Raw genomic sequence first — 126009 nt, 5'->3', positions numbered from 1 at the left:
TCAACTGCTACAGTTTTTAGGTTCCACTGACTGATCTGACCCAGCAGAAGGGCTTGTATTCATAGTTTTACTTGTTAAAATACTTGCATTAATTGTACAGTGATGTTAAAAGTAGAAGATAATACAAGCTATTCAAATTTCTAAAGTTTCAAAGACAACAGAAATTCCAATGTGCTAGACGTTTACTATTTAATTAGGTTTTAGCTAATGAGACTATTTGGAGTGATGTTTTGAAGTAAGGGATAGATAAAAAAAATATTAGCTATCTTCAAAAAATGTATTATAGCACAAACTGATTTTTAAAAAGTCTAAAAAAGAAATATATTAAATGTTCCTTAGAAATATTCATCCAAATAGCTAATGGGAACGTTATGCTATTCTTTTTTTTTTAACATTGCCTCAAGCTAATTCTGAGAGTGGAGGAGAAAAGCCATGTGTATATTGGGGAAGCTAAGTGGAACGTTTTGGGTAGATATATATATAACCTCAACTAATTGCTTCTTTCTGAAGTCTGAGTCAGATATTATGTGAATATGCACACTTTCTTTTATATAATTTCTATAATTTAATTTAAAACTATAATTGCAATATATTTTACAGCAGATATTGATTGATCTTATGGAATTCATTTTAAGCCCAATATTAATTAGTACATGAAGACTGTGTAAAGTTAAACTGAACATAAGATGTAAATACCTTAGAACAGGTATTAAGATGTTTATAAAGTCATTAACACAGTGGGACTAAGTGATACTCTTAAGTGATACTGCAGTGTAAAACATTACATTAAGTAAATCATTATACCATTGGGATTATCTGTTACAAATACAAGTACTGAAGATTGCATTATCAGATATTATAACTTACTAAATAAAATTTTATATTAATAAATGCAGAAGGATGAGCATTCAGTTACACCCTCTTACAGCGCTATACATAATACTGGCTAGAAATTGCTACTTTTTAGTAAGACAGCAGTTGCCAGGATGTAGACTGAGAAATGCTGGGTTTAATTTAAAATTTTATTGCCAGATTTCACACTTTATACTTAGCAAGAACTGTTTCTTGCCAAGTGAACTTTCAGAAGACCATACTGTGCAAAATGGATGATACTGTATTTGAAAAATATACATAAATCTGTGAACACAGACTGCAGTCCATCCAGACAGTGTGAATGTTTAACCTAGAGAAGAAGTGCCTGTGAGAAGCACTGTATTTACTGTTATAAAACATTCTTTGTGTATTTCAAAATAATTTCAGGGAAGCCTATCCCAGAATCCTCATATGCAAATCGTTTTGAGAGTGTGATAAAAGTTTTTGTTAATCAAGAATTAAAAACATATATTCCATATTCTGGTATGAATCTCTTATTTCTCCCAACAGAAATGTTTGAGGATCAGAGGAGCAAACAGTACAAAAAGGAAAACCAAGCACATTGTAGAAGTGTGGAAAAGGCTCACATCATACAGAGGAGTGCAGTAAGGCCGTCAAAGGCAACTAATATTCTTTTTCTAAACTTGTGGAAAGAGACAGAACTGCAAAACTTGCTCTCCAGGTAGCTTAAATAAATGGATGAAAGGCACAGAGAGATCAAACTTGAATGAAGTCTCAGTGAAGACATACCTTCACAGATTACATAGGTCTTCTTGATATGCAAAGTTATTTGATGTAGAATGACAGGAATTACAGTGAAAGGTGGTTCAGGGATCATGACTACACAGTCAGCTAGTTGTGCTACACAGTGAAATAATGACGAAGGAAGAACATCCATCAGCCCACTTAGCTGCCGCTCTTGGAGACTAGAGCTGCTGCCAGTTGACGGTTTTATAGCTGTATGTGTTCTGCCTTTGCATTTGTTTCCATTCAACAAGTTTAAAGATATACGTGGATCTGTTTGGGAACCGGTCACAAAACTATCAACCTACAAAGACACTCTGGTATATGTACCTAGTATACCAAATACCAGGCGTTCCAGACAATTTTTAAAGTTCCACATTTCTTCTTAGTTACAGTTACAAATTCACTTCTACTCACCTCCCAGAGACTGACTGGGAGTAACTATAAAGTAAAAAGTAACTGTGGTTACTTAATTGACTGTTAAATGGCAGAATATTAAATCTCCATCTCCATTTACTCCGCTGGGACATGTCTCCCAATTTCCTGATTATTTCACTAGAATACATTGGTTTTTACTGTAGTTAAATATGCAACTCAGTTAGTTCAATCTTACCTATAGAAACTCTACTGCTACAGTTCTAGAACTGTAGTCAGCACAGTTTCCATCTAAATTCTGTGTTTAGTCCTGTATTGTTTTATTTTAGTAAATTTGTTTGAAAAGTTGGATGGACTAGTTCTGAATTCCAGGTGATGGAGAAAAAAAAAATCCTGGTGCTGTGCATCATTGACATATGTTTTAAAATTGCTTCAACCCAATATATTCAAGTTATATAGAACTATAGCTACAATAGTCTGATAGCCAAATACCTTGTAGGTTCTGGATCTTAGGATCCACTAGTTCAAAAGGATCTACTTCTATCTTACCTTGCCTTCCACTCTTAAAACTTCTGGAAAAATAATGAATTGGATGTTTTACTTGAACAGAGGTTGTAATTAAGTAAAACTATATGTAATTATGATGAGTGCAACAGTCATCCTGGTCATTTACTGAAATAATTCTCCTGATCAGGAGAAGCCTTAGGACCTGGTTCCAAATTTGTATGTGCTGGATCACCTTTCAGTACTGATTTAATCTAGAACAAGCATGGATACAGCACTGCATTTCCACCATACTACCAGAGCATTTGATACTGTGTTTATGCCTCTTTTATGGTGGCTATCGTTTTTCATACTGTCTATAGGAGGACAAAAGATGCTTGATTCAGCAAGAAGTAAAAAGTAGCTTGGTGAGATAATACCTGATCCAATATCAAATCCTCTAGGACAGAGTATACATTCACATTTTTTATATAGACTTGAAGTTGCATGGTGAGTTTGTATGAGCTCAGGTCTTTGCATCACATGGCTGCAATGTTTTTGATCCAATACTACTAGATTTCCTAAAAGAGATTGACAACCTTGTGGAACTATGGCCTTGTGGTCTGTTCCTATCAATCAAGCAGAGGAAGCGTGTCTTCAGAAGCCAACTACAGGATTTAAATTTTTTTTTAATTAAAGCACCTGAGTAACAATTTCAGCCGCACTGTATGAAGATTATTAACAAGAATGATTCTGAGCTAGTGCACTGTGAAAATTACTTAAATAAGGACATTTTCAAGTAAATTTTCATTCTCACAATAGAATGTGTCACATGGAAAGTCCATTGTTTAATCTCAGAGTGCAGAAGAAGTTTTTTGGTGTGCTGTAAACTGATTGTATAGTTACATTATAGATCCTTAAAAATTTGTCAGTTTTCTAATGGGAATCTAAAATTAGTATCTTCTGTCCATATTTCATTTTCTAAATACATAGTTTGGTTTGGGGCAACAGTAATCAACAGCTTACCAGTAAGTTCATTAGGAACTCAGGTGTCACTTTTGAAAATATAGTTGCTTATTCAATGTCTATCTTACTATCTTATTCTTAGCCAACCAAATAACACGACAGAAAATCTACCTGATCTGAATAATGCATTCTATAGTTTTTCTAGGACATTGAGAGCTAACTTTATCTAGGATAGGATTAAAGCATAGATATTATATCCCAGTGCCTCCTGTCTACCTCCTGGAACAATGTACTTAAATAAAAATCTCTGACTCGAATTTAAAACCTAGAAAGCAAATTTCCGGTCTTGTGGTTGTGAAGGAAATACTGCAATCATAAATTAGGTATGACTGATTGAGGGTGTTTAATCTCCTAGCATAAATAAGAAGCGTGAGCAGCAACTACCAGTTAGTGAAAGGACTCTGTGAACAGACAAAAGAAGTCACAGATGGCTTCTTTCACACACACACACATGCATAGCTTGGCTACAGAGAAGTACAATCTATGCATACCTCTTCCTGCTCCTGCTTCTTCTCTGAATGGAGATGGGGATTCCTGCAGTCACTTCATTGTTCCTGAGAGGAGTCATCCCCTGAGGCCTGTCTGGGAGTAGATAACAGAGTCTGTGCCACTGTTCTTGCCAGGATGGTGGGGAAGGCAATTCGTGCCACCGCTACTCCAGTACAGCAGCCACAGCAAAGCTAATGGGAACCCCATGTCATGATATACCTGAGTCCATAGACTACTCTAAGGGCTAGGAGAAGATGCCCCAAAAATGTATGGATAGTACACTGGGATTTGTCAGACAGGTCTTTTAGGCTGAGAACTTGCTGATCCCTACTGTAGGATAAAAAGGAGTAGGGAAGCCTCTGGGTCTTTGCAGTATAGAAACTTACAGGATGATGAGGATATCTTAAAATAACAAGAAGCCCTGAGCGTTCATGGTTAGCATAAGCAGTCATGAATCCTCAGTCTTCACCTGATGCTTAGGAGATGAACACCCCCTTCCCTCACCCCTCTGCTTAAATACAACTGTTCTAAATGACTGTGTTTAAAGACCTTTAAGTCTTAATACATGATTCAAGTTATGTTCAAATTGGTGCAACAGATTGTATTATTTTCCAGGGAACTAGAATATTAATGGGGTAAAACCTGTTGTAGAAGGACAGGTGAGGAAATAAGCAAAGACTTCTCTTTGCTATGAGCTGCAGATGGTAGAGGGACATCTTCTGCTGAAGATCTTTGGAAAAAGAATAAAGGAAATATGTATGGGTGTTGCCACTGTGGGAACCTATTACAAAACAGCAAACCAAAAGTTGTAACTACTTGTGGGCAAGTAGACAGGTGATCCAGAGCAACTATTTGATAGTAATGTAGATTATTAATTAGGCTTATTATTTATTGGGAAAAGAACACTGTGGGACACAGACTGTCCAGTAAGGTCTTACAATGCTCTGATGAAAACTTCTTGATGCAGCAGGGGAAAGCACCTTGAAGGAAGCTTCTACGAGATACATTTTTAAGCAACTGAGGAACTGGTTGAAAATGGGAAGTCAGGAGAACACCTAGGAAGGAGAGACTAGGAAACAGGAATTCAAAGTCTCTATGAAAACAAGAGCAAGGAGAAATTGGAGACAACTGCCAGTTCCTGAAAGAAATAATTTACATACACAAATATGAACTGTTTCATTGTGTAGGAAAGACAGTAAATGTACAAAGAGACCAACCTGGTTAAACCATGAGTTCTTCATTCTTCTTAAACAACAACGAAACACAGAGAATAGGTCAAATTACCAAGGAAGAAATAAAAAATATAGCATAAGTATAAAGGTACAAAAATCAGAGAGGCCTAGATACACAAAAATTAAAAACAAAAAAGGAGACAGTGAGCTAAGACCATCAAAGCATAGTACATATACATTTAACTACATTAGCAATAACACGAGTATCAAGAAAATAATTAGCCCACTGATAATACATGAGAAAGTTATGAACTGATCTAACACCTTAATGCCTTTTTTGCATCAGCTTCCACCACCAAAGTCAGTTGCGATCAGATGGCAGCACAATGGCATAGTTAAAGGAGTAAATAATCAGCCAAGAATAAGAAAGAACAGATTAGAAAATACTTTGAATTGTGTACTCTCAAATTGTCTGAACCTGAGGAACCTCAGTCTAGGATACTTAAAGCACTGGGTGAAGTAGTTAGGAGCTACCTTTGACAAATTGTGAAAAGTAATGAGAGGTTAGAAAAGGGAAAAGATCATACTTATATTTAAAAAGGGGGAAAAGAGAAATCGGGGAATTCTAAAACAATCAGCCTAATGCCTTTTCCTGTAAGAATGTTGGAACAAACTACTTATAAGAACCAGAAAGAACAAAAGTTACAGCCAGCATAAAGCAAATCATAGCAAGCTAGTTTAATTGTTTTCTATGTCAGGTTAATGTGTCTTACAGGTGAAGAACCAGCCAGTGGTTTGTATACTGACTTTAGTAATGGTTTTGATATCCTGTATGTGAAAGTCTAATAAATAACCTGGAGAAACATGACCTAGATGAAACTACTGTAATGCAAAACTGCACTAATAGAGTTGTTATTGATTGTTCTCCGTCCAAGTGGGAGAGCAGAGAGTGTATTGACTGGAGTCCTGCAGGGGCAGGGTCCAGTATTGTTCACTATTTCAAAAGGTACCTGAGTAGTTAAATAGAAAATTCAGCTTTGCAGATGACAGAAAAATGGAAGAGATTTTAACTATGTTTAGTCAGGATTAGAATTCAAGAGAGTAAATCAGAGAAATCACCTGAAGCAAAAAAAGGATATAACTCAATAGGGAAAAGTGCAAGATGCTACCTTTGGGCAAAAATAATCAAATGTATGATGGAGAACAATGAAGTGCTCAGGTGACTGTTCTACAAAGAAGGATGTGGGACTCCTGGTGTATTATCAACATACAAAGGTGTTACAAAAAATCCACCAATAGTGGAGTGGATAAACAGGAATACAGTCTACAAGACACAGGAAATAATCCCACATCATATGGCACTGGAGACACTTCAACTGTCACGCTGTGTTCAGTTCTGGGCACTCAACAGAGTCACGCATCACCTAGCAAGTGTCCAGAGAAAACCAAAAGAATGACTAGAGCTGTAGAAAGAAATTAGGAATGTAGTCTGGGTATATTTGTTCTGAAAAAGCAAGACAGATTCAAATTGGATGTTAGAGAAAACTTCCAAATGTTGAAGGTGTTGAAGTGTTGGAATAAAATTCATGAGGTTGTAGAAGATGTTTAAAAACAAGCTAACTAAACTCTTAAGGAGCAGGTTAGGAATGATAAAGTTATAATTCATTTTGCATTGGGCTAAAGCAATGGGCTACACAACCCTGAGAGATCCCTTTCAGCCTTAGCATTCCATGTCTTCTCCACAACCTAATTAGTTCTATGAGATTTCAGCCTAGTGAAGCAGAGGACCAGTCTCTGTCCTAATTACTCCACCTTTCCAAATTGCCTCAGAAATATCTTTTTTTTTAACATGAAAACTGCTTGCTCAGATGTTTTTAGCTGTGACTATTCAGTCATAATATTTATTTTCAGTACCTTCTGTAGATTAAGGATTAGGACATCCTGGTGAGGTCTTAAATTAAGTCCTATAAACAATAGTGCTAGAGTGTGTTTCTACAGACAGAAGATTATTGTGTTGTTAACTAGCTTGAGCTAGCTAGCTTAATACCATGCAGGAATGGAGCACAGATTGCTTTCTCAAATGGCTGAATGAATCATTTCACTAATCCATTCATGGCAGGAGGGTAAGAGGCTGATGTGTCACTTTGATACCATTTCCTCGAAAAGCAGCTGGAACTCTTCATATGTGAACTGAGCCATTGTCACTTATGGTCTGTTCAGGGAATTTTTGTTCATGGGCCTTATTACTTTCACTATGTCCAGTTCTTTGCATAGAATACTTAAGACTATTTTAGCCACCTTTTGCACCTAAAGATACAGCACAGTAGTTGAAATGGAATTAATCATTCGTTCTCCGATCAGTATCTGAAAAGTGCCAGACTATTTGTTTGATGTTGTAAAAAGAGCTGGTATGGCGTATTGTCGCATGCTGACCCCTTCTGATCACTCGGTGTGTGCAGACTGCTACGGAGTAATTAGCCATTCCTCAAGGTGCAAGACAGTTTCTTTTGCATGTGTAGTGGTTGTCATTCTCCTTGACTCATTTCTTTTCCATTCCCAGATTGCATGAATTACATGATTACATGAATTCCCACTCTCTTGATTCCCTAGTCATCTGCTGATGGAGAGCTCTTCACAATGGGGATTTTCCACTAATTATCTCTAGCCATTTTAAATTGTGTGTGTTGAAAAGTGACTTTGTAGAGCAAAATTTCCAGCCTAGGATCCTTCCTCACGGGTGTCTTCATAGTTTTACTTCTGTTCCGTACTTTTACTTCTGTTTTACCAACATAACTAGAAATAGAGTCAAATACTCTATTTTTTCAATTAGTAAAATGTATCTGTTGACACTTTCCCATTAAATTAAAGGTCTATAAATTGCAGAGAGTTAAAATTTATGGCACTTGCCTTTGTTCTAAAGGGATTTATAATAAAGTATATTTTAAGTTCAGATGAAGCTTTCTCCTGTAGGTTATTTGGTTGTAAGCTTCCTCTCTCCCATGTTACATTGAAGTTTTACCTCTTCCTTGTCTAGCAATTAACTGGTATCTCACTTCTATCTGAGTAGAGAAACAGGTCACCTACTTCAGTGGGTCATCTGTTTTCTAGCAGAACAGTGACTTTGGGCTGGTTGGGGTTGTTTTGATAATATGGTCAATGTTAGGTATCTTGAAATCCTGAATCTTTAAAACATGACACATGGATAACTACATTATCCAAAAGCCATGGGGCAGAGCCCATAGAAATCAATAAATATCTCCTGTTTGTTCCAAAAGAAACCTCGAAACCTATGTATTTAACAACTATGATCCATGGTGATGTATGCAACCTGTAGTTTCCCACCTCTCTCCTTCCTGATTTCTATCCACTAGCCTACATTTGCCAAAGTTATTAGCTGGAGGCTGACAGAATATTTGGGGAGGTATCACTACTGCTGTCTTCTGCTGTTCTCTAGACGTCCACTATTGGCCACTGCAAGAGATGGGATCCTGGGCTAAACAGACCTTTGGTTTGACTGCTTTTATGTTTCTATGTTCCTGTAAGCCTGAAAATTCTCTGTTTGCACTAGTTTGCTTGTGATTGATAAATTCTTAGATTCCATCCATACTGACACACTCCAGTCTGAGGTGCAAACTCTGTAATTGTTCCTGAACAGCTTGTTGTAATGCCAAGAACTGAGAGCAGGGAAGCAGTGCTGGAATACAGAAATGTGAGAAGATAATGCTTGAGGGGATTGAATGATTACTGAGGTAAGGAAAGGATGGGAGCTGGAACAAGGTTTCAGAGAGAACAGGCGATTAGGATATAAGCCTCAGATGTGCCAGGATGTGCATCTTCAGGCTGGAAGCTAGGACATATGTGAGAAAATGGAAGACACAGACATAGGCTGCAGGGCAGGTAGTGACGGAGGAGAAAAGGGAATGCATGGTCCTTTTGAATGACGATTAGGATCAGGATTCCCGAGTTAGCTGGTAAAGAGACAACATAAAATATTAGTTTATCTCTCCCTAATGATTGAGCTGCACAGAATTCACAGATGGTAGTTTTCTCCTGCTTTTGTTTGCTATTAGCTCATGTCACCAGAATTTGTTCTATAAACTCCTGTGTTTTGAACTTTTTGGATGAGCCCCAGGGATGTAAATTTGCTTCAACAAGATAGAATTTCTGATGGTTGTTTTTCTAGATTCCCTTTTAGGAAGTTATCTTCTAAAAGTAATTTGGAGAGTGTTAAGATTACGGAGACTAAAACAATCAAAAAGTAGAGAGAACTCAAACTCAAGCTGCTTGTGAAAACTTAATTCAAACTCCTGGAATATATATACTATGATACAGTCTTTTATTTATGAGATCACATACTATTTTTACCACAGGCCATTCCTTCCTTCAATACACAGGACACCTAGTGTTCAGAATATGAAGCCATGACGTAGCCTGTTGTTTGTATGACCCTTTCCTCATCTGGTACAAAAACTACACAGTGCAGTGACTGAGGCAGAAGATTTCAAGAAGAAAAAGTTGGTTGTGTGTTTTGGACAAAAGAATATCTCCTGAACAACTGGATTCTCTCCTTGTCTCATTTCAATGAATCCTGTGCGAGGCTGAAACTCATTTAATTCAGATTTGGGATAGGCAGACATGTGTATTTTTCACTTCCTAGGTACCCAGCCTTATGCTCTGGAGACTTCTCAACTGCAAGCGAAGTTGCTATCAGATGTGATTGCCAAATGAAGTATAAAAATAAATGCTATATCCTTGACAAATGTAGCCATCCAAAACAGGCAAACAAAATAACACACATTTTTGACACTAATATAATTGTACCTTAGTTGTCTATGTATAAAATGGGCATGAATGGACTAATGTTTGTGAAGCTGTCATCTGCCAGTGACAGATGTCAAAAGAATCATAGAATCATAGAATATCCTGAGTTGGAAGGGATCCACGAGGATCATTGAGTCCAACTCCTGACTCAACATGGGCCAACCTAAAAGTTAAACCATGTATCTAAAAGCATTGTCCAAATGCTTCTTGAACACTGACAGGCTTGGGGCCATGAGCACTTCCCTGGGGAGCTTTTTCCAGTGCTTGACCACCCTCTCAGTGAAGAACTTTTTCTTAATATCCAATCCGAATTTACCCTGATGTAGCTTTAAGCCATTCCCTTACGTCCTATCACCAGGGAGAAGAGACCAGCACCTCCTTCTCTGCTCCCCCTCATGAGGAAGTTGTAGACAGCAATGAGGTCACCCCTCCATCTCCTCTAAGCTAAACAAACCCAGTATCCTCAGCTGCTCCTCCTAAGTCATGCCTTCCAGTCCCTTCACCATCTTTGTTGCCCTCCTTTGGACACATTCTGATATTTTTATATCCTTCTTATGTTGTGGAGCCCAAAACTGCACACAGTACTCAGGGTGAGGCCACACCAATGCTGAGTATGGCAGGATAATAATTTATTTTGACCAGTTAGCTATACTGTGCCTAATGCACCCCAGGATGCAGCTGGCCCTTTTGGCTGCCAGGGCACATTATTGACTCATATTGAGCTTACCATCAACCAAATCCACCAGATCTCTTTCTGCAGGGTTGTGCTTGCACTCCAGGCTCTTGTCCCCTAGTATATACATACATCCAGGATTACACCATCCCAAGGAAAATTATTTAGAGCATGGAATGGTGTTTCTTAAAAAAAAGCATGAACTGAATACCCTAACATGGGGATAAAACAAAATGTTGAAGGGTATGCATGAATGTCATTCACCTTATATGCTGAATGAGACAGAGGTGATGTGAAAAAGGAGTATTAGTGCAATTTGGGAATATGACATAATGCATATGCTCAAATGTGCATTGGCAATTAATAACTAGTTCAAGGGGTAGAAAGCACAGGAGCAGGTCTGAGGGTGGGATCACAGGGTGGGGATTTTTGAGTCTGACTCAGCAGAAGCTGACAAAGTGGGATGAAGAGCTGCCTGTTGAGCTGAACGTAGGCAGCGAGACTCAAGGACAGGAGGTAGCAGCTCCAGGATGTGGAGAGTATGGGAGGCATTTCTCAAAAGCCATGTCATGAATTGGCTGTGTGATTTTCACAGTTAGCTTTTTAGAACTGAACTGAAGTTGCATGGGCATGTAGGGAATGTTGCATTTCCTAACCTGTAAGCATTTGACTTTGCAAACTTACTACTGCTTCAGTTACTTTTTCATGTATAACATATTTATTTAAAATGGAGAGCGCAAGAATGGTTTAGAACAAAATGAAGAAATGTTTGTGAAAGAAGATTATAGTTTTAGATTAAGAGCAAGAGATGGAAGGGAAGGTACCTTAAGAGACACTAGAAAGTTAAAAGGGAGTGATGGACCTTTGGAGGACAACAGAAGTAAAGAGAAGACCACAACAGAGTCAGAATTGGGGGTGGGGGTGCACCAGTGAGGGGACTGAACTTGAGGATCAAGCACTGGTTAATGCAATGAAGGAGGAAGAAAAATTTGGGGTATGTGGAAAAGAGGCTGCAATAAGATGACAGATGTTTAAAGAACAGGAATTTTAGTTTTCTGGACACAAGTGATAGTCTCATTTTGTAGTCTTTCTAAAGGAAGAAATGGTAAGATCAGTAAGGAGTCTTATGAGAGTCTCATCACACAATCTTGTCTTCATGGAAAGTAATGCTGGATCCTTCCCATTTGCAAGGCTCTGTGTGGCACGTATTTTGAGTCTTGTGGCAAGGGAGGGACTGTGCTGCTTAGAATACTCTCCCATCCACCTTATAGTTCAGTGAAGCCCTAGTGGAAAGATCCTGTAGTAAATTTCTTGACTGTGTCCTGCACTAACTCATTTTTCCAAATGGCCTTTTAGCATATAAAACAGCAATGCATGAATCCAATCTGAAGGTACTGATGACCATGGCACAGTCCTCATCCAACAGGAAAGGACAAGTTGCCTAAAAAAGCAACTTTGTTCATTGCTAGAACAGGCTCAGACACTGAATGAAACTGAAGAAAAATGGCTTTGATTTGAAAATGAAAAGGTTTGCAAAAACATCACCATTTTTTCCAGTTCTTGTCTATGAAGTATGTGTCAAAATATTGTCAAAACTATCATCACAGTGATTTGCAGTAAGATAATCTTATTATGATCTTTAATAATTTGATTTTTAAATTAAATTTCCTACAAGAAATTTCTTAAAGAATGTTTTAAAAAATGGACAATTTTAAGCCTTATGAAAAAGAATTCACTTCACAATTTCATATTTTGCAGGGTTTTTTTCTCTCAGCCAATTAAAAACTATATTGTGGATCTTACTGAGATAAAGCAGAAGCCAGATCACCAGTCAAAAACTACTCATTCTTTTTCATATATGTAGCATCACTGATTTATGCAGGCTAGCAGTGCAGTTTCACAAATGGAATATATATTTTTCCCCTGTGCTTCCCACTGCACCCCCTTATCTGGCACTATCACTCATGTGATTGCACATGCAGCAAGATCAACATGTTGGTCCAACTGAAAATTGGCCAATTTTTAGCCACACGAATTCTCATGTCAGCATAGAAAGGTGACAGAACTTTATAGCTAGTCATTGAGGAGAAGACAGGACCACTACTTTTGGCAGCTGCTTTATCATGCAGCAACTTGCCCGTTGTGAAACCACACACTAAACGTCATGGAGCCTGATCTTACTCAAGCTCCTCAGTATAAGAAATACTAGGAAAATAAAGGAATACCATAAGCCAGATTTAATGGAAAGAAACAGATACGAAGGTTCCCGTATACTGATGCTCTTTCTTTCAATACTGTTCTTACAGACCCACAGGAGGAGATCTTCAACCTGCAAGTAGAAAGATCTTGTTTAGGAGAAGACTAGAAAAGGTGTGATTTACCAAATCCAGTACTTGATTAATATATGTGATCAAATAGTTTTTGAGATCCACTAATGAAAACCTAGAAAGAAATTGGATTTAGAATGAATAAGGAATTTTCTTTATATATACGAATACATACACAGATGCCGCTCCAAAGATAGGTTATGGTAAGATGAGAAACTAGGTTCATGCAACAACTCCCTCCTGCTGAAATGGAGTCATTCCATCCTCCTTCAGGCTGCATGCTCTTCTGTGCTGTCTTTGTGGGGGCTTCAGTACCTGTCTGACATACAAGTCATTTCAACTTACTAAGGTGGCAAAAAGCTATTAGCTTTTTTGTTTTTCTTAATTGGTTTAGTAGATTGGAGAACAAATGTTATTAATGGTGGCAGGGCCCCAAATATAGCTGAATGTCATAGCTGACAGCTTTTCTCAGCAAAATGTCACTAAATCAACATGAAATGATGCTATTTTAGACTTGGACTTACAGTTTGAGGACAGTATAGGAAAGCCGGTTGTAGAAAATCATCCTAAAGTTGATTTGGTGTAAATGGCATAGAAGGAAAACAAAAGCAGGTCTGTATCTAAGCCTCTTGATTACATAAGGGAAATTTTGGTAAACTAAGTGACCCCAGTTAATCAAGTCAACTGAACTGAGGAGGTCAGGAGTTTGAAAGGGGAATGATTTGCTGTTTCTTCAAGGGGCAGGTGCTAACACAGTGCATAAAAAGGATAATTGAGAATAAGAGGAGAGCTTTCAGGGGAAGAGGGACTAACTAGCAAAAAAGCTTTGCTACACATCGAGAAGCACAGAGGTAAGATGGTATTTTCCAGAGCAGAATGAGGGAAATGGCAGCAGGTAGTACCAAACAGGAGAGTGTCAAATTGAAGAGTGTCTGCTAGTAGATTTCTTTGGGAGTTATTCTTGGGATTAATCTTATTGTTTGGCAAAGAAGAGAAAATAAACTTATTGCATTGGCTCGTTTCACAAAATTAGGCAGCATCATCAACACAGCTGCAGTGGGATGTCATATGGAAAAACAATGAATGACCTTGATGATTAAACTAATGGAAACAAAACAAACTGCTGTAATACAAAAGCAAGGTCATACACTTGGAGGCTAATAAAAATCTTGCTGTTAATGGAGAACTTTCCCAGTAAATGATTGGTGTAGAAAAGAACATAGGTACTACTAGAATAGATGGTGGTTATCTAATGTAGTTGTGCAAAAAGGCAACTGCACACCCAAGACGGCGATATTTCATGGAGATATGGAAATATTAATGTACTGTACAATGTAGTAATTCAATTTAAAATGGAATATTATGGGAATTTGAACCCACATTCAAGACAGATGAGTTCAGACTGGGACAGGTGGCAATAAAGGCTAGCAGAAAGATTAGTGGAATGAAGATCTGTTGAGCAAGAAGAGACTAAAAGATCTTTGTTTAGTCTAGCAAAAAGAAGGCTGAGAGGGAATATGATTACTGTCTATAAATATATCAGGGGTAAACACCAGGGAGGGAGAAGAGCTATTTAAGCCAAAGGACGAATACTGGCACAAAAGCAAATGTATTCTTGAATAAATTTAGCCTGGAAATTAGAGGAAGGTTTCTAACCACCAAAACAATGAAGTTCTGGAACAGATTTGCAATAGGAGTAGGGGGTAAACATATCAAACTACCATTAAGATGGAGCATGAAAAGTTTCTGGAAGGGATTATATGACACAGTTTCCTGTAATAGCAAGAAACTGGACTGAGTGACCTAGGGAGTCTCTTCCAGTCTTAAGCTCCTATATTCTGTTTTGCACTGTCATTTCTTCTCCATAAAGACAAGAGATTCATCCAACTAAAGCCCTCAAATGTTTAAAAACTAATAAAAACTATTTTGCAAGTAAAAATTATGTTGATTATTGTAAACTCACTGCAAGTGATTTCAGAATAACACTTTATTGGGTATTACATTCTTAGTCTTTACTGTATTGGAATGTCTTCTGTGGGGAGGTTGCCCAGTTTAGAACATAAGTTATTCTTTTTCAAAACTGAAATATGGCATGTGGCATAAAGGTCATTTGAAGACGTTATATCATGCAATGAATAGTAATCATATAGGATAGTGTATATTGTCTCATTATTTGACCTTTTGAAAGATCACTTTGGTTAAATAAGCTGCAAATTAAATAGCTGAATGCAATTTATTTATAGTTACATATTGATTTGTTTATAAATATTGTGAAAAGTATATGTAGTTCAACAACCATAATGAAAACCACAGGTAATGTTTTGTAGAAAGCAATTTTTTTCAATTTTTTTATAGTATGGGTTCTGTTATGTACAGTACAAACATATACACACATATGGTATCCTTTCATTAAGAGCCTATAAAGAATAGCTGCAATGAAACTTAAAAATCGGAACACCAACAGAGGGAATATTATACAACAAAAACAAAATGATCAAGGTGTTACTGATCATAAGTGTTTTAAGATTCTACTTTTTTTGTTTGGTTTTGTTTTTTTAATCTTTTTCCTTCCACTACTATCTCTTGAAGTTGTGTTGGGCAACCAAGTAGTAGATCAGAATTCCATTATGCCATGACCATGAAAACACAACATGTTCCATCAACCAGTAAGTTTGTCCACATTTTTCTTCTTTGTGATGGCCAAGGGGGGATTGAGGCTAAATAGACAAAGAAGTGAGATTTAGGACAGAAAAGAAAGAGAAGTATTGACAGAAATGGTAGGGAAAGAAAGCAGAGAAAAGAATAAGATAATGAGGATAAATAAAACGGTGTAAGGCAGAGATTACAAGGTTTGTGGGGCAGGGCAGTATAGAAGCCAACAATGACATGAAAGAAATTTTGGCGTCACATACTTTACAAAGGATTACACTCCCATTTTCACTTCTACAGGTGGCGGAAACACACAGACATTTCTATGAAGTTTCATCTGCATTCCAAACAGTTTTTTTCCAAGCCAATCTTCAAATCAGTTGTAATAAACTATGTTCTAAAGGGCTTAACGAACCTCTACTTTCCAAGTGTTACACATACGAAGTGGTAAAAGACATCTTATTCAAGTATTGCCTTTTCATTCCTCAGAACTCTGTTCTAGACACCCAGACAATTAGATTGATGGAAACCTAAACAGTGGTCAGGCTGAAGAAGTCCTTCAGTCAAAGGAATATGTTTCCTTCTAATCTTTGAACAAATGCCACAATTCTTTATCATATAAATACTGCTGATAGCAGGAGGTAGCTTTAAACTATGTTCATTCTGTTCCTACAATATACTACACATCACTTGAAGGTTGGCTTGGTAGTGTTCTTAAGATTCCTGCTCAAACATAAACTCTTTGAAATATATCAGATTACTCCTTCTCAGTTCAAATACAGTTGACTGCTTTTTGAGACAATTTTACTCCATGACAGATAGAAGGATGTCACTCTTCGTGTAAGTCATTGAGCATACTGTTGGTTCAGCTTTGTTGAATTTATCTACTGCCAGTCAATACGTTTGACATTTTTTAGTGAAGTTGCTGACATCAGGCCTGTCCATGAAAGCAGTGGTGTGGAGCCTATAAATACATCCATTTCAGATCTGTGGTGTTCATGAAGAGATTTTACTGCTTAGTGTTTGAGCTAATGCTAACTCTTTCAAATCATAAAAAAGAATTACTCCATCTGGATTATTCTTAAAAATAATCTGAATTATACATGGTTTTACAAATGAAGAGGAATTTACATAGGTGTCTGAACATTCTCCTCCTTTCTCCTGATGTCAGTTGAAAAAATAATGGAAAAATCATGGTGTGCTTAATTATTTTTGTCTACATTTGAACACATGAATTAAAACATAGGGTTACATATCCATAGGGGAACAAGGGTTCTCTGGAGTTCTAGACTTTTATTTATAAATACATTTCAGTACAGTTCCAAAACTGCAAGCAAACCCATTAAAACTTCTGTTTGAACTGTATAATCTAAAACATTAATGGAAATGGTCTATTGCTACATTGCTACATAAAAATCCCAGATAACACTGTTCGGTAATGTCTATTGCTAGGGCAGTGGTAAGAGGAAGGTGCTCTTTGGTTAGTTTTTTAATGACTAGTAAGAGTGATAGGTTTCACTTAACGTGTTTTAAATTAGAAAACCACTTATTTTCTACCATCCATTTCTGGTACAATGTAAAAACAGGTGCTTAAGTCCTCTTGAATTTCTTTCTGACCTTCATCAGAAATTAAATGTTTAGGGATAAGGACTGTTGTAGAACAAAAGACGTCTTCCCAAGATGTGCAATTGGAAAGGTTGGCAAATATGTCATGTGGAGGATGACTTAACATGGTTTTGACTTGAACCTAGAAGATATTCAAGGCTAATAATGGAAATGGTCAGGAGCCAGCTGACCTGATGGAGTGTGTGAGATTCAATGTTGAAATTTCAACAGCTGTCTGGTTACCGTGATCATAATTAGCTGGATGGTGTGATGCTGTAGAACAAAGTTTATTAATTTACAGGGCAACTTTGAGGACACCTTCAAAACAGATGGTGGTTCATCTCCATCGCACTTTCTTCCTGGCAGTGGTTGTGTCAGAGCTGTTCGCCATCAGGCATGAGCAATGGTGGTGCCAGCTGCCACCAGCCCCGAGGTAACTCTCTCCCCCCACACCAAGTAGCCCTTCCAAGCTTCATCTGATAGCTAGGATGGTGTGGAAAAAAAAAAAATTAATTCCCATCAACAACATAGAGTAACAGTGTTGGAGAAGCTTTTGGCTTGAGTTGTTGACCAAAGCCTGTGTCTCCGGGTGGGACCATTAGGAAGAAATCAGATGTATTGTTGTGACAATAGAAAATTTCTGGTCTCTCCCACACATGAAAATTATTAACCAAACGCATGAAGGGTGGTTGAGGAAGGAGGCAGCCCTTAAGTGGCTTCGCCGCCGCCCGAGAGCAAGTCTGCTCCGCGGGCTCCCCAGGCTGATCGCGCGGCAGGCTCCCACCTCCGGGCTGGAAATGGCGCCGGCGGCTTGAACCCGGCTCCTTGCGCATGCAGGAGGCTCTCTCCAGGGGACACTGCTCCGCGTGGTTGACACGAACTGATACCGGCTGGAGGAGGCAGGGCGGGGGATTTGCTCGCTCCCTCTCCCTCTTCTGGGCAGAGGAGGATGAGTGAATGGGGCAGAGCGGGACCAGCGCGCCAGACGGCAGGCTGCGCTCCCCCAGTCCTCGAAGGAGCGGGCGTGAGTGCCATGGCCAGCGCGGGCGGAAGGAGCCGCGCAAGGGAAGTGCGCATCCTCCATTTTGGCGGAGGGCGGGCGGAGAGCTTGGCTCCCGGCGCCTGGCCGCCGTCACCGGCCGCAGCGCTCTTCCCCAGACCGCGGCGCAGCCGGGGGCACCCGGCTCCTCATCCCGTGGGGAGCCGCGCAGAGGCGCTTCAAATGGACGCCCCGCTGCGCCTCACGTTGGTTCGAATTGGTCCCAAGCTCCCCGCAGCAGCTTCCGACAAAATGGAGGACGCCACCACTGCTACCACCACCACCACCACCACCACCAGCTCCTTCAGGAGCCATGTCGGCGGCTGACATGGCGCCCTCCCCCGCAGCGGGTGGGGGCAGGAGGGCGTCCAGGGGCGAGGGCGGCAAGGAGGCGCCGCTCGGCGGGGCAGGCTGCGGGGCAGGCGCCCTGCCCGGGATACGTGCGCTCTCTGCCTTTCCCCTGTGGGAGCGCTTCCATTATCCGCGCTCTGTCCCTCATGGAAATGGCCCCAGGTTCAAAGCCCTGCTGAGGAAAGGAAGGAGCGGGGTCGCACCTCTCAGAGGAGCCCTGCCAGCCCTATCGCTCGGCGACGGGGGGGTGGGGGGGCGGAGTGGGAGAGGCGAGCCCGCGCCCCACGGGGGCTGTGGCGCCCACAGGGACCGAGCGCAAGGCTAGGATGGGCAGCGCAATCTCCTCGCCGGCGGCCGGCCGGAGGAGCGCAGCCGGCACGGCACGGCCCGGCCCGGCCCCGGCGGCAGCGCAAACTTCTGCAAGTTGCTGCTGTCAGAGCGCTGCGCGGGGAGCGCGAGCGCAGCCCTCGGACGCGGGTAACGAGCCGGTGGGCAACGATCCGGGTTCCTCAAACCTGATGGATCAAAGTGGGAAGAACCCCGGGCATGGCCAGGGGGAAGATTGGCAGTTTATAGGGTCAACCGGCTGCGGGCGGCTCTGATGGATGGGCCGCCCACCCACTCCGCTAGGCCAGCGCGACAGCCCGCCCTCTGGGGGAGCCAATGGCGGGGCAGGGAGGCGGGTCTCCCCCGAGCTCGCTTGGCCCGGTTCCTCCTCCCCTTCGCTAGCAGCTGCGCTTCGCCCGGGACTGGACCGAGTTAGAGTTGAGACGCCGGAGGAGTAGCGCAGAGTGCGTGCGTCCCCCGCCGGGGGGAGGGGGGGGGGGGGCTCCGTGCCTGCGAGCGGTGGGGAGCCGGGTAAGGTGGGGGCGCAGGGTGCTGCACCTCAGGGGCGGGCTGGCGGGCGGTTGGCGGCGCGGAACTGCCCCCAGGGCGGGGATGGGAGAGCAGCCGCCGTGCCTCCGAGCTACCCGGGCTAAGTACCCCACGGTGTCGTCGCCGCTGCGCCGCCACCTCTGGCGGCGGCGGCGGGGGCGCGGGCAGCGGCGGGGGCGCGGGCAGCGGCGGCAGCCCCGCGGATGACCATCGTGGCCCGGAGGTGGGCGACGGGTGTAAATGGGGGGCGCCCGGGGGCAGCTCTGAGGGGGGGGGTAGGGGCATTTGGGGGAAGGGCCGGGTCTGTTTTAGCGCCTCCTATTTTAACTCCCTCCCTCTCTCCCTCCCTTCCCCGCCGGGCCCTCGGCTGTTGTTCTGCCCCGGTGCCTCCCCCACCCACCGCCCTCGCCGCCCCCCCCCCCCCCCCCCCCCCGCGGGTGCCTCCCTCCCCTGCCCGGCGCGGCGCTCCGCGGATCCTGCCGCCGTCGCTGCTCCCCTCCCGTATTGTTTGGCTGGGTCTCTCTAATGGCGGACAGGAGGCGGCAGTGCTGCTGGCCGACTGCAGGGGGGCAAACCCGAGACCGGGGGCAACTGCCGCGGGAGCGTGCGGAGGGCCGAGGCGCTCGCCCGGCGCCGAGGCGCCGCCGCTGAGGGCCCTGCGACCCCCCGGGGCGCCGGTTCAGGGCTGCTTAGGCAAGTTAGCAGGTAATATTTGCTCCCCGCCGTGGGCGCCGCCGCTGCCTTTACCCCCCCCCCCCCCACCCGCGCGGAAGAAGCGCCCGGTGCAGCTGCGCCCGGAGCGGCTCCTTGTCCCCCCTCCTTCAGCGGGGGGCAGGCGGCGTGGGTGTGCTTGAGGAGTACCCCACCGCCCCCGGGGAGGGCAGTTTTTATTTATTTATTTATTTATTTATTTACAGGGTTGGGATTAAAGGGAAGTGGTGGGTGATGCAGGCGGTACCTGCCCTGGCCGGGCAAAGGAAACGCTGCTTGGGGGCGCTGGCTGCTCCTCGCTGCCCCGTGTTAACCCCATGTCTTTCCCTTAGGCTCCAGCCCAGTTTGGTGCAGCCTTGGCAGAGACCAACAAGGAGAGGGAGCTCCATTGTGAGTGCTATTTACGTATCTATTTCTGCCTCTGCTAGACCTGCTTAGGGAGGGCTTGACCCACCCCCCATATTCTCCGGGGGCAGGGGTAGAAGGAGGGGCCTCCAGGGTTGGGTGGGGAAATTCCTGGGTCCAGCAGCTGCTGCCCTGGGGCGAAGCCCCAGTAATGGCTGTGAGGCGGCTCCTCCTCGGGGTGGGCGCTGCTGCTGCAGACATCGCTCCTGCAATACCAACTCCGGCAAGCAGACGACGGGCTGCTGCCGCTGCTCACGTTACCCGGCTCAGGAGGGAGGGGGAGGGCATATTTCGGGTGCCCTCTAGAGTTTTAGAGCGTGTATTAAAATCCATGACGAGACACCTTTAGCCATCTTTGAATTTTTTTCCCCCTGTTTCTCCAATCCCGTGTCCTGAAGCTAAGGACATATCTTGAAGCTAAGAAGAGGCATGAGAGGTTTCAAATAACCCAGCAATTTGCAGAGCGTGTTCCAGTGTCTCTCCTTTGTGCGTTCAGACTGGTTCTTTGCGCCCGCAGGTTTGCTTGGGTGATTTTGTTGGGCGCCGCTGGCGGTTTGTGCACCTTGGCGGGGCTTCTGAGCCGTCTGCTTTGCTCCTTCCCCAGAAAGCTCGAGGTCACTGGGGAAACCCACAGCCTCTTAATAGCGAGCGTTTTCGGCATTTCATCTGTGTGGGATTTTCAAAGCAGGTTGTGATCTCTGTTGGATGTTAGGTCGGCTAAGGAGAGGCTGATTACCAATCTCTGTCTGTAGCATTGGGGCGTCATTTGACTCTGGTTTGTGCCCCTTTTAATAATGGGTTTTGGGGTGGTGGTGGGGGTTTTTGCTGCACGGGGGCTTCTGAGGTCGCAAGGTAGTGCAGCGAAGGAGAAAGTGAGGCGGCGTGCGCAAGGGGAGAGGTTGGGGAGCGCTCGAGTTCGGCCGCGGCCGCGGGCTGTGGCCGCTAGAGGCCGCGCGACAGGCGCAGCCGGCCCCGGCGGGTCTGGTGGGTAACGTGCCGCCGGAGAACAAAACAAAAAGGCAGCAGCGCCTGTCTTGCGCGCTGGGTTCTTCACTTGGGTGCAGGAGGGATTCAGGTGTTGTAGTCTTCCCCACCACTTGTGTCTTGAAATAATTCCCCCCCCCTTGCCATTCTACATAGTAGATTTCCCAGATTTGCATAGCTTGCAACTTTCTTTGTCACTTTTTGGTGGCTTACATATACAAAGAATAAGTGGTTCTCTGCAAAACCTCACTGCTTAGGAGGAAGGCATCAGATTTGCATCTATTCTGAGCTTCGAAAATTACCAACCTCATGAAAGACCCTAAGAGTTTGTATGGCCTGTTATCGTTAATAAAGTGGTCTGTTCCAAACCTTGACTTCTTACTGTAAGTTTCAATTGTAATTTTTTAACTCTTACTGTGTCTTGGATGCAAGGTTACCATCTAATTTTACTTCTGATTCATTATATATTCCAGTCAGAATGTTCTGCTTTTTCTGATGCTTCTTCATGTTAAAAAAGTTACTTCTAAGAGTGATCAAGGCAAATAATGCTTTGGAAGGAGGGAGGCCGTTGTGTTGGAAGGGAGTGAAAAAGGATGTTGTGTACTGGAGCTGGCTTGAAAAAATTTTTGCAGCTTTGTGTGGCTGCCTGTGAAAAGATGAGAATACTGCCAAGAACAGCTGTATAGCTAAGATTCAGTAAACCTTAATAAGCAGTTGCCAGCTGGTTTGTGAATTACACTAACGTCTTGCACAGAAGCATCGTAGTAGATGGCACATTGTCCTCCTCCAACTGTCGTGGTATAGCCTTTTCTCTAGCACATGACTGGAGGTAAAAAGTGTATCCTATGGCATGTGATGGGCCATGCTGTTGTGTGAGGGAATGTATTCGGTGCTTACTGCTGCAAGGTCAGCTCTAGGAACCAAACTCTGCAGCCACAATTTGTGAAAATAAAGGTGGTGATGGGACATTGTTAGGTAGTTAAACTAAATAACTTGTTTTAATAAAAGACTGTCTTAATTGGAGTATCTAATACATTTTCTTCATATTATTGTTATTAATCCTCTTTGACTCCAAATATATGATTGCATTTTACTGTTGCTTACCCTGGAATAATATGCTAAGAGGGATTTGCATCAGCAAGAATGTACAAATGCCAGTGAAAAAAGTGAAAGCAAGTTTCTTTGTCTTCTACAGAGCTTGTTGAAGTATATGGAGGAATGTGGGACCAAAACTTTTTTTTTTTCAGATTTTTGCTGTCTTGTCTTTTTTTTGTCCGGCAGCATCATGACCAGTCTTGCATTGTTGCAGTAGCTTTCATTTTGGTTTCAAGGCCTAAATATAGAATTACTGAAGTTCTGTTGTCTTGTGTCAGAGTTTGCAACCAATTGATATACTCTGCAACAAAAGCAGAATGAGGAGTTCTGTGAATAATTTCTATCAAGTATTGTTACTAATGGAAAATCCACTGTTCATGGAGAACTATTTCCTTTTTCCAGAAGACATGTACATCACAAATAACAATGAACTCAACCTAGCTGTGGAAAGGGATTGAAATTTGAAGCTCAGAAGAGTTCAAAAGACTAGTAAGCTGTCCCTTCTGAGAAGTTTGAGGTAATACTTGCCTCATGAGGCTCTTAAAGCCCCATATGCTACAGGAGTTTTGTTGTCTGCGGAAATTGTTGAGTTTACCTCAACAGTTAAAAGTGCTTTTTTTGCAACTTCTTTTGAACTTCATTTCAGTGATTTAATCTTACTAGGTGAATGCTCCAAGAGGATAACTGGGTTTCTGAGAGTTTAGAGTTCAGAGGAAACTTGGCTTTTCTTCCATACTTGTAGCCTACCTATATGCTGCTGGCAAATATGGCTGGCAGTAGATGCTAACTTGGTATATGAATGATCTGCTCAATTTAGATGCTAGTATTAAAATTCTTCATATTGGGTTAAGTTTTGTAAATTTGTCAGATAGTGTTTTGTAATTCTAAGAGAGCTTTTAAGTAGAAGGGAGCAGTGTGAGACTTCTGGAATGCAGTTGCATGGTATGTTCTCTTCAGTTAACACTTTGAATATATTGATTTTATATCATAGTTTTCCAGCTGCACAGTGGCTTCCAACTCCTGTTTGTTGCCCACGCTGCATGTGTTGGTGTAGACGAACTTCAGTTGGGCTCTTGATCCTGCTGCCATTTTTGGGGGAGAAGCCCTAATTCCTATGTGACTGTTCTCAGGTGCTTCTGTGGTTTCTAATGCTCCAACAAGCCTTGCATCTTTGCTGCCATGTGGATCTCCATCCCTTACCCCCACCGAGATGGCTAAGTGTTCATTGCTGCTCTGGTTGGCTTGGCTGAATACGAGCTGGCAGTGTGCCCAGGTGGCCAAGAAGGCCAAGAGCATCCTGGCTTGTACCAGAAATTGTGTGGCCAGCAGGACTAGGGAAGTAATCGTCCCCCTGTACTCGGAACTGGTGAGGCTGCACCTGGAATACTGTCTTCAGTTTGGGGCCCCTCACTACAAGAAAGACATGGAGGTGCTGGAGTGTGTCCAGAGAAGGGCGACGAAGCTGGTGAAGGGTCTGGAGCACAAGTCTTATGAGGAGCGGCTGAGGGAACTGGGGTCGTTCAGTCTAGAGAAAGGGAGGCTCAGGAGAGACCTTACCGTTCTCTACAACCACCTGAAAGGAGGTTGTAGTGAGGTGGGGGTCGGTCTCTTCTCCCAAGTAACAAGCGATAGGATGAGAGGAAATGGCCTCAAGTTGCGCCAGGGGAGGTTTAGATTGGATATTAGGAAAAACTTCTTCACCGAAAGGGTTGTCATGCATTGGAACAGGCTGCCGAGGGAAGTGGTTGAGTCACCATCCCTGGAGGTATTTAAAAGACATGTAGATGTGGTGCTTGGGGACATGGTTTAGTGGTGGACTTTGCAGTGTTAGGTTAATGGTTGGACTCAATAATCTTAAAGGTCTTTTCCAACCTAAGTGATTCTATGATTTCGATGCTGTTTATTTATACTTAAATTGTTTTGGCAATTTAGGGCTTCTGTCTTCTGTTAGCTTCCAGAAAATAGCAATTTTAAGACAAAACCCATGTTTACTGTGAAACTACATGCCACTAGAGTTCAGTAAGATTCTCACACACACACAAAATTTGATTATATGTCTGTATGGATGAGAACATCAACAGTTGCAATAGATGAGATCAACAACTGGCCTTTATAGACAGGTTAGATCATAAATCTTCACTGAGGGATTCTCATGCCTTCACCTGAAATATCTCATGAATTGGACATGTCAATGACGAAAGTTGTTTTCTTACTCCAGTTTGCGATCAGAACAAAATAATTTCAATCAATGGTTATAATACAGATGACAAAGTCAGGTATTACTAGTCCACCATAAATAAAATTAACAGAGGTTATTCAGTTTTGTGGTCAGCTGAGAGTCTCCAGTGACATGATTGCCACCAGTGTATTTTTCAAACTGCTCTGTGTTTGGAGGGTGTTTATGCTTTGTAAGTTTGTCCTAATGATTAAGCATTCTGTCTTTATCTGTGTTTCCCAAGCTCTTTGGAGCTACCTTTACTATAACTTCCTTCTCTGCCCCTTCTACCATCAGCCACTGGAGAATAATCTGATGGGGTTGGCTGGCATTCATCGTTGAGGCAGGGGTGCAGAAGCAAGTGTTCAGTGCTCCGAACAGAGTAGCTGCAGTAATGGTTTGAAATGTACTCAGGCATTACTAGTGCCCTCCCCAACCATACTGAGTGTCAGTAGCACAAGAGGATTGTGGTGGGTTTTTTGTTTGCTTTTTTTTAAAGTTTGGCTGAGATGAGACTACTTTGTCATGCATTGCTGTTGTGCAGAAAGGATAGTTTTAGGTCTCTAAAATACTTAACACTTACTGCTTTACCTAAAATAAACAAATTGGGCACTCTGTACTTCACTGTACGTTAAGGTTCATAAACTTTTTTCCTTAACTCTTACAAGACTATCAGAATCCTTCAGTTCGTATCACTAACTTTTAAAAAACATAGTATCTAAATTTGTGTAACTAGTGCTGTACAAAAGTCTTTCAAGGCATAGTCCCTACTCATTAGTTTTAATACTTAGTGACACATGCCAAGCAGGATGTCATCTTAATTCCACCTTTTCCCCTGTTTAATAGATTGTGCAAAGTAGTGATGCATACTTGGTCACATGCTCTGTTAGCTGATGGAACAACAACTGCTTAGATACTTGCACCATAGCTCACTAGTCTAACTCTTGGGAGGTTGGCAAAGAAAGTGGATCATTAGGAGAGGACAGTGGTGTTATGGAAGGGTTCGTATTGGTTTCTGTATGTAGCTTCCTCAGTTCTTTTGTTGTGAAAGATGGCATTGGAAGAAGATGGTAAAATTGGGCATAAGACATAGAATAACTATGTGCACGATTTTCTAATTTAGGCCTGCTATGGCTCATAGTCACTCTTAGAAACATGGACCTGTTTGTTTTCCTCCTGCAGACTTTTGTTGGAAGCATATTGGCATCTTAAGTTCCTTTAGGCTCTTCTGTGCAATGTAACTGTACTGAACTTTAAACAAAAGCCCACTCATGATGCAACTATCCTTCCCCCCCTTGAAAGTTTAACCTTGGCAAAAACCTCACTTTTTTCTGGAGTTCCTTTTCTTTAGATCCCTGTAAGACCTCTCCAGTTTGGCATTTACCCCTAGTACTACATCAAATTTCTCTAAAAGGTACTTTGTTAATCTCATTCATAAACTCGGCTATCATCTCTGTATGGATGACCTTCAGGTCTCTGTCTGTTCTGGACTTGCTCACTTCTATACCAGCTAGATCTCACTGTGTGCTTCTGACTTCTCATTGTGGATGTCTGACCTTTAGCTCAGGCTACTATCACAAAGGCAATCCTTCCTCCCCAAAAGGAAAACTTTGTGCCGTCTGTCACTTGTGGACAGCATTGTCATGAGATCCTTACTTTAAGCCCGTAATCTAGCCCTTGTTTTAGACACAGCACACACTACTCTTCTAACAGACTGCAGATTTCTTCCATGTAGTAAACTGTCCCTTAATTGTTAATAAACAATTAAGTGTTTGTTATTTAGTTGTGTTAATAAATCACATGACTAAATCTCATACCTTGCCTTTGATCTCTGTATCTTGTGGTAACAGTTTTTCTTATGGTTGTGGTAGAAATGATCCTGCTCTGTTGATATGGATTCACAATGCTGAACAAGAGTGCTTTCCTCATCCTCTGCTTTAACTGACTGGTCTTTTTGCATCTTGTATTTTATGGTTGTAAAAGTAACAAGTTACTTGCCTTTAATTTAAAGTTGGGGTTTAGCTGTGAAGGATGTTATCTATCTTTTTGTTGTTGTTGTTAATGAGATTTTAAGTGCTGCTTAGAAAGTGACATCGTGGTAGTTAAACACTTCTGTTCATTCTCCTGTGATGCTGTTTGTGCTTGGAGAAGTTCCCTGTGTGCACCCTGTAAAGCAATTGCAACCTGGTAATGCAAAAGAAGGTAACTTTAGGAAACAAAGCCTACTAAAAGCCAAACCACTGCCTTCCCTGTCACCCTGGGACTCAAAACTCACCATCCTTAGAATAAGAACTAATTCTAACCGTTGTTTATGGTGGTGGTGTTTCCTTGTAGTCTTCTTTTTGTGTCTCTCCATCTGTTGTCCCTTATGTTTCGGTGGTTTGCTCTTTGAACAGTCTTATTCTGTGTTTGTACAGTGGCTACCATAGTGTGGTCCATAACTTTGGCTCCTAGGAGCCTGTGATAACAGTTGCAATGTATGGGTGTGTTATCAGTGTCTTTTTTCTTCTCTTTTTTTTTTTTTTTTTTATTAATGTGTATGTGTGTGTGGAAAGGGGAAGAAGACCTAGTGTTTTGTTATACCTGAAATAATGTCATCATTTTGTTTGAGCAAGAATTGATGATTAATATACCAAGCTATATACATTTCAGAATTCTTACTAAGCTGGAAGAATTTACCAGACATCTTTTGAATTAACGTTTAGTATTTCTGTGTGCATGGGTTTTGGGAGGGGTTTGTTTATTTTGTTTTGCTTGTGGTGGTCGCTGTGGTTTTTTTGAAAAATATTCATTCAGAAGGTGAGGTTTTGTTCTGGTGGATGGTGCCTCATTAAAGAAGCCAAGTAGTATCTAGAAAGGCCAGGTAAGAAGTTATCTGTAATACATATAATAAAAATATAATTGCAGTTTAGAAGTGACATAAAATTGAGACCTCAACAAAGGTTGGTTGGTTGGTTTTTACCAGACACCAATGTTGGATATATCTTGGAATTGTTGCCATTGTCACTGTGTTTGGCCATCCTTATGTATACTTCTATCCAAAGAACTGACAAATAGAAATACTGAGATGGTCTCAGTGTATCAGGCTAATATTGTGTATAGTACAGCAGTTATGATCTGAACTAAGTCCAGCATTTTTTAATAATTAAAAAGAATTGGAGAGTTTGGAGAAGACCTACAAGAGTGACTTAAGGAGTGGAAAATATGCTTTCTATTAACAGACTTTAGAAACTCAGTCTGTTCCTCAATTAGACAGGAATAGATTAGGGTGTGACTTCATCCTAGTCTAGGACAGACTGTGTGCCCAATAACATATTAGATAATAGGGTGCTTTTCTCAGCCCCCCCAATCTTAAAGTCTCAATTTCTGAGTGATGGTTATTGCCTAAGCAATACAAATTCAGACAGGGAACAGTGTGTAGCCTTTCAGCAGGTAGGATAACTAAGAGCTGGGTTAACTAAGAGTTGGAATAACTTACTGAGGCATCACTTTCTTCTTTTTAGGCAAAAGTTTGAAGAGGATTTGAAAAGCTCCCTACTAGCAAAGCTAAAGAGTTGTTTGGTTTTGGTTTTTGGTTTTTTTTTTTTTAGCTTGGAGTACACTTCATGTTCTGCAGTTCTTTATTCCAGTTACAAATTTGTCAAAAGACAAAATATTGGCTTAGAACAAATGCTATATAGTGTATTTTTCATGGGGTTAAATTCTAATAAGCATATATGCTTGGTTGCTTGACTGTTTAAACCAGCCTAATTTAGGGTTGTTATTGTCCTCTCTTTGTACCAACACTGGCCTTTTCTGTTTCTTTTTTTGGGGGAGTCAGTTTAGCTCCATGAATCATCACAATGAGATTTGGGGCAGGGGGAGCTGTGTAGGTGTTGGGTGTTTGCTCTAGTTTTTGTATTTCAGCTTTCTACCGTGTTAGCTCCCATGGTGGACTGGCTAGGACTTGTAAACAGCTAGGGAGGAAGAGTTGCGCTGGAGAACGTGGGAGAGAGGAGTAGGAATTCAAAACCACAGTAGTCCTGTGCTGAACTGGATGTGGTTTATTGTTGTGGAACTGCAGCCTTAGCAAATACAATATGCATCTAGTTGTTTAAAAATAAAGCTACCTTTTACTTTTTAAAACTAGTTTGATAAACTGGAGTCTTGATTGCAAAATGTAACTTGCAGCCAGCCAGCCAGCAAGCGCAGCTGTGAAAACCTGTCATACTTGCCTTGCTTACTGTATCCATTCTTGCCTTGGATCCCATTTCCCATCAGCCTTACTTCAGCACAGAACTTGAACTCTTGTGCAGTTGCTTTTTCTTTTCTTCCCATTCCTTTTTTTTTAATCTCATTTTGTTTATGATGGTAAGATTTTCTTTCCTTTGTTATATTATAGCTTCATTGGCTGTTTACTTGGTCATAGTCTATGTCGGTTTCCCTCCTATGTGTAGCATAGTATTCACGTACTACTCTCTTAAATTCGGTTTTCCCTGTTCTGAATTACTAGATGTATTGAATGCTAATCACTGCAGGTAAATTGTGTCCAAGAAGCTTGTCCATACTGGGCCAAAAATACTAGGTTTTTAGCTAATACTTGGGTATTTCTCAGGGATGACAAGTCTGGTTGAGACTACTAGCTGATGTTAGTTGTTGTTAAAGACAAGGAAAATGGTCTTATCTACACAATTCTTGTTCATTTAAGAACTATGGCATGACAGTTTTTCTTCTTTCTAAGCACATGCAAAGTAAAAGGATTTTAAAAGCATTAGTAAAATAGATTTGTGCAGTCAGGCACTGAGAAACTGGGTGTGCTGTTAGGCATGGTGGTTACCAGTTATCCATGCAGTTACTTGTTTCATGGGCTGTACGTATACGAAAGTAGACTGAATGCTAGTTTAAATTAAAAAAATTAAAAAAAACCAACAAACACAACAACCAAACAAGAGGAAGCACTAATGAAGAATAACATTAAAAGTCCTTGTTGACAATTAGTAAAGCATCTTCATTTCTAAAATGTGTGGGAATAATACGGGTTGGGCACTGATAGGATAGGAAGCAGCTTCAGGTAGTCCTGGTGGACAGCAAGTTGAACATGAATAATGTACCCTTGCAAGGATGAATGCAAACAGCATACTGGGCTGAATTAAGCAAGACTGTAGCCAGCAGTTTGAGGGAAGTGATTGTTCCCCACCGTTTGATACTTGGAAGACCACATCTACGGTGTTTAGTCCAGTTTTGGGTAGACCCTCTTATAATGAAGATACTGATATGCTGGAGTGAGCCCAGTGGAGGGCCACCAGCTTTAGAGGTCTGGAGCACATAACAAAGAAGGAAAAGCCTAGAGGGTTGGGTGTGTTCAGACTAAAGAGAAGGCTGGAGGGAAATGTTACTGCTGTCTTCAACTAATTAATGGGAAAGTATAGAGAAGATGAAGCCAGGCTCTTCTCAGAGATGCACATTGATAGGATGGGAGATAACAGGCATAAGTTGCAACAAGGGAAATTCTGAATAGTAAAGATAATCAAACACTGGAAGAGGGTGTCCAGAGAGGCTGGGAAATCTATATCCTTATAGATATTCAGCGGTCTGTTGGATAGGACCCTGACAACCTGACTTAACTTCAAAGATGGATCTCGCTTCTAATTTGTCACTGCTGTGAGCTGGAGTAGATTTGATAAGGTGATATCCAGAGGTCTCTTTCAACATCAGCTGTTCTATTAAACTTGCAGCATTTAAGCTAAGTCTGATATCATTTAGTGACCAAGAAGGTGCTCTCCATTGATATGCAGTGCTTTACTGTAAGTTAATTTGAACACTTTTTTCCCCCAATAACACAAAAATAAGAATTTGTGCTGTTCGGGTAAAATTATTAATGAAATGTGGATGCATGAAATTGTTTAAAAACGGCTTCTTAAAACTACCTTAAATGTACTGACTTAAAAAGTGTATTTTACAGGGAAGGTTAACTTCTTAACAGAATTGGCATTATTTTAGTTAATAAATTGGTCTGTTTCTAAACATGTAGTTCTACAGGATGCATTAGATCTGGTAGGTCCCACCCTCTTGCACTTGAAATTTCTCTTCTTGTTTTCTGCCTCTGGTTGTTTTTTCAGATTTGATTGGTTTATACATGATTGGCTGTACTGCCAATTTCTTGTAACTTTACAAATTTGAAAGATTGCGTGCTACTTGTGTATATTAGGTGCTTACAGATTAGTATAGTCCTTATGATCATGATACAGTTCTATTAAAAGTATAGCCAATGCAACTATACCTCTTATGAAAGAGAAATAGAATATTTGCATGGTTACAGAGCCTTTTCTCATTAGTATCTATAGTAAATTTGTAGCATTTGCTGTAATACATCTCTAAACAGAGTGCTTCCAACCATGTTGCCTAGAACCTGTGATAATTAAAAGCTGTTTTAAAGGGTTTATACACTGTGTGTATTACTATCTCAATTTAATTTCTTGAATGCTAGCAAAAGCTAGGGACTTCATAGATTTGAATTCTCAATTAATCTTCATTAGTCCCTGTGGACCAAGAGTAAGGCATGTTTTTGAAACGTGCTGTGACTCACTGACATTTATCGGTGGCCTGTATTCTGTTGCCCAGTCCACACTGCTAAATAATTTTACTACTCTCAGATCTGTTTCTAATCTAGCCATTCGGTATGTATTTTTTTCCTACTAAGTATTATGTTTTTTTTAAAGTTAAGATCCATCAAATGACAGTTTGGCTTCTTTGCATGCTGTATTCAGGCCACTTTCTACTGTTTCTTTTTATTCTTCAGTATTTTACTTCCCCTTTTCCTATTTTCATATCTTTAGCATATCGTTTCTCTACTGTTACTGTACTGCTCCCTTTCCACTTAGGTCATCTTTCAAGTCTGTTGCTGTGGTCTAGTGTTACCTACTTTCCTGGAAATAGATAGGCATTTGGATATAAGTAGTAGATAGCATTTAGATATAACTTATTCTGAGGGTCCTTTGGTTCTTTGTCTTGTTTCACCTTTCTGTTCCATTTATAAGAAAGGATATCCTTAAGCAGCACATAGCTGCTTGAGTAGTAGAGAAATAAAATTTACTGTCTACCGCATTACACATAATGGCTTTTAAGGCTAGAAGTGGTGCTGTGTTCTTGCTGATCAGCACCCTTTCATGATTAAACAGCCGTGAAATACACTGAAAGTGTGTGTATAAGGGGGAGATACATGTCAGTGTGGCTGCCCTAAAACTTATACATAGTCAACATCATGATTTTGATTTGCCATGAGTTGCTATGCCAAGTGCTGCTTATACCCCATGAGTAATCTTGAAAATGATAGGTGCTTGGTGTAGATAAACTTGCATTCAAGATTGACCCTGAATAGAATCAAGTTTGAGTTTGACCCTGAATTTTGATTCTGTTCATGCATACAGGGGAGCAGTTCTTAGCACTGGTTGAGTAGGAAGACCCAAGGAAGAGGCTGTATTAAGTGAAGGTATTCAAATGTTCCTGGAAACATCAGTTGGAAACCAGATGTCAGCATTCACATGTAACACTGGTGGCTGCAGTGCAGTTGAGATGCTCAGGAGATACCGGAGTTTGCATGTTTTCAGTAAGCTTTAGTTTGTGTGTAAATAGTTTCTTTTTTGAATAAAACAAAAATTTTCTGACTCAACTGCTTCAAAATATTTCTTTCACTATGTAGATCTTGCCTTTTTACTCTTCTTAGTTGCTGTCTTTGCTGGTTTACAGGTCTTTGTGTGCATATGCTTTTCTCTTAAATTTCCTGAAATCTGAGACAAACACATTTTGGGTGTTATGTAGTGACTTTTAGTAAGCTAATTTCTTCAATCCATACAACTCCTTTGAAAATCTGGGGAAAGAATGACATTTGAAGCAGCTCCAAATGTCTTGGAAAATAAATTCTGGAGTAGTGTCTCTAGGCTGAAGTAATGAGATCTCAGGCTTTTGTAATGATGGTACTCAGACAATGGATAGATGAGATTTGTGGACCTAAACTTAGTATCCTGTTCCTGAAAGCTCCTACATGTGTTCTGAAAAAAACAGCAATATAAATACATTCATGGGTTAGTGTTAAATGTTATTCAGACTTTTGGTTAATATTTATAATGAACTTTTATAATATTTTAAGAAAGACCCTTGTTTTACTTTAGTGAATACACGCATTTGAGTTCAGCATGGAGTATGCAAGTATTTATGTTGAACTCAGTAGCATGATTTGTGTGTGAAGCTAGTAGACTGATGAAATAATTGTGTCACTGTGGCCTTAATGTAGTATGTTAGGTTTGCTTAAAGTTTTAGATACCATACTGATCGTGATCAGCGACTATACATGTGTTTTAATATTCAGTCTGTCGCTGCTTGTGTCATTGTCAGTTAGCATGTGCATTTTGGATTGTTTTATGCAGTATTTGCTGTCAGGGTAGTGCAGTTCAGTCTGTGGCCATCGGATTGTCACTAGTATCCTGTCTGCTAAAATGATCTCTACACTGAAGTTCAGATCTGTGACACCAACCTTGTTATGTTCAGGCACAGCTGTTAGTGTTTTTGCACAGAGATTTTTGTTTTGGGGAACTCATATTGCTGGAAAGTACTCCAGCAGGGAAGTCAGCTGGATCAACTTTTGTCTGGTTATGTGTGTGGCTGCAGAAGCAGCTGTGCCACATGATAGCATAACAAAATGAGTCTGTGGACCTGATAACTAGGTGGAGCTTCAGAAGTGTTAAAACTTTTGTTAAAGTCAGAGATGTAGAAGTTGACAGTAAATCAGAGCCACTGCATATCTGAGGCATATCTGAGCATGAAATGCTAGGTTTGATGACTAGAAATCCCGCAGGAAGGATATCAGGAGGAAAAAAACCCCGAACAACAAAAAAAAACAACCCACCAAACAAAAAATGCTGAATGTTTATAGTAAGAACATTTAATAAAAATGGCTTTATTGTGTGGTTCCTGTGGTAAGAGTTTTCTATCTGATGACCCAGAAGGGCCTTACAACTCCTCTTTTTCTAACATGGAGTTCTCACATAGGTAGGTGTCTGTCCATACATTATTCATTACCCAAATTGAGACTGGACTGCAGTAGCAGCATTCAGATTTAGCTTAAAGCTGGCTTAAACTGCAGCCCTTTAAAAATGTTGGGTTACTTCTGCTTTTCTAGCACTTGTTAGTTGTTACGAGTGAGTATAGTTCGGCTATTAGACTGCCTCAGTTGCAGTGTAAAAGAGCTACTTAAAGGTGATTTTAATTGGAGTGGTTTACTTTTGCTTTTGGGGTGAACTGTGGCATACATTCAGTCAGCCACTGGGGTTCAGTTGATGGTTCATACCCCAAGAAAGCCATGGTATGTGGGTTGCATCTGGTTGTGTAGGGAATTAACATTCCTGAGTTGTAGCAAGACATTACAGCATACTGTTAAGCTAGAGGGCTTCTTGCTAGCTGCATACAGTCTTTACAATAGATTGAGGTTTTGATCATCAGACTTACGAATAGTCAAGTGATAAAAAGTGACTTTCTGTAATAAGGAAGGATAAGAACTCTTGGAAGTAACTGAATGAAGGAATTAAATGTTGTTATGGTCAAAGAAATGTCCGGGTCAGGAATTAATCGTTAGAACTGTATAGCCTCACAGAACATTGAGATGCGTTCAGATGAGTCTCTTACCTGATTATTTTGCATAAACGTTGACACCCATCCCCCAACTGAAGTCAGCCTGACAGCCATAGGCCAAAATTCAGATTTTGGGTAAGTGGGTAAAGCTTCCATGAGGCTAGTGACATTTCTTCTGCATGTAAGAATATTATTATTATTCCTCTACTAGGTTAGATTAATTGCTCTACTAGGTTAGTAGACAATTCAGTGACCTGTTTGCAACAGTGATGTCTAGGAATAGAAACTTGGCAGTTAATAGCGTGATTTTTCTGCAGGTGTATTCTGTTTTTCAGCAGCTGGCTGGCTAAGAACTTTTGTAGAGTTGCTTTTGGACCACTATGTTTAACAATTATCACTGCATTTATTTTTATTTTTGCCCAATCCCTATTTGAACTGGTTGCCTTTCTGGTCTCTGTAGCCTTCTGCAGCAGAGACTCTCACAATTAAGAAGAAAAGAAAATGTTTCTCTGCGCAATAGATTATTAAATATAATTATTTCACTGGGTGCCTTTTTGTGTGTTGTAAGACACTGAGCATAGCTCTCATCTTCTGTGTATTTTTTTCCTTGCAGATTTATCATCTTCCTTGAGTTGTCTTTCTTTTCCGAGAAGACTTTACTATAAATCATTTATGTAACTCATCTGTTTTTCTCTTTCTCTGAAAGGGGGTGACCTGAAACCTTGTGATAAAAAACGTAGTTCACCCGCATCTTGCTTATGTAGTGACAAATGTGTTCGGTATTGTTCTTGATTCTTCTTTTATATTGTTTTTCCTCTTTGGTTGTTGATGATTGAGTAGCTTTGATTTGAAAGAGTGAAAGAGTTGCAACTTGGATCTTAAACTTCTACTTTAGAGGAACTGCTAGGTATGTAGTTACTCTTTTCTCCCTGTTCATTACCTTGCATTTTTGACTAGTGATTTTGCCTACCATACTGTCTGAGCATTCAGTACTGTGATATCCTTCTGTAGTTCTTTACAACTGGTTTCTGTTTTCAGCTGCTGTGAATAATTTTGTATAATTAGGAAACTGTCACTTAGGTAGTCACTGTCCCTTATGGTTGATTTATGTATGTTGACCTATATAATTTTATTTTGGAACCCCTCTGGTAACTTCTATTTATTGTGATAACAGCAAACAACACATTATATTTTTCTCTTTACATAATTACAAATCCCCCAGAGAACCCTTTGTGAAATCTTTATTATAGATAATTTCCACTGCAGTCTTTAGTGAGGAATGTGCTTGAATGCCTTTTGGAAGTCTTAAGTGCTGTATATGAGTTTAATCAGGGTTGGTCAACAAGTCTGTGAACCTTTCAAAAGATCTCTCCAGTAGTCCTGTGAGGCATTACCTTTTCTTTGTAAAATCCATGGTAATTCTTTCCCCATATATAATTTTTCTTTTGTGTATTCAGCTGTAGTTTCTATCAGTCTGATTAGTGATGGAGATAGGACTGTAGTCTGTTATTATTTGGGTAATTGTTAGCACCTTCTGCTTAAGTAATTGGTTACAGATACTGAACTATAAAATTGCTGACTGTCTTTAGAAATCTTAAGTGAATGCCATGTGGCCCTAGTGATTTGTTCTAAAATCCTCTTCTGTTAGCACTTTGATAAGACATTTTTCCTCTGACTTGACCCCTAGAAAGAGAGCTTAGATGTGTTCTTCCCTGATCTTTTCCTTACTGAACATCAAGGCAAAGAGTTTATTATGTGTTTTCTGCTGTGGTTCAGGCTTCTTGGGTACTCTTTTTCTTTAAGAAAATGTTACTGTTTGTAAAATTGGCAAGAATTGGCATTTTAGACAAACCTTGGCTCTGACATAGCTCAGTAGCCTGTCTTGAGCCGTGCCTAGCAAAAGGTAGAGAATAGGGCAAATGTACATGAAACTTCCCCCTAGTACAATTACAGAATCTTTGTAGGTCAGAGACTTCCTGATGGTACTCTTTATGGCTTTGGGGGGTCTTTTTAGATTGTTTGTATACTGAATATGGTGAAGTTTTTAAATGGCCTTCATGCTCTCAAGAAGCTTTTTGTTCTAGTTGCTCCATTTAGTTTCCTTTTAACTGGGTTCCTCACACTTATGTTGTTCTCCTTTTTGAAGTAAAATGTTGAAGTAATGAATTATTATTATTATTTCCCTGGGAATTTAAATATGCTTTTCTAGACCGCTGTCTGGATAATTACATCTTGAACTATGTTGCGTGGCTCAATTAGATCAGGAGTTGTTTTTCCTTCTGTTAGTCTTCCAGCTGGTTGCAGTTGGCTGTGTTGTAAGAATTTTTCACCATCATTCAGTGGTGGTTTTTTGGGGGGTGGGGGGGGGTGTTTTGTTTTTTTTTTTTTTCCTTGGGGGGGGGGGGGATGCTGGCTGTCCTCTTCCCCTAGTCTGCACAACAGTAGTTGAAGTCTTCAGTTACTACTCTGCAGTCTCTCTTGTTCCCCTTATCTCACATGTGCTGTCACCGTTGAATGGAAGTGATTGATAGTATACCATTAATACGCTATTTCTTCTAGTTTGGATATGGAATTTAAATGCAGCACAGTACCTTTTGAGGTAAATAATTTAGTGAGGATACTGTATTTTCCTAGCAGAAAGTAGTATTCCTTCACTGGGACAAATCAATTCCTCTCTTCTTGTTCCTATGTTTGTACTTTAGTATAATACTGTCTCCTGGATTTTGTCTGTCTCTTCACTTTTGAAGATGTCTCAATTATGTAGTCTCTCAAAAGCAGTCTTTCAAGTTTTCCTTTTTTATTTTTAGGATTCTAGCCTTTATATGGAAGTACTTGCACATGCTGGTCCTACTTTGGATGTCTGTTTCAAGTGCCCTGTGTTGGTGGAACTGTAGTTTTGGCTGGATTTCAGTGACTCCTTTTGATTTTTGTGACTTTGCTCCAAGTATACATAACCATGACTGTGCTCTTCTGTCACCTTCATTGCAGGTGTTATTAATGGCACTTAGTAAAGGCTTTTAAATTCCAGTTTCTGCTTTTGTTAGTGGAGTTTATTTTTTTTTTTTTTTTTTTAGGTAGATGCACACCCCACCTCAATTTCTGCAATTCATGATAAATTTTAAGCTATTTTATCATTCAACAATGGAGTTAAGACTTGGCCTATGGAGTGTTACCTAGCTGGCTATCTTAAAAGCTGTAGTATTTGTCATCCTTCCAGAGAAGTGTCTGTATTTTGCCTTTTATTTCTTCCAGCAATTAAGCCTTGAATGTACCTATGGGATTGTAATTTATTTCAGTGTGAAGACTTTTATAGATGAGTGACGTAGCCTAATTTAAAAGGGGGACACGCAAAGCCTGGTTCAGGAAGGGCTGTTGTATATTGGTATTGCCTCTGTTTCCATCCAGCTGTAACTTTGGTGTAATTTTCAAAGTCTCAGCAATTCATCCAGTGATCAGTCTAATCAATCTTACAGGTTTCTAGCAATTGTATTTCTATTGTTAAGCATCTTTCGCTGTTACCACTTGAGGTATGAGGTTTTTCCTAGTTTCCCATTCTAAACCTTTTCACTCTGTAGATCATTCCTTTTTTGGTAGTTTTTCTTTTAGAAATACTGACTGTGACATTGCCTATGTAGTTTTTGTGTTTCTCCTTGGTAGTAGCATTTTTAGAAAATAAACTACCTCATTTTGCAAATTTTTGGAAAAAAAATCCAATTTGGGGGTAATTTTGTTGCTGTGTCTTGCAGAGGCAGGAGCTGGTATTTGTGAGGAAACATATGCAGATTTTACTTGTGACTATGCACTAAGACTTAAGCACATAAACTTTTCTTATTTTTGTTATACCTAATAATACAGGTCATTAAAACCTTTTTAAGAGCCTTTGTGGAAAAAAAATGTATCTTTTTGCCTAATTTTATTTGTTTTGGGTCTTGCCTTTGCTACATATTATATGCATGTACTGTAATACAGCCCCAGTCTGTCTTTCTACTAAGGATCTGTAAAAATAGGAATAGCAAAGGTTCAAGTCAGGCCTGAAGTATAGTCTTGGCATAGTCTAATTTCTTCTTTGCTCCCATCTGTTCAGGTATATTTAAAACTTTATTAAAAGCTTTATGTGCTCGTGATGCTTTTGTCCTTGTAGAGAAAGAAAATACATGGAATAAACCTGGGAAATTTTAAGAATCAGTGAACTGAATTAATTCTTTTCAGCAAAAGCTGAGATGTAGGGAAATCTAACTCTGAATTATTCAGCCCTAGAGGGAAAAATAAGGTAGGTAAAAGAGAATATTGGATTAAATTAATCTTCAGTGTAACTGACTGATTTCCAGGGAGGTACAAGCCAACTGCATTGATAATAATTTTTTTTTTTTTTTGTAAGAAAACCTCTTTTATTCCAATTCAATGTTACCTTTATTGCAGTTCAAATGCTATTACATAATAGCATTTGGCTGTAAGGCTAACATATGAAGGAATTAAAAGGTGGTCGCCTCACTTCTAGGATTAATCTGGTTCACAGCTTTGCTGTTTGGTCGTCATCCCCCTCTTCCCTGCTCCCGCTCAGTTAATGGACAAGAGGGTTTCAATAATGTTGTAAATGCTTAGAAGAATATTTGAGCTTTATTCCTCTGGGCCTCTTTCCTGTCCAGGGATTTTAAGTCTGTCCTCAAATAGTGGATAACTACACAAGTTGATACTCTCTATTTTAAAAATGCTGCCAAGTCTGGGAAACCTAATGACTGTTAATAAAACCTGAAGAATAAATATAGGCTTGAACTTTGAACATTTTCAGTCTCTTGTGAGAGATCACATGTGTTGATATAAGCTATGGATGCCTGAACCTGTGCTAAGTATCACTGCAGTGCATATATACCATTTGAAAATTATTAGCAATGTAAGGTTTATATTGCATTGTAAGCCTGATTTATAATGTATGTTCTATAATTCTCCTTTTGCTTTATCTTAATTTTATCATAGTATATTCTGCTGCAAGCATCAAGGAGGTTGGCATGATACAAAGCAAAGCAATGTAACTGTGAAGGTTTTTCTTCTCAATAGCTCAGTTTGTGAACCATTTATTTCCTTAATATTCTATTACAGATAGACTTCTTAATTCTAGTGTTCAGTTACTTAATTGCAGTTATGTCTGTCTGTCTCTTACCAAACATTGTATTTTTTCCATCTATCTGTAAAGCATCAAACAAAGGATTCTGGAAATGTGATGTGACAGAGTGGAAAATCTCAAATAAACAGTACTGTTGCTGCTTTACTCATGGCAATGTTTGTGTAGACTGACATTCTCTCTCTAACATTGTAGGATGATAGTGCTGAAAGTCAGGTTTGAACTTAAACTGTAAATTTAAAAGAAAGTAAGTTTAATGAACGTAATTGGTAGAAGAGGTTTGAAATGAAGAAACTGTTTTGGATAGCTAATGTTTGTTTGAACCCTGTTTCAGAACACACTGCTTTTTTGGAGAGCAGCAAGTTGATACAGGAAGAGCAGGTTCCCCACAGGAAAGAAAATAAAAGCTGTTGGAGCAACTTATTAAGGTAAACAGATTGCAGTGGATTTCTGGATGGGTAAGTATTGATGAGCAGGATATTTCTACTTCCTCTATTTACCTTCCTTTACAAAGGATTTATAAAAAAGCACAGAAAGCTACTTCTAGCCTTTCACAGAAGCTCAGTGATGTCACACACTAGTATATACTCCAAGACATACCCAAATTGTCATGTAATTATGTCTGTATTTTTCTTGTTGCATATATCAAGATCAATTCAACTTACTGATTTTTAGTACAGCTGTTTTTTAGAGAGATCTTAGGTCCTTTAGCACCGATGATATACTGGTTTGGAATTACAGGTACAGAAATTGTATATCCAGGTTGCCTTTTATAATTTTTTTAAATTCATGGTAGAGTTGACAATTATAAACAACAGATTCCCCAAACTGAACAATTGCTAAAAACAAACAGAAACCCCCAGGCAAAGTAGCTGTTTGGGAAGGAGCCTGAAGAAGCATTGCTTGCTGTTAAAAAGAAAAGAGTTGAAGTAGTTGAAAGCTGCAGTGGAACAAGAGGTAGTAAGTCTGGACCTCAAATGAGCTGCCTCTGGTAGTGGCTAGAAATGAGAGGTTGCTGCGTGCCTTCTGCTGCTCAATAATGTATCTGTTCTCATCATCTGCACCAGTTCCCTATCTCTTTTGTTTACTTCCATATTCCAGTTATATTGGGCCCACCTAAGGAGCTTTGGCAGTGTGGCGTTGGGGGAAAAATCAGTCAAATTTCAAAGTTGTTAATATGCAAAGTGATGTTGCTTTTTTTTTTTTGGTATGCACTTGGGTATGCATTTCAGTCTTATTGTATAAATGTATTGATATTGAAACTCTAATATTTCTAATAGGAATGAAATTGAATAGGAATTCAAATTTTCTTTCTGCATGTCTAACTTTTGATCTTGCTTTGCAGTCTAGCAAAAGCAGTGTTACAGGATCATTGTCTGCATATGTGGGTGGGAAAGGGACTGAGAAATCAGGATCATGTGATAAATACCATCAAAAAAATCTATTTCCTATGTATGTATGTATTGCTGAACATAATGATGTGTAGCTTTTGTGTGGGAAATGGTGATGGCAGGTTTTTTTGCTAGTACAGGATTAGAAAGTAAATGAATGTTAAGGCATTCAAAGAAGAGCATAGAGAAACTTCATTTTTTCTTTACATGATCTCAGGAAGAAAACAAAAGCTGGAACTATTAATTCTGTAGTTATTTTTAAGAAATGTTGTCGGAAAGTTTTATCTTGCTCTGAATTTGGGTGTGGTTTTTCTTGCTTTATGTTTTTCTTCAAACAGCAGATCTGGAATGGACACGAGTCCTCTGGGAGGATTAGAACTGTCTGAACATACTCCTGGTCTACTAGGGAATACCACCATGGCAGCAGGTCTTGCAAATGTAGGAAATACATTTGGAGGTCCACCAAGTTCTTTAGTTTCTAGACCTAATAAATTCCAAAACTCGCCTATAGAAGATGACGATGATGTAGTTTTTATTGAACCTATACAACCTCCACAAAATTCTGCGTCACTGATAGCAGATCAAAGGAACATTGCATTTACATCATCAAAAAATGAAGAACTTCAAGGGAATGATTGCAAAATGCTTCCTCCTCCAAAAGACTTAAATTCGCAAAAGGGGAGTGTAAGTGAAACTATTATTATTGATGATGAAGAAGACATTGAAACAAATCAAGGACAAGAGAAGAATGCTTCCAGTTTTAATGAACGAAGACTTCCAGAGTGTAAAAATAGAGCCAACGATATGGAATTCTCAGCTTCCAGTTTTTCAAGAAGTAAGGTAAATTCAGGAATAGGTAATAGTGGTATAACCACAGAACCAGACTCTGAAATTCAGATTGCTAATGTTACTACATTAGAAACAGGTGCTATGAGCTCTGTGAGTGATGGTCATTTAGAAAATGCTGAAAGGCGTGACATGAACTTAATGATTACACATGTAACATCACTGCAGAATGCCAACTTGGGAGATGTATCTAACGGACTGCAGTCAAGTAATTTTGGTGTTAATATGCAAACATACACCCCATCTTTGACTTCACAGACCAAGACTGGTGTAGGACCTTTCAATCCTGGTAGAATGAACGTGGCTGGAGATGTATTTCAAAATGGAGAATCTGTGACTCATCATAATCCTGGTAAGCTGCAATTCTGAACATTTCCTTAAAAGCTGAAAATAAATAATAGAGTGTTTGATGAAAATATTTTTGGCAGTGGCACTGCTTAGTTTTTCAGCTTAATTCCTATGGAAGATCTTGGTTCCCTTCATTCCCATCACAACCTTATCTGTGACTTGGGCATAAAATACGCTTGGTGACATAGTGTGTTAGGTAGGTGAACTATCCCAGTTTAGCAATTAGTGATACCTTCAGATGTTTTGAGACACAAGTAAAGCTTTCTTCATGACTCAACCTCTTTAATTGACACAAAGGTTAGTGTATCTATGTAACTTTTGTACCTTTTTGTGGAGTTCTATGACTAGTATAATGCATCAAAGGTATTTAAGTATTATTTTACTGATCTGTCATCTTGCCATCTGAATACAATTTGATATGCAGAAAACCTGAATTTGAAAGTCTGATCGTAAGTTGTAAGTAGCTAGTGGTCATAATTCATTGCATACTGAGCAATTCTCAGTATTTACAGTGCTTAACAAAATGGGGTCCAAGTTACTTGTGGACTCATATATTCCTGCAGTAAGTTATGCACACTTTATAATTGCTATTTAGTCACCTGTGATAATATGTATTTATAGCATATAATATTAATTAGCTTGAATTGGCTGGTTTTGCTCTATACCTCTGTGTAAATAGCAGTATATTGTCTCCTGATTTGGCAAGTAAACAGGTATCGCTAAAAGCCAAATGGAGCAGCCATGAATGATCTTCTGGAATTGCTATTCTACAGAATTTAAGCTTTCACATAAGCAATTTAAAACCTTCCAAGTTCCAACATATACTGGTACTCTTGCTGCCCTGTTAGGCTAAAAGTGGGGGAAAAAGCCAAATTTTGCTACAGGTTTAACTTCAGACTAGTTAGGGTCATTTTAAAAGGAAAATTTAAACCAGTTACAGTCTAGGTGCAGTAGACCCTTGTTAATGCACGATTTCTTAACTTGCTCATATGCTGATTAAAACACATGGATTTTTTTTAACCTGTTTTTCAATGAATATTTAAATAGCACAGTTCTTTAATTTGGTCATATATTACCAAATGTATTTTTGCTCAAGTATTGATACCTTTCGTACTGTATTATGGAAATGGCAGTATGAAGCTAAGTTTTTTTAAGTTGGATGTTAGGTTGTGGTTTTTTGTGTTAATCTTGAACTGATTTCAAAATTTGACTTCTGAAGTTGAAAGCTGGGAAGTTTTCATAATCCGGATGTCCACTGTATAATTTAGAAATTCAGTTCCTAATCTTGTAAAACCAACGTTCCCACTAGTTGATCCCTTAGACGTGGGGTATGATTATTGTGTTATCACAGATGGTCAAGTAGTTGTGGATGAGAACTTAAAGCATTTGTTACCTTGAAGTAGTGCCTTTATTTTTCTTGGGGAAAGCACATGTTAAGAAAATCGGCATGTGCTTTCCCTGAAACTACTGAACTTTTATTCTTGGTGTGATTAAGAGAGACACACCAGAATTTTGCTGGTATGAAGTCTGATAGGCCGGGACTATAGCAGTATTGAAATAGGTTGAGTTCAGAGAGACAAGAGTAGTGGCTGGGAGTCCTTTTAAGGACTTGGTGAAAAAGACTCACTCAGAAGGGAGGAAAAAATAAGTTTACAAGTGGATATGAGAGATGTATTTCAAGGTGTACATATATAGGATTTTGTGGTCTTTGTATGTGAAAAATAAAAAGTAGTAAGTTCAAAAGGAAGCAGTAAGGGCTGCCACAGGTAAAAGGGAAGGAGAAAAATACCAGATGAGACGATTTAGAAAAATGAAAACATGAGAAGAAGAAACAAGAGGAGGAAAGAGGGAAGACGGCTATAACGGAAATGGCTTTTACACAAGAAAAAGCCTGAAACACGGTAGGTGCAGATCATTTACAGGTTTTTGTACTTACAAAGATGTAAAGGAAAGGTTTTCAAGATGTAAGTTTCAATTTTGTTCTTTTTCCCTGGAAGCTGCCTCCTTTTCTTCTAAAAAATCTTGTCAGTAGAAGTTAACCCTGTCTATTAGAAACTTTGATAATGTGACAGGAAGCGTTTGATCTTAAATGTGTTTAATATATTTTACACAACTCCAGTCTAAGATTGCTAAGGATAGATTCATCTTTTCTGGATCAGTGGTGTTCCCTTTGTTCTGATTTCCAGATTTCTAAAATATTTCCAATGGATGTGGAGACTCCTGCTTAGTTAATTTAAGCCTACTGATGATAAAAATGCTTTGAGTTATATAATTTGAAGATCATTGATTGAAAAACACTGCTTGTAGTTCAGAAATAGGATGTAAGAAGTTGGATGGCAAACTTTTTTTTTCAGATACCACAACTTTCTTTAACGATTTGCTAGTTAGCATTCGTTGAATGTCAAAACTTTGTGGAAGGACTTAATACATCAATTTACAGAGCAGTTTTGCAAATCTCAGAACTAGTCTGTTACCTAAAGACATTCTAGCTTGCATCCTGAACAACACCTATTATTCATGTTTACTTCATATATAGAGGATTTAAAGCCTTGAAGATGCAAACATGTATTGTTTCCTGATAATTCTTTGTTTTCCCTAGTGACAAAGGAATTGGGGCATGACATCTAGATGTTGTTAGAAAAATAGTAGATCAAAATTGTTAATAATGAGGCTCTGACAAATACATGATATGTATTTGTATCAGAAATAGCGTGGACAGCAGGACTAGGGAAGTGATTGTTTCCCTGTACTCGGCACTGGTGAGGCTGCACTTCAAATACTGTCATTGTGGTTTAACCCCAGCCGGCAACTAAGCACCACACAGCTGCTCACTCAGCTCCCTCGCAGTGGGATGGGAGAGAGAATTGGAAGGGTAAAAGTGAGAAAACTCGTGGGCTGAGATAAAGACAGTTTAACAGGTAAAGCAAAAGCTGCATATGCAAGCAAAGCAAAACAAGGAATTCCTTCACTGCTTCCCATTGGCGGGCAGGTGTTCAGCCATCTCTGGGAAAGCAGGGCTCCATCACGCGTAACGGTGACTTGGGAAGACAAACACCATCACTCTGAATATGCCCCCTTCCTTCTTCTTCCCCCACCTTTATATGCTGAGCATGACGTCATATGGTGTGGAATATCCCTTTGGTCAGTTGGGGTCAGCTGTCCCAGCTGTGTCCCCTCCCAGCTCCTTGTGCCCCCCCAGCCTGCTCGCTGGTGGGCTGGGGTGAGAAGCAGCAAAGCCCTTGGCTCTGTGTAAGCACTGCTCAGCAGGAACCAAAACATCCCTGTGTTATCAACACTGTTTCCAGCACAAATCCAAGACATAGCCCCATACTAGCTACTGTGAAGAAAATTAACTCTATCCTAGCCAAAACCAGCACAACTCTGTTCAGTTTTGGGCCCCTCACTACAAGAAAGACATTGAGATGCTGGAGCATGGCCAAAGAAGAGCAATGAAGCTGGTGAAGGGTCTAGAGCACAAGTCTTATGAGGAGCGGCTGAGGGAACTGGGGTTGTTTAGTCTGGAGAAAGGGAGGCTCAGGAGAGACCTTATTGTTCTCTACTACCTGAAAGGAGGTTGTGGTGAGCTGGGAGTTGGTCTCTTCTCCCAAGTAGCAAGTGATGGGATGAGAGGAAATGGCCTCAAGTTGCGCCAGGGGAGGTTTAGATTGGATATTAGGAAAAACTTCTTCACCGAAAGGGTTGTCACGCATTGGAACAGGCTGCCGAGGGAAGTGGTTGAGTCACCATCCCTGGAGGTATTTAAAAGACATGTAGATGTGGTGCTTGGGGACACGGTTTAGTGGTGGACTTTGCAGTGTTAGGTTAATGGTTGGACTCAATGATCTTAAAGGTCTTTTCCAATCTAAATGACTCTATGATTCTGTATGCAGTTTGGAAGATTTCTTCTGGATCAGTGTTAGTCTACTCCCCTCAGCTAAGTGCCTCCACTGTATGGGAAGTAGTAGGTGCATAACAGAGAAACTTCGGTCCAGCACATTAATTCAGATCCTAATGTCCCCAGTAAGCAGTACAGTACATTTGATAGAATGGTTTGGGTTGGAAGGGACCTTTAAAGATCACCTAGTCCAACCACCCTGCCGTGGGCAGGGACATCTTCCACTGGATCAGGTTGCTCAAAGCTACGTCCAACCTGACCTTGAATCTTTTCAGGGATGGGGCATCCACAGCTTCTCTGGGCAACCTGTACCAGTGTCTTTGCCACTTTCATTGTAAAAAACTCATTCCTCATGTCCAGTCTAAATCTACCTCTTTCAATTTAAAACTCTTGCCCCTTGCCTTGTTATTACAGGTCTTGGTGTAACGTCTCTCTCTGTATTTCTTATAAGCCCCCTTTATATATTAAAAGGCTGTAATAAGGTCTCCCCAGAGCCTTTTCTTCTCCAGGCTGAACAACCCTAAGTCTCTTTGCCTTCCTTCACAGGAGAGGTGTTCCAGCTTTCTGTCATTTTTTGTGGCCCTCCTCTGGACCTGCTCTAACAGGCCCATGTCTGTCTTGTACTGAGGACCCCAGAGCTGGACGCAGTACTGCAGGTGGGGTCTCACCAGCACAGAGTAGAGGGGCAGAATCTCCTCCCTCAACCTGCTGGCCACGCTTCTTTTAATGCAGCTGAGGATACAGTTGGCTTCCTGTGCTGCAAGCACACATTGCTGGGTCGTGTCCCATTTTTCATCTACCAGTATCCCTAAGTCCTTCTCCACAGGGCTGCTCTCCATCCATTCATACCCCAGTTTGTATTGTTATTGAGGATTGCCCTGACCCAGGTGAAAGACCTTGCACTTGGCCTTGTTGAGCTTCATGAGGTTCACGTGGGCCCATTCCTCAAGCCAATCACAGTCCTTCTGGATGGCATCCCTTCCTTCTAGCTTATCAAGTGCACCACTCAGCTTGGTGGTATCTGTAAACTTGCTGAGGGTGCACTTAATCCCACTATGTTGTTGATGAAAATATTATATAGTATCAGTCCCAGTACGGACCCTTGAGGGACACAGCTTGTTACTGGTTTCCACTTGGACATTGAGCCGTTAACCGTAATTCTTTAGACATAACCATCCAGCCAATTCCTTATCCGTCAAATCCATATGTCTCCAATTTAGCAGCAAGAATTTTGTGGGGGACCATATCAAAGGTCTTGGAGAAGTCCAGGCAGATGAACAGAAGTCCATGTAGATGAGTTTCAAGTGCTCTTGGACTGGAACTTAGGTTTTGTTTCTCTGAATAGAATCTAGGTTTTGTGCATTGAAACTGCTCCAAAAACAGAACCAACACGTAGTAAATTGAGGATGCGGTTCAGAATTGCCCTAATCTGAACCAGGTCATGAATGCAGATGTAGGTGAATATGTTTCAAGAGCTGCATACCTCTAAAATGTTACTACTGTCTTCCTCCCCACCTCTGCCTCAAGTTTGGCTGATACATTTTTTTTTCCAGCTTTTTAAAAAAGACATCATTTCATTGAGCCATTTTTGCAAGATGGCTTCACACATGAATGTATTGGTGCAAATGAGAGTAAGGAATAATTTTATAGCAGTTTAGAGCAGGAATGAGTGAGAAAGAATGGGAACACCCTGAATAGCCATTATAGTAAGAAGAAATTGAACACGAAACTGTAGAGTCTTGTAAACTTGGCCGTTAAAGAATTGCAGATAGGAACCTGAAGGATGAAGATGTAAGGGCAGTGAGGCATGGAAACTCATCAGTAATCAACTAAGGAAGTGTGATACACCACCTCGGTTCAAGTACATGAAAAACAGATTTTACAGATCCTTTGTAGAGGATGTAAAGCAGAGGAGGTAACATGGTTAAAAAATGAGATGGGAAGAAAAGTCACAATATAAAAATTAAGGTCTATGAAGGTGTGTTACAGAAGAAGTAAAAGGAAAAAAAAAAAGGCAAGAAGATTGTTAAATGTTCTTGTGGTATATTTGTGGAAGGAGAAATTCAACAAATGTCAATTAAGGGACGCTGTCTGAAGCCTTAAGATACTAAAGAAATACTGAAATAGTCTTAATGAGGTACTAGGAAGTCATGGGTAAAAGTTTCAAACCAAATGAGCCTAGCAAACTCAAGTTTTCATGGGTGGCAGTTGAGCACTACTGGAATTACAAGCACATGTAACTTAATGCACATGCTACATATTTCTGGTAAGAGATACAATGTGCTCCCACTTGAAACCTGTGAGAAAAGAGAAGAACCTCAAAATATTTCGAGGTGTTCAGATGCAACCAGGATATAAATAATCTGAGGTAGTAGACATGATAGTACAGAAAAGTTTGAAGAGGGTGCTCAAGTGAATTTTAACTTTAAGCACTGTGGTGACATATCTTAGTTTGTCAGTATGGACACTCATTCCTTCAAAGGTAAACTTCTTTAATGGTTTAAAGAGGAATGTGTTCTGTTCTGCTTCCTTTACCTCTTCCCCTCACTTCTTTGTTCCAGCTCTTCTGTTTATCCTCAAGCATTACAATGGGTAGATTTCTGACTTGTCTTACATGTCTGAGAAATAGGACATCCTTGACAGCTAAAAAGTCACACTGGAAAATGATCTTCCACTTGCTAAGGAGTGTATGTTGCTTGTTGCTGTAACAAGGTTCTTGGAACTTTATCCCTAAAATTAATTTTAAAACTATGTAGCAGAATATGTTGTTAATAAAACCCTCTTGGGGAAAGAGAAGACTTTAGAAAATAGTATGAGGAAAGGGTGCCTTCTGTTTAATTAATGATTATGGACCAAGATAATGTTCCTTAAGAATAAGGTATGGGCAGCTGCTGATGTCTATAGCTTAAGGTTTTTGTTAGTGAAGTTATAGAATTTAAAATCATCTTTCTTATATTTGTAATAACACTCCAGGAATACACTGAGTTACTGCAGTAAGACCTTGAAGGTTTTAGTATTTTTATTTAGTTACAGTAAATGCTGTGTTTACTCTTTACTTAAAAGTAGTAATACAAGTACTACCCAGTACAATAATATTTATGCAGGTGTTTACTATTCAGTAAGTAACAGTGAAGTGCTGTTCTAGATGCTGGGAATAAAAAGCTTGAAAGGTAAGTCCCAAGTGCTGTGATAGTATGTGTCAGCTATCCCAAATACTATTGAAAATGTGTGTAAATGTTTTTTATAATGGAAGGATGTTCTTATTCAGGTTTTAATTCATTCTTATGTAATGTATCATTCTTGACATTCATCAGAAGCTCAATGTTCCTTATTATTTATGATAATTATTTAAAGTGAAAGCTTAAATTCCAGAGAAAAGCCTAGAAATTAAATTTTATTGGGGGATTTTTTTCCCCAGAACTGTATATTCTGCTCCAAACCAAGATACAGAGCATGTAATTTGACAGAAGCATGTGATCTTTCTAGACATATTTCTATTGGAGAAAGTTTTACTTAAGTTCTTGTTATGTAAGTTACTCTGTAGCATGTTATGCTACAAAAGATTGGGCAAAGATGACTTCGTTCCATTGTAGTCTGTTGTCCAAAAATACAGATGGAAGACTAGTGGTCTGGAACATAGGGACATAGATTTGTGTACTGCCAGAACTTAATGAAATATTATTTTCTAGGTTCATTGATTTCTACTGATGAAGACTTGGAACTCTCATGACTTTGCCAGTTTGCACATTAAGTGGTATTCATTGCATTGAAAAGGTTATTGAGAAAAACAGGAACTCTTGTAGGAATCAGTGACATAAATGCAGATCCCAGATGTGGAGCCACTGTGCTTCGCTCTAACTGCAGTATAGTTCTCTGGCTGCAAGCTGGACTAGGAAACTAGTATGGGGAGCCCCAATTCTAGGGTTTATCACTGAGGCTAGACACATGATGCTTGTTACAGCTTTAAAACAAAATAACCGATAAAAATCTAAGATTTCATGGTCTTATAAATTTGCAGAGTTTATATCTCAAACATTAGTTTAGAAATTCCATGTTATCTGTTGGTCTCTTTGTTTGTTTGTTTGTTTCCTTAATTGCAGTTGGTAATTGCAGTTTTGTTTGAAGATAAAATTGCCAGTTTGCAAACCCAGTGCAAGTGAATTGAAGTCTGCAAAACTTGTCACTAGATGTAGGATAGGACCATCTTGAAATTTGTTCATGTTCTGAAGCTTTGTAACAGTGGAGGGCGGTACCATCAAACAGCATTTTACTTTAAACCTGAATTTCTAAAATATCATCTTTCTTCTGTTAATTTTCAGTTCCAAGAGAAAAATGATTTTATTATCCTATATCTGTGAATATTATTCTCTATATAGGTACATGTCTGCTCACTTACTTTTATGTATGTTTGTTTGTTTTTGTCTTGAAGATTCTTGGATATCCCAATCAGCTTCCTTCCCTAGGAATCAGAAGCAACCAGGTGTGGATTCCTTGTCACCTGTAGCATCACTTCCTAAACAGATTTTCCAGCCTTCTGCCCAGCAGCAGCCTTCTAAACAGGTTAAAGTCACATGTGCAAACTGCAAAAAGCCTTTACAAAAGGGACAGACTGCGTATCAGCGAAAAGGATCAGCTCACCTTTTTTGTTCTACTACCTGCCTCTCATCATTCTCACACAAACCCACTCCAAAGAAACTTTGTGTTATGTGCAGAAAGTAAGGGATTTTTAAATTTTGTTTCATACTAGTAGCTAAATCAGTAATACTTGAGATTCTCATGCATTTATGAGAACTGCTCCATTAATGATATAAAATCTGACTATACAATCATTTTATATAGTGTCACTTCAATATTGTTTGGAAATGTTGAATTCACTCTGCTATAACAAGTCTACCAGCTTTTGAATTTGGAGTATGGAGGTTGTTTCTATGAAAGCCAATACACTAAAAACTACTGATTTTTTTTTTTTTTTAAAGACAAGGTGTCCAAGTTATAATACATCCTGTGACAAGACATATTCTTTAGATATAAAATCCTTTATGAAAAGAAGTGGACCTTGTGTTGTATAGAAAGCATTCATTTTGATAGATGAAGATAGAAAATCAAGAGGCTTTAAAAGAAGGAGAAACTGGTACTTGGAAGAAGGTGGAAGAAATTTGGGAGCTCTTCCATTGTTGGCAGTGTGGGGAGAGGAGAAGCCTTAGACTTGCCCCATAGTTTGGGGCAACTGTGGCAACTTTTGAAGCTGAAGATACCTTAAGTGGGCAGTACAGAGGGAGTGACAAGCATACCTAGAAGTGGCTTATTCTAAATTATTGGTTAGGTTTGACTTGTAATTTTTCATTATTTCCCAAACTTAAAATTGCTGAAGAGTTTTCCATAATTGTACTATTGTTGTGTAAGGTGTACAAAATAGCTGTACTATCTTTTTCTTTCAGTGCACTGATTGCTGAGATACTTGCACTTTTTCATATTTTTTCAGTAAAGCCTCAATCCAGTACACCCTGCAGTGATACTGGTTAAATGATGAATTCTTGCTGAACTAAAGAAGGCTTGCAGTGAAGACTGCCTTCGTTAATGTATGTTTTGGAGAGGATGGTCTTTGCTCAATCGCAGATTTAAACTAATGAAAAACATTTTACTTCAGTATGTGGCATGATGGATTAATGGCTTGTATTCAGATGTAAGCTACTGATCTGAGGGGGGGGTTGTTGTTTTTTTCTTGAGACTCTGTAAAAATAAACTATAGAAAGTAATGATATCCTGTGTATTCATACCTTGGTACACTGAATACCTAGCAGATTTAACATACTTCAGCTTTTTTAAAATACATGTAAAAGCTCAAATTGTCTCAACCCTCACTTATACAAAGCTAGTTAAAAGCACTCTCTACTCTTTCTGTTGGCTTGTACATGTTTATACCCTATTTTGTTTTGGTTTTTTTTTTTTACAGTTAATCTGGTGACTACCATATTCAGCTAGCTGTATTATATATAAAGATGAAGAGGATACTAATGTTTTTATTTCTGACTGAGATCTTGAAAACTCATGGCTAAATCTGTGCTCTCTTGCAACTTTGGAGATACTTACCTGTGTATTGTAAGAGGCTACATACAAAACTGCCCTAAATGAAAGGGCTTTATTTTTTAATGATGAGGAAAATTCCTTATTTCTAGCTTTTGGGGTTACTTAAAATAAGCTTTGTTTAGTGTATTTGATTTCTAGAGAACCTCTGTGAAGTCACCTTTGACAATTTTTGAGGTGCTGTTGGTCTTCGCTCTTGTACTAGTATGCAGTTGTTACTCAATCACAGTTAAATAGAAGGCAGTATATGTGTGAAATTGTTCCTCTGTAGCATGGCTTCATTGTGAAGCCCAATCTTATCCAGGCTTTTTTTTCTTTATTGCCAGATTTTTTCTACCTGGTTATAGCAGACCAGGTATTTGCTCCGTATTGTTTCTGTGTTTTTTTCGTACTAAAGCAGACATAATATTCAGTTCACTGAAAGGATAAGGGAACTCTAGCAAAATCCAGGGGACCTTGAATGTAGGTTGGATAGATGATAATAGTTGATATGTCATAGGTCATACTTTCAGAGGTATGCTTAGTTTTATCTTTAAATATGTAGATCACTTTAAGTGGAAGAAGTGAAGGCTACAATAACTTTTGAAAAAAATTGTATAACCCCATCTGAAAAGTCAGAATTCTTAACATATTTTATTGTAAACCACTTTTCTAGCACTCTCCTGAACCTTTGTAACTACATAAATAGCGTAGGAATTATTATAAGAAGGAAAGTACAGGAAATACCTGGCATTCTCCTTAGTGTTTATAGTTTTTATTGACTTGTGTTACTCTTTTTGACTTCATACTTGTCTCCTTTGATACAAGTTAATATGTGTTTTGATACAAGTTAACAGTGTTTATAAGTCCTCGGGGAATCTAGTCAGAAACTGTAAGGTCCTCAGGGCAGGAGCTCTGGCTTTTGCAGAATAGAAGCGATAACACTCCCCAACACAAATCCTTCCTAGCTTGCCGAAGGGCAAGCCAAAATCTGCTGACTTTCCTTTGATGGAAGAAGGCAGGCATGCAAGTGTTAATATCCAGGGACGGTAGAATTTTATTTTCAAGGGAGTCTGTTTAGGGAAGCATACAGCATTTTTCCAATGTTTTCCACTCATCCTATTTTTAGGGGTCCTAGGTATGAGTGTCTGGGGCATGTCTTTTCCAGCTGGTGATCCATGGTGATATCAATAGAGATCCAGATGTGCCTAGTCAATTTTTTATTTATTCTGCCCAATAGCATTTCTTATATGTCAGTAATAGGTTTTTTTTTTTTTTTTTCTCAGAAGGCAAAGGGGGGAGACTTTTATTTCTTCTCCTTACTGCTTCTAATTTATGGTATGTGATAGTTTGGGATTAAGAGTGAAACTACCTTAGAAATTTGGGAGACCTCATTACAAAGGCGCACTGACAAGCATGGTGTTAGCGACTTTGCTGAGTTTGCAGTGTGTGCAGCATACGATTGAAGATCAAAGAAGTCTAGAATTAATTTCAGTGAAAAACAGTGTAAGTCAGTTTGGTTAGAAGAAGGTTTGTTCTATTTCAAATTAATTTTATTGATGGTTGCTTGTCTGGTTTGGTGTTAAATTGGTGCAGTTTCATAGGCAACTGCATGAACTGTTCAGGTGCTTTCAAACTTTGAAGTAATGATGGAATTAACTTTTTTTAATTTTAAATAATAAACTTCTAGGCAAGTTTGTTGTAGAGTTTTAAGCTTTTTGGTTTTACCTTCTCTTCCTCTTGTCCTCTCCTGAGATTAATACTGGGAATGGTGGAGTTTTATACAAATAAAAGACCATTTCTAACCTTTTACTATAAATCTGATTTTTTTTGTATAAAACTTAAGTATGGCTTTTGTGTAAAGTTGCAAAAGGGCTAGTTCAAATTTGCTGTGTTTTTTGTATAAGATTGTTTGCCACAACTGGTACCTAATGGTGCATTAATGTCACTTAGTTCTAGAATAATGTAATAGGAAAAAAATAACCCCAATCCAAACAAAAAAACCAGGTTTTTACACAGGAAAGACATAGTACTTGCAGTACTTGCAGTAGTTGTAAAAATATTACTAAACTTAGTGTTTGACATGTGACTTACAACTATACACCCACAAAACAGGTTTGAAATGTAAGTATTAAAAGGAAGAATGAATCTTATGTGTTCTTGTTTAAATATATATATGTATTTATACATGAGCACACTAGAGTGGTGGTTTTTTTTTTTTTTTTTGTCTTTCAGAGATATAACAACAATGAAAGGTACCATTGTTGCTCAAGTTGATTCAAGTGAGTCTTTCCAGGAGTTTTGCAGTACATCATGTTTATCCTTCTATGAAGATAAACAGAATCCCTCAAAAGGAGTTTTGAATAAATCAAGATGCACTATCTGTGGTAAACTAACTGAGGTCTGATTGACTGTTTTTTCTTTTATTTTTCTCAATAATGACAATATTAATAACTTCTATTCTGAAATCAGAGGACTGAAAAAAAGGAAATTTAAAATCTGATTCAGTATTTTCATATGCAGTGAGATATTAAGATATGCAGGCTTAATATTCATGAAGAGCAAATGAAGGAAGAAAGAATTCAAAGAGGTTAATGTTTGATTTTTGTTTCAGAAACTTGAAGTGCCTTTTGCTGATACTTTGTTGCTACTGTCAACAATTTTATTAGATGTAAAATCTTGTAATTATAACCCAAATTTGTCACATAGAAGAATTGCAGTTGAAAAAACTCAGAATTTACTGTATTATTTACTTTTTTACTGTAAGTTTTGAAAGATTATGCAAATGTTTTTGGAGATACGTAGAATATGCGTAACTCTAAATTCTCATGAATGTATTAATTTACTCTTGATGCCATTTCTGGGCCCAGCATAGTCCAGGCTACTACTTGACACAGCATATGTGTCTGACCAGTCTTTGTATGCCATGTTTTTTGCCTGCAGATTGAGTATTTTATAAAATCGCATAAATTGACCTTCTGCTCTAATATGCAATTATTACATCCTTCCCTGTGATCTTTGCTTCTAGGCTATAAGAGCAAATGGGTCCAAGGTTTTTTTCTAGAACTTTGGAGACAACAGAAACACCAATTTCATGGTCATTTCAAGCATCTCTGTTCTTAAATAGTGAGCTAGTATAATCTGGTTTTAGTTACTGTACTTAACTGTATGACTACTGGCTTGTCTGGTAGTTTCAGGCAACTTTGTGCTTGTGTGGTGATAGAATACTTCTTTATTTTTTTTATTTTATTTTTTTTTTTTAGATTCGTCATGAAGTTAGCTTTAAAAATATGACTCATAAGCTGTGCAGTGACCATTGCTTCAATAGATACAGGATGGCAAATGGATTAATAATGAATTGCTGTGAGCATTGTGGGGAGTATTTGCCCAGTAAAGGAGCTGGAAACAATATTCTTACTATTGATGGTCAGCAGAAAAGATTCTGCTGTCAGAACTGCGTTGGTGAATACAAGCAGGTAATTACTTCTTTATCTATAAATTTAAATTAAAGAAACATTAATACTCCTTAAATTTATCCTGTTATTCATAACATGGTTTTACTTCTCATTAGAAGCCTTAAGTAACAAAGAATTATAAAAATGAAATTAATGCCAGTGAGGGAAAACTAGCTGGAAAGGACTATTTGTTATTAATGAAACTAACTATTTGTTATTAATGAAAATATCACTGAAATTAAACTTTCTGTTAATAATTTCTATTTCTTTCTTATGGGTGTATCACAAATATACTAATAGCAAGCCCGACATACAGGCTTACTGGTCCTAAAGTGATGTTCTTTTTTTAGATATAAAAGCTTGCTTATGCAGTCAAAACATTAAAAAATGTGCGGAGCATCCAGATTGGACATTGCTGTGAGAATGCTCTAACTGATTACATGTTGGCTGTGTACCTGTACTATGTCTAATCTTCTTCACTGTACCGCATAGAATTTAAAAATTTGTTACTTTCATCCTTCCATGTGTTAAATCTTGTGCTTTCATTTTCTCTACTTGGTTTGTTTTTTATTTATTCTTAAGACTGTTAAGACAGTAGTAATTGTTGTGGTTAAAAATAATTCCAAATCAAGAAATCTGATGCTGATGTCTTTTACATATTACAGAGCCAGCTTAGCTCTGAACCGTTGCTAATGCTGGCTGAAAGGTTTAAATGTTAATCACAGTATTTATGGTGTAATAGTGTAGCTCTGAAACATTAAATATTTTGGGGCAGGATATGCAATTTGGGGATTTTTTTTTTCCTTTAGGTTTTTTTTGCTTGGTGCATTCTGCTCTGAGTTTATAGGGGTAGTGTTACAAAAGTACTATTTTACTAGCAAGAAATTTCTTTATCTGATTTTGAAGTTCACACTTGAATATGTGAGTGGGCCCCAGTGCTGCATATTGCTTTGGGTTCTTTCTTCATCTCTTTCCATTTTTAAGAAACCAATGATCCAAAAGAAAAGGGAGTGCAGTGCTGAATGTTTTTAACTTCTTTAATGTTGCATCATGTATGTTTGTATTTTCTTGTTGGACATTCAGTTTTGATGCTTTTGGGGATGGCTATTCTTGTGTATATGCAATGTGCAAACAGCAAATCTGGAAACGTGCATGTGTAAACAGCGTAACTGAAAACGTAACATAAGCGTTATTCTTTTGTCACAGCTATACCAAAAGGGACAGGATAGGTTTCCAAGATACTAAAAACATAGGCATGCCCAGAAGCCATGGAAAGACTTGAAGAAACGTTGAATACTGTCTCTCGAAGAAACAGAAAGGCATGAGATTAACTTTGAACTTGAGACATTCCCACACAACCAGTATAACATGCACTGCACATGGAATTATGAAATGAACATGGAATTTTGAGAGGTCAAATGATAAATCTGTATTTAAATCTCATTACAGACTGTACTCTATTTGTTCAGATATTGTTGTATTTTGTGTTTAGATATGTATTTGAGAATAAGAAGGATATGGGTAGCAAGTTGTATGTTCTGGTTTGATTTGGGGAGGAGGAGCAGTTTGCAGTACCAGGAATCTTCACAAGTAGTGTCAGGTATTGTGCATTATTGTGAGGATCCTTAAGAGGACCTTTAAAATGGAGACACATTGTTCTGGTGCATTCAGTTCTGACAGCAGACTATATTCAAGCAAGTTCTTGATTCTTTTGTGGAAATATTTGGTACTGGGGAACTGTAATAGGGTGTGAGAAGCTTAATTTAAGTGCTCATGTGCATCTGGTTTGGAGTGGTGATTAAGTGTAATTCTTAACTGGTAGGTTTCAAATGTTCCAGGAGTGTTTGGGGGTTTTGGGGTATTTTTGATATTAAGAGAAACTTAAGCTATAAAATTAGGAGGTCTTTAGTGTATGTTGTAGGTGAGTTGCTCAGGACACAATTATTTGAGAATATTTAGTTGTTTAGCAGGATTTATTTAGGTTTGAACTTCCATTTGCATTAAGGTTTTTTGTTTTTTTTTTTAACTGAATGTTTCCAAGGAATCCTGTTTTTAAAAAAGCAATTTAGACTTTGAAAAATGTCACTGACAACTCATTGGGCCACAATTGGTAAATTGTAGGTTACTTTGTTCAGTCATAACAATGTCGTCTTGGAAATTTTTTATTAGATCTTTCTTTAAAGGAGAACCAGTGAAGGAGAGAATATGGGAGAGTTGTTATTACATACTGAAATAAACTTAATGGAATCAATAATATAGGAAAAGTTGATGTATCATTTGATTACAGCATTGTGTTGTACAACTGATTATTGTGTGTCACAAGTTTTAGCAAATGTTTTCTTACAAACAGTTGTAAAATACATAGGTCTTACTGGTATGAGCTTTGTATTAAGCAGTTTATATTGTAAATGTCATACACCTATCAATATGCTATTCATTTGTAGTAGTAATAAATGAAAACTGATTCTTATTACTTGTACCTATCTATATACTTTATCCCTATTTTTTTAATAAATATTACACTGATTTGAACAATTAATTTTCAATAACTTATCATGGACATTTTTTCTTCCCGGAATGAAAAAATTAAAATTGTGGGTAATAAAAATTACTGTGGCTCTCGGAATGGCCACTGAGTGCAAATAATCCATCGGCTACAAAGGGATTCTTTCCTCTGCTTTAGACTTGGTGGGAGTAAGAAAAAGTGTTATTCCTGGGATGGGGAGTAGGTTTTTTCTGGAGTGTCTAAGTCAGCTTTCCAGGTGATGGATGCACTGAGCTTTCTATGTACCAGTGTCAGAACCTGCTTTAAAACTGAGACAAAAATAATCTTGAATGTTGCATCCTGTGTTTTGCTTTTCTGAGAGGTGACCGCTGTTCTTTCTCACTAAAACTGAAGTAATTACAGCTTAGGTTTCTTTCATATTAAAAAAGCTGTGAAAAATAGATTAATAAATTGCATAAGAATTAAAAAAAAAAAAATTAAATAGACATAGCCTAACTAATGCTCCCTGTGGTTATATGCAAGGGCATGTTAATTTCCTGATGGCACAACAGCCATTCATGAAGACAGCTAAGTGCAAGTCAAGCTTTTTTAAAAAAGAGAAAACAAGGATAAAATTCTTCCTCAAAAAATGAAATCACTGTGACAATTTAGATAAAATGTCAAAACAAAACCCTTATTGGAAGTCGTTATTTTTTTTAAGCCTGAAGAAGACTACTACTACTAGATTGTAAATTCTTTACCTGAAGTTCAAACTCTTCACATGTAGAGGGACAAGAGGGACTTAAATAATGACACTAAACAAAACAAAACAGAAAACAATGCTAGAAGAGAATGAGATCATATCTGACAAGGAGGAGGCTAAATTGTCTATGTAATTGTGCAAATGCTGAAATATTTTATTTCTTCAAGTAGGCATTTAATATAATTAACATGAGAACTTAACAATTTTTAAAATTACTTCAGTGATTCATTTAAAAGTTAGTATCTATGCAACAAATTGAAACAGACCCCAAACATGCCTGCCATGAAGACATACTAAACAAAAGCACATACGTATGTTGTTTTAATGTTTCTGATACTATTGCATATTTTCTGTCTCTACAAAATCAGTAGACTTCTTTTTCAAGGCAGTTGCAATGTTGCGTCCTGGTTTGCTGGATTCGGGTACAGCCTTGACAACCTTGTTCTAAGGAACAAGTGAATTCTGTGACTTGGCTTGTGCAACCAACCATACCTCTTAATTTTCAGCTGTTCAACTAAGATAAAGCTGAGCCTGTGTCTACTTTTAAAAATACAGCCTACCTGCTTTGCTTACTGGCCTGATCAGTCCACAGTGCTCTTGATCCTGCCATGAAAGCATTTAATGCTTTACTAGTTTAAAATGTTCCTTTACTTTTTTTGCTTTATTTCCATAACTAAAATTCTTCTTGTTACAATGTGACCTGGGATTCACTTGCTTTGGGTGCTTCTTAAAAGTGATGGTCTTCATGTGCTGCCAAAAATGGGGGAAGGAGCTCTAGCTACTTTTTCATAGGCTTCTTAATAGCTCTGGAATGAACTGAGTACTGGGTGAATGCAAGCCAAGTGAGTATTTTCCTAGTTGGAGAGGGTGCTTGCAGTGTCTCTTCATCTAGTGAAAATTTTCTTTCAGTACTGAATAAAAGTGCATTTTATTGACTTCCTTGATTAGATGAAGACTTACTGCTGAAGGTGCTTCAAGATTAACCAGGCTATGCCATCCCTTTAAGCTGTTCACTTAACAAGCAATAGGCAAAACCAAACCTAGGTAGTTGTGCTTCTTTGTCTCAAATTCTGTTCATTGCCAAACAACTGCTTTTGTGAAACTCTCTTAAAACTCATTTCATCTGCTTCATCTGTGTGCAGGGGTTTAGGAGCTTCCACTGTATACAATAATGTGCATATCAGTTCTGCAACTTACGATTCATTGCTTATGTAGAGTTTGTATTTAGTCTCACAAAATGTATTGTTACCTACTGGTTTAAATCTCACTGAATGCTATGATAGAATGTCCTGTCACGTACTGCTTCAGTGGAAGCATCCAGGGTTTTCAACTTTGTCTTGTGCTACGCAGTGTCAGTTCTTTTTCTGTGCTGCTTTGCTATTAAGACAGATCTGTTGTTTTTATTTTGATAGTACAATTAACTACACAATCTGCTGCTTCCTGCCGTTGTTACTGCTCTGTAAACTCTTGTTTCCAAGTTTCTGTTTCGAAAGTAGATACTGTTAACAAAACCAGTAATTGTGAGAGTTGAACAGCCCCTTTACGTTGAAATATTAGAAATACTGACTTTTCAGGTTTTGGTTTTGGTTTTTTTTTTAATTTCTGGTCATTTTTAAAGAGAAGTTCTGTGGTTTCAGCCAGTTCAAACTGTGGTTTAATAGTGGAGTCTCTTCCTCATATGGTAAACCACTTCTGTCTCACTTAATACCAAACTAAGTATTACCTAATATCTGATAATATTGACATCTGATACTATGTAGACTTCCAAATGGACATAGCTAGATGCTTTTTACCCCATCTACCATGGTTAAATGACAGAAATCTTTATCAACCAAGAAATAATAATTTCCCCTTTCTTCCTGTTTAGTGGTGTCAGGGGTTTTTTGAGGCCTCTTGGTATTTATGCTTCCAGTTTCTTGCATGTCTGATGCAAATCAAGTCTTTGTAGAAACTACCCTGTTCTACTTTTTCTTCTATCTTTTATTTACTCTTATTTTCTGGAACCATTTATTTTGCCATTTCTGCTTCAAATGTCTGTCTTAACTGTAGAATTTGCAGCTCTTCAATAAAAACTATATAGCTTCCTTAGGCACCTGAATGTCATTCATCATAAGTGTTCAGGCTGTTATTTTGTCAATATTTTAGAAGAGAAAGTAAGATAGGTATATCAGAGATGTTAAAACAGCTTTGTAGTTCTGAAGAAAAGTACTTAATGGCAGTCAAAATTGTGTGGTGTGATCTCTGTGGGAACACAGGAAATTCTTAGAAAGAGGAAGCAAGGAGGTGATATGACTAGGTATTGGAGTTAGGATGGATATAACCATATCTGTGCACTGCTGTACCTGGAATAATTGGACAGGGTTGAGGTGAAGAGGGAAAAAAGGCAAAACAGAAACAGCTGAAACATTCAGTTAATGGAAAAGTAACTTGCTTTTTGGGCCAGGGGGTGTCAGCTCTGCTTTTCTTGAAATCACGAAGGGAAGTGTCTTTGAGAGTGGGAACAAAACTGGCAAAAAGAGGGAGCACTGGCAGTTGGAGATGCCAAAGAAGAGTTACTGGACAAGTTATTGATACGGCTCTTTGCAGAGTTCAGCTGATGGAACATAAACACAAATCACTTGGTGTTCAAAGGCCACAAAAGCAATTACTTCAGCTTTTGCACTTAAGACTTGGGCAAATGCTTTTGAGGTGTTACCAATGTTAATCTCTTTTGTTGGAGCAGGGAGGAGATTACAGTTAATCTTGGGGGAGAGATGATTTGAGTGCAGTATTTCAAAAGGCTGAATAAATAATACGGTTTCTTCTTTCTTTGCTGTTACAGATTCTGCTGACATCTGGTTCTTTTCTTAGACATGCGTGTTGCTTCTGGATCCATCCGGACCATCCTTCTTTCAAATAAATCTGAAGTAGTTTAGCTGCTGTTTTCCTGATTGCCTTACTAATGGATCTCTGTTATCATAGAATTCCACGTAGTGAATATCTCTGCTTTTCTACTTATAGAAAACTTCTATCTTCTTTCTCCTTTACTTTCTATTTCAAGACAGGTTGACTGTCTTTCTGTCCCAGAATATTCTTTTCTAGAAGCTTTCCTGGTATTTATCTTATTTCTAATCTGAAACTGTTGCTCTGTAAAGCTACCAGAGAGAAGCTTGCCTGGATTGAGAAGCAGGTACTGGTCTGTTTTGCCACGGACCATATGAGTTTAATTGCAAAGCATTTCCTTCAACTGGAAACAAGTATTTGGGCTGCTACATAGTGTTGTAGCAATCAGTTGGTATTCTGGTGTTCTTGATTGACTGGCCCTTGGTGTGGGAGTTGTAGCAAGAATGCTGTCTTATACTGCAGGCATGTTCTTCATCCCACTTTTGATCCTCCTGAAGGCATGTGAAGCAGATCATACTGCTTTTTTCAGTCAAGAATAAAAGTGTAGCATAGGCGCCTAGATTCAAGGCACTAAGAGCTTTATTGAAATACTTTTGTAGCCAGAAGGTTTAAGAACAGAGACTTTCATTAGTTTCAGTTGCAAACAGAAGTGAGGCTTACTTCTAAAATACCATGAAATTATAGTATTGGTCTGATATCTATTTGGGGGTTTGATTTTTCTTCTTAGTAGGATGTATGCAAGAAGAGCTCTAGACTTAAGCTTTCATGATCCTTTCAGTAAGATGTAAAGGAAGATAAAGATTCCTTCTGAAATTATTGTTGCTGATAATGGCAAGAATAAAAATTCCTCAGAAACCCTCCGATTTTCTCTTTTATTTCCAGAAATTTGGATTTCCGTTGCAACAATACTTGTATTTCTGGAATATGTCCCATTCATCTGTTTTGTCTTGAATCTTGATAGCCACTTTTGTAGTTGCCAGTTTGAGTTCAACACTGTCCTAGTGGACAGGATGAAGATTTGAAATGTATATTAACTCATAAGTCTTTTCAAATTGCATGAAGTGTTTTATAATATGTTTTTTCTCAGTTATCTGTCATGAGATACCTATTGTGAAGTAGACCTGATTTCTGGAGTTAAGTCTCTAATAGGGCATACAAACAAGTCATGAAAGAATGAGTGAGTTTTGAATCAAATATAATAAGAATATTCAAGCTTCTGCATTTGCCTTAGACTTTATGCTTTGGAAGAGGTAAAATATGCAATGGGATCTAGCTAAAATTAGGTCATCTTGATGCAGAATCTAGGTGGAGTAGTGAGGGAGAGGTGTAGTCAGACTACTTTGCATCAAGCCTCCCCTCAGAGGGCACTGGGTCATTATTATCTAGAAATTTTGCCTCTGGATTAACTTATTTTTTTTGTACTTGGTAATCTAATTGATACAGTTTTCTTTACTAATTTGACAGCGGTGTTTTTACTTCAAATTTTCCTTAAAATTGCAGTCCTTAAACTTGCCTGTAGTTTCATAGGACACTGTAGATTTGAATTCGTCAGAAGCAGTGCATGGAAGGAAAATGTGTGATGCTTTCACTTGTGGATTGGTTCTGAGTTAATTCCATCTTTGAAGGAAAATCGAAACTGAGACTAGTTTGAATGTGCAGGGTTTTGTCTATAATCACTTTTGCCTACCATTGAAATACCATGGGGAGTGCAAAATGAAGCCAGTACTTCCTCTGAAATGGAAGATAACTGCCAAGAAAGCAGCTTTGGAGAAAAAGACTTGTGTGTCCCGGGGGACAACAAGTTGAACAAGAGTTAGCAGTGTGCCCTTGCAGCAAAGATGGCCAACTTGCATCCTGTGTTGTATCACAGAATGCTTGAGGTTGGAAGTGGCCTCTGGAGGTCATCTTGTCCGCCCCCCTGCTCAACCAGGGTCACCTGGAGCAGATCGTCTAGGACCATGTCCGTTTGAGTTTCGAGTATCTCCAAGGATGGGGGGGGGCTCCACAGCCTCTCTGGGAAGTGATTTCTGTGGGCCCCCCCCCCCCCATCCTTCTGCACTTAATAAACTGCATCTGGAGCACTGTGTCCAGTTTTGGATTCCACAGGATGAAAGGCGTTGACATACTGATGCAAGTTCAGTGGAGAGCTACCAAGATGTTCAGAGGGCTGGAGCACAGAGATAGTAGGACAGCCTTGGGAGACCTTAGTTTGTTGAACCTTGAGAAGGCTGAAGGGGAATTAGTTATCTAATGGGACTGTATAGAGAGGACAAAGTTGGACTCCTCTGAGAAATGCACAGTGGAAGGATGAGAAGCAACAGACACAACTTGAAAACAAGGGGAAACGATTTAGATGTAAGGAAAAGCTTTTTTTTTCTGTGAGGGTGATGAAATCCTTCAGCGAGGTTTTGGAATGCTCATCCTTGGAGATGCTCGTATTTGACAGGACAAGATCGTGAGTGACCTGCTTTGAGCAGGAGGTTGCACTTGACCTCTGGAGGTCCGTCCCCTCCAATCTACATGATTCTGTGACTCTACTTCTGAAATAAAGAATGAAGCAGTAGTTTTTTAAAATAAAAGAGTGAGGAAGTTTTGAAATTTTTTTTTTTTGTTCCCTGTTTACTTAGTCAGTAATGAAGATTTTGGTATTCTTTGTTCTGTTTTTCTCTCTACCAGTGAAGGTCTTTCATCTTCTGCCATGAAATATCAACAACACTGACACAGCTTTCTCTTTTCTTTAATTTCTGTTCTGAAACTCACTTTTCCTTGAGGATGGTTAAAATACTCAAAAAGAAAAATGCTCTGTAGTAAGAACATGAGAACAGCTGTTCTGATTCAGATCAGGGATTGAGATTCCTGCAGTCTATGTAAGTGGGCTTGCAGGGAAGAGTAGGAACAGGGCAGGTACTTATTTTTCCCTGAGCATTCTTTTAGCTTCTGACTCCCTAGAGGTCACGGGATCTCTTGAACTTCATGCAATGTTCCTGTACACTATTTTTAGCGAATCTTTTTAGTTAGTGCTTGTCCAGTCTCCTTGTGAACACATACAAGCAGTTTTTCCATCCATGACACTCTTCAGTAAGAAGTTCTGCTGACCTGCTGTTTTGCTATGTGAAGAGCTGCCTCCTGTTGTTTGTTGTGAAACAACTTCTGTTGATATTCATCTGATTTCCTATAGTTGTTAATATTAGAAAAGGCAATGAACAGTTGATCCGTAGCGCCCCACATTATACCATTTTTGGTTCTGTCATTATCCTCTTACCTTGTTTTCAGGCGAGAAATTCTTGCCTCATAAGAATACTCTGACCCTACTACGTATTACTGTAGTTCTCCTTAGTTTCAGTGAATCTTCTGTTTGTTTCAGCTAGAAGGGTACTCCTAGGGAAAGGATTCTCAAATGTTACTACGTCTACAGAATGAAATTAATACTGCAGATTCTTAGAGGTGAAAGATAACATGTTGCGATGAATGTGAGAGTAGAAATGTAAGTTACCTGAGAACCTTGAGAAGAGAGTCTCATCTCGAAATTTGACACTTAAGAACAGGAGAAAATTCTCGGTTTGCATTATGGCTATCTAAAACCATGGCATAGTAGAGTACGAGATTCTCTGTTGATGTTGTCAATGGAGGAAGCCTTTGAGTTAGATAGACTATTAAAGAAAAAAGTGTTTGAGACACCTGTGTAATGCTGATTGATCAATACTTTCAGGTATGCTTTAATTTTTTTTAAATAGTGATGTACACCTTGGGTTTTGAATGGTTTTAATATTCAAACTTGTAAGTTTGGGGAGTGTTGGCAAGAGTAATAAAAATACAGGAAAAAAGTTCAACTTGAAGGAGGTGATGTTACAAGGTTTTGGGAGCAATAAATTTGAAGAGGTTTCAGGCCTTTTAATTTTTTTTTTTTTCTTCACCAGCGTCCTGTCTCCTTCGTTTGTGTAACAACATGTTTAAACTTCTAATAATGCAGAAATGTTCCAACACTTTTCTTAGTTGCTGTGACAAGAACGAAGTGAGAGCTTTGCTGTTATGCTTTTGTTTCTACCCACGGAATCTTCTGCATCCTTGATATGTTTTTTGGAAATTCATGTTCTTTGTAGTCTTGATAATTTAGATCTAGGTTTGCTAGATTATTACTAGATATTAAGAAATATTCTTTGTGTTGCTTTTAAGTCTGAAAGACCTAGGGGTGAAATCAATAACAACTCCAGTATTATAAGGATGTTTGAAATTCAGAAATGATGGAAGTGCTGCTGCACTGTACTTTGTGTGCATGATCCTGTCTTGACATCAGTTAAATAATGAGATATTTGAGATGCTGGTTAGCAAAAGCTATTTCTACTTTCAAGGGATTTTTGTGAAAACATGTAGTCTGTTGACACAATGAATCTTTTCCAATTATGCTCTGGTCAGCTTACTAAAAATTCATTTATTATAACCTGTGTTTTCATTTTGCTGTCTCTTGAAGTCATCATGGCCTCAGTTTGATTTTTCTTTTGGACCTCAAACTTGTGAAAGCTTCACTTACCTGTGGATTGTTTTCTGATTATGTTCCTGAATGCTGTTTGTCATCATATTTGTATCAGTGCTTCTAGATTTACGTTTTGGTTTATTCTAGAGGTACCCAGGCTGTTTGCGCACGCAGATTTTTTGATGGTTGTTGTCCATTAAGCTTGTTCTAAGAAGTCAAGTCCTTTGTAAATTGTGACCTCCTGTATCTCCCTGGTAATATAACTTGGAGTATTCTTGATGCCCTGCTTTTGCCTATTAACCTGTCAGAGGAGATGAATGTATATTGGCAGAATAGCTCCAACTAATAGAACAGTACGATTACTGCATTTTGGTCTTGGTACTTAGTGTGAATTTTGTCAATATTGTGGCTGATTTGGAGGATTATTAGGTGCTGGATAACTTTTTTAAAGGCAAACAGAAAAAAAATTAAGATGGGAAGGAAGGATCTTGGAGTTGTATAAAATACCATCTTCTAGGCAGGAGCTTGATATCTTGACACATACTCCTTTTTGAAGCAAATCCACAGCAAAGATTTCATCAAAGCAGCATGTGGAAATCGTGAAGTTGTGTGGTATTTTGAAATTTTGCTGGTCTCTGCAAGGTGCTGTGCCCAATTTGTGGCAGAGGCGTGTGTATTCGCACATTTTTGTGTACACGTTTTTAATATAGGGAAGATCATACATGTATAAAACTAAGTTTCTTTCTGGCTGTCTGTAAGATGATTTAGCTAGTTCTCAAATGTAGGTAATTAAAGATAGGAAGAGCACAGATATGCAGTGAAGCTTCTGTTACTCTGAACAAAGTGAAGCACCTATGAAACATGCTTTGCCTTTCCTTCCCCCTTCAGTCCTTGAGAAGAAGAAAAGAGGGCAGAGGTGGTGCCAAAATTATTTTCTTGACAGAAGGGGAGAAATCTGAAGTGCCTGAGTGTCAATAGGGCATTTTCTAATAGTAAGGATACAGTCTGTCTGATAGGAGACTCATTGCTGTTCCAATGAGGAATTTTGTGTGATCACTGTCAAAACCATGATACTATTTCTATGGGCAGGGAAGGTGTCTAGACATTTTCTTCTAAAACTTGGTTTATGGGTCTTGAGATATTTGCCTAACACTGAAGTATGTAATACATATAGCAGATCAGAACTACTGATTTTGTGTGTTGACTCTGTCATTTGAATTTCTGCCCGGTGTGACTTTCCTGTGCTTTTTGTAGAATGTTTGCGCCCTTCTGTGGAAAACTGTTGATTGACTGACTGCTGTGTTGAGAGATGTCACAATTGAGTCTGTATCAGGTTCATGGAGTCACGGTTCCTCATTGGATCCAGTGAGGAGCATAGGAGCTCTGCAGTGTGTTCCTCCTGCCTGGAGGACTGGAACTAGGAGAACTGAGAAGTTAGAGGTTCTCCCAACAGTGCTCTTACCAAGAAACTGCTACACCTAACTCATACTTGATAATATTAAGGATGTTATCATTTGGAGAGTACAATTTTTTTTTTTTCCCCCAAAAAAATTTAGCACCATTATTTATCCTTCCTCTTTGCTGTGCCAGACTCCTGTTTCTTCTCTTACAACCATTGTCCCATCAACAAGGAACAGAGTTGTTTCGAACTTCCAGCTCAGCACAACTTGCTGTATACTCTTACCATAGTTCACAGTTTGCAGATGGTGGGGTTTGGGATGGGTGCTTTTTGTTTGTTTGGAATTTTTTTGAGGGGTGTGTGGTTTGGAATTTTTTTTTTTTTTTTGTCTTTACACAGAAGTTTAGTTTTAGCCAGCTTCCCCCCCTCAGGAGTAAGAGACCCAACCATAGTGCTGAGTGCTTTTGAGGATGATCATGCAAGTTAATATAGGAAGGTTCTGATGGGGGAGCAAATTGCAGGAGTAAATAAATAAGTTTTCCGCTGTGTTTGTTACACCATAACTTAAAACCAAAAGCCAAACATAGTTTTAACTAATGCATTTTTTTGCTTTGTTTTATGTTTTAGAAATATGGCAAATTAACATCTTGTACTGGCTGCAGAGCTCAGTGCAGGTTTTTTGACATGACTCAGTGCATAGGACCTAATGGATATATGGAGCCATACTGCTCAACTGCATGCATGAACACACACAAATCAAAATATGCAAAATCACAAAGTAAGTGAAAAGGATGATGGATTTTCATCACTGCTAAGAGTAGACTTTTTTTTAAGTTTGAACACTGGGGGTGGGTGGTTTTGTTTTAGAATTAATCTATGCAGATGTGACTTTATAGGGATTTTAAACTTATATTTTAAAGAAAAAAATCATCTTGTATTCAGCACGAGTAAACGGACCCATGAGGGATCATTTTCCCCACTGGCTTTTTTGCTTCATGACAGAAACAGTTTTCAACTGTCTTAAGGTTTCCTGGGAAAAAATGTTGAGACATAATGTGGTCTGATGTGTCACAGAATGATAGTGCAATTTTCATGCATATGGATTAACGTTATTTTGTCTGTGATCCAACCCCACTCCATTTTATCTCCTCAAGCAACAATTGGAGAAGCATAGAGCTAGTTATAATGTATATGGGTATTCTCTAGGTAAAATTTTTAATCTGGATGAAAGGAACTGGTAAATAACTCAAAATGTGTGTTCTTCAATATGCAAAGCAGGCATAGGTCTCAATTCAGTGAACTCTAGTGAATTTTATAGAAGAAAGTGCAATTTCATATTTAATGTTGACCTTTAATGTAAGAATTCAGCAAAACCTCTGCAATTTCTTTTGTAGCAGCTGACTGGAAAATGGACAAATCTTAGCTTTTTACATTGAAATGGTGGGAAGAGCTGACCTGTTATCCAGGGTTTTGGGGTTTGGTTTTTTTTTTTTTTGCTACTATTTTGTGTTTATTTTATTTGTAAACTACGTTTTTCTTTTAGGTATGGGAATTATTTGCCACTTTTGTAAACGAAACTCTTTACCTCAATATCAAGCCACAATGCCTGATGGAAAACTGTACAACTTTTGCAGTTCCAGTTGTGTAGCTAAATTTCAGGTTAGCTGTTGTGTTAAATCTTTTCCTCCCTAAATATTTGTGTACCTGTGTTTGTGTTAAGTATTTGCATATTAAACTAACTTGTGTGTATATACATGTTTATGAGTTGTAATTAACATAGCACATGCTTCTGGCTCCTAACAATTTCTCTGATAAAAGTACTGTTTCATAATGGTAACACCAGCTGCTATCTTAAACTTATAAAATTGGATAATAACAACCCAGTTCTCCTTGATACAGTAAGAAAACGCAAAGCAATGTCACTGCTCATCTTATTTTTACCACCCAGCCTCTTTCTGGAGATGAGCCTTGCTGTTTTGCATTGAAGATCAAATTTCATCTCTTTTATACTAAACACAGTAACAAAATTTTCATGTTGAATACTGTACTAACAAAAGTGTGTTGTGGGGAATAGTGACTGTCTCTGAAATGAAAGGTTAGAGCCTAAGCCATTAGAACGTTTATGGATGAAACTAGCCATTTAAATTATGTTCAGAAACCTGGGTGTTGCAAGCCTAATGATTAGGCACACTGGAAGAGGATGCTATGCTTGTTGAAAATATATATTTAATATGACTTAAGGTAAAATATGTAAAATGTGTTGTAGCGATTAATCTCTAGGTGATCAAGGGGCACTTTAAAAGAAAATGTTTTAATTTTTGTATGTAAAAACAGTTTTCCCAGATGTGCGCTGTGTAATTGATAATTGCTTCCTCATGTGTTTTTGAACAGTTACACCCATACAGGGTTTTCCCATTTGTCATTAAACTTTGCTGTTTCCTGTCAAGTGGAAAGCAAATCAATCTTTTAATTGCTTCCTTAATACACCCTGGATAGGACCTCCATCATGTAGCCCTGTTCTGTGCTTCCATCCTAACCGATTTAGTAGATGTCTGTCAGTGGAACTGATTAACAAAATAGATGCAGATTATTAGTATGTAATGACAAATCTGTAATACTTCTTGCAAACTCATTCAGCATCTATTTTATTCTACATGGTCTTACAATTGATTGCAGCCCCAAGACCTCTCAGAACAAAACCTTTCTGCTACCTGAGTGAGAAAAATAAAGCTAGTGAATGACAAATACAGCCTGGGTCTTCTTGGATTTGCAGATAAATCAATATTAAGCAACATTATTATTCAATATAATTGCTGGATCAGTTGATGCTGGTTGTGGGTTTCTAATCTTACTGAGACCTTGCTGATGCTTCTGTTGCAGTTTCAGTGCTATGTGTACATCTGCCTCTTTAATGTTGTAGTAGAGTTTAGAGCAGCCATGCAGTCTTTGAGTTCTCAGCAAAGACCAGGAATGGGTAGGTGGTCACTTGCTTACAGTTAGTTTGCTCATACATTTCTGTCATATTCTAACTTTTGATAGTTTTCATATATTCACTGTCTAGAAGAATAAAATGTATTCACCATTAGATAAGAGTTGATTGTATGAGAACAGCTTCTTTGTTCCATTCATTTAGTATTTAGGTGGAAAGGATGGTATCCTACAATGTGAGCGTTGGACTGTAAGCGTTGCTGTGAGGCGCTTTTTTATACCTAAGTGACACATAAGGGATTGAACCTAAACTGAGAAAATGGTTTAATCTGGTCAATTGCAATGCTTTCTGCAATGATCTTTTATAAAAATGGCTGATTTACTATGGTGCTCTGTATTTTTCACTGTTTACTAATGTAGATAACTCTTGTTTTCATTTCTGGCATTATAATCATCCCTTTTTCTTACTGTGCCTGTTCTTCCTACACGTTTTTCTGTTTAGGGACTACCCTTCTCAGAACAGAATAACTGCTATTTAAGGTCTGTGTCTCCCTGCTGCAAAAATTTTAGTCCTTTTGGTTTACAAATGGGTTGGAATACTTAAATTCCCAATTTGTTTACAGTATTTTAGGGCTGATTGTAATTTTATCTTATGAATAACCTTTTGTTTCTAGCTAACTGTTGTTTTAATGTATTAAAATACTCGAAAGATTCAGTTGAGCTGCTTGTTGCATAACTTATGTCCATATCTATATTCTTCTTTGTGCGGACAGCTTGCAAGAGCATGCATCCTTGTAAGAAAAAGGGTAAAAGAGAGAATAGCCTGCTTGATGTGATTTTTGTTGGGTAGTTGATGGTAAAATAGTATGACTGTCTCTTGTCTTCTTCCATGCTCTGTCTTGGAGGATGTTATTGCAGAGTTAAGGACAGAACTGTTCCAAAGCTGTATTGTTTTAAGCCAGTTTTGCTATCAGTACCTTTACTGGGTCAGTTGAAGATCTTGCTCTGAATTTGTCTCTAAGGAAAAATTAACTAATTTATTTATTGTGAACATGGAGGTTGTAGTACAAGTGTCTTCCCAAAGTTAGCAAGTGTGTAAGTGTCTTAAAGTACAAGCTATCTTGCAAAACGTGAGTCTATGCAAAATTTTCACAAAACTTGTGCTAAAGCTTTGACTTTTTTTCAATTTATGGATGTATCTGGAGAGTTGTAGGGCCAGTACATGTAAAAATTGTAAGTACAGTGTTTTTCAGCAGGTTACTCACTCTGGTTATTCACTAATATGTTCTCTTTCACCATCATTACGGTGTCTGTAAATGTTCTTTGTTATATACCATACATCTCTCTTGCACACACATACATATGTTTTAAAAAAGGAGTATATTGCAGCAGGAAGCATGGAGGAAGCTTGGCATGCTTGTCACAGAAATACTTGCCCAGATTTGATCATAATAAAAACAATTGAGGCTTCCACGCTGAGGCTGGAAGGTCTGCGTGTGCATGAGCATAAGGGGAGTGTTTGGTTCCTTCCCAGTTTAATTTAGTGCCCTTGATTTTGCTTGTGGAACAGTCCTAGTGGGTGATCGTATGTAAAAGATTCCTCATATGTATTTGTTTCTATTTTTCACGTTGATTCTTTAAAGTTATTTTTTCTCAACAAGAAAAAAACCTGACCACAGTCTGGCTGCCTACTAGCCCTTCCACATAAACATTTATGTACAGAAATGTTTCCATGTTTTGATTTTGTGTTGCTGTGAGCAAGGATAACCCCTCTGTCACTTACGCTGCGGTGGCAGGGGCAGGCCAGAAGCTGTGCATCTATGCTGGCCTTCTCAGAAGAGTCCTAGGCTGTGTCTGCCTGCTGTTCATTAGTAATTTGGCAGCTTAAAGCATTTGAGGTGGTTGCATTGAAGGCTGAAAAGGGCTTTACAGTGACTTTTTTTGCTTTGCTTGGCACTTCCCATGCTCTTGTCGTTCAAGGCAGGCTCAAGAAAAGTCAGATTAAACATAACTGTTTTTTGATTGAATTTAAGATATTCAAAAGAGTGCAGATATATATGATTTCAAAGATATGTTTGATAATAAGGCCCAACATTGGTAAAACCTTGCTGTTTGGGATGACCTGTGGAAGATTTTAATGAATTTATAATCTTTTTGCTGCATTAATCTTTGTGTGCAATAATGCTCCCAAATAATTCCTAAAGATATTCTCTATTCTAAGCATCTTGTAAGTTAGAGGCAGAACAAGATTATGAAAATATTATGTGCGTGTCATCTTGAGTCATTAAAGTACTACACAGAAGCAGTCCTTAATTGCAAGCAGGATAATAGAAACTTTAAGGAGGTATACAACATCATCTTGTGATTAACTCGTGGTTTTACAACCATCTTCTGCTTGGTTTAGAGCTTTCAGTATTATGAATTCAGTTCTTTACTGATTTCTGTGGGAAAATACTTAGTTGACCATAGAGGTTTATGATAAAACACACTGGTTTTGTTTTAGAAGCAGTAATACTTAATTGTTTAAATTTTTAAATCTACAGTTAGATATAAATATTGTTTAAAACTTGTTTCAAACAATCTCAAACTCCATTATTCTCGCCTCTCTAGCTTTTGTTACTGTTCAATTACTAGACCCCTAGACTATGTAGGGCCTGAATTTCTACCACAGCAAACAGTTGGGAAAAGAAAAAAAGCTAACAGTGCCATACATCAGAAAACAACAAAAAAACATGTTTTACTTTTAACTTGTAGCCCTCACAATAGGGTGGTTTGGTCTCATATTTAAAGATAATTACAGACATCAAAAAATACAGTTGCTTTTCACTTGATGAGCACTGTAGTATATTTAATCTTCATTCCTCCCTCTGTCTTCAGTGTTTCTGTAAAAGTTGTCACATCTGCTAGCTTTTTAATATTTCCTTCATTCCTGAACTGGAGGTGGTGGGTATACTTGCTTCTTGATTTCTTTTTGTTTTCAACCAGAACTTCTAGGACTTTCATTATGCTTATGTAACCCATATGGCAGCATGTGGTGAAGAAACCTGCAAATGCAGAAATGCACAGATTGGACCTTGAACTTAAAAGCCTTTGTGGCTCTCACATTAGTACAAGTCTTCAGCTACCTATTTAGAGCAGCCAAAGTCTAGCAAACCTCTCTCAAACCACAGGGACATTTGCTGGATATAGTGGGGAAAAATATGACAATACTGTGTGTGGGCATCAGACTGTGTTAAAGTTGTTATGGGACAGTGGACCATTGGGATAAAGGTGGCATCTTTTCTGCTGTATGTGGCATTTTGTTCTCAGGCCCTGTCCGTAATTGGGAAATGTGCATAACTACTTCATGTCTGCAAACTTCTGATATAGAATTAGTGCATCTGCATAAAATGATACTGTTGCACTGCTAGCTAGCACGCAGCAGTACTGGTCAACTTACGGGAGGGTTTATATCAGTAAAACTATCACAATTTTTTTTTTTTTTTTTTTTTCCAGTGTAGGTGAGCCCTTAGTAACATGACAGTCTGAAAAAAAGTATCCTGTAACGGAAATGTTTTACATTTTCATTGTTACAAGGTGGAGAGGTAGTGACCAATCTGAAGAGAACTTCTTGTCTTTAAATATATTTGTCTTGTTGCAAACATGTGGGAAAGTTTGTTGAGAAGACGGATGTAAGACATTTGTCCTCTGGATTCTTCAAGTGACCGTGATCACTACTGATTCAAATTTTGTCTTGCACATTGCATGTGTGATACACCAATATTTGTTGCTTGATCTAGGGAATGTGCAAAAGACTGCTCTGTAGGCATATAAGACCTACTGGAAGACTACAGATACTGTAAAATTGAGTTCTCTGTCTACTGGTTGCCTCAGAAAGGCATTAAGTGAATTATTCAGTTACAGAATTAAATTCTCAGACCTACACATGCAATCTATAGTATTCTTCTCAGTCTGAAAACCCTTTTAGTTGTTTAGGGGCTGGCTGTTTGAATGATTACATCTTCCTGCCATGGTGGTTGAGGCCAGCTGGGACTATTAGGTAGTTTTCTCTTAATCTGAGTAGATGCGGGTTTTGTCACTGAAGGCCTTTTACTTCAGTATTTGTGTTTTCAAGTGGTATGCTTAGGTAAGGTGTTGATAATCTGCCTTGGTGAGGTTTGGATTTGAAAATATTTGTAGGTCTTTGTCTGAACTTCTGTGACCAAAATAAGGCAAGCTGTGGAATGTATTTATCTGAAAATACATGGTTTGTGATTAACAGGGTTTTCTTTTTGGGAGACTGTTTTTGGGGCATTTATAATTACCCTTAAATAACAGGCATTCGAAAAGTAAGGTAAAAGAAATACAACCTAAAGTAATTATTGTGGAAGCGAGGGTAAAGATTCAAAACTGGAAAACCTAAGATGGCAAGAGAAAAGGAATTAAGGGAAAGGACTAACCTGCTGTGCTTTTGCCAGAAATGCTCCTGAGTTTATAAGTAAAACTCCCAGATTCTCAAAACACTATAGGCTTAATTGAAAAAACAAGTTTGAAAAGCAACTTTCTTTTTTAGTAATGTGTATATAAATATTTATGTTTTTCAGACTCTTAGTGTGCAGTCTTCAACAAATGGTCAGTTTGTCTCTCCCAGTGATATTCAGTTGAAATGTAATTATTGCAAAAGTTCTTTTTGTTCAAAGCCAGAAGTACTGGAATGGGAGGTAAGGGATTTTTTGGTGTTACTTTTAGAATGATGAAGTGTTTAAATCTGCAACTGCAATACAATTTTTCTAGATAGCTATTTTATAAGGTATTGAAGCTTAAAAAAATGAAGTTAATAAAATCTACCTGGTTCTGTAGAATATCATTTAACTTCAGTGTGGATAAAAGCAGAAGTCTTTGTTCATAAATAACAAAAAAAGCATCTGTGGAATTTGAAGAAAAATGTAATTTCTCAGATCAGCTCTAAGTTTGAAATCTGCTGTCACCTTCAGTTACTGTATGACTGTAGATATGATAGACCATTGTTACACTTCTCTATGAACCAAGAGAAGTATCTGAAGAGGATATGCTAAGACTGATTGGCATATTTTCTGTTTAGCATTTTCATATGAAATGATGAGTATTTGTAGCACTCACTGTCAGCTTGAGTGAGAGTTGTTAATTTTCAGCATTAGAAGTCATACCCTAATTGTGTTTGCACTTTAAAGTTGTGTTTTAATGCGAAACTATTATTTAAAGTTGCATTATCCAGACCTTAAGATTTTATCCATTAACCCTATTTATGATGCTTTGCAACTTTGCATTTAGAACAAAGTATACCAGTTCTGCAGCAGAGCATGTTCTGATGATTATAAGAAGCTGCACTGCATAGTTACATACTGTGAATACTGTCAAGAAGAGAAAACGCTGCATGAGACGGTGAATTTCTCTGGCATCAAAAGACCCTTTTGTAGTGAAGGTATGTATGTATTTGTGGTTTTTTTCTCTAAGGTATTGGTTGTTGTAGTTTTACTGCAGTTGACTTACTGTGTTAATATTTAATGTTGAAATTGAAGGTAACAACTCACTCTGTTGTACTTGAGGCTAAACCAGAATTTCCTTCATTATTATTAATGACACGCATGTGCCTTTTAATGTTAGTGCATGTACCTGTTAATTTATCTTAAGCCACTTTTATGGTCTTTTGTTGAGTTTTTCACCACTTACTCCAGGTTAAGGAAGAGTGGACAACACTCCTAAGTGTGTGTGTAAATACATACACAGATACATTTGTATGCACATGCATATATACATATGCACAAAAAATTATGCATAAATTCTTTTTTTGAAATTTATGCAGAAGAGCCTATACCAACACTAACTGCATTGAGGAATACCAAGCTTTTTCTTTAATTAGTATTTTCAAAATTTAACTTGATAGTGGAAACTCTATGTTGGCTTAGAATGGTCATTCAGCAATAACTCAAATGATGCCTGTTGATGTATGTTGATTACTGTTATTATAATTTTCCTGACTAATGATTTGGATTTTCAAAAAGAAAACAAACTAAAAAGAAGGTATATGGACATAGGATTCTTTTAAGTTGCATTAAAATATTGTTTTAATAGAAACAGCAAAATACAGTCTTAACAAGAACCTGTCCTTTCCACTTCTTGTGAGCTGTCCTTCGATACTGGTATTTAATCCTGATCTTAGAAGTTTAACTGTGAGTTTGGATGACCTATCTCTGGAGGATATAGTGCATATTTTTTCTTTAGTTATACTAATAATGCTTTCACTATCGTTTGATAAACACTGCTGAAGATCTCTGCTTTCAAGCAGATTAAACAGCAGCTGTGCCAATTTACTTGTAGCAGGATCCTGTTAAGCTGGAGAGGGGTGGAGTGCAGGGCTGGAGGCAGCCTTCCCTCCATGCAGTTCCCTTATAGCTCTGGATTCTGCAATCTTTTGTTTCTGATGAATGGAGTCTGGTGGCTTAGGTTTCTTTGCCATCATTATTTTCTTCTTGTGTTCTGGACTGCAAAGTGATAGCTAGAAAGGAAAAAAGGACAAAGCAAGGCCCAGTTTTAGAGCATATCATGGCAGTGCTCAATAACGTCTAGCTAGAAATTGTATCTGTGAAGAAAACAATTCCACAGAATATATTCAAAGACAAGAGCAAACTTCTATTGACCTGGAGATTACAGTATATGCTGGTATTGCTGTGAATACTTAGACTCCCTCATTTTAAAGCCTAGTGGCTGTCACAACAAAATCAGTAAGATTCATAATGCAAGCTATGCCATATTTCTACTTCTGGAGATATATTTCTGTATGAGGAGGCTTGAAATAAGTGAGGACTTGTATTTCCTATTGGAAAAGGAAGGAAAGAAATAAAACCACTCTCTCCTGCATGAATGCAGTTACTAAATGGGGGGAATCCATTGCCAGATGTCTTAGTCTGGGTCCTGAGTTTGCATGTGTTGGACTGCCAGCTTGAGAGCAAAGATGATGGTTATGAGGATTAATATGCCAAATGTTACCATTAAAACAAAGTTTCTTGGCTTACTGTGATGATCTGAAACACTGAATAATAGAGAGAATGTAGTCAAAAGCACCATGAAGTAGAATGTAACTTGAATAAATATGGCACACATCTGCTAGCTGTAGCTTAGGTCTACTTTGTGATCCATATGAGAAAAGCCATCTGTGTTACCTGATGCAAATAAACTGCTGACCTTGTCAGAAGCACTGTAGAAACAACCTAGGCCCTGTATTTAAATGAAAACCAGCGATTGTCATTGATTGCTGCAGAAGTAGTGGAATCCAAGAGTTAACAGTGTTTACATCTGACGCGGGGAGGAGAGGGCCAGGTCTTTAGGTGGACTGAGTAGAGGTCAGCAAATAGAAGTTCCGTCATCAGAGGTGATAGATTTCTCTTACCCCTTTTCTAGGCACCCAAACTCCACCAGTTTTTCCTTTATGTCGTAGCTTTTTTCCAGAAATATGTCCAACTGTTTGTAAAGTAGAAAAACTAATAGATGTACAAAATAAACTTGTTGCATATGGAGGCCATGCTGGTTTTGATATTGCAAAGTGTTCAAGAAACTTCACCACATAGATTATTTTGTTGAGCATGCAATTATTCTTCAGCAGAAGTCAGTGTATCGCAGTTTGAGAAGAAATAACCCAAGGTGCTCAGTCACAAAAGTTATTGGCATTTTTGGAAGAAATTGGAACTCTCAGGGGAAAATACTAGAAAATTTCAGGTGTGTAAAAGAAGGCTCCTAGATAAAATCAACAGAAGTTAAACAGGTGTTGAAATTTCTGCAAGGGTGCTTATTTGTTCGTCTTCAAGCAAACTGATGGGAAAGCATATATAAGATAAACGACAAATACCCGTCGACTGCTTAGGCCTGCCTAGCTGGAGTACTGAAAATGTCATCATTCCTCTGCTCACGTTCTTCATACCTGAGGTTTTTTTACACATGCACATACATATATATTTACACACAAACCCTGCCACCCACATTAGTCTCTGGGATCAGTATTTCTGTGCAGTTCCGTTCCAGCTCTGCTGCTTTATATGTTTTTCTTGAGATATTTAAAAATATGTGCAGTGACCAGCTGAAACTTCCATTGCAATAACGTATAATTAGAACTGACCTATCATTTGTGCTAAAGATGGTTATTAATTCTTTTGTGGAGTACAGTATGCTGTTTCTGTCCAAAACTCAGATGCTACATGGGGGATGAACAACCTGAACAGACTAGTTAAGAGTTTAGTCTGTTCCCCTGATGCCTTAGCACTTAGCATTTGGAAATCAAACTGTCCTGGTGTTTTGCCACTAGAACGGCTCATTCAAAAATACCAGTATCTAAATTAAATAAGATGTATATTGTATATGCTAAAGCAAGAAGATCGAAGTTGTTCGTGGATTTTTATGTATGTATAGTTGCCTGAGTGACAATTGAGGATAGGCTGTGCAAGTTTTTAATCCTGAGGAAATCTCCAAGTAACTGAGTTTTGAGGTTTTTTAACATATGTTCCTTTTGAGGGTCTAGGAGAACAAAGCAGTCTTTGGCAATCCAGGATTGGAACTGTTTTATGATGAGTATCACAATAACTTTTTTTACTTGTAGACTTATTTTGCATTTAATTCATCTTTTCAATAGAGCTACGTGTTATGATTTAAATAACACAGGCATTGTAACAATTTTATAATGTGAATTTTAATAACACTGATTCATATCCAGTAGTCTGCTTCTTGGAAGGAGAAGGTCAGTAAGCTGTGGAGTAACTCAGTTATCTGATGCTAGGGAGTTCCTTTCAAATGGATAATACAGATAAAAGACATCTATGAAGCTAGCAACTGTACTGTCATCTTGATAGTATGCTAATAAGTTTTAGGGAATTAATGGTTTCTGCAAATTAAACACAATGTAGACAATTCTCATGTTACATCTAAGTAGAGATAACCCCTTTTGAAATACTGTAGAGCCGACAAGTGGAAAAAGAAATTTAGGAAATCAAGTGATTTCAGAACTGAGTATGTCTAGGAAAGGTGTATATTTAGTTAAAGCATTGTAGATTTTAGAGTGGCATTTCTCCAACCACAGCTGCACAGTGGATTGTTCAGTAGAGTATACTATTAATTTTTAGATTTATATGAAAACGTTACAGATATTGGGAACAGCCTAAACAAGAGTGTGTTAAATTTTATACAGGTGCTTACATATGAATGTTTCGCAACCAGTTAAGATATTACCTGAAATTTATAGCAATTCCTGTTGTTACTAGAAACGTTAACAAACCAGTCTCAAAACTGATGTGTGATATGAAGTGTTACTAAGACTTAGTTACAGTTGCTGGGCTTCTGGAGTAGGTGGAGAACTGCACTGATGGCAGGTTGGTACGCTGGCCCTGCGCGCTGAGCTGCTGGGTTCCCCTGGGCGAAGGGGGTGGCCATCAAGCCTGCTTGAACCTCTTCATTTCTGATGTTTGGTTTAGTTGTTGTTAAATGTGAGCGCTACAGAAACTGTTTAAACACAGCTTTTTTTATAGTTTATATTATCAACTATGTATTTTTAGAGACACTGATACACCTTTTAAAAATATAATGTACAGAATTTGGGCTAGCATACAGAAATTTTTGAAGACAGTAGTGTGCTGGTTTTGGCACCCATTTTTATGAAAAATGTTATGGCATAATTACAACTTCCTAACTGCGTGCTACTTTGCCATAGGACCTCATAAAGCTATCAAGGATTGGTAAGTAGTATAGAATGTAGTTAGAGGGCAAAAAAAATTATATGTAGTATATGTAAAATTTCATATCACACTTAAGTGTTTAGCATGATATCTTCTGTTACAAGCTCTCAGGTTTGCGCTGCACAGAGCTCTTATCTCCCTCTCTGCAGCTCTGACAGTGGCCTACCATGTTAAAATAACTTGTGCTTGCTATGGTGCCTTTTCAGCTTTAGCCTACCATGTTAGACAGTTTGGTTTTGCTTCTGACCGCTTCCTTTGGCAGTGTCCCTCCGAGATAAATTCTAACCTGAAATATCAGCTTCCTTGTGGCTTTCTTTTGAAGGTTTATTTGGTGCTGAGTTGGAATATCCTGACAAAGAGGGACAAATGAAAAGCAAAACATGTCTTAAATACTGTAAAATGTATGATCCATAAAAATGCCCTTTCACAATTATAAGAGTAATGTTGTTACTGAGGGAAGGTATTCCTTTCCCACAGATCAGGTTAGTAGAAAACTGGAAGTCAACTTTAGAGAGATTTTGAGGTGCTTCGGTATTCTGAGAGAATATGCTCTCCTTTGACTGCTGTCGTGGTTTAACCCCAGCCAGCAACTAAGCACCATGCAGCCGCTCACTCACTTCCCCCCCACCCAGTGGGATGGGGGAGAGAATCAGAAGGAAGAAGGTAAAGCTCATGGGTGGAGATAAGAACAGTTTAATAGAACAGAAAGGAAGGAGCTAATAATGATAATAATAACAATAATAAAATGACAATAATTGTAAAAGAATTGGAATGTACAAAACAAGTGATGCACAATACAGTTGCTCACCACTCACCGATCGATGCCCAGTTAGTTCCCAACCAGTGATTCACACCCCCAGGCCAACTCCCCCCGGTTTATATACTGGACATGATGTAACATGGTATGGAATATTCCTTTGGCCAGTTTGGGTCAGCTGCCCTGGCTCCGTTCTGTGCCAACTTCTTGTGCCCCTCCAGCTTTCTCACTGGCTGGGCATGAGAAACTGAAAAATCCTTGACTTAGTATAAACACTGCTTAGCAACAACTGAAAACATCAGTGTGTTATCAACATTCTTCTCATACTAAATCCAAAACATAACACTGTACTGGCTACTAGAAAGAAAATTAACTCTATCCCAGCTGAAACCAGGACAACTGCTATGGACAAAAGTTACAATGGGACATCCCTGACATCCATTTGAGCCGTGGCAGTTTTCATTAGAGAGCTCTGATTGCCATAGTTCAGGCCATGTCATCTTATTTAGTAGTCTAGCGTTAAATTGTTGAGCTGCAGATACTAAATCGTTGAGCTGCAGATGACTATTCCAAACAAATTTTGTTACTGTAAAAGCTCAAAGATACTTTTCTGATGATAAAAATGAGTTAAGGTAAAAAAGACAGCATATTCAATTCAGAAAAGTCCCTTATAAAATACTTAACAGGCTCCCTTGCTGCAGAAGCACCAAATGAAAGCTCTTGGCTATGTTGAAGGAAAGCAGAGGTCCGTGCCTTCCAGACAAACACACATGGAAGAGCTGGAGAGTTGGTTCTTGTGGTATTCCACTCATGGAAGAGTCTGGTCATGTAGATGTAGTTTCCAATTGGTGCTTTTTGGATGCATATCTTCTGGAATGACTTGAAAATTTTCACTTGTTAAGCTGGCTTTTGATACTTCTGACATTGTTCTTTTAGTTGGGAAAGTCAAAAGATAGAACTATGCTCAGGAAGACATCATATGTTTATCTTCCCTCTGTCTATAAAGGGAGAACATTGATACTCTTAAAGTAATGTTATTTAAATTTTGAGTACAGATTGTGCTGAATCTTGAGATTTTTTGTTCATGGAGAGCTGATTTCTAACACAGTAAAGAATATCAAGTGAAATCCTGTGCATTGTTCAACTACAGTGGTCCTTGTTAGATTGGCGTTCTTTGGTATTAATTCCACTGTTGTGTCTTTGAAGAGGTTTGAGACAGTTCTTTAAGCAAAGACAGCATTGGCTATTGCAGATAAGTGGTGATGATGATTTAAGATGCTGAGATTATGAGCATATGAAGATGAAAGCTTATGAAGATGCTTCTTATTAACCTGAAAGAATAATCAACTTGAAAAGATTTAAGAGCAAGCAAAAACTGAGTAACTGGATGGGAGGAGGAGGGAGGAAGGAGCTAGTATCTAATATGAGAAAATATTAGGATAAAGTGAGGATGTACAAAAGTTGAGATGAATAATAAAATAATAAAAGGTTTTTAAGCAGAAGGTAAGGAAGGAAATGGGATACACAGCCTCTCTGTTACACAGAGAGGATGGGGTCTATTTTAATGGTAATCCAAGCAGGACCCCAAATTGGATGTGTTGCATCTGTTTTCCTAAGGATAGTGGTGTTTATTGTGAAGCCAGAGACAGCGGATGATAGGAATGTGGGTATGGAAGAGGTGGCTATTGCATTCAACTCGATACAGACAGTGGCAGCAGAAAGATGTGGATGTAACATAGCTCCAGAAATCTTCAAGACCTAGCTTGTGATGCTACAGGCTTCTTGATATTACAGGCTTGTGATATGACAGGCCTGTTGTTACTCTTCTCTAGATGAAGTTGTTAAAGGGTAAAAGTCGAAGTTACTACAAGATGAGAGAACAGCAAGTCTTCTATGTAGCTTGAAGGAGGAGAAAGGTAGTCTAGTAAGTACAGCCTTTCAGAGGTTACCTGCTTGCTTTTAAGGTTGAACAATTACTTTCTATAAAAGTTGTTATTCTCTGTGGTCAAAAGAGACTGGTGTTGAGGACTCAGGAAGTGTTTTGAGCTCAGCATTCCTTTTTCACAGCTGCTTGATGTGCGAATGTACTGAACTTCCAGTAATTCAGGTAGGTGCTGCTGGTAGAATAGTATCAGGTTGTTAGTATACTGCTTGCTTGTACTGAGTTTGCAGACGGTCAAGTGAAGCATGTTTCCTACTGTGGGTAGCTGGACCTGGCAGTTCTTGGGCCTGCAAAGAGAAAGGAAGCTCTCTTGACCTGGAATATGCCTGAAAGTAAATTTTGGATGAACTGCTTTTGTGTTCTCCTGTCAGTAAGCCTCTGTTGCATGTGTTCAGATCCTTATCCTCTCTGTACAGTTTATGTGGGGAAGCAAAGTCCAGGGCTGTTGGAAGGGATAAGCTTTGTGTTGGGTTTTGCTTGGAAACCAGAATTCTAATAGCATAATTAAGGATATGTTACGTGGATTTAGCAGATACTCAGCTACTTCTTTTTTGCCTGGTTCAGATTTTGAGTTGAAGATACTTTGTCTGAAAATGCTCCTTAATGGTCTCTCTGAGACAGTTGACTTGCAAGGTGGTTTTCTGTTAGAACTTTGCTAAAGAACATAATTGATTACCTGTGTAACTTACACCAAATGACCTGCACTTAATTTCAAAGAAAAATTGCAAGAGCTATTTTCTCTGGGAGTCACCTTAAAGCACTAGAGATTTCCACCTGGTCACACTATAACTTGCGTGTCTGGTGTTATAGCAGAAATCTTGAGGAACTTGGATTTTACTCATATCTTTTTGTTCAAGATGTTGGGACTGTCAGCTGTTTGTCTTAGGCAGTGCTTACACTCATGAAACCCAAGTCCCCAGGGGAGGTAGGCTGGCCAAACCCTCAGGATTTTAGTGTTGATATTTGAAAGATTAGACAACTAGTGCCTTTTGTATTACTCATCCACAATGTACTGTCAGTCAAAGACCACTTCTTGGTCACATCTACAAAGCCAGCATGGATGCTACTGCTCTTTTGATTCAGGATTTACATTGGGCACTGTGAAGACCAAGTTGTTTGAGCTCAGAATCTGTTTTGCCAAAGGAGAATACCTTTCTCTCTTATTTCAAAGAAAGTCTTACTATTCCAGTCAAAACCATAGCATTATAATAAAAAGTTATATCCTAGGTATGCAGAGAGTACCAAGGACCAAATTAAAATACATCTTATAAAAATAAAGGCTTTTTGTTTTCCCTTTGTCTGAAGTGACAAGATCTTGAAGCAACCAAATGTTCCCTGGTCAGGTGGATTAAGTTACCTATTACAAAGACATGAAAAAAGTATCAGACAAATCTGAAGAATTTTGCTCATGATGTTGCAGAAAGAAAAGCCTGTACTTCCATTTTAGAAGTCTTCGGGGTTGTAACAATCTTATGTCAACATCTGAAGTTCTATAAAGGGGGATTTTCTATCTTCTGTAAAGGCCTCCTTCAGCAAGAAGCCCTGCAGTCAGTGATCTATAAAACCCCCCATGTTTTTCAGGTATTTAGCCTTAAGGGCTGGAATTTTGGACTTCTTGTTTCCCCTTACTTAACGTTCACTGCTCATTATTGTCCATGAGTCACAGAGATGTGGGAGATGTTTGACTGTAGAATGAAAAATTTCTTACCTGATAACTTTTTGTAATGCGACAGCACTGTCTTCTTCAATTTAACTCCGTATAGTTTAGCAGCCAAGAAAAATTTCAGCTTTGTCCATTCATTTTTGTAGACTATTTAGCCAGGTGCACAGAGCTTCCCTAATTGGTAGTAGAGTACTTCTACTAATCAATGGTCTTGAAAGGTTGATGCAGTGTTGAATGGCTCTTCTAAGGCACAGCTGAAGAGGAGGATACATTGTGGTGCTGAGCTCTGTCTGGAATTGTAAAGAAGCAAAAAGAATCTGATGCCCTGTACAGTAAAGAGAGATACAGCCAGCAGGAAAAAATACTGGCAAGAAATTTTCAATGCTTTAACGGGTACTTCTAAGTAAGAGCTTGCACACACTGGTATCTTCAGGATTATTATTTCCTTCAGAGCAGTGTATTTAACATCCGAATTAGTTGCACTGTAAGGATGATGGCTTGATTTGGTACTTTCCATCTGCGCTGCCTGTTTTGTGTGTTAGTAATTTTCTTTATTCTGTTGTTAAAGAATCAGATATATAACTAAAAAAAAAACCCAAAAACAGTTTAAAACACAATCACCTACCTTATCTTATTTGTACAATAGTCTATAATTGTCTTGTTTTGACATTGCTAGCAAATTTAAGTTGCTACCAAAGCTTGTAGTATTGCAAGTTAAAATTCTTCCTTTTGTTTTTGGAAGATGCCGTCTGCTGCGGCTTCCACTTGCATTCTTGTGCTTTTAGTGATTTTAAAATAGTATCTCAGTTTCACACATATGAAATTGTACCCTAACAGGCAACAGCACAAGTCACTTAATTGAAATTACTGAGTACATTATAATTATAATATTTTTATATTCTGTATGCCAGAGGAACTGCAGCATGTATGTTACATATTGAGTTTTATAACTTGCCAGAAGTACAGAAGTCTACATGTGTTAGACTATAAGCCCGAGCAGAGTGGGCGCTTGGAAGACTTGAGTTCTGGTCTTGGTGGTATTGTGATATTTGGGAGATCATAAAAACAGGTGTAGTACCTTAGGTAAAGGTCTGTGTAGATGTTATCTCGTCCCTCCAGTGTTTAATATAGATTTCATCTTCTCATACTGTTCTCTTCTGTAAAATTAGCACAATTACGGAGATATATGGTATATGATTTAGGCATCAGCTGAATAGACAGTAGATTTGAGGTAGTTGAAATACATTATATTCTCAAAATAGCCTATGTAATAGCTGCAGTATTCATCTTTTAATGCATTTAATACATTAGAATGTCTTTTCTAATTTGCTTAAGGGATGATCAGATTATTGACGAATATAGCTCTCATTATGGCAACCTTGAAATTATGACTGCATAGCAAATGCAAAAAAAAAAACCCCAAAACCACCTCATGTGAAAAGAAGAAAAAAAAAAAAAAAGATTCATTGCATACAAATCCTACACAAATTTCGTATGTAAACTCCTGTCATTGCATAATTATTCTCAGTACTGATCATTGCTTACTTTATAGTTCATATTTTTTAAGAAACTATTCAGTTCTTGTCATCTTGTGCCTATTAGTGTTCTTAAAAATTAATGAGTTGTCTTAAGTGGTTTGTTGTATTAATATGGATGAAAGTAGTAATAGAAATCAATAGAAAGTTGATCTTTAAAGATAGGTACTGTTTTCGTGGATAGTGTTGTCTAGTTTAAAATTTCTGCTTGTCATTGTCTGGATATCTAGCATTCTGAGGATGTGTAAGCAATGTAATTTCAAGTCAACACTTTTGCATGGATCTATTATGAAAAGAAAATTACAGGGTTTTTTCTGACTGTTTATTCAGGGATTTGATAAGCGCAGATTCAAGCGTAGTGTTTTGAAAAAGATGCAGACATCACATGAAACCATAGAGTTGTGCAGGAAAGGTATTAAGGTAAAAATGTCTTGAAATACAGTCTGTTATGCAACCTGAATTTGTCTGAAGCCCCAGTTGTTAGCTGTTGTTGTATTCATTTAATTTTCAACATTTAACTCTTAACTGTGATATCTCTCTGTAAAAATTACTTTGTTCCTAATGTTTAAAATCTGTTTCCAGGCTGCAAGCTGCTATATAAACAAGACTTTGCAAGACGGTTAGGACTGAGATGTGTTACTTGTAATTACTGCTCACAGCTGTGCAAAAAGGGAGCAACTAAGGAACTTGATGGTGTAGTGAGAGATTTCTGCAGTGAAGAGTGCTGTAAAAAATTTCAGGACTGGTACTACAAGGCAAGTAACTCAGAATTTTTGACGAGAGCTCCACAGTTAAAAAAAAACAAAAATGCACATGTGAGGATATCTCAAGGACTGTGCAGCAAATATGGCTTACTTCAGCAAAGCATTTGCTACACAATAAGCAAATGTATTAATTTCATCATTTGAGTTTTCTTAGAGCAGCATTTCTACCATCTGATTTTATTAATTCATTTGGCAAGGAAGTCTTGAGTTACAGAAAAACAAGGAACTGTATATTTGTTACTTTACAATTCCAATTTTTTCTCCTCAATTGATACCATATTTTTCTTGTCAAAACTTCTTAAATGTGTATTCAGAATGTTGAAACACTGTTAATAGCAGCTGGATGATACCTTGAGTTGACTGATGATAAACTAGGTTAGCGGAGTTTTTCTTGTTCCTGTTTTTGCCTCCTTTTTTGCCTTTTCCCTTCTCCCACAGTTTGAACTGCAGAGGCTTTGATTGTTCAGTATTTCCCAGTGGAAAGGATGCCAAAGGGAAAAGCAAGACCAAATGGATTTCTAATAAAAGTTTAAATCAAACAGATGGCATCTATTTCTAAATCTCTGGAAGCTTAACTACCTTGTGAAGCACAACCAGCAAAGAGTTCATGTTAAGAGGTTTTTTGTTTTAATTTTTTGAAAGAAATAACGGTGAAATTGGACTGGGTTTAACCTGCTATTAGTGCCATGGATAAAATATTTGATCTCTGGTATGAACATCCTGGAAAGCTACACTGATAATATCAAAACAAGAACTACACTTGTGGATGCAATTGCAAAAAAGACAGTAGAAAATTCATCACCTTACCAAAACTCTGTACGCAGCCTGGAAGGCAATAAAAAGCTTGAAAAGTTAGAGGGCTAGATACAAATCCTGTAATTCAAGATGATCTACCTACCATAAAAGAACTGAATCTGAAGATGTATCTGGTATTTTGGAATGGCTGGTTCCAGAAATGTTGCAGCCAAACATTAAACCTTTATTTTGAATAATGTATGTAGGGTCCTGTAGACATTCCTGAAAGAAAACTACTGAAGACTAGGATGTGTTTCTTCTGTCTCGTATGAAAATAGGGTGATGAAGCTTGGCTGCAAAGTTCTTGAACTTACTAAAATGTTAGCTTCATACAATAATATTTAATCTATATGCCTTAAAACTTGGGGTATGGGGTGAAATTTATCCCTGCATAAAAAGTGCCTTCTAATAGAGAAGTTAATAAAGCTTTGGTGTGCTTTAGAAATCTCTTGGTGATTCGGCAAAGAATATAGTATGGGGGTGTGCCTACCAAACTAGTTTCATGTACATAAACTTCTGTGGAAGCTTGTACTCTGGTTCAGGTTTGAGAACCACTTGAAAACTCTGACTTCAGGTCATCCTTCTGATCTGTGGGGTAAGGCAGTAACTTAATTGGCCCATTAAGTCTGCTTAAGAAATGCTGTTGGTACTGTGGTACAGGAAAGTTAGACATGATGCCATGAAAAGGCAATTTAATCTAAACAGACTTGCTGGTAACTAGTGACTTTTGATGATACTGAAGTGTTAGGTATTTTTACTTTTTGAATCTTAACGCTTGCTAGTGAAACAAGTGTTACATGATGTTGAATTGTTGTAATTTTTATCAAATACGTCTTAAAGCCTTTGCCTGATTCAGTTCTGGTTATAAAAGTTTGGGATTTATTACATGGGGAGGACTTGTAATAGGTTTTGGAAAATTGTGTGTTTTGCTGCAATTGTCTTTTTTTTTTTTTTTTTTTTTTTTTTCCTTCCCTTCTTTACATCCTTGCTGGTAACTTCTCCCTCTTTTATGAAAGTCACTCCAGATATCTTAGATTTGGTAGTGCATTGTTAGCTGATTTTCTTACCTAGTCATAAATAGATAATGATCAAAATATAGAAAGACAGAATAGGTACGGACCCCTCCCTGAATTTGTACTCCATTTGCTGTTTTGTCTGTTAGCTTCTTAAAAGAATAGTTATATATGTATGAGCTTTGTCTCATTTATGCAATGTCCAGTGTTATTTTGGAGTTTCAATGAATGTATATATAAAGAGAAATAAGTAGTGATAACCTAGTAATGTTTTAACACCAGCATTGTGTTCATTAAACAAGTGTTTGTTTCCATCTTCTTTGTCTACTTTTTTTTATGGACACATCTTTCTCATGTAGCGTTATCTGGAAAACATCATAACTTTTAAAAATAATTAAGTATTATGGGAGAACTTCCCTCAATGCCAAAATTTTCTTCTCAAAAAGCCAGAAGAAGGTAGCAGTGATAGAAGCACAATAGACTGTTATCCAGAAGTATTAGAAGCATATCAGACTTACCTAGAAGTGTTATTCAAACCTAATATGAGGGATTGGAATGTAAAAGAATAGTTCTGTCCTAATCCTCTGTTGGGTGACAGCTACAGTTACCAGTTGGTGCCAAGTTCTGAGGAAATTTCTACTGTATGTTGTCCACGCACCTCTAAGACAAGAGGTAAAATTTTTGGTGTCTTGAGGTTAGCTCCCTAAGTTATTAGAGCTCCTCCTGTAAACTTCAATTGCATGCCATGGTTTGGAAGTTAATCTGAAAAATGCCTGGGAAATTTCAGTATAAATGTTTTAGTAGCCTCATGTTTGATGACAGTTTCAGTCATTTGATGTTACTTACATTAGAGCATTGAAAATACCTTGAGAAAGAATATACAGTTCTCGGAACAGCACAGAAATCTGTTTCTTTAAATATACCTTGTGAAACATTGCTGAAAATACTACAGCTGAAATGTGCTTACAGGTCCTTCAAGCCTACAGTGGAGTATTGATTGGACTGAGCATGTATGGTGATGACTGTGTATTCAGTGGAAGTCAGGGGTCTTCAGCAAAGACTAAGTAGGAAGTGGGGAATTACGGTCCAAGGCACAGAAAAATTATTGTGGCCGGTGAGCTCAGATAGCAATGATTGTCAGCGGTGGTAAAATTTGAAACAATGGAGCCAGCATTAATCTGACTGGTAAAGGCAGCAAGACAACCTTGTGGAATTTCTCTTGTCTGAAATTAGCCATTGTGTAGTTAGGCATCTCAATTTCAAGTAGGTACTGTTTCAGAACAGTTGCTATCCTTTCTCTTATAATAGTCCCTCTCTGGAAACATCTTTTACTTCATCTTTATTGCAGACTGAACTCGGAATAGACAGCTAAGATTAGGTCAAATTGATTTTAGTCCAGACCATTGGAGAACACTTAGGAACAGGTCATGGGAGGATTAAAAATGTAAATAAAAACCCCACATGTGAAAACTTTGTTTTTAAGCCAGGTTGGGGGCAAACATTAGTGATTTATACTAATCACCATGCCCATTTGAACATGTTGAAGTTGGACCTGGGAAAAGAATTGGACCAAAATGCAGTCATGAATGGCAAAGGAGTTATGTGCAACTGGAGCACAGAAAGTATAGATGGACTTTTTGGAAACACAGAGATAGAGCAGACTTGAAGGCAGGTATTTTGGAGATTCGATTAACATATAGTGTCAGTATCCCAAATGAAAACAAATGGAAAGGGGAAGGACAGAAAAAACAGAAAATCATGAATTCACACTTCCACTTTAAGTTAATTTCATGGTCAGGGAAATGGGGAGAGCAAGCAGGTAATAGGAAACTTCAGTGCATGGAAGGGTGTATGGTATTGACTGCAAGCATGGTTGTGGAAATGGTAGAATTACAGTGTAGCAAATGTAGTGAAGTGAAGCATCCTTACAAAGGAATCTTGGGCTTGCTAAGGAATGGTAGTTTCCCTGTGGAAGCAAAACAGGATTTTTTCACCTGAATACTTCAGTAGCAGCCCAGGAGAGACAATAATACACATACTTGAAAGCCTAAACAAAAAAGCAGAACCACAAGAGGGAGAAAACGGTTGCAGGAAGGCTGTAGTTGCTGCATTTTACAAGATTTGTCACCTCTCTTTTTCTTTGAAGGAGAGAGAAAATTGAGCAGAAAGTGGTGCTTTGATAGTCAAGCAGTGTGCAGCAGGTCAGAATAGGTGGGCTTTTCTGTACATGGGTCAGCTGTCATTCTTAATCAGTGTTGGGTGGGCTTGAGATGTAAAATTAGAGTGAATTATACATAATTTTTTTTTTCTACTGGTATTTCAGCCTTTCGGTGGTTTTGGAAGATGCATTTGCATTAAAGGTGTGAATTCACAGTTTCCCTGAACTGATAAATCTAGTCTATTTTGGCAATCCTCCACACTTCATCATCTTCCCCAGTCCCTTCCAAGAATACAACTTACTTGCTCTTTTGTCCCGCTGAGAACATCTCTGCTGCAAAATGAACTGTGGATCAGCATCAGCAGAAAGTTAAAGTGACAAATGTAACCAAAATTGAGAGAGGATGGGAGTAATGCAGTGCTATAAGGTCCCTGACCTTGTGTACCCTGCAGGTGCATAAGCACTAGTGCTGACACCTGCACAGAGGAGGGGGGAAAAGAAGTACCTGCCCTTGCAGGGGCACCTGGCACTTGGTGTGAGGTCACCCTGAAGCCACAGCTATAATTGCTCCCAATTTAAAGCTGGTTATACTGTTAGAACCGAGTCTCTCGATATATCATCTTAAATATTTGAAAATTACAAGTGAGAGCTGAATTTCCTATATTGCCGGAGGATGGTGCCAGAATGTTCAAGTACAGAGAAGGAACTCAACATTTAATTACTTTTTAAATTTTAACTAATTGGCCTGTTCATACTTTCTTGGAGTCGTGAGAACTACAGTTGGACTATTTTTTTTTTTTAATTTTTTTTTTAAGCCATCAGAGCCTTGTGCATAACTGCAATGTTGTGTATGGTTTTACGTATTAATGTTTTATGTTGCATATTATCGTGACTTCCCTTTTCCTCTCCTGGTTATATTATTAGGTTGACTTATTTTGGATTCCTGAGCATCCGTAAAGCTTTTATTTTTTTTAAGGACTGCTTCAGGATGGAGGTTGCAGGCAATATCAGGGGGAGTAGTAGTGGAAACAACTCTTTGCTTACTTGAAGATCTGAAATGGGCTACCACTGTTCAGATAATAAATTATAGCATGGCTAATTAAATTCAGTGGAATCTATTTTGGAGAAAAACAATGTCTGTCTTAGTGATGCCTCATGAAATTATCATGTAGGCTGGTGAAGGGTACATTACTTAAATGTTTAGCTAGGGATAGAGAAGAACAAAGTTTTGAGTTTCAAGTTATGTGCTAACTAGATTTTGTGGAAACCTCTTTAGTTTGAGAGCTATTGTTATTTATAAATCATAGAGGAACTTTGATGAACTAAATAATTGGAATCTAAAATTGTCAGACTACTAAAATAGTGAAAGTATAAAAGTTATTTACACTAAAGGGCTCTGATTTGATAGCTAGAGAAGTGTGATTCTGTTTGTGGCTTAAAAAAAACCACCAAAATTTGGAAGGGGGGGGAAACGAACTCGTCCTTGGTTCCAGAGAGGCATTAAGGAGTCTCAGTCACTTTCTGCTCTTGTTTTGCAGAATGCTTCAGTGGAATTAATTAAAATTGATGCACAATATTTGTGGTTTGCTGACTGTCTAGAAGTGAGCAACTTTTAAAGACTTGGTAAAGACTTAGTGAAACAAAGCAGATTCATTCTGGGTGTTAACCTCCAGCAAACAACTGAAAATAAAGTGGCAGATGTGCCTATATATACAGGTTAGATGGTAGTGTAACTATCATAGAGCTTACATGAGCAAGACTTAACTGTGTAGCGGTAAATGATTCTTCAGTACTCTTAAAAACGTAACCTTTTAAAATGTAGAAATAATTTTTTTCCAAGGCTTGTTTAAAAATGTCAAAATCTTCCTTTGCATTAAGGCTGCACGATGTGACTGTTGTAAGTCTCAAGGAACTCTCAAAGAGAAAGTGCAATGGCGTGGTGAAATGAAACACTTCTGTGACCAGCACTGTTTGCTCCGTTTCTACTGTCAACAAAACGAACCAAATCTGGCAACCCAAAAAGGACCTGAGAACTTACACTATGGTATGTGCTGCTTTATGGCTGCTAAACAGCAAACGAGATGCTTCCTTTAAATGAAAAATTTAAACCTGCATGAATTATTTATTTGTTGTAATAAACCATGCTAGAGATTACCCTTTTTTTTTTTTATTATTTTATCATCAGAAGCATCATTGAGCTGCTTGCCATTTTTTATCTTAGCTCTTTATTTTATTGCTTTTTCGAGACCTGAAACATTGTCAGGTAATCAAACGTTTTTGTAATGACTTTTTAAAAAACAAGTCTTCTTTTTAGGTTAAGCATAATTTTAGTGTTATACCTTCATGGGGACAGAAAATGCTTTCCTGTTTCATTGTGCTCTGGTTTGTCATTACTTGCTCTGTGGAAACACTTCTTTTCCAAACGTGTTTTGGTCATAGAGAGCAGATAAATGCACTAGGAATGAAAAAAGAAGTAAATTAAATGGAATTAAAAGGAAATAAATGAAATGGAAACTAAATGAGAATGGAATGAAAGTAGATAAGAGGAATGCATTGGTTTTTGGGATATTTTTTTCTGTTGGCCATAGGTACCGTGTAAATTTGCTGATGGGGGCTGAATGCATGTTCACGTGGTTTAAACAGCAAAGTTCAAATAAATCAGTTTTTAAATTAATTTAATCATAGCAACACAACTTCTTTGCAGGGCCATTTTCATATTTGAATGTTTTGGTATTTACTTTTCTGAAAGAGGCTATATTCACATCCGGATGGAGCATTGATTTAGCATTTGCCTTTGTGTAAGGTTCAGTGCCGGAGTAGCGAGGTGCCTATGAATGAGAAGTCTCGTGTGCAGTTCTTACCTGCGATACAGTACTATCAGTGCTGTTAATTTAATGTTAACCTGATGATAGATGTTGTCTGAGTTGCTTACTGAAATTTGCTTTGATTCTGAAAAAGGGGAAAAAAAATTCTAAAAATGTCTTCTTACATTTTTAGATCAGGGCTGTCAAACCCCCCGAACAAAAATAACAGTAAGTACATATATTTAATGTGTATGAAACACAATTAAATGTATTTAAAATGTGATATCTTTGCAGCTTGAAGGGATGCTCTTAAAAAACCAAAAAATTAGTATCTTTGAATGATATTAAGCTAAATTTGTGGAGGTTTTGAGTCCTTTCCACATCAGTAGTTGAAATTAAATTTTTAAATGGTCATATTTTGTGTTTTCGATGTCTTCTGGGAAACCAAATCATCAGTCATGTAGTTTACATCTGTAGTGCATGAAAGCGTTGCTTAAAAGTTAATACGCAAACTATGCGTATCTTATTCACATGTTTAGACTGAGTAGGTGTATTTATTGAGTGTAGAAAAGGAAGAGAATTTCACTGGTCGATTAGAATATTAAGGTTGTATCTCAGCTTTGAAAGCCTGAAAATAAGGCTTCAGATTCTAAATTATAATTCCCAAGAGTAGAATAATTGGTGCTTAAGGTCTGATTGACTTTGCTGCAGGTGACAGAGTAGGGAAGAGTCATCTTTTGCAGGATCACTGTCTGGGAGGGTGGGGATCATCAGTGGGGCAGCAGCCTTCATTTTGAGTTTCAGTTTTTGTCAGCTTGTCAGAAGTATCAATAATGATTTTTTCATTTAGCTTAGTGTATTTTGTTTGAAACTTAGTTTTGTTTTGATTTGTTTGTCACATGGAAGATCTCGGAACTGCCTGTTCTTCCATGAAAAAATTGACTCACCTTTTCACTGTAAATTGGCTTCTGGAAGATAAATCTTAGATTGAAGTGAAAGTATTTTGATGGCATTATAAAATATATTAATGAAAAACACAGAAAATAAGATTGCTTAGGTAACTAGAGACATCAGACAAGCTAAACTGTCATGTTAAAAACATCTACTATTTTATGTTTAATGATGTTAATTTGGTCCATAAAATTTTAAAGATCATGTAACAGCTATGTGTGATACAATATTTTTTTATATATATTTTAGAAAGTGTATGCCTGTTAAATAAAGTCTACTGCTGTTCTTATGACTTGACTTTCTTTCCATATTTAAAAGCATAGGTGGGGCTAGTCTTACTACCTATGACCAAATAAAAGTGACAGTCTGTTTCTTAAATGGGGTTCTAAAACAGGTGCTAGGGGACAAAAACCATGTCTGGAACAAGAGGTTTTTTACCTGTTGACTGTAAGGATGCAGTTTGAGCATTATGTGATGTTCCCAAGTATTTGCTGTCACTATTGCAGAGCCAGCAGGGGGAGCTCGAAGTTCATAGTTTAGATAATAAAAAATTGTTTCGAGATGTTTTATTTTGAAATACAAGTTAAAAAAAAAAGTGATCTTTGGATTATAGCATAGTTTAACAAGGTTAGACCTTGAGCCAAAAGTTTGTTGTGCTGCTTATAGTGAATTCTTTTTACAGCTAAAATTATTTTCTAAGTTGTAAAATTGCACTTTCATTTAAACAAGAATGTGAAAAAGAATATCTTAAGAATATCTTAAATTAAAAAAAAAGAAGAGAAAAGGAAAATGAGCCAGAAGTTGTTAATCAAAGTGCTAGCCCTGATTGAGCAAAATACAACTATGTTACATTCCTGGCAGTGGCAGCTCATTACTAGAAATGTAGAATAGCTTGCAGTTAAAGAATAATGGTTGGTTCTGTTGTGTTGTGCTGTTGTGAGCTTTCTCTTCAGTATGTCATGTATGAAGTGTATCAACTGATACATTAAATCAAGAACTTTGTGTTGAAATCAGTGTGGTGCAACAGCATGTTCTCTTCTATTTGCTTGTCTGTAGGGCTCAGCACCACCACCTTCTCCAACACCTAACAGAGAAATGAAGAACAAGGCAGTTCTTTGCAAGCCTTTGACAATGACGAAAGCCACATACTGTAAACCTCATATGCAGACAAAATCTTGTCAGACAGGTAACTCTTGAACTGTACTGGAACTACTCATTTCTTTATTGTAGATTTTTTTTATCTGTTACTGTCTTGGAACATATTGGAAATATTCTGATTTTTTTTCCCTAAACTGCAGGTGTAAAATATATTTAAGTACCTGGCAGTGTTTGCCTTTTTCTTTTTTCTTTTAATAGAAGATGATTGGAAAAAAGAGTATGTCCCAGTGCCTATTCCTGTACCTGTCTATGTTCCGGTGCCTATGAACATGTATAGTCAAAATGTTCCTGTTCCTACAATGGTTCCTGTTCCTGTAAGTGAGACTTCAGCTTCATTTTTAAATTGGCATCCATTCACATGCATGTGTGGGACTACTTGTACTGTTGACTGTTCTCATTCTGGTCCATGTAAAGGATTGTAGGATGCTGTGGCACTATTTATTGAAAAAGCATTAGAAATCTGACAGTGACACTTAATTTCCCAATTGTTCTTCAGGACCTATCTGCTTGCTTTCAGTGTGAAAATCGTGTGCTGCTGAACTTTTTAGGAGCAATTCTGAGTGATACTTTTGAGTTTGCTGAATAAACATTAAACAACAAGATTTGTTCTGGTAATGTGGAAACTGAAAGATTGTATTGGGGAGAGGTGGCAGAGTGGGGTAAACAGAAGGAAGAAAAGCAAAAAAAAAAAAAAAGAACCTTGTGCCAGCAAAAGAAAATAACTCTAAGTTAAATTTTTTATCACTTACGTACCAAATCTCATCCAAACAGGGAAGAAAAAACCCTGAACTCCTAAAATTTCTGTGTTTCACAAGCAAGCCACTAAAACAGGATGATGATTTGTCCAAACTGTTACTCTGAAGTTATAGTCGGACATGTTTGAAAGTCCAAAGTCCCTTCTGTTCTTACTTTGACCCACTATATTTTGTCATGTTTAGGTTTTTTCTGTATCCTTTCCTGCTTTCCCTTCTGTTCTCAATCATTTATATTGAATTTTTTAACCTGTCAGCATTTTTTTATTAGCTCACACTGAAGTGATATGTTTCTAATCTCTATTAACTGTGTCTTTTAGAACAGGGGTGTAGAGTTTGTTTCTGTGTTGACTACTGTTGATGCTTTGTTGCACCATTTTTTCTTTTCTAATTATCTCTTCCTATCTGCATAGGTGCCAGTTCCAGTTTTCTTGCCTACTACTCTGGATAGCAGTGAGAAAATCCTTGCAGCAATAGAAGAGCTGAGAGGAAAAGTGCCCTCAAATCCTCTGGAAACTGAGCTACTGAACTTGTCGGGGATGGTACCTGAACATGATGGAAAAGCTGAAGTTTCTGAAGTGGCCAGTGAGTTTCCTGCTGAGTGTTTGACTCTTTGGAGTGCTGGGGTGTATGTGTGGGGGTGTGTGAATCAAGAGCAGGGTTCTTTTTTTTTTTTTTTTTTTTTTTTTTTTTTTATTTTAGGGAAAGATTCTTTGAGTACGACAGTGCTGCTGTTGAGTTCTTAAATTAAGTTGAAATCTTAATTATTTAAATATTTTTAAAGGTCATTTTAGCACATTTGAAATACAGAAAACTTTCTGAAGTCTGTTGTGTGACTTCGGTGTGCTGTACCAGACCTTTGTCTTTAAAAACACAGGCATTCCCTTTGCTTGCACCAGCTCCCTGACTGATGGCAAGCAGTCATCCAGGATTGCACACACATGTTCTCTTCTCAGCATAACTCAAAACAAGCCAAAACCAATCCATTCTTCCTCCCAGAAAAACTCAAGTAAAAAGTTTAGAGAAAGCGGTCTCCGTAGCTGTGTCTTACAGGTGTGAACTCAAGTTTCTCTGAACAAGGTGGGATATGACAGGGTTCTGATCTCTTTGTAGTTACACATTACGACGCAGATTTTATGTTGGTTGTGGGGAAGCGGGGACTGTTAAAACTAAGGGAAACGTACATTTCACAGGTGGAACTGTGGTCAACAAAACCAGGTGACCTAGTGATGCTTTTGCTCTTGATTGAACGTGACCTGCAAGTATCATCTCTTTGAAGGTAGTGATGCCTCAGCTGATAGATCATTGGGGTTGTGATCCTGACATGGCTTGTCATCCCACTAGCTCACCTAAAAGGAGAGAACTGTCTGGGACAACTTTACAGCTGAAGATCAAAAAATCCAACATATCTTGCAATGATATTTTCACAGTGAACATATCTCTTGGCCCCTCTTTCCTGGCTCTTCCTGCCAAAATCCTCAAGTTTCTTCTGTATCTTCCCAGGAGAATTTTGCCTTCTTTTCCCAAAACTGTATTTTAAGGTTTTTCCATGACTCAGGTGAAATTTTGGGTTGTTTTTCAAGCTCTTTCTACAAATGTCTCAAAGGATGTTGATAAATGACACGAACTTATGCTTTGGGCCTGGTATATAGAAGGCCAATGGTGCTGCAGTCCCAGGGGCCTTACTGTTTTCCAAACTGTTGTCATTCCCCAACTAAAGCTGGACATTTCTGGTAGTGCTGCAAGGTTGTCATTTGCAGTTCCTTGCTCTCTTTTGCTAAGTACAGCTAGCTGAACAAGTAAGATGTATGGGATCAGAGCTTGCTTGTTTGCAGAGAACCGGATTTGGAGAAATCTGTCTTCGCCAGTGTATTGGGTTTGTGTGGCAAGGTTTTGGTAGCAGGGAGGTTACAGGGGTGGCTTCTGTGAGAAGCTGCTGGAAGTTTCCCCCATGTCCGACAGAGCCAATGCCAGCCGGCTCTAAGATGGACCTGCCGCTGGCCGGGGCCGAGCCCATCAGCGATAGTGGCAGCGCCTCTGTGATAACATATTTAAGAAGGGAAAAAAGTTGCAGGGGGCACAGAAAGAGCAGCCAGAGAGAGGAGCAAGGACATGTGAGAGAAACAGCCCTGCAGACCCCCAGGTCAGTGCAGAAGGAGAGGGAGGAGATGCTCCAGGCGCCGGAGCAGAGATTCCCCTGCGGCCCGTGGTGAAGACCATGGTGAGGCAGGCTGTCCCCCTGCAGCCCAGGGAGGTCCACGGTGGAGCAGATCTCCACCTGCAGCCCGGGGAGGACCCCACGCCGGAGCAGGGGGATGCCCGAAGGAGGCTGTGACCCCGTGGGAAGCCCACGCTGGAGCAGGCTCCTGGCAGGACCTGTGGCCCCGTGGAGAGAGGAGCCCACGCTGGAGCAGGGTTTCTGGCAGGACTGGTGACCCCGTGGGGGACCCACGCTGGAGCAGTGTGCTCCTGAAGGACTGCACGCCGTGGGAAGGACCCACGCTGGAGCAGTTTGTGGAGGACTGTTTCCTGTGGGAGGGACCCCACGCTGGAGCAAGGGAAGAGTGTGATGAGTCCTGCCCCTGAGGAGGATGAAGCAGCAGAGACGATGTGTGATGAACTGACCACAACCCCCATTCCCCATCCCCCTGTGCTGCTGGGGGGTAGAGGTAGAGAATCCGGGAGTGAAGTTGTGCCTGGGAAGAAGGGAGGGGTGGAGGGAAGGTGTTTTGAGATTTAGTTTTATTCCTCATTACCCTACTCTGGTTGATTAGCAATAAATTGAGTTAATTTTCCCTAAGTTGAGTCTGTTTTGTCTATGATGGTAATTGGTGAGTGGTCTCTCCTGTCCTTATCTTGACCCATGAGCCCTTTGTTATATTTTCTCTCCCCTGTCCAGCTGAGGTGGGGGGGGGCAGTGATAGAACGGCTTTGGTGGGCACCTGGCGTCCAGCCAGGGTCAACCCACCACAGCCAGAAGTTGGACAGAGTTTTTGTTCTCCCTGCCTGCCTGTCTTGTTTGATTTTATAGTATCTCTTTCACAGACTTGAAAGTCTGTTCTATTGCAGGCAGAATCATGTAGAAAAATAGATAGTTAGGTTTGTCAACCTTGTTTGAGTTCTGTGATTGTTTGATGTGATCCACATTTGCCAGTATTTGGTTTTCTATACATGTGCTTGCTGACTCATCTTAATGAAGAAGGACAGATGGGCTAGTAAGTATCTTTTCTGTTCGAAGGAAGTCAGATTGGAGGAGTAAATCTGAGATCTCAAGAACAACAAAACCTAGGATGGTGATGAGCAGAACAAGTAGCTTTAGAACCACTAAGCTTCTAGTGTTCTAAATCTGCCCTGTTTTGACTAATCCATGTGTTCGTTAAAATAAGGAGTTTTTCCGTTTTTTTTTTTTTTTTTTTTAACAGGTGTGATAGTTGAGTCAAATCTACTGAACTCAGAAACAGAGGCACGGACAAGCTTGCCTGATGTTCCATATGAACCAGACCTTGATATTGAAATAGACTTTCCAAGAGGTACTTTGTCTGTCCTTTTAATAAGTATTGTGAAATAGATGTTGTGGGCAACCATGGTACTTTGTTTTATCATCCTTTCAGAGGACCTTTATTTGATTGCAAGGTCCACTTGACTGACTGTTAGGTAAAACTTTGCCATGTCTTTGCAAGACTGGGGACTTCTGAATTAGTTCTTCCATTTCTACATACAATATTTGAAACAGAATGCAAAGAAAGGGGGGAATTAACCTTTCACAAATGAACTTGACTGCATCACTTGGCTTTGGACATAGGTTTAGGAAAGCTATTTTGAAGGCTCAAAGACTCCGATGGTATGCGTCATGGAGAACAATAATGAATGCATTCTTCAGTCACCGGGTATTTCCATGGGAAATGGTAGTTGAGAGCAGAAATGACATAAGGGCAAATTTCCCACTCAAGTTTGTTAGAAAATTGCAAGCTGGTATGCTGCACATCACTTGTGTTACCTTTTAGTATCTTGTTAATGTCCATACCTGTATTTGAAAAAGGTAGCATTATCTGAATTATCAGGAAAATCACTATTTTGAGACCGTTCTTGAAAGAAGGTCTTGGTTGTATGTATTGCAATTTCTACCACTCTACAGAATGCAGGCAACAGTGTCTGTTTCCTTATACCATGTCCTAATCAATCAAAGATCCAAGAAAGCTCTTGGCTGTAGCTAGTGTCTCCTATGCCATAGCTTCTCTTGGACATATAACTCTCATACCTCCCCTGGCTAGCTTCTATATCTGATTTTGAAAGTCTCCTTCTGCTTTGTGCCATAGATATCTGCACTAGATGCCCAGACTGGGTTTTTCAGTTGCTGTATGTCTAATTTAAAGATCAAGTCTAGGGGTTAGTCTGACCTTAGTCTTAGGAAGTTTATTAGCCACATGCATACTAGATTTTTAACCCTCTTTGTAAGTGAGGCTTGGTACGCGAGAAAGAAAAACAAGGGGGGGGGGAATTATCAAAGTGGAACAGTAAATAACAGCAGTTTGTAATAGATATTGCTTACACTGAAGTGCTTCTGAGATAAGATTCTTTGTGGTAGCAAGAGAAGGACTGGTGTTTAGTTTGGGGCAGAGTTCTTAAATCTTTGCATGTGAGTGCTATTTCATCTGGACCGGTTTGAATGGTGTCTTGAGGAGTAAGGTGGTGAAATCAGACTATCAGAAGAGCATTCAGTTTTGAATTAAGCCATTGTCTGATGGCTAAACGAGGGATGAACCATCTTCAGTAAATAAAGGTGGAACTTGCAACATTAAATCCATTCATATGTTGTCTCATTCTGCTGTGTTGCCTGAAATAAGTCCTTCATCCTACCCCTGAAATGTTAAGTAATTAGTATTTTGACATAATACATGTTTACCAAAATTACTGTAATATCCATTATGAGCTAGACCTCCACCACTTGCATAAATATAGACTAAAACCAGTTTCTCTGAAAGAGTTTACGTTCTGATACTTAATGTTTTTAACCAAGTATAATGTGCTATAAAAAAATGTAAAACATGAATGGAAATGATGGAAATACATGAACAAAAGTGCATGTAGTAAGTTAATTTGTGTTTTTTCGACTCAGCTGCTCGTTCTCACCATGACTTAAACTTCTTAATAGCAAAGACTGCCTAGGCAGGAGAAATTGTGTAAGGGTCCATAGAAAGGAATGCTGCCTTAGTGACTTGAGATAGTGCTTGAAAATGTTGAGCATTGTGTCCTTTACAATTTATTTAGAAATAAACATTTTGATAGCTTTACCTTACATTCAAAATAAGAATAGGTTTATTTCCTCTTACCGAAATCCAGTCTTTGGTAATGTTTATACATGTGCTTTTGTGGACCCCTTATGTTAATGCACACTGATATAGTTCATTGTTTTTTTCAAACCATTATTATTCAAAGAATGTTTAGAAATCAGTTTCTGTTAATGTGTTTTCAGCAACTGAGGAGCTTGATACAGAAAATGAGTTTTTGTTACCTCCTGTTTTTGGGGAGGAATACGAGGAACAGCCAAGGCCTCGGTCCAAAAAGAAGGTAATTTTGTCATGCTATTAAAAAATATCAAAAAAGCACAAAATTTAAGTGGGCAAAAATACGCCAGGGTATGGGGTTTTTTTTCCAGTTCTCATAATGCTCTAAAACGTGTTACTGCCTATTCATACCTAATATCCTGTCTTTATGATGTAAATTGATATATTTCAAATAATAAAATTATTTCAGTCCTATGTCTGTTGCAGTTAACTTGGATTTAATAAGAGTGTGATTTCTAAATTCTGATTCCATTTTTGCTTCATGTTGGTAGAACTGTTGATATAATGTGCAAGTGTGTATATACTTACTCTACTCTTAGTAATGCTTTTCTACCTTCTGCTGTGAACAAAGCTGTCTTGGTTTAATTTGATAGTAAATTGGAAGAATGTTGGCATTACCATGGCTTATAATGAAAGCTATAGCATCTCCTATATAAAATAGTTAAAAAAACAATTTTTATTTGCTTGCAATTTTCCCAGATTTTATTTTCAGTCAAAAATCCTAGCTTAGACATTGCAAATAAATTAGCCATACTCTTTTATTTAGAAGGAAACTAACAGGAAATAGATTTTCTGGTGCCTGGCACAAAGCTGAAATGGTTTTGTTGCAATAACTGCAGTAGATATCGCAGCTTTAAAAAAACACCAAACACCCAACTTCTAATAAAACTTTCTAAGAATAGATGTGCCTTTCTAGTTTTAAATTTGGAGTCTAGAGTGTTGGTATTAATCCACTAGACGTTAGCCACATATCCACTGCTGGACATGCTTTCATTTGGGACCAATGCTAGCTTTTCCATCAGTGGGTTCAGTTGAGCCTAAATGTTGACCTTCGGATGTAGATTTGTAGCATCTTTGACTTCCTGCACATTAACACAGTGAAATCCTATAAATATACTGAATTATTTGGTGCATCATGTGTTTGTTGCTTAATACGGTATCACCAATACAGCAACTCCATCAAATACTATTCTGTCTGTGTTAGGAACCAGTTTGAGAGGCGAATTAGAAACGTCTGTCAGCTTAAGTAAATACTGTCCTTAGGAGTATGTTCAACACAGAAGCTACCTACTGAATGAAGCATGTGTTTCTTTACACTGAGCATTCAGTTTGTAGTTTGGCCTGCAGCTTGCATATTCTGCCCAGCTTCTGTGTTCTTGCCGTTAGCGGTTGTCGGCGGTGTTAACCACTGTGTTTCAATGGCAGGGGGTGAAGAGGAAAGCGGTGTCAGAATACCAGTCTCACGATGACAGCTCTGAAAACTCAGAGTGTAGTTTTCCATTCAAATACACGTATGGTGTAAATGCATGGAAGCACTGGGTAAAGTCTCGGTATTTAGACGAAGAGCTTCCCGAATTAGAGGAACTGAAATCAAGTAAGTATTTCTGAAAATCTGGCATCTAGATTCTTATTTGGTAGGGAGAATTGCTGTACTTGTCTGATTTTCAGCTGGAATTTTTAATAGAAGTTTTCCCATGTCCCTAATGCTCCCACAATGACTGGGATTGTTTTACCACAGAGTTGCCAAACTCTCTTTTCTTCCTAGTTTTCCTTACTTGGTTCAAAATGCTAGGTCTCACGCTTCTTGTGCAAGCCAGGACAGCACCTTCCTGGCTCTTCTGACTTTCTGTGACCATTTTGATTTTTTGTTTGCATCCTGTTTTTCCTCGTATTCTAACTCGCCTTGGGGTTCGCCTTTTCTGGACTTCTAAATTGCAAGGGAGGGGCATCCTACTCTTTGTCCTGGAAAGAGATGGTCATCTGAGGCTGGCATTACCTGGCTGTGGAGCTCTGACACGGGGTGGCCTTTGCTGCCACGGAGCCTTGCTGCTCTTTCTGCAGCACTCCTCTGTGTACACGTTCGTACTGTGAGGGAAAACGGGGATCGCTGCTACTCCTGCTGTTCTTCAGCTCCCACGTGCACCTTAGCACCCTTGCGTTACGCTGTTGGATCTTTGGAAACTGCCGTTTCCCCTGAAGGTCTCTCTCTACAGCACTGTCTTCACTTCAGCATCTCGGGCCACTTCTGTGTCATCCTCAGCTGTGCACAACAGTACCTTCGTCAGTGGGTGATGCTGCATTTGGTTAACTAGACTTTACTCTGGTCGCCTTGTTTGTTTTAATACAGACCTAACATTTGAACTACTTAGTACATTTAGACTCGTTCATTGGTTAGTGGAGAGGACATCAAGCCAGTTTCTGGCTTTCCAGTCTAAAAATAGCCCATCTCACCCTCACCGTGTAATAATTCTGTTGTATAATGTAGCATTTTTTCTCTATTTTACAGCAAAGTCTGTGAAATTAAAGGAAGATCTATTATCACATACTTCAGCTGAGTTAAACTATGGGTTGACACATTTTGTCAATGAAATTCGAAGGCCAAATGGAGAGAACTATGCACCTGACAGCATCTATTATCTGTGTCTTGGGATTCAGGAGGTTAGTAGAGGCTGTAGAGATGGGAAGCGGAGCTGCTGATTTGACTGTAACACATTTCAGTGGAAGAATGGAGATAATGTGGATTTATTGGCTAGGAGCTATTCTTAATATAATGGCTGTGATCTGGAACACAGAGAGGCTGCTGTGTAAATCACATTGTAGAAAGCTGTCTGTATAGAAAATGAGTTTGGAGACCCATCCTGAAAACTCAAAATGCAAACTGGTATATTGTAATAATTTTAAGCTTTTAGCTGGGTTAAAGCAAGGAATTTGCAGTCTCAAATGATGTAGTTTTTCCAAATGCTGTGCTTCATTTTGTTTGCTAAAGATGGCTTAATGTAAAAACAGAATGAAACAAGGCATGATCTGTAAATGTTTTACTAATTCAGTAACTTAGCATATAGTGGAAACTAGCTATTTGAAGTGTCCTTTTGGGAGAGTCTAGTTTACTGAATGTTGCAGACTGTGGTCAGTCAGGCTTTTTTGAAGAGTGCAGGAAACTGCCATATTCTGTCTTAAACACATACCCTGCCCCTGAATTGTAATTACCTGGTATTTCGAAGATAAAGGGAGTCACTTTAGATGTATTGTACATGAAGGCAATAACATATCACTACATAATTAGAAAAGCTATTCCACACCTTATCTTTTAAGCAAAGGATGTCTTAATTTTTGGTACATAAGGCAAATCGTAGGTAAAATAAGCAGTGTTCAGAGCTGCTAACACAGAAAATTTAATTGAAGTTAAAAGGCAATAAAAAAAGCGTATGATTTGGAAAGTAAGCTGTTCACAGGCTTTGCAATCCTGCTTAAACTGTTTCATACTTAAGGCAGAGGACTTAAAAAATTTGCTACTTGATACAATCAAAATCTTTTTAAATAAGTAGTACCTCCACTAATTTTTCCATATTGCAACTATGCCAAATTAAGGAGTTAGTTGATATCTTTACCTCATGGTTGAAATTTGAGAAGCGAGCATTCATTGTTTGGCATTTTAGTCAATATTGCTACAAGGCATGTTTCAAATTCAGCTAGCTTTCTGCTTCTGCACTTGCATGATATACTGTCTTTCTGTATCTTTCTGTTGAATTGAACATACTCGTATTAAGGTGATAAACCATACAGAGTGAGGTATGTGTTTATAAAATGGAACTCAGCTATTTTTTTCTTCTTTTCACCTTTCATTGTGCCTTTGACATTGTCTGTTTTGTCTACTGTGAAACCTAGTTATATGTAAAACTATTTTTTTTTTTAGCTCATCAGAACTAAAGTTTTTGTGGCACAGCACAATTATCACGAGCCCTAATACACACACACAACACTGGAACATTAGAGGAACAACTTGTGGTCATTTTACTGTAATTATTGCTTATACTTACTGTCCAGTATTTAATTCGGGTGATGTTAACAGCCCCATTTCATTGGCCCAATTGTGCCACTGCTATTCAGACTGGTAGGAAGATGCACCCTGTTCTGAGGAGTTTGCATTTCACAAAGGCAGACAGCAAGTGAGGAACAGAAACATGTAAGCATGTGAGCTGTCAAGGGTTGCAGCCAACATCTGTGTGCTCATGGCAAATTGTATGTATATGGGTATGTGTTAGCCTTCTGAAGAAGCAGGTTTAAACAAGTTAGCAGTACGCTAAATGCAATGTAGTTGTCACAATGTGCAACAACACTCCATTGCTTTCTAGTATTTTCTTAGTCTTTCTTTCCGTCTGACAACCCTGACATGGGTACTCCTGAAAGAGAATAAATTGTCTGCTACTGCTGAAAACGTACTGGCTCTGTTTAACTTGGAGGGGGCTAAGAGGAGATTAAATGATGCCGTTTAAGGATAAAGTTGTGCCAAAGATCATCAATGTTTCGCTAACTTACTCTAAGTTTCTCTTCAAAGGAAGAGAATGTGGAAGCCATAGGTTAGAAAAAGAGCACTTTGCCTCTCCACCAGAATTACTGCACTCACCGTAGCTAAGTACAGGCTCAGGTTGGAGCTTTTCCTCGTGGGTGTAATATGGTTTGAGCACAGGGGAAGTGCTCAGGAGTCTTCAAGTCTTCAGTTGTTTTTTTGACTTTGTAAAATAACTTTATCTTAAAGGAAGCACTTGGAAAATCAGCAAGTCTGCTTGCTGGTCCCTGAGTCAAATGGTACATTTTCTAAGTTCAGGTTCATTTGCAGCTGAAATTGTTCTGCCTCCAGCCAGAAATGGTTCAATAATGGTTCTGATAACTCTGAAGTACTGATCCTGAAAAATATCACACTTAAAACTAAAGGTTGTTGCATGGTCAGGTGTGCATCTGGCGGAGAAGGTTCATTTAGAAGAAGGTGTTAGCCTGCCTCGCTCCCCTGCTCCATCGTGGCCTTCGTTCTTGGTCCAGTACAGATTGGGGGGTTTGGGGTTTTTGGGGGTTTTTTTTCGTGTGTAATAATGGGGTGGTTTGGGCAAAATTCAGGCAGATGGAGCTTGTCAGGTGTTTGTGTGAAGGTGCTGAGGGCAGTGATTCAGCTGTTCTCCGCTGTGGGACTCGGAGGCATGTCCAGTTCCTTCCCGTTCGTTCACTGTGGTTTCGGTAGAGCTCGTCTCGGGTGGGAACTGCTTATGCTAATCCTGCCCTAGCTGGAGTTTGTAGAGTAGCAGAGCACAGCGTTACGGTGTGGAAAAGAAGGTTTGCAGAAGCGCGTTGGGTATTGTGTAGCAGGGGAGACTGCAACACGACATCATTCTGCTAACGGTCTGGAGTGCATCACAGATTTCTACTGCGGGTGTTAGGGTTTAGGCAAACACTTACTCTGAACCAGGAAACAGAAATATTTTTAGTTGAGTTCTCACAGGCTTATGTGGGAATTGGTTTTGAACCACTTTTCAGTCTTATTTCAGCTTCACTGCCAGCGTTCAGTGCGAGTGTTTAATGCAAACCAGAAAAAAAGAAAATTCATGAAGGAAAAATATGCCAGGGAACAGAGGGGCAAAACCCATGAAACTTAGAGTAAGCTCTATTGTCTGGTTTAGAATTGCTTTATGAAATCAAAATTGATACATGTAGAAACAAGCACAATTTGAGGAATATTGTGCTTTGAAGAATTGGTTAAACATATCATATAAAACAGTTGAAGATACGAAAAATGAAGATATTGTGTTGGAGACTTCTAGGAAGTGTATTCATTCATTTTTTTCTTATTATAAAACTAAGTGTAAAGATAAGGAAGTCAAGATATGCTGAACCGCCTAGTATAAATGAGTGCTGTGTTTAATGTTATTTCAAGTATGTGTACAGAAATAGATGCTATTTCCAGAAGTGAGTACATTTTTTGTGTCTGTCACTTTTATTGTATTCACTAACAACAGGCTTGTTCACACCAAGATAACACTGAAGTGGAAAATTTAAGAAGCCAATCCTCCATTTCTTGGAAATGTCTCCAGAGAGGATAATGTCAAATACTAGTGTAGCCCTCAGCCATTAATTCTTGGTAAAGGTTCAAAAGAGTTTCTGTCTGTAAGGTCAAGAGTGTTAAGATAATTAGATTACAGAATAGGCAGGTGCCTTGCACCATCCTATCATTTTTCTTGCACTGCTGCATATCATTACCAGAAATGTATGGGGTTTTTTTTTGCTCCCACTTCTGTGTTGAAGATGCTTTTGTCACTGTCCAGAGTTCACGTTTAAAATGGCAGATTCTTGCTAAATGTTTTTTTTCTTTGAAGACCTAGGTGGATGAAAAGATAAATTAGTTTGGGCGGGGTTTTTTTGGAAGGGGGGGGGGGTTGTTTGGGTTTTGGTTTTTTTTTCGGGTTTTTTTTTTTTTTTTTTTTAAATGACTCCCCATTCACTGATACTATGTTGCATACAGGAAATTTTAGAGAAAAATGTTAAGAGTTGTAATTAATCTATGACTCATATCCTGTTAGAAATTTACAACATATGTTACATTGGAGGTAACTTTTAACTGCTAAATATTGGAAAAGTGTCATTGCTTTATTTTTAGATACATTTTTTTTTTTATAAAAGTGCAAGCACTGTACTGAAAAAGAACTCTATAGCACAGTATTTATTCTAATCTGGAATTGTAAATATTGTGTCTCTCTCTTTTCTGTAGTATTTATATGGAAGTAATCGAAAAGACAACATATTTATTGATCCAATCTATCAGACGTTTGAACAGGAATTAAATAAAATCCTTAGAAGTTGGCAACCAAGCATACTTCCAGATGGTAATTTTCTTTTTGTCATGTATGTTTTTCATCTCTTAATAGTTCTGTACTCTTAAGCATGTAGATATATGCAAACATTTTATGCATCGTGGTAGTAATTGATTAAAAATCATAAAGGTATCATCTAAGAGTTCAGTTAAGACTGTACCTGTTCTTATTGTCTTTTTTCTTGGTAGTCCATGCTGCAAGAGTTGGTTTTGCTATCGCCTGTTAATCTTAAATTGACTGTCCGTTTTTAGGAGAGGAAGTTAGAATAAGCAGCTGCTCTTTGACCTGTACTTTTTACCTGAGCTGAATTTACTTTTTGCATGTTTTTTTTCCGGATGGGAAGCAGACAGGCAGGCACTGGGTTATGTATGGGTAGGGCTAATAAGCTATGTATTTTGGTCTTTCTCGGCTGGATTGGGAGGATTCTCTGCTATGGGCCTTCTGCTCAGGAGGATTGTCAGTTCATGGAGAAAACAGGAATATTCCCCAGCGCATCGATGTTGGTGCTGAACTGCAGAATCCACTGTTCTTCCATCTTTCTCACAATCCTCTCTTGAGCAAGGGTTTGTCCTTACCAGGCCCTTTCCTCTCTCTTCTTGATACTGGCTTTTCTCTGTATGGCGGTGGAGAGCCTCTGTGTAGGGCCCTTCCTATACCCTGGTATGGTCCAGGAGTGCTTTCCAAATGAGATACCCATTAGTAATAATAAAGAAGGTGGTATAGCTATTTGGATGCCTTGCTTGAGCAGAATAAAATGAACTCCAAAATAATACTTTTTATGAAGGGATTAAGATTAGCCCCTTCAACATTTGTTTTTATGTACTAACATGAGGGAGCTGCATGTAAGCAATGCTGTTGTAATTAAACAGAAATGCGTTCTGTGGGAAATTGCCTATACCGATATTTCCCATTGACTGTCTCTTCCTGAAACAGTGAGTGTCTGTGTCTTTAAGAAGAGGTTTGGGGCATGTGGATATATGCGTGTTAGAGGCTTCTGTCATAAGCATTTTGTTAAAATTTACAGTAAACAAACTTGGTTCTTTTGCACCTGGATAGTTTATGGGCTAATCTATTGTATTTTCTCTAATATTCTTTTTCTGAAGGATCAATATTCTCTCGAGTTGAAGAAGATTACCTTTGGAGGATTAAACAGCTAGGATCACATTCACCGGTTGCTCTTCTGAATACTCTGTTCTACTTTAACACTAAATATTTTGGCCTGAAAACAGTGGAGCAGCACTTAAGACTTTCTTTTGGCACTGTTTTTAGACAGTGGAAAAAAAATCCTCTAACAATGGAAAGCAAAGCTTGTCTTCGATATCAGGTGTCTTCCCTGTGCAGAGCTGATAGTGAAGGTACTATGGCAGTTCCAAAATAAGTATTGGAGGGGCATCCACATTGCACTCCTCTGAGGGACGTCTGGGCACCTTGCCAAGGGCCGGAGGTCTGCCTTTGCATAAAGTTTAGCAGCTCTCGGCTCCTGGATCTTTAATTGGAGTGTGTGGTCAGTGGAGACTGCAGGGTCTCTGCCTTAAATGATCCCTTTTGTTGTCCCACAAGTGGGGTTCGATACTCGGTATGCAATAAGCCAGTCTTACTCACAGAGCCAAGGTATTCATTTATTTCATGTTTGTGCAAAGACAGGTGCTAGGTGATGATTCCACAAAGCTAGCACACCATACTGAAGAACTACAATGTATTTATCTTGTTACGTGATTAGTAAAAACCCACCTAAATTTACGTTCGTTGGTTGGTAGTCACCATCTTATCTACTATTGGTTAGTTATATTCAAATAGCCCCACTTGCTATGTCAGTTTGCAAGCATGCTCCTTGCAGGTGTGGAGGGGCAAGTCTTTCCAGTCTTGAATTGAGTCGGAGGTCATGATCTCCCCCTGCCGCCTTTACATTTCCCCCAGGTCTTGCTTCTTTGGCAATCACCCGGCCTTCGGTGCCTTCTGGACCAGAATGTTTCCTTTTTATCAGTCTTTAGTTCCTTCTTCAAGGGTATAGTCATTAGCAAAACATTCATCGTTTATACAAAGTAACCAGGCCTAGACAATGAAGCTACTGATGAATGGTCATCCTAAATCAAGCAGTGTCACTATGACCTAGGCATTAACCAACATATGGCTTTACTTAATCTGTGTTTTAGCTAAAGTGGGATTGCAAAGTCGTCAGACAACTGCATTTCTGTATAAAATAGTCTTAATGCTAAACTATATCAATTACCCGGACTACACTTTGAGCCCACTGGTCTCCACGCGAAATGCTGTGACTTTGTTGTGGCTGTGGGTTGCGTTTCCAGTTTGCAGATATGCATAGTTGTGGTGACTGCATTGCGGTACTTGGTGGGCTGCCCACTCTGGGAAGTTTACTGAAAAATGTAAAATAACTTCAAGTTATAGCTTAGATGTTGTTGATTTTCTTCTTAAAGATAAAATTACTACTGGAAAAAGGAAACATGAAGATGATGAACCAGTATTTGAACAAATTGAAAACACGTCTGATCCAGCTAGATGCCCTGTGAAAATGTTTGAGTGCTATCTGTCTAAAAGGTAAGTATAATACGGGGTAATACAGAAGTGGTCTAGAGTAGACCAGGTACAAAAGGGAAATGTTTTGATGCAACATGAAATACAGTCAAGCAAAGGGAATGGATTGAGATGTGAAAAATATCTAAATGAAAGCATTGAAATCTTCTGTTCTGTATCTGGACAAGACATGCAGAAAGTGTGGGAGCAGCAGAGTCCTTCATTTGTTAATTGTGAAGGACTCCATCTGGGAATGACAGTATGATTCAATTTTCTTACCTGGAAAACACCAAGTATCTCTGCAGAGAATTACCAGCAAGGGATCTGGTAGGTTTTGCTACTGAGGGTTTCATTTGTGAGGTCCCTCTCTCTTCAGTAAGAATTGGATTGAGACAACGGATTTGCTTCATGTTAAGTCATCAGGAATCTGAAATGTGGATGCTTTTGAGATACCTAGTTTGAAAGCATGTTTCAAATATTTTTGTAGTAGAAAAAAAAATACTGCTGACAGTAACCCAGCATTTAGAAATAGCTTGTTTCCTTCCAATCTGCACAGATATTAATGCACTAAAATGAAAAGCTTATGCAACTGTTAAAAAAAAAATTAATTTAGCAGCTAAGTGTTTTGGAAGTGTGTGAAAACAGGTTTTTGTGGGAAATATTTTAATTGGAACAGCCATTCGAGCGCTGATTTTAAGGTAGATTTTATGTAACTCTAAGTGAAATATAGGCAAGTGATACTAAAGAAATAAAATTACATTGTATCTACAACACATTAAGTCAAATGAAGTGTGAGACCGAACATGTGTTAGGAAACAGCATCTTACTCTTAAAGGTGAAGAAAGAGCTTATGCACAACGTAGGCAGAAGTGCAAGTATGTGATGTTACAGGAAGATACAAGTGAAGAGTAACTTGTGGTCTGTTAATGCAAGCACCTGTTTTTCATAAATTCAGTTAGTTCTGATTGTTGCAGTGGGGGGGTGGTTTGCCTTCACACTATCTACTGTCATGGTTTGGAGAGGGTGTATTGTTAAAAAGTTGAAGATGGATTTTTTGAACTGAGTTACACAGCCAGTAGTCGAGGAGAGAATGAATATTTTCTTTATCTGTAGAAACATCTCAACTTCGGGGAAAAGAATGCACATAACCCCATTTGGAGCATTGTTTATGGTGTGGTTTCAAGTCCTGCTGTCTTACAGATACTGGTCAGGGTTGCTAACTAGAGCAGCAGGCTGCTTCTCCTGGTTCCACTTCTAATAGCATATTCCTTGTGTCTTTGATGAAATAATTTTAATAAAATATTTAACACTTTAAAAGCTATTGTAAAATTTAAGGTAATTTTGTAATTTAAGGTAATATTGTAAAACTATTGGAAAATTTAAGGTAGTGCCAGCTGTTTGAAATATACTTGGCAATCAGTGGTGTTGTGGTTTAACCCCAGCCAGCAACTAAACACCATACAGCTGCTCACTCGCTTCCCCCCCCAGCCAGTGGGGCGGGGAAGAAAATTGGGAAAAGAAGTAGAACTCGTAGGTTGAGATAAGAACAGTCTAATAGAACAGAAAAGAAGATGCTAATAATGATAACACTAATAAAATGACAACAGTAATAATAAAAGGATTGGAATGTACAAGTGATGCAAAATGTAATTGCCCCCCACTGCCCCACCCCCCTGGCCGATTGATGCCCAGTTAGTCCCCAAGCGGCGATCCCCCCCATCCCCACTCCCCCCAGTTTATATACTGGGCATGACATCACATGGTATGGAGTACCCCTTTGGCCAGTTTGGGTCAGCTGTCCTGGCTGTGTCCCCTCCCAACTTCTTGTGCCCCTCCAGCCTTCTGCTCCCTCCAGCTTTCTCGCTGGCTGGGCATGAGAAGCTGAAAAATTGTTGACTTTAGACTAAACACTACTTAGCAACAACTGAAAACATCAGTGTTATCAACATTCTTCTCATACCTAGCTCAAAAACGTAGCACTGTACCAGCTACTAGGAAGAAAATTAACTCTATCCCAGCTGAAACCAGGACAGTGGACAGTTGCAGCTGAAATTTCAGGATCCTCTCATTCACAGCTATGAACACTGTATCATTGCTTGTTCCTATAAAAATACTGGCTTATCAAAAGACTAGGAAGGAGGTTAAAATATTTAAATTATTAGAATATTTTAAACAATCATATTTCGCTTCTTATCTGACTCTTAATCTGATTTATGTGAGAGCAGAACAAGCCAACATGCACCCCAACAGGTGAAGAGCTACACCTGAAATCTTATCGGCCAGTTTGGGAGGATGAGCTGGTAAAAAATTCTTACTTTTACCAAAGAAACATGAAATAAAGTTGACTCCTGAAGTCTGCAGTATTTATGAAGGAGGGAGCATGAGTGAGCACTTGCACGTGCAGAACTGAAAATTATTTTCCGAGACTTGCCTAAATGGACAAAATGCTAGAATTTCCTTAAAGGGGTCTTCTCTAGTGGCTTAGAGGATGTGTCTGAGCCAGATCAAACTCCAAAGTACAGTGGGTCAGGAATTAAGGGATTTTAAGACTTACAATGACCAACCTTTTAAGTAAAATAGGAGGAGAAGGGATTTTAGCTTGTTGTTGTATTTCTGGGCATCTCTCAGAACTACCATCCTTGATTTTCAAGGGAGCCCCAGGCTCTACATTCAGAGATAGCTGCATCAGGCAGTGGTGCAAGCAATTACTGATGTCAGTGTTGGGCCTCTTTGCAAATCTGTCAGTCAGGGGCTCCTAAATAGGTAGAAAGTACTTTCTGGTTTAAGCAAGTCCTGGATCTGCAAATTTTTGAAACCTGGGAGAGTCTGTGGTCTCCTGTATGCTTGCCAAGTCCCAGGCGTCTGCTTTTGGCCGCTGGGAGGATGCGGGACTGCCTGGGCTTGGGCCAGACCTGGCACGGCTCCTTCTGTGAACAAGACCGCATTTCCCCACGTTAATGGTTTTGTTTGTTTGTTTGTTTGTTTTTTGTAACTTGCCCAGGTACAGTAAGAGTTCCGTTTCTGCAGGGTGTTGGAACTGCTAATGTACTGTTTTGTCCTGTGAGGCTGTTTTTCTAACAGCCTGTTTTTTCCCCCTGTAGCCCACAGAATCTGAATCAGAGGACGGACATGTTCTATCTGCAACCAGAGTGCTCTGTCTCCGCGGAGAGTCCCATCTGGTACACTGCCACTTCCCTGGACCGCAGCACTTTGGAAAATATGCTCGTACGGGTTCTTTTAGTAAAAGATATTTATGATAAAGACAATTATGAACTGGATGAAGACATAGATTAAAACAAACTTCCAAAAACCATCAAGAAAACAAACAGCATTAGATATAGTCATGCTGCTAGACCTTTACTATGGAAAACATTTCAAGTTTACCCTTTGTTTTATGAGTTTTGTAGCAGTGTGTACCCTCACCTGGGTATTACCATGTAAATAGTCTGTGAGTGAAAGTTTCCATTATTCTGCGTAGTGGTTTTAGGATCCATAACAAACACATTTCAGATTCTTTTTTTTATTATTTATTTGGTTAGGTATGTTTGTAACTTTTTACATTGCAAAATATGAATGAGAATGTGCCATGTGTAATTTTTTTTTTTCCCCTTGTAGTAAGAGACATCCATATTGCACAACTCTGCTGTTGGAAGCTCCCTTGAAAGGAGGCTCTTTTAATGGGTTCTTAAACCGGATGGTTGTGTATGGGTAGCACTACTAAAGTTTAGAACTTGCTGTGTCTTTCAGACTTTTTAAATAAATTGTAAACTAATAGGTTTTTTACTTTTTAGTTACTGAAGCCTTATAAGGTTATGTAGAGAGATTCCATCTTATGTACCAAAAATAGACAAAAGAGAATGCTGTCAATATTGGTGTACTGTAATGTGAATCTATTCTGGTGAAAACATTTTTTTGTTGCCCTTATTAAAACCTTAGTGTCCTTTCCTTATTTGTGACTCTCTCTCAATTGCCCGTACAAATAAAAAAAAATATATATATATAAATAAATGAATATAAGCTGAAAGCATGTGGTCATCAAGACATGTATTTTGTAAAAAAGAAAACCAAAAACCCCTCAAAAAAAAGGGAAAAAAAGAAAAAGAGAAAAGAAATGTCTGATGACAATGCTGTATAATTCTTTTCCATCTTTACTTTTCTGACCATAAATGCCGGTACCTCATATTACTGTAAATCTGTCCTTTGTAGCCTTAGAAAAAGGGATTTTATGCTGTATTACATAAAGTAATACGGTATGCTAAATTTTTAACTTTTGTTTGTCCTTGTGTTGCTGTATTTAAATACAGTCAATACTTGACTATGGGTGGGAAATTCTTCTGACTAATGCCTCCATTCAAAAGCCATATGAGATGTGAAGTTGCAGAAAGTTGAAAGATAATTTTTTTGAAGAAAAGTCCTTTCATTTGTTCTATATCCTTTCATTGTGCTTACTTTGCATAAGGAGTCTGATTTCCAGGTATAGGTTTAGCTGCTTAAGTTTTGTTACTTGCTCTTGTTTAATTGATGCGAGCAATATGGTGGTTCATGCAATGGTTTTGCTATTGTACTGAAAAAAAATGTAGTAGAATATTCTACTATAAAGTAGTCATAAGTTTGGCTCTCCTAAATGACATTAAGCATCTGTTGAGAGGAATCATCTACTAAAGGGGAAATTTTCTATGTGTATATATTTCCACCTGAGGATTTACTTCTTGCAAGGGCTGCATGGCTTTTTGATTTTCCTTAGCTTAAAAGAATGCACATAAGGATGCATCTTTCTATATAGAGAAATAAAGCTTCAGTTGCTTTGTTTTGTTAAGCAAGTTTATTTAAATTTCTGCTGTTCTTGTGTGTCCGTGAGTATGTATTAACTTTAGATATACCACTATTTCAAAAGGAGATGGAGATGTACATGTTTAATTTTTCTTTTTTTTCTCGTGTCTCTACCCTTCCTATGAAATCAAGAAATACTATGCAGCACCAGTGAGTAGATAACTAACAGCTTCAATGCTCTTTTGCTTTTGTGAGTGAATATGTAAGAACTTAGTTCATTAACGCTTGATTTTTTTTCAAGCAACAGCCATAATATGCGCCCATGATACATAGAAGTGATGAAATCAGGAATTGTAATCATGGTTTTGTTCTGGTCTCTCCAGTTGAACACCTGACTTGACTATAAATTAAATTTCACGTATGGGAATCATCATTACTAATTACCTGCCTAAAATGCATCATGTGCTTAACTTGAAATATTTCATTTAAACATAACATTTAAGTGTTTTGATAAATAGCAATAAGGATCACTTGCAGCCCCTTCTCTGTAGTTCGGACTTCAAGTACGTCAGCAAGGGCTTCAATCACTCCCTGATTATGACAGTGTTTAACCACAAACACACTTTTGTAAAACTACAAACTTTTAACGTGAAGCTTAAAGTACCCTAAATCAGGACTAAAGTTAACTATGTGTGTTGAGTGTTTCGTCTTAAACAGAGTTTAAATTCTTGTTCTCAAAATCAGATTCCAGCTATTTCTTGAATAGTAAGGTCAGTTTTTAATATGGCATGTTGAACAATGGACATGTGTTTTTGATGTCATTAGAAAATAATTCATGCTTTCTAAAGTTTATCAGAAATCACATTATCCTAAATTCCTCCCATTTTCTACCCAAGATTCACCTTCCATCAGTAAAAATATTCAAGTTAGGTTTTGTAATAGAAGTTGTTACATATAGATCCATGTTGGAAATAGAAAGATGGTTGTCAAGGAAATAACTTTTATTCCAGAAGATGGAGCTATTCCATCATTAGCAATAATGTTTTTCAAGTGGTTGTGTGTTCAGATCAAACATTGTAAACTGCTGAGATACTGCATTTAAGAATGCATCATGGTTCAGTGCATTTTATTCCTAAATTTGAATGGTGATGCAAAATGCAATAAAAGGCCTTAGTTTCTGAAAAAATAAAGACGTGCAATTTTATAATCATTAGGACTTCAGGGCAAATACATTTTCTTTTTCTTTGTAAGAACTGTCAGCAGCCGGACTAGAATCAGGTTGGCGTCAAGTCGTTACCTGCAGGTTGCTGTGCAGGAAGACATCCGATTCCCTCTCCTACACAGAGCTTCCAAGTTAAGGACACACATTGGGAACCTGCCCTCCAGGTTCACACGCCTTAAGATGGTGTGAAGTGGCAGCCTGGCTGTTCTGGCCATCGCTGCAAGCTCTGGCACAGCTGCCTTGAGACGTGCAGCCTGGGGACTACGCTGCTCTGTCCGCACGGAGCCCTGCAGACGGTGCCGGCCATGCGGTCCGGTCCAGGCAGGATTTTCCTAACTTCTCAAATCGTGCCAGCGTGTGCTCTGCATCTCCTCAGTTTGAGATCTAGTTTTGAACAATTCACAGGTGAAGTAGTAGCCTTAAGATACTAAGGATATTAGATGGCAGCAGCAGTAGGCAAATTACATAGAAAATACGGTTCAGCGTGAGAAATAGAGAAAAATTAATGCAATGTTCAGAAAAAGGAATTTGCATTGTTAGTCATCTTTTTTTTATAAATAATTGTGTGTAGTCATTGAGGAAGGTGCAGCTTTTTGTAATTACTGAACAAAGTGTAAATTATGACATTAATTTTGATTGAACAAAAGGTTGTGGTTGTGGAGTAAATTCAATGTGTACAATATTAATTATCTTTAAAATGTTCAGTGTGACTCCAAGGCAGCAAAATTTGTTTTCTTAGTATCTATGACTCTGTCCTGTGAGAGGCTGTGTGAATAGGTGGGGAAAACAGGAGAGACAGCCCGTAAACCTTGCAGTCCCAAAAGGAGCAGGTGTGTGAGATGAAGAGAAAAGGCATGAGTGGTGGCAGGCACTTGCCCCATTTCCACTTTCGCTGACCTTTTTTACTATATAGAAGGTTTTTTTTCTGCTGCACTTTCCCATTTTTGTCTGTTGCTGTTAGGAACGGCAGATATTTTAATTTCCATTTTTGTAAACGTTCACTTTTCAGTTCGTTACACTCATGTTGTGTGTTATGTGATAACGTGTTACGTGTAGGAGCGAGTGGGATGCAGAGTAAGCGGAGTGGGAGCTTTTGGATTCCTCTTGCCCCGAGGACTGTCGGGACTCTAAATGAAACTCAAATTCAGAGCGTTTAGGGCCAAGAAGTTAGTGAGGTTTAAGAGAGCGTTCGATCATCATACGTGAAACAAGAGTCTCTGGGTTATAACGGCAAACGCTAACGACGTCTTGGAAGCATTGAAGTTTGAGTTACCCTTTGTTTAAAGTTAGAGCGAAGCCTTAGGGTTTGTATGTGTCTCTGAGGGGTGTCGTGGCCGCAGCGCAGGACACGCTGTCCCCAGGGGCTTCGCTAAGCGTGGCAATTTCCAGTTTCTCAAGTGAGAAATCAAATCTTTCCTCTGGCAGCTTTTTAATTTGAAATGTTGAAACCTGAAAGCCTCGGCACATGAGCCACAGCACGGACGCTTGGAACCAGCATGTAACGGGGCACGTGCTTCAAAACGCCGGCTGGCGTTGGCGTCTGTAACGCTAATTAGCCACCTCTTCGGACACCGGCGAGCGCAGCAGGCACCTCGCAGGTGCGCCAGGACGATGCGGGGGTCGGAGCGGGCAGGCCCTGGCGAGCGGCCCTGCCTTGGCAAGGAAATTATTTAGTATTATTTATTATTTATGGGGTGCGAAATAAGTCTTGGGCAGGGAAGGAGCCGAAATGATAATTTTTCCTCCTCCTTATCCCTTAATAAGGCATAATTGCACCTTAATGTTACCTTTACAAAAGCCTCCCCTCTCCCCAGCCCAGTTCTCCCAGGCAAAATACCAGAAGGGGTCTGAGTGAGACACCGGGGTGGTAAAGAGCTTCGGGGGCCGGGGAGATGTGATGGTGACTAGAGAGGCTGGTATTCTAGCCAATTCTGGGCAAGGAGAGTGAGCAAATGCATGAGGAGAAGGGACAGAAAAGATTGACTGTATCCATTTGGAACAACTAACGGGGTGTAGGAGTGCAGATTTCATTTATACTCTCTGATGATCTCTTCCGAGCTCCTGTCACCTCTTCAACTTCCCGCATATTGAAGGATTTCACCCAGCGACTGCTGTATGCTGTCAGTGGATGTGGAAATGAGGTATATATTTAAAAGGGCTCAGTCCGTCTAGCTGTGTTTTCAGGGTATCGGTATGTTGGTGTTTCCAAATACATATATCTGGGAAATATTTTCGTTTCCTCACCCAAGAGCTAGTTGTCTTTATGGAGTGAAGCCACTGATACAGCAGTCGTGGCACGTTTGTAAGTGTGTGATTTGAGTAGGGAAGGATGCAGTTAAATCACTGTATTGTGACCCAGGTACCAGTACCGATGAGGCATGACAGCACTTCAACTAATTGTTTAATCAAATGTTTTTCTACCTCCAGTGTCTTTTTGTTGTTGTTTTCTTTTTTGTGGAATGCAAGGAGAAAAATCTCTGAAGATAGCAGAGTCCTTGGAAAAATCTTTCAAGGACACCGTTGGTTGTTTCCTCTGTTGCTGGCAGGAGGATCAGAGCTGGCTACGGGTGAGGACCCACAGGGTAGCCCACTTGTTTGTCATAGCTGGGAAAAGCTGCCCAGACTCTGTTGCTCCTCTCATGAAGGATGGTTTTACCCAGGCAAACCAGTGCTGGTGGCAGTCCTGGAAACACTTCTGAGCAGAACAACTTCTGCAGATGTTCACAAAAAGCAAATAGACAAAGAAAATGAGAAGATCAAGCTCGACCTTGGTTTCTCGTTCAAGTAATTTTTCAAGCTCCAAGGATGTGAGTATGAACGGGACTCGAACGTGATCTGAGTTTTGCGATGTTGTTTCTCTGCGATGTTGCGTTTCTCGGAGAAGTGGCATGTGGCCCTTGGTGAACGCCGTTTCTCACTGCCACCCTGCCTTGGGGCAGGGGGCAATGCAAAAGCAGCAGCAAAGTTGCTATCTTCCTTCCCGACGTGAGTGCCAAAAGCTTCGCAGAATTGTTCCCCAATTTTAAATCTTTATTGTACTGGTTTTACCTGCCTCGACCCAAAATGGTGAGAGTTTTGGCAGAAGGGCAGATACTGAAAACACGTCTCCTTCTGTCGCCTGGTGCTTACAGCTGTGCAGGAGGTGAAAGCTTTGGAAAGCAAGGCCCGAGCAGGGGAGCTGGCGGTTTGACTTCAGAGGTCTGGGAGGAACAAAACCTGGCATTAAACCAGCACCTTCAAGCTGCGGCTGTTTCCTGAGTTTGAGCTTGTACACTTTAAAAGGAAAAAAAAAAAAAAAAGAAAAAAGAGGAAAAAAAAAAAGGCGAGCTTTGGTGGCTGGTTCTTCCCAAACACAAGCAGGCTGTTTTGGTTTCTATCAGAACAACTCCTCAAGGATGGCTCTTCTCCCCAGTACAAGGAGAGTTAGGTTTATTAGCATCTTCTTCCTTTCTTTATATATTTATTGATTTATTTATTTAAATAATTGTACCTGGTTCAGTCATAGAGGAGGGAAGTGTTCAAAGCATTAGTGAGTTGTGTCATTCAATGCACTTAGATACTTGTAAGTCTTTTTTTTTTTTTTTTTTTTTTTTTTTACCCACTAACATTCTGGTTCATAAAACATGAAACCTCTGTGTCCTTTCTAGGAAATGAACAGGAACATCCTTGCATCTGTGTAATTTAAGCTAGGTTGCTGACGTTTCATTTGTGCCAAACCACTAAAAATGCTTTACTGGTTTAAAATATGAAATATTATTTTATTTCTTAGTATGTTTGCTAAGCAGTATGCTTCCTCCAGTCATGAAGATGATTTCTGCTTTCTGCATGTATTATGCAAGGCAATATAAGTATAGTATTTGCATTTCCAGTCTTCAATTAATATTTTTTTAAATACTCTACTTGGAAGTAAAGAGGAAGCTTTTCAACTTAGGATAAAGCTGTGTCACTAAGGCAAAGGAAGGGGCCCACCATCATTGCAAAATCATCAGCCTCGGTATCTCTGGAAAAAAATAATCCCAAAAGTTTCCTCTCTTCATTACATCTAAAAACATTTTCTATTTGCCTTTTCTCTAGCCCCAGACATGGCATCCACATTAGCACGTAACAACTCTATGGTGGTAATCAAAAGAATAAATATCAAAAGATTTCCATTTACTTAAGAAATAAAGCTTTTTTTTTTTTTCCCCCTCTGAGTTACAGCTGTATCGGTGACCTTACCGAGATTAAAGGTGAAAGTTTTAAAAAATAATAAATTTAAAAAAAGACAAGTTTTGAAAGAGAACGGGAGGAAGAGCAGTGTTTCATGGGCTTAATGTCAGCTGAGGGAACTGAAAAGGAAATAATTTGAATCCTCTGCCAGCGTGTCCATTCAGTTCGGGTTGGTTGGAGGATAGGAGCCCAGGCATCTTGTCCGATGTAGAGGCTTGTTCATATATGTGCTCTTGTATCTTGGATAGCTCCTGTAGCCAATGTACTTGACGTGATAATACTTCAAAGAAGCATCTATAGTCTGCACTATGGATTTATATATGTATGACTGTTCATCCAGAGAGATGACCACATTACACTGAAGCAGTTATCTCTGCTGACCTTCAGGCAAAAAGTATTTCTTATAATAAAAACCCACCTCATCCCCAGAGGCAATGTCCAAAGTGTATTTTCATATGTTTTAAAAAAAGTGTGCTCACCCCCAAGGGAGGACGTTCTTGTCTGTGTCGTTGGTGTCTCATCACGAAATAATGTGATTTCTCCTCCAGCTTCAACTGGAGAATCCCACAAAGGAAGAGAGGAGGCAGTTCAGAGCAGCAAGTAACTCCTCGCATCAACTAAATCCCCAGAACCACAGGCAATAGCTTAGGTGAGTTAAGTTTCAGTACATTGCCAGAGTAAGAGAGAATCCTATAAAATTCCTTGGTAGCTCTGCAGTCAGTTTAACAAGGGACCAGTCTTTGTGCTGCAATTATTGAACTTTTAAGGATCAGAGCCTAGCAAAGATGTGAAAAGGATTTTCTGGGAGAAACACTGTAACAGTTCAGACTGTTTAAGCTCAGTAGGGAGGAAGTGAGTAACAAGGGATGTTACTATGAGCTGTCAAGAAAAAGAATTCAAAATTAACAAGAAAGAGCAATGTCCCCTTCACAGTGTGTTTTGTTACTCCACAGAAGCCCAGTGGAATGTGATCTCTGGGGCGAGCAGTGCGAAGTCTTCTAGGCAAGGGTGGATGTGGTTTTGCATCAGGAAGGCAATCAGAAACAACGTGTAGGGGGGGTTATTTCTTTTTTTTTTTTTAAATGCAAAAAAGTGAAACCTCTCCCCTGTTTTTTTAAGCAAGTATCCGAGCTCCTTCTACTCCTCCAGCAGCACCCTGGGACAGATTTCTGCAGTGCGGGGAGAAACAGGTGAGCAAAAGGGCCTCAGAGAAACAAGACAATCTATGAGTTGTTCTGTGCTCTGCCTTCCCAAAGGCACAGCCGTTCCCAGCATAGGGAAGGAGGTTCCTGAGTCAAGGGGGAGCTGTCTCGCACTGCTGTCATCTTCTGAGACGAGAGTTACCGGGAGGAAAGATTCCTTGGTGCCACAGGCATCCTCGCTCCCACCGTGGACTAGACGTGCACTGACGGGGACTGCGTTTGGTCTGGTGGGGGCTGGGAGCAGAGGCACCGTGCTACTGGCCGTGTTGGAGGTGCCTGTCCTGGGGAACGCCTGTCCAGCCCACTCTCGTGTTCGCTCTCGTGTTTGGCTGCTCCTGTCCGTTAGTTCCTTCTCATTAACGGAGTAATTCCCATGTCCTGCTGGAAGAGGTCCCTGCTCACAAGGGGCGAAGCAGTGGCAGCTCCACCCTGGTGCTGCAGGGTGACCATGGTACCCTGCCTGCAGAGTTCCTGTGGTAGAAGCAACCACCAAGAGACTTGCCTCACCGCAAATCTTGCAGGGCTTGTGGTGGGAATCACGTGAGCCCGCAGGGCTGGGAGGGTGAGCGGCGTGAGACCTTCTTCCAAAATCCCCGGGGTTACCTTTGGGCACTAGTCCAGACTTACGTCAAGATGCCCCAGATGTTAACGGATCATTCGGGTTGGGAGCTGAAGGCAGTGAGCTATAGCGTAGATGCGTTGCCCTCCTATATGTATCAATTGCAGAAAGTGATAGGCCTTAACTTTGCAGTCCTGGGGCTTATTGGCCCTGGCAGGGTTTTGATGTTTTATGGCAGTAGAGCCTGGAGGTATATCCATCCAGAACCTGCTGTGATTTCTCACTCGCATCATGGTGCACATTTAGAGCTGTAGAGCAAAATAATAAAAGCAAAATGTTTTTATGAATGTATCCTGCAATGGGTAGCCACATGCACCAGCCGTGTCTGAGAACTCCTCTTCTGGTGCTTACATCTCCCACAGAAGCCTGCCAGCTCCCCTAAGCGTGGTGTTCCTGGCAGACCCTAGGGTTGCATGTGAGGAATAGGGAATTTGACGTAAGCTGGCTCATTTGAATGCAGCTCTGGAAGCTCTGCTACAACCTATTTTTGTGTGATTCTCAACTTCTGTGGGAAATTGGCATTCACCTTCCCAAACTGTTATCGTACAGAAAATGCAAGTACTAAGGAGAGTGCTAGGAATCCTTTAAGGGCTTGGGCTGCTTTTTCTTTGAAGAGATTTTGAAGATGAGCATTTATAGCCCATCATTTCTAGTTCATGACAATTACTTTGCTGAACTGTTGCTAGAGGAATCAATAGATCCAAGCTTCTTGTTTCAGGAAGGTAACTAAGACAGTAGCGAAGGTCTTTGAAACAGCTTTACTGGCTTTGCAAATTGACATCATGACTATAAGAAGTCATGGTTTGGACTCTATAAAAGGTCTCTTTCTCTGTCTGTGGTTAAGAAAGGCAATACAAAAATTGCCAGGGTCAAAAGGGAGGGCCTACCCCAGGGTGCCCAGCAGGGTACCAGACTAATTGGGTCCTATTCATGAAAATCCAATGTTGTCATCAGCACAATATTTCAGCTTCTGGGAAGAACCTTTCTGCAGTACAGGAAGGGACATCAAGCACAGGAAACTAATCTTTTAATTAATCATTTTCAGCCCATGAGCAACTGGGTTTGGTCACACAGAGACCTTGCGTGAAAGCTGATTTCCTACAGCATACCAGCTGATAAATATCATTGTGAGGGTGTAGTATCTCACCCAGTGGCAGACACACATGCGTGTGCATTTGCCAGCAGAGTCTTGCTAAGACTGATTTCCTCAGAAGGAAGCTTCTGTGGTCAGAGCAAGGAATATGTGACAGGAGGCCATGTCAGAAATGGTTACACCTCTTGGCATTTCTCTGGCCAGCACACAGCAGATCTTTCAGGTGGAGAACTTTGGCTGTTTTGTCTGCCTCAAGGGTCAAAGCTTGTTGAACATGGCCATGATTGGTATTTTGCCCCCTGCATGCTTCTGGAGATGTTCTGCTGCCCGCCAGGCCATCCAAACTCCCCACCTCCTCCTCTTCAGTAGAAGCCAGAGGTGCTGCTGTCTTGCAGCAATTTATCTTAAACTATACCTCCAGCAGGGATAAGAGGCAGCAGATTTCTTTAGCTGATGTGTGGCATTGGTTAAGAAATAATCATGTTTCTGATGTTTTTAGAAGGCAGCCCTTTAGGCTCATCCCAAACTGAGGTATGTCTTATGTGAATGGGATGGAGCCTGGCTAAGGAGTGCTGATCTTGAAAGAGGAACTCTTTTCTTTTTTCCCCTGCAGATAATTTGTGACATCATGGAAAAAAAAGAAATTCTACATCGGCTGCTTGATGTTTGATGCATGAAGCTCAGAGGGAAGTACAAGTGCATCCTTCATCAAGTGAGGAATCTCATTTTAGAGTTGTTTCCATGGTAGTTTAAGCCAGTATGTGTACATCACTCCCTGGAACTGTGCTGGTCAGAAATAGCCTCTGTGAGAAGGCATCTATATGACTTTTCAGTGGTGTGAACCCACTAGCCAACAAACCAAAGAAATACCTAAAATTTTTTAAATTGTTACGCAACTGATATAAGGCTTATGGAGTTTGTACATGAAACCATTACTGAATGTAACACATAAGTGGTGGCCACAACAGGGAAGAAAGCACAGATTTCCCCTCCTTTATGTTACTGCTTTGACCCCCAGTTATGCTCATTTTACACTTTCTCTATCTGTCCTAGAGACTCTTTGCCTGTTCTATGCCAAAACATTACAGCTTTGGCAGATTTTGGGTGGAGTCCAGTCTGCTGAAGAAGGTCCATCCTTGCAGCAGACCCACGTGGCCTGAGAGTGAATTGTCTGGCTGGTGACTACCACCCGAACTGAGGTGCACCTGGACATGCCCTTTAGGACTAGATCAGTTGCCGACTGGTGCATCAAGGGGCTTTGCCACCAACTTTACTGCATGGCATAACCCTGGGTGGCCAAAGTGGAAAGGAGGTAGGACAGAAACCCTCAGCAGCTTTTCCAGGCCATCACTGCTGCAGAGCAGGGACCTGAGCATGTTTTGTGAACTCCAAGACTTTGCCCTGAGTTTATGGAGAAAAGGGGTCTATCAAGCAGTTGCTAGCCCAAACTATTTTGCCAAATAGTCTTCCCTTTCGTGACTGCCTGGCAGCTTGCAGGGCTGCTACAGTTAACATTGCACGTGTTCTTCCAGGCATGTGAAATTCCAATAAACTTGCCCAGACCCACCTGCC

At 39.0% G+C, this 126009-nt stretch overlaps 1 protein-coding gene and 1 long non-coding RNA gene across 20 annotated transcripts; both read left to right on the top strand.

Annotated features, from left to right (window-relative positions):
- Positions 1-19202: 19202 nt before the first annotated feature.
- On the top strand, positions 19203-116138 carry ZMYM2 (zinc finger MYM-type containing 2). Of its 19 annotated transcripts, none has more exons than XM_030042482.2 (26): positions 19203-19418; positions 20547-20604; positions 38658-38786; positions 39970-40093; positions 41365-42224; positions 50545-50830; positions 54414-54579; positions 55442-55654; positions 68262-68412; positions 69178-69293; positions 75146-75262; positions 75852-76002; positions 86776-86948; positions 92802-92967; positions 93921-93955; positions 95735-95864; positions 96035-96150; positions 97002-97173; positions 100011-100118; positions 102062-102156; positions 103359-103527; positions 104440-104591; positions 108688-108802; positions 109894-110145; positions 111226-111346; positions 114424-116138. In XM_030042482.2, exons 5-26 carry the CDS (start codon positions 41375-41377, stop codon positions 114614-114616), a joined length of 4047 nt encoding a protein of 1348 aa, XP_029898342.1. In that variant the 5' UTR covers positions 19203-19418; positions 20547-20604; positions 38658-38786; positions 39970-40093; positions 41365-41374; the 3' UTR covers positions 114617-116138. The 19 variants fall into 19 exon arrangements, with proteins under 19 accessions (XP_029898342.1, XP_040974355.1, XP_040974357.1 ...); XM_041118421.1 differs by lacking the exon at positions 38658-38786 and adding an exon at positions 23101-23215; XM_041118423.1 differs by having other exon boundaries at positions 19203-19485.
- Positions 116139-119012: 2874 nt separating this feature from the next.
- LOC115353287 lies at positions 119013-122959 on the top strand. Its single transcript, XR_005930864.1, has 3 exons — positions 119013-119455; positions 122072-122172; positions 122643-122959. It is a non-coding gene; the product is annotated as an uncharacterized LOC115353287 (long non-coding RNA).
- Positions 122960-126009: the final 3050 nt, after the last annotated feature.

This window comes from Aquila chrysaetos, chromosome 19 (assembly GCF_900496995.4).
Source record: "Aquila chrysaetos chrysaetos chromosome 19, bAquChr1.4, whole genome shotgun sequence".
Classification (NCBI taxonomy): domain Eukaryota; kingdom Metazoa; phylum Chordata; class Aves; order Accipitriformes; family Accipitridae; genus Aquila; species Aquila chrysaetos.
This window is presented reverse-complemented; position numbering and strand designations above follow the sequence as displayed.

What these genes read in the sequence shown, in the direction of transcription:
- ZMYM2 (XM_030042476.2), top strand. Translation starts at nt 41,375, where the DNA reads ATGGACACGAGTCCTCTGGGAGGATTAGAACTGTCTGAACATACTCCT. An exon ending in TGAAGTTTCTGAAGTGGCCA is followed by an intron (nt 97,174 to 100,010) that starts GTGAGTTTCCTG and finishes TTTTTTTAACAG; the next exon opens with GTGTGATAGTTGAGTCAAAT. An exon ending in ATTAGAGGAACTGAAATCAA is followed by an intron (nt 103,528 to 104,439) that starts GTAAGTATTTCT and finishes TCTATTTTACAG; the next exon opens with CAAAGTCTGTGAAATTAAAG.